The sequence below is a fragment of the Schistocerca gregaria genome, chromosome 1 (genome assembly GCF_023897955.1).
Source record: "Schistocerca gregaria isolate iqSchGreg1 chromosome 1, iqSchGreg1.2, whole genome shotgun sequence".
NCBI lineage: Eukaryota > Metazoa > Arthropoda > Insecta > Orthoptera > Acrididae > Schistocerca > Schistocerca gregaria.
Genome location: NC_064920.1, coordinates 688205887 through 688350065, shown reverse-complemented (window position 1 = coordinate 688350065; position 144179 = coordinate 688205887). Strand labels below are relative to the sequence as shown.

The following is a 144179-nucleotide window of genomic DNA, read 5'->3' as shown; positions in this document are numbered from 1 at the left end:
CCTTGCTGAATTGTTAACACAAGTCCAAACACTATCAGTCCCTACTTTTCACATATTGTCCATATACTACGACCAACATAAACGTGTGTAGTGAAATGTAACTTACAAGTTACTTAATTTGATGAACTGGTGTCAATTACGATTTTATAACATAAGAATACAATAACAAAGGTACAAAATACACTCCTGGAAATTGAAATAAGAACACCGTGAATTCATTGTCCCAGGAAGGAGAAACTTTATTGACACATTCCTGGGGTCAGATACATCACATGATCACACTGACAGAACCACAGGCACATAGACACAGGCAACAGAGCATGCACAATGTCGGCACTAGTACAGTGTATATCCACCTTTCGCAGCAATGCAGGCTGCTATTTTCCCTTGGAGACGATCGTAGAGATGCTGGATGTAGTCCTGTGGAACGGCTTGACATGCCATTTCCACCTGGCGCCTCAGTTGGACCAGCTTTCGTGCTGGACGTGCAGACCGCGTGAGACGACGCTTCATCCAGTCCCAAACATGCTCAATGGGGGACAGATCCGGAGATCTTGCTGGCCAGGGTACTTGACTTACACCTTCTAGAGCACGTTGGGTGGCACGGGATATATGCGGACGTGCATTGTCCTGTTGGAACAGCAAGTTCCCTTGCCGGTCTAGGAATGGTAGAACGATGGGTTTGATGACGGTTTGGAGGTACTGTGCACTATTCAGTGTCCCCTCGACGATCACCAGAGGTGTACGGCCAGTGTAGGAGATCGCTCCCCACACCATGATGCCGGGTGTTGGCCCTTTGTGCCTCGGTCGTATGCAGTCCTGATTGTGGCGCTCACCTGCACGGCGCCAAACACGCATACGACCATCATTGGCACCAAGGCAGAAGCGACTCTCATCGCTGAAGACGACACGTCTCCATTCGTCCCTCCATTCACGCCTGTCGCGACACCACTGGAGGCGGGCTGCACGATGTTGGGGCGTGAGCGGAAGACGGTCTAACGGTGTGCGGGACCGTAGCCCAGCTTCATGGAGACGGTTGCGAATGGTCCTCGCCGATACCCCAGGAGCAACAGTGTCCCTAATTTACTGGGAAGTGGCGGTGCGGTCCCCTACGGCACTGCGTAGGATCCTACGGTCTTGGCGTGCATCCGTGCGTCGCTGCGGTCCGCTCCCAGGTCGATGGGCACGTGCACCTTCCGCCGACCACTGGCGACAACATCGATGTACTGTGGAGACATCACGCCCCACGTGTTGAGCAATTCGGCGGTACGTCCACCCGGCCTCCCGCATGCCCACTATACACCCTCGCTCAAAGTCCGTCAGCTGCACATACGGTTCACGTCCACGCTGTCGCGGCATGCTACCAGTGTTAAAGACTGCCATGGAGCTCCGTTTGCCGCGGCAAGCTGGCTGACACTGACGGCGGCGGTGCACAAATGCTGCGCAGCTAACGCCATTCGACGGCCAACACCGCGGTTCCTGGTGTGTCCGCTGTGCCGTGAGTGTGATCATTGCTTGTACAGCCCTCTCGCAGAGTCCGGAGCAAGTATGGTGGGTCTGACGCACCGGTGTCAATGTGTTCTTTTTTCCATTTCCAGGAGTGTATAACATAAAAGAATGTAACAATACAGATAACATTTGTAGTAAAACTGGCCTTATTAAAGAATAGAAATAAACATATACATCAGTGTTACAGGAATTATGACACAAGTAAATACATAAAAGGTCTGAATAACTTTCGAATCATCAACTTCACACGTGAGCATTAAAACAAAACAGAACAAATAATGTCTAAACATCTTTACAAAGTAAATAACATAGTATTAGAAAAATTCTACAACATAACTCTCATCAGCCAAACACATAAAGACAGGAATAACACAACTACACAAGGGTACACAGACACATAGTAGGATAACAGAAGGAAAGGACAGGGTTTGTTTTCCTGCAGTATTTTGCAAACAAAACTTTCTTTATTTCTCGGAGATCTCCCTTTGTTCTTCATTATTTCCAAAAAGTCCTATCCATACCTGATTTCTGTACTTTTTTCGTACAACTTCTCAATGCATTTTTTCCAATTCATCGCAACTCGTTCTCTTATATAGTCTACCCCCTCTTAAGATAACTTAAATCTACTGAGCTCAGATGCATAAACTAAGGGACTAGGCAATACAGTGGCACATAACAAATTAACACAAACAGCAATGACAAAAGAATGGAAATTGGCAAAGCAAGCTACAGTAAATCTAAATTAGCAAACAATGCAACATTACAACTAATATGAGACAATGTGCAGCAATAAGAAAAATAAATCAGTAGTAAAACTAGCTTAACAGAGTAACACAAAGTGAAATTCAGTAGCACTCTGCCTGGCACACAGCACCAGCAAATGCAATAACTTATCTCTAAACATGACAAAGCTCAAGCAGAAAAAATAATAAGTTACCAAATTGTAAAAAAATTATTTATGCAATTCCTGTGAACGAAAATGTCTACGTGCCCTCATTTTCTTGGAAGTAGATAATAAATTTATTATTGAATGGATCTGTAGGTATAAAATAACTATATTAGTACATTTATTAAATTTTATTTTAACCAATGCTGCAGTGCAGCTAGAAACTAGGTATTAAACAAAATGAGTAAATAAATACATAAAGCAACCCATATGCCATTTCTCTCGACTAGCAAGGCAATAGCCGTGAAATGTTTCTCATCGTTTCATTAGGCATTTTAGTAAATATCATAAATTAAGAGCTCCACACTATGATCATGTGTTTTCAATTTTCAGCGTGTCGTATTTTCGATGCTTTCTACAAAGGAATGTCAATAGCGAGGATAATGGCCTTTTTTTTCACCTAATGGCTTTCTTTTGTCAGACGACTACCTCTCAGCTGGGTGCACAAAACGCATTACGTCAGGGTCACTTACCTTTCTTATTGAAATATTTACAACAGCAGTTTCCGCTACAGTGACAGTCTCATATAAAAATTTCACAGGTCGAGAATTGCGTTTCAAATCTGTAGAAACAAAATCCTGTAAATATAACAGTGTCCAAAAAAATTTCGGCAGCATTGTGATACATTCACGCATATACACACATTTCATAACTCTTAAAGTATGATTCTTGGTTTCAACATTCTTTCCGTAAATCAGAGTCCCTAACCACTACTCATTATTCCTTACCTTCTTATACATACACATACTCGTCGACACTTCTTCAATATTTCATCATAAGAAATACGTAGCATAATGAAATTCCTCATGTACGGTAGCATCATCTTATTGATCATAAACGTATCTCAACAGCATAATACACATCGTCATTGTAATAATATCATAACATCTCAGTCAATTCTCAAAATCGTCATAGCTTCCTCCAATAATTTCAAAACCGAAAAAAAATTCTCTGCTCATTTCAGTAGTGTCATCTACCTCAAACGTACATTAAAAATCATCATCCCATACCAAATACATCATTAAAAGTTCTCATAGTATCACAATGGTTCCGAAAAAATATGAACAGTTCACAAAGTACAGACAAAATACAATTTCATAAGTATGAAATTATCCAACTGTGTAATTGCGTAAACATGTGTCACTGATATAGTAAAAAAAAAATGTTTGTCTCTCAGTTCAATGATCAGATAGCTGTGTAATTTATGCGTTAGAGAAATATGGAATCGAGGTGTAAAGCTGTATAAGCAAATGCCATATTAGCTAGGGCTCCTTGTGCTTGCCAGACGCATGGTACACAAAGTAAGCGTGTACCCCCCTGCGGATTAATGTAATTATACCCTCAGGTGTTACAGATTACAGCAATGGAATGAAATGTATCACGCAAAACCATTGTATCATCGTACTACAAATATCTTTAAAAATAAATGTTTTAAGTACAAAATTAATCACTCAAATACGTGTACTGTAGCGCTAAACAGTGCGTCTTGTTGTAAGATAATCTCTGTGGAAGTGTCGTAGTTATCGTCCTCCGAAAGCTAAGTTCTGCAGAAGTCAATGTACTTACCTCATAATAAACAAAAGTGAAATGCTTTGCGTATAGATATCTTAGTTATTACGTTTATTGCCGTGATGAAGACAGTACTGTGCTGTAACGTATTGTTGTGCTACGGAAAAGTCTGTCTCCCTGTAGCTACACCACAAAAGTTACTACTAAAACATGTTTCACTTTCCAGAAGAATTCAGAAAAACTGTGCAGATATAAAACAGATACACCGCAAAAGCAACATTGTAAATTGTCACTCATTAGTAGCGTCGTGATAAAATCGTGTAGCTGTCACATAAACTAACCACTGTGTCATGTGGTATCTCACAGAAAGTACTTTAAATCCAGAATGTATTTTCAAGTAAACCAAAATGTTGCATTAAAATCTCATTGGCAGTACCGGTATATGTTCGAAGTATGTGAGCCTTCACTTGGTTTTAAAAATCATGAAAGAAGGTTGTATACGTGGAAGAACCCTGGAGATACTAAAAGGTATCAAATAGATTATATAATGGTAAGACAGAGATTTAGGAACCAGGTTTTAAGTTGTAAGACATTTCCAGGGGCAGATGTGGACTCTGACCACAATCTATTGGTTATGACCTGTAGATTAAAACTGAATAAACTGCAAAAATGTGAGAAATTAAGGAGATGGGACCTGGATAAACTGAAAGAACCAGAGATTGTACAGAGTTTCAGAGAGAGCATAAGGGAACAATTGACAGGAATAGGGGAAAGAAATACAGTAGAAGAAGAATGGGTAGCTCTGAGGGATGTAGTAGTGAAGGCAGCAGAGGATAAAGTAGGTAAAAAGACGAGGGCTGCTAGAAATCCTTGGGTAACAGAAGAAATATTGAATTTAATTGATGAAAGGAGAAAATATAAAAATGCAGTAAATGAAGCAGGCAAAAAGGAATACAAACGTCTCAAAAATGAGATCGACAGGAAGTGCAAAATCACTAAACAGGGATGGCTAGAGGACAAATGTAAATCTCACTAGGGGTAAGATAGATACTGCCTACAGGAAAATTAAAGAGACCTTTGGAGAGAAGAGAACCACGTGTATGAATATCAAGAGCTCAGATGGCAGCCCAGTTCTAAGCAAAGAAGGGAAGGCAGAAAGGTGGAAGGAGTATATAGAAGGTTTATACAAGGGCGATGTACTTGAGGACAATATTATGGAAATAGAAGAGGATGTAGATGAAGACGAAATGGGAGATACGATACTGCGTGAAGAGTTTGACAGAGCACTGAAAGACCTGAGTCGAAACAAGGCCCCCGGAGTAGACAACATTCCATTAGAACTACTGACGGCCTTGGGAGAGCCAGTCATGACAAAACTCTACCAGCTGGTGAGCAAGATGTATGAGACAGGCGAAATACCCTCAGACTTCAAGAAGAATATAATAATTCCAATCCCAAAGAAAGCAGGTGCTGACAGATGTGAAAATTACCGAACTATCAGTTTAATAAGCCACAGCTGCAAAATACTAACGCGAATTCTTTACAGACGAATGGAAAAACTGGTAGATGCACACCTCGGGGAGGATCAGTTTGGATTCCGTCGAAATGTTGGAACACGTGAGGCAATACTGACCTTACGACTTATCTTAGAACAAAGATTAAGAAAAGGCAAACCTACGTTTCTAGCATTTGTAGACTTAGAGAAAGCTTTTGACAATGTTGACTGGAATACTCTTTTTCAAGTTCTAAAGGTGGCAGGGGTAAAATACAGGGAGCGAAAGGCTATTTATAATTTGTACAGAAACCAGATGGCAGTAATAAGAGTCGAGGGGCATGAAAGGGAAGCAGTGGTTGGGAAAGGAGTGAGACAGGGTTGTAGCCTCTCCCCGATGTTATTCAATCTGTATATTGAGCAAGCAGTAAAGGAAACAAAAGAAAAATTTGGAGTAGGTATTAAAATTCATGGAGACGAAGTAAAAACTTTGAGGTTCGCCGATGACATTGTAATTTTGTCAGAGACGGCAAAGGACTTGGAAGAGCAGTTGAACGGAATGGACAGTGTCTTGAAAGGAGGATATAAGATGAACATTAACAAAAGCAAAACGAGGATAATGGAATGTAGTCAAATTAAATCGGGTGATGCTGAGGGAATTAGATTAGGAAATGAGACACTTAAAGTAGTAAAGGAGTTTTGCTATTTAGGAAGTAAAATAACTGATGATGGTCGAAGTAGAGAGGATATAAAATGTAGACTGGCAATGGCAAGGAAAGCGTTTCTGAAGAAGAGAAATTTGTTTACATCGAATATAGATTTATGTATCAGGAAGTCGTTTCTGAAAGTATTTGTTTGGAGTGTAGCCATGTATGGAAGTGAAACATGGACGATTACTAGTTTGGACAAGAAGAGAATAGAAGCTTTCGAAATGTGGTGCTACAGAAGAATACTGAAGATAAGGTGGATAGATCACGTAACTAATGAGGAGGTATTGAATAGGATTGGGGAGAAGAGAAGTTTGTGGCACAACTTGACTAGAAGAAGGGATCGGTTGGTAGGACATGTTTTGAGGCATCAAGGGATCACAAATTTAGCATTGGAGGGCAGCGTGGAGGGTAAAAATCGTAGAGGGAGACCGAGAGATGAGTACACTAAGCAGATTCAGAAGGATGTAGGTTGCAGTAGGTACTGGGAGATGAAGCAGCTTGCACAGGATAGAGTAGCATGGAGAGCTGCATCAAACCAGTCTCAGGACTGAAGACAACAACAACAACATAGAACTTACGTAATCATGCAACTAACAAGCAAGAATGTACACACACAATAACACTGTGTCGTCTGTTCACAATAACAATGCATTCGTAATTTCTGTTTAAATAGGTTTTCTTGGTTCTTGACTGGATAGTTAACTATAAAACATAGTTCCATGTTAAGTTTCTAAGTCTGACGAAGTGTACTAGTAACGTGAAGTGAAAAAAATTATAGCAAAGAGAAAGTTAAAAAGCAGATCATCTTTCCATAAATTGTTTTACATGTGAAATGTGATGCAATCATTTACCCTTTCTAGTTCGCAGAGTTTCAACTTGCAAGTAACTATCATGTTGTATACGCCGGTAAGGAATGCTAAAATATTTCTCAACGTTTTGCGCCTATGTTAATTTTCGCTGAGCCAGCCGGCGCACGTGGCTGCCTGCGGTGCGAGTCATTGTCTGTCTCTTTGTTGGCGTGCGCCGTTATTGGGATTACGAGACCTAACTTCTACAAATTCACCTTGCCAAGAAGGCCCTGCCCTGTTTGAATCTCGCCAGTTCTGATGCAATTCAGGTCTGTCGTTACGATCATATCGTGTGTCGTCAAGTCGGTAATTTCTGTAGTTTCTTTCTTGTCGGTTAAGTGGTGGAGAATTTCTCCCTGAATTATCACTGCACGGTGGACCGTTGCGTCTGAAGTTATTCTGTCTCCCGTGATAATAATAGTTCTGGTTGCCATATTGTCTGTTTCTATGATTGTTTCTGTCATATTCATTACTACGGAAATGCGATCTTTCGCTGTAACTATTACTCTGCCAGTGGTTGTCATATGGGTGGTGTCTGTTTTGTTCACGATTTGCGCTGTAAGAATAGCTTTGTCGTGTCCAGTTATTACTTCTTTCATCGCGGAATTGCGACGGATGTGACCTGTAATTGTTGTGTTCCTGTTCTCGCGTTCCGCGATTGTCATTGTCAATTTCTAATTCTTGTAAGAGTCCCCGAAAAGCTTCAATGTCGTCTTTGCAACGTCCTGCTAAAATAATATGTCGTAAATGTTCAGGTAATTTGACTAAGCAAATGCGGATGAGTTCTGAGGGGCTGTATGGGTTTGACAGGTACTGATTCTTGTGCAACAAGCCTTCAAAATATTTCACAAGACTGGAAAATTCAGATTGTTCGAAATGTTTCATCATTATGATGCCATGTTTTACTCGATCTTGTGTGGCTTGAGACCAATATGCTGAGAGGAAGGCATAGTAAAATTCTCCTTCAGTGTGGCAATCGTGAATGACCGATCGCATTCTTACAGCTGGTTCATTCTCTAAGTAGCCACACATAAATTCTAATCTGTGCTCTAATGACCAGTTGGGAGGAAAACAATGAGAGAATTGATGGAGCCATGCCTGTGGATGAATGTCGTTGCCAGAATTCTTAAATGTTTTGAATTTACGTGTAGTAATGAACAGCTTATAGTCAAAATCATCGTGTCGGCGAGTAGCATATCGGTCATTGTTACGTCGTGTCTGCGGTTCCATTTCAAAATCCAATGCGCCTTGCCAATTTCTTTCATAATTTCCGAAGTGTCCTGTGTTATTATTTTGTGGTAGTTCCGTATTTCTATGTCCCTCTTCCCGTACTGGAGCGCGAGTGTCCTCTGAAATATATAATTTTTGTAATACCTGTGTCAGCTGATCTTGTACTTCCCGGATTTCTCTTTGGTGTTGCGTATTAATTTGATTCTGATTTTGTTTGAATTTCCTAATTTGTTCGCACTCTTCTGTGTCATTAAAGACTACCGGTTTTGTGTCATTCAGATTATCATCTACCTTCGTAGATAAATTATTTAGCTGATCCGAAAGTTCAACTACTTTCTCTGATAATGAAATAATTTCCTCCATGTGTCTTTCTGAATTTTCAGAGTATCTACTGTGTCCTTTAAGTTTTGCTGAGTTTTTGCAAGTTGCGTAACCGAATCGGTAGATGCAACTGAGTCAATTATAGCTTGCTAGGTGTCGTGATCTTCATGAACAATAGTTTGCAGTTCTTTTATGGCTGCTTCGTGATTCTGTAATGCATTTTCATGACGCGAAAAAAAGGTTGGAAATGCTCACAAATTTGTGTTTTTACGTCATTACAGGCTTTTTGACATTTCGATTCAATGTTATGTAACTCAGTAGTTATATCTTCACGTGTTTGTTCAAGTGTGGTGCCTAACTTCCGAAGATTTTGTTCCATTGTGTCTAACTTCCGAAGATTTTGTTCCATTGTGTCTAACTTTTGAAGATTTTGTTCCATTGTGTAACTTTTGAAGATTTTGTTCCATTGTGTAACTTTTGAAGATTTTGTTCCATTGTGTCTAACTGTTGCTGTGTTTGTCTCTGGTCTTGCTCCATTGTGTCTAACTTTTTTAGCCTTTGTCCCATTTGTTGCATTAACTGTAATAACAGTGCACTGGTGTCTGAAACATGTTCCTCAGTGCTATTCGGCAATGCATTTGAACCTGCAATATTCACATGTTGAAAAGCAGAAAATGTGTCTACATTTATTTGAGAAAACGGTGAGGACGCATAACCTGAATCTACAGTATTTGCAAGATTGTGTCCTGTCATTTCGGAATCCTGAGGCGAGCTGTTGCCGACCGATCGATCGATAATGCTTCCCTGTTCACTAATTGTTTCACTGCCTACAGCATTATTTGCAGCCCGCTCCATTACCCTGTGCACAATTACCAAATTACTACTTTGAACATTAGTTAATTCATTACATGATGGTGCTAACACACTGCTTTCGTCTTCACTGTCATTTCTCAGTTTGCTTTGGAGCCTAGTAATACGTTTTTCACACGCTATTATTGTCCGATACTTCCAGCCTGTTTTTCACCTTTAGTCCACAGACGCTTGAGTCAGTCACGACCCTGGACACCCCCGCGAAATCCAGCTTTTGTCCCTCTTCCGGCCAGCAGGTAAACGGAGCGAGCTCGGCCCTACAGGCGGCCACAATGGGACGGACCGGTTCCGTCGGCGGGCTCTTCGTGGCCCACGCGAACGCGCAGTCGCTAACGGCTCACTTCGACGAGTTCTGTGACCTGTTCTGCCAATCGCTGTTCCACATTATCCTCGTCTCTGAAACTTGGTTGAAACCAAACATTTCTTCCGACTCTATCCGAATCGCTGGTTACTCTCTCCTAAGGGCAGATCGTGAAACACGACGAGGGGGTGGTGTGGGTGCCTATGTTCGCTCTGATCTGACACCTACTGTACTATGTACATCGGATGCAAAGGGCGAAGGAGAAGCAGAGTTCTTGCTTTTCGAAATTAATACATCAAATCAGAAACTGCTAATTGGAGTAATCTATAAACCTCCAAACGTCGGTGCCATGTCCTCCTTTCAGTCTGCCCTGTCCTCACTCGTGACACAGTATGAACACATAATCATTATGGGCGACACAAACATCGACTTACAGTTAAAATCTCCCTCTGCCGAAAAACTAAGGCGACTGTTCCACTCCAATGATATGAGTTAAACACCGCTGGACCCAACTCATCACACGCCACACAGCCACACACTCATAGATATAATAGCAACAAAGCGACCAGATAAAATAATCCGCGCCAATCAGACATCCGCTCCGGGACTCTCTGCTCATGACGTGATATTCTTAAATTACTCAATGCATACTACCAAAGAAAAATCTCACCTGGTAACCTACAGAAACTTAAAAAAATGTTAACCATGACGCTCTTCAAAAGGATTGCTCAGACATCCCTTGGGATGATATAAGCAATGAACCGACTTTAGACGGAAAAATTCGGCAATTATGTCGCAAAATTATTGCACTGTACGATAAACATGCTCCTCAACGCACTGTCAAGGTAAAGAGAGCTCCCGCTCCGTGGCTCACCACTGCATTACGCCAGTTAATGAATAAACGTGATGCTGCACATAGGGCCTTCAAGCGTAACCCAACTCCCGAGGCGTACGAAGCTTATAGGAAACTCCGAAACAGAACCAAGCAAAGCGTGAGGAATGCCAAAATCAGACATTCCCGCTCTGTCGTATGCGGCATATCAAAACCTGCTGCACTGTGGAAAAAGCTGCGCAGTTTCGGTATAGGGAAGCGAAGATCTGACGCTGTTTATCAAGCGTCTGCAGAAGAATTAAACGATTTCTTCTCAACAGCTGTAAACTGCCATGCAGCTACAAATTACCAGCCCCAAGATATCAATCTCTCGAGAGACAAGTTTTTCCTAAAACATGTCACTACCGGCACAGTACACAAGGCAATTATGAGAACCTCTTCCGAGGCAGTCGGAAATGATGGAGTGAGCTTTGGCACGATTAAGAACGTCGTAGACACTATTATTCCAGTTATCACATCTTCAACCTGTCTCTTGTCAGTAGTACATATCTTATTGAGTGGAAGCAAAGTTTAATTCAACCTATACCCAAGACTGACAACCCTAGGTCGCCAGGTGACTAAAGGCCGATCAGCATACTACCTGCAATATCTAAAGCCCTAGAATACATCGTCCATGAACATCTGACGGATTACCTCAAAACTCATAACATCCATGACGAATATCAGTCAGGCTTTCGAAAGCACCATAGTACAGCAACTGCATTAATCAAAGTAACTGATGACATTAAACATGCTATGGACAGACGTGAAGCTACTATCCTAACACTGCTTGACTTTAGCAATGCTTTTGACGCAGTTGACTTAGATATACACTCCTGGAAATTGAAATAAGAACGCCGTGAATTTATTGTCCCAGGAAGGAGAAACTTTTTTGACACATTCCTGGGGTCAGATACATCACATGATCACACTGACAGAACCACAGGCACATAGACACAGGCAACAGAGCATGCACAATGTCGGCACTAGTACAGTGTATATCCACCTTTCGCAGCAATGCAGGCTGCTATTCTCCCATGGAGACGATCGTAGACATGCTGGATGTAGTCCTGTGGAACGGCTTGCCATGCCATTTCCACCTGGCGCCTCAGTTGGACCAGCGTTCGTGCTGGACATGCAGACCGCGTGAGACGACGCTTCATCCAGTCCCAAACATGCTCAAGGGGGGACAGATCTGGAGATCTTGCTGGCCAGGGTACTTGACTTACACCTTCTAGAGCACGTTGGGTGGCACGGGATACATGCGGACGTGTATTGTCCTGTTGGAACAGCAAGTTCCCTTGCCGGTCTAGGAATGGTAGAACGATGGGTTCGATGACGGTTTGGATGTACCGTGCACTATTCAGTGTCCCCTCGACGATCACCAGAGGTGTACGGCCAGTGTAGGAGATCCCTCCTCACACCATGATGCCGAGTGTTGGCCCTGTGTGCCTCGGTCGTATGCAGTCCTGATTGTGGCGCTCACCTGCACGGCGCCAAACACGCATTCGACCATCATTGGCACCAAGGCAGAAGCGACTCTCATCGCTGAAGACGACACGTCTCCATTCGTCCCTCCATTAACGCCTGTCGCGACACCACTGGAGGCGGGCTGCACGATGTTGGGGCGTGAGCGGAAGACGGCCTAACGGTGTGCGGGACCGTAGCCCAGCTTCATGGAGACGGTTGCGAATGGTCCTCGCCGATACCCCAGGAGCAACAGTGTCCCTAATTTTCTGGGAAGTGGCGGTGCGGTCGCCTACGGCACTGTGTAGGATCCTACGGTCTTGGCGTGCATCCGTGCGTCGCTGCGGTCCGGTCCCAGGTCGACGGGCACGTACACCTTCCGCCGACCACTGGCGACAAACATCAATGTACTGTGGAGACCTCACGCCCCACGTGTTGATCAATTCGGCGGTACGTCCACCTGGCCTCCCGCATGCCCACTATACGCCCTCGCTCAAAGTCCGTCAACTGCACATACGGTTCACGTCCACACTGTCGCGGCATGCTACCAGTGTTAAAGACTGCGATGGAGCTCCGTATGCCACGGCAAACTGGCTGACACTGACGGCGGCGGTGCACAAATGCTGCGCAGCTAGCGCCATTCGACGGCCAACACCGCGGTTCCTGGTGTGTCCGCTGTGCCGTGCATGTGATCATTGCTTGTACAGCCCTCTCGCAGTGTCCGGAGCAAGTATGGTGGGTCTGACACACCGGTGTCAATGTGTTCTTTTTTCCATTTCCAGGAGTGTATTACTAATTACAATGAAACAGCTGAATTTCTCAAACAGCGCAATACACTGGTTCGACAGCTACCTCAAAAACAGAAGTCAACAAGTCATTTGTGGGTTGGAAAAGTCATCATGGAAAAACGTGCGCTCTGGAGTTCCCCAAGGCTCCGTCCTTGGTCCATTACTCTTCTCACTGTACGTTAATGATATTTCTTCAGTGATTCACTCTTGCAACTTCCATCTATATGCCGACGACATACAATTGTACATAAGTGCAAGCCCCAAGAACATTGCTGACGCAGTAGCGAGTATGAACGCAGATCTTTGCTCTGTTTCTCGATGGGCACAGAACCTAGGTCTGAAACTAAACCCCAAGAAATCCCAGGTCATACTTATATCTCATCCAAAGTTAATCTGTCAGTACTTTCGCGAAACAGTCCCTCAAATACTCCTCAATGGTACTCAACTACCATACCGGAAAACAGTAAAAGACCTTGGAATAATCTTGGATGAACACCTAAACTGGGAAGAACAAACAGTCACAGCTTGCCGGAAATCGTTCTCCTCCCTACATGCAATTCAAAAATTTAGAAAAATATTTCCAACCTATGTTAAACAAAAATTAGTCCAAACCCTAGACTTGCCTAATCTTTACTACTGTGATGTAGTTCAACACGGCACAAATAGTGAAAATTCTAGATGCCTCAAGCTAGTGATGATTGCTTGCGCTAGATACGTGTGCAATATTCGGTTGTATGATCATATCAGTCCTTCATACTCCCAGTTAGGTTGGATACGCCCACATAAGGCACACGATCTCCACACGATGTGCTTACTTCATCAATTTCTTAGCCACTGGTGCCCCCAATACTTATCTTCTCACATTAAACACCTATCATCATTCCACAATCGCAATACCAGATCGGATACGTCTAGCATCTTGGCTGTACCTTTACATAACACAAAATCTTTGTCTGTGTCATTCTCCATCTCAGCCATACGACTATGGAACACGCTCCCCTGTGATCTGCGTCTTATCCAGAACCACTCAACATTCAAGAGGGAACTCAGAACTTACATATTAGGGACAGTATAGCCACCATTGTTGTGCCCTTCTCATCTCTTTCTTTCTCCTCTCCATCACAACTTCGAATTTTACGATTCTATTTCTCTTCCTCTAACCTATCTACCTCTTATATATCTCTTTCATCCCATTCTATCGTCTTATGTCCCTGCTCGATGAAAATAACTCAAGCTGCAAGAACATAACGAGAAAATTCCCAACTAACAATAGGACTGACATTCACAAAAGAAAAGTATGTTTACTTTCATATACATAGTCATTATTATTATTATTATTATTATTATCATTATTATTCTTGATTGTTATAATTATTTTTTGATTGTTATAATTATCATTGTACTACTGTTATAATCTCTATTTTTTTCCTTTAACATCAATACTGTATAATACATCATATGTCCTTAATGTTCTGTAGAAACTGTAACTCGTTCAATCTGAGTATGCCTGGTTAGGTGTAAGGGAGGGCCTAAAGGCCCTAATCCTGCTAGGTAAAATAAATGCATAAATAAAAATAAATAAATAAAAGCTGCACTAATTACACAAATTACAAGAAAAATCAGAAGATTCCAGTGAGGTATCCTTGGCTAAGGGTCGACATTTGAAACGTCCCCTTAGAAAAATTATATAAGACTGTGCTTAAACTGACACACAATATTATTTAGCGCAACGCAATCTGACTTTCAATAATCCCTATAAAAAAATGGCCCTGACTAACTTTAACCTATACCTTTCACAAATCACTTACCTCACAAAAATCTTCGTTACTCGAACTACTGCAATACAGCGCGCGCCACTACTGCCAGCTAAATAAAAGATTCAAACTACGGAAGGCAGTAACTACTGATAGGCAAAGATAGCAAATGAAAGATTTTGATAGAGACATACAATGTATTTACCTTACTAGTGTTCAAAAGTTATAATATCTATGTCAGTCCATGATATCCAATATTACAAATTTACTGTCTCTGTCCAGATCATCCGCTGTGAAAATTCCGCCATCTCTCTCCCCACAACCATCACTGCTGGCGGCTCACCTCCAACTGCGCAACGCTACGCGCTATTAACAGCCAACTGCCCAACACTACAATAGCGACTATTCCAACAATGCCACCCAGCCACAGACTGCACACAGCACAGCCAGTGATTTTCATACAGAGCGCTACGTGGCGCTACCAATAAGAAAACCTAAACAGCCTACTTACATTGTGTCGGAAGTTTGTTGTACTTGTCTGGACATTTGGAAGAACCTGTGAATGAGATTTATAGGTTTATGTGCACTTAATACATGCAGTTAGAAGTTAAATACCAAGCTGAAATCCTTTTTGTGTGGATCCTCTGCAAAATTTGGATAAGCGGGTGAAATGTGCTGCGAAGTAAGCTCATTTGTTGAAAAAGACACTGGCTTATTCTGCATGTACTATGGAAAACATGTGTACTTCAAACATTTTTTCTTTTAATACTACACGAAAAACTAGAAGGGCTTCAGTAGCTACTAACAACGATAAGCGATGACAGCGATACTTTCCTCGAAGTTTTTTTTTTTTTTTAAAAAAAAAGAGAAGCTGCCGGTCCAATTTAGAGCGACAACGTTTAACCTTGTCGATGGATGGGGTAGTGTTTGCGGCAGTAATCTGGGAGATTGCCGCGGAATTCAGCCCACTGTTCCTATCTGTAGGGGCTATCCGCCACTACTGCTTCGCGCAGACAACTGGAGCCATTACCACCGCACAAGCTTGTCGCCTAGTTAATGCGACAGGCTCATTAGCCTGATGGTTTGCAGACGTTCAGAGCGGTAACGCAATCCGCACAAATTGGAGCAAGCGATGTTATCGAAAGCCTCTTCTTTCAAATGCCGGTTTAAGCCACTTTCCAACACGAAACCGTGTGACGCCTTGTCCCTGGGAGGTACGTATGACGATAGAGAGCAGGGAGGGAGCGGATGGACAGAAATAAGTACTAGACGACAACGTAATGGTAGGACTCAATTGGTGGACGACGTGACATGGTATTGCGATCTGCCACATTAAATAAAGGACATAAAATAGTGCGAAAAGTATACAGGGTCTCCCATGAAGCGTGGTCAGTATTCAGGAGTATCACAGGAACAATCATTCGAAGCAAAAATAAATAAATTAGAAAGCATGGGCTCTAAAATGCATATCTTAAGAGCTTTGAACACCTTTTCATCACCGACACAATAAAAAAGAGATCTCTTCTACTGTAAGTTCTTGGCTTTCAATATTTGGGAGGAGGTAGAATGGAGTAAATCAATAAAAATTGTCTAGTAATTATGGGCTGTAACTTCAAGAGCTATGAAGAGGTGTATTCCACAGTAGCAAAGATGAACAAGTGCTCACATGTCTTGGTGTATGCATTTCAGAGCCCATGTTTACTCGACATTTTGTTGTTGTTATGGTTCATCTTGCCACCTTTCAAAATATGGAAAACAAAGAGCTTGGAGCAGAAGAGGTTTAACAGTGTTGAAGATGAAGACATGTTCATAGCTCTTAACGTATGCGTTTTAGAGCCGATGCTTACTGGACATTTTTCTTCGAATGATCGTTTCTCTGTCATATCTCTGAATATTGACCATTCCTCCTGAAAGACTCTATATAGTGAAAATGATGTAGCTTTTAGTTGTTCATAATTTTTTAGCTCTAAGTATGTTAATATAAATACCTTATTGAACTCCGGGACAAGCGGTAGATTATCCATACGCATACAGTTTGTCTGTGTTAAGTAGACCTAACGGAGCTTAGGAGCAATTTATAACAATTTTCTTTCTTCACAGTTCTTTCTTTTTATACTGTTTAATGTACTATGACTGCGTAATCCCAAGAAAACGTAAAACACTTATATTTAGCTTCTCTCATTTCTGAAACTACATTGCCATCATGAAATTTTGCTGCAGTTTAGTGATAAGTGTGGTTGAAAATTTTATTGAAGTCAGAACTTGGTTTGCGACCTGTGGCTAGTTGTGCCGGAATGTAAGGAGCCTTGTGTAGTAGATTTATATCACTGGAAGAGTTTTTATACAATGTGCAGCGTGAACAAAGACGAGATCTTAGAAATGCTTGGCTTTATACGCTATTCTGTACGAGTAGGTTAAATGAATTAGCTAACTGGTTATGAAAACGGATCATTGGGACATCCAGTTTCGAAAAATCTAAATGTGTGTTCGCTCAAGCCAAAGGCTATTGATATGAACTTATTCGCAAACCGACACACAAAGAACTTAGGAATTATTTCAAATGTGACAAGAAACGAAAAACCCAGGGTCCGTGTTTTCTCGTCAACACAGAAGACAGACTCACACGATAACGGCAAATGTAGTGAGAAAAGCAAACGGGTTATGTGAAGAGATGCGATTTCGAGATACTGACAAGATCATTGGTGAAACGAGAAATGGTTCAAATGGCTCTGAGCACTATGGGACTTAACATCTGATGTCATCAGTCACCTAGAACTTAGAACTACTTAAGCCTAACTAACCTAAGGACATCACACACATCCATGCCCGAGACAGGATTCGAACCTGCGACCGTAGCGGTCGCGCGGTTCCAGACTGAAGTGCCTAGAACCGCTCGGCCACAACGGCCGGCTGTGATACGAGATTGTGATATGTCCTGTCTGGTGACAACCTGGCTGGTACTCTTCAACTTTGTAGCTGTAAGGAATTAGCGTTGGCACCAATGCGCATGACTGTTATCTCAGGAGTTCGTTTTCAGCACTCAACAAAAATTCGACATATTTTCTAATTTGCTAAGTAAAAATATTTTTCCTATTTGAAAACAATTTCAATAAGCGTATTTGCGGACTGAGCACAACTGAAAGATGGTGTAGTGGTGCAATATGGTTTTGTAAGATTTTGTTAAAATTTTAGCTCTGTACGAATCCTGTGAAAGAACAGTAAAGCCGGCCGGAGTGGCCGCGCGGTTCTAGGCGCTACAGTCTGGAACCAGGCGACCGCTACGGTCGCAGGTTTGAATCCTGCCTCGGGCATGCATGTGTGTGATGTCCTTAGGTTAGTTAGGTTTAATTAGTTCTAAGTTCTAGGCAACTGATGACCTCAGAAGTTAAGTCGCATAGTGCTGAGAGCCGTTTGAACCATTTTTGAACAGTAAAGTGGTAAAAAAAATAAAGAAACGTACATGCAGAAGGTAATCGATAGTTTTTTCTCAATACATTCCTGAGATATACCTTCACAATTCGTATCAAATTAGAAAAAAGTGGATGACAGGCATGTTGTTGTTGTCTGGAGACTGGCTTGATGCAGCTATCCATGCTACTCTATCCTGTGTGAGTATCGTCTTCTCGGAATAACTACTGCAACCTTTTGAATCTGCTTACTATATTCATCACTTGGTGTGACGCACGATTTTTATCCCCCACACTTCCCCCCAATACTAAGTTGGTAATCCGTTGACGTCTCCTTTATTAAAAAAAACCCGATAAATGTTGTAAGGTTCCTAACTGCACACCGTTGAGTAGTCTAAAGCCAACAACAATGATGACAGCTAAAATTCCTTTGCAATTACCCAAATTTGCATTTTCCGTCAATCCCCTAAATCACCTTACGGCAAACACCGCAATTATTGGTTTGAAAAGTACACGTCCTTCTCCAACCTCCTCTACTCTGTCAGTGCTGTGTCTAATGATATCATCGTCGACGGGACTTGAGCAGCAATCTTTCTTCCTTAAGAATATCGAACAAGAACAATTCTAACTCAGATTACGAACCATTCAAATGCAAAAAGTATTTCATAAATAAAATTACTTTTCACGTGGAAACCTAAAAATACATTTAAACGTACTGCTGACCATTGCAGCTGCAACAACAAAGATGGCAAACAATGACATTTTAGTCATTGTGTGCTAACAGTATAGTACCTTTTATGAACTCTGAACTCCTGGTTCTTTTCGTATTCTATTCAGCGTCTACGACCGGTAACTAAAATGTATTTTATAATTACGTTGTTGTTGCTGTTGTTGTCGTTGTCTTCAGCTCTCCATGCTACTCTATCCTGTGCAAGCTGCTTCATCTCCCAATGCGTACTGCAGCCTACAACCTTCTGAATCTGCTTAGTGTATTCGTCTCTTGGTCTCCCTCTACGATTTTTACCCGCCCCCCTGCCCTCCAATACTAAATTGGTGATCCCTTGATACCTCAGAACATGTCCTACCAACCGATCCCTTCTTCTAGTCGAGTTGTGCCACAATCTCCTCTTCTCCCCAGTTCTATTCAATACCTCCTCATTAGTTATGTGATCTACCCATCTAATCTTCAGCATTCTTTTGTAGCACCACATTTCGAAAGCTTCTATTCTCTTCTTGTCCAAACTATTTATTGTCCATGTTTCACTTCCATACGTGGCTACACTCCATACAAATACTTTCAGAAACGACTTCCTGACACTTAAATCTATACTCGATGTTAATAAATTTCTCTTCTTCAGAAACGCTTTCCTTGCCATTGCCAGTCTACATTTTATATGCTCTCTACTTCGACCATCATCAGTTGTTTTGCTCTCCAAATAGCAAAAGTCATTTACTACTTTAAATGTCTCATTTCCTAATCTAATTCCCTCAGCATCACCCGATTTAATTCGACTACATTCCATTATCCTCGTTTTGCTTTTGTTGATGTTCATCTTATACCCTCCTTTCAAGACACTGTCCATTCCATTCAACTGCTCTTCCAAGTCCCTTGCCGTCTCTGACAGAATTACAATGTCATCGGCGAACCTCAACGTTTTTATTTCTTTCCATGGATTTTGATAGCTACTTAGAATTTTTCTTTTGTTTCCTTTACTGCTTGCTCAATATACAGATTGAATAACATCGTGGAGAGGCTGCAACCCTGTCTCACTCCCTTCCCAACCACTGGTTCCCTTTCATGTCCCTCGACTCTTATAACTGCCATCTGCTTTCTGTACAAATTGTAAATAGCCTTTCGCTCTCTGTAGTTTACCCCTGCCACCTTCCGAATTTGAAAGAGAGTATTCCAGTCAACATCGTCAAAAGCTTTCTCTAAGTCTACAACTGCTAGAAACGTATATACAGGGTGCGTTCCGAAAGTAATGCAATTATTTTTTTTAAAGTAATTTATTGAACAGATTTGCACAAACACTTAAAATTCTTCAAAGTACTGTCCTTGGGCCTCTACACATTTTTTCCAGCGACTCTGCCATGACCGGTACGCGCCCTGGAAGGCGTCTTCTGGGACCTCTCGCAAGGTCTTCGTCACGGCGGATTGGATCTCGTCTATGGACGAAAAACGGGTTCCTTTCAGGGCTGACTTAATCCTAGAAAACAAAAAGAAGTCAGCTGGGGCGAGGTCAGGACTATAGGGGGGGTGGGGCAGCGTTGGCACCTGGTGTTTGGCCAGGAACTCGCGGACTCGTAGCGCGTTGTGGCAAGGCGCGTTATCGTGATGGAGTTGCCAGGTAGCGGAGATGTCCTTTCTTGTCCTGACGACCCTTTTGCGGAGTCTTTCCAGCACATCCACGTAGTAGGCAGCGTTAACTGTCTGTCCTTGAGGAACAAACTCTTTATGGACCACTCCTTTGCTGTCGAAAAAGACAATGAGCATTGTTTTCACTTTTGATTTGCTCATTCTTGCCTTTTTGGGCTTGGGGGACTGATCAGTGTGCCACTCAGAGCTTTGGCGTTTTGTTTCTGGGTCGTATTCAAAAACCCAGGTTTCATCACCAGTGATGACGTTGTCCAAATAATCAGGTTCAATTTCAACACGTTGCAAAAGTTCACTTGAAATTTCCGCTCGGTTGGTCTTCTCGTCGTCTGACAACACCTTGGGCACGAGCTTGGCGCACACTTTCCTCATCGCTAAATCTTCAGTAACAATGCGAAAAACAACAGTAGACGACAAGTTCAGTTCATTGGCAACCATCCTGATACTCAATCGACGGTCAGTCCAACAGTTGTCGCACACGAGCCACATTGTTGTCGGTTTTGCTGGTTGACGGCCGCCCAGAGCATTGTTCGTCGTGAACCTCTTCCCGGCCTTCCTTAAAGACCTTTAACCACCTCGAAACTTGTGAGTAGGACATAGCAGAGTCCCCGTAAGCCTCACGAATCATTTTGTTAGTCTCCTCAAAAGATTTGTTCAGTTTAGCACAAAACGTAATCGCGTAACGTTGCTCGATCGTCGATTCCATTTTTTCCGTGACACGGTCGGCGCGCAGAGGTTTACAATAACAGACGTCCTGCCGCTTCCACAGCTCGGAGAGCACTGAAACCGGTTTCGCGGCAAAGCTTAGCGTCCCCCCCACCTACTCCATGTGGCCCGCTCCCACTCCGACTACTAGGAGCGGCGCGGGAAATTCAATTGCATTACTTTCGGAACGTACCCTGTAATTACGAAACTTAGATAAAAATTTCGTGGTATGTTATACATACATCATTTCAGATAACAAAACGGCGTATCATCTTACTTCAGTATTTCGATAAACAGCAGAAGAAATACTTGTAAAAAGGTAAGATTTTTTGTTGTAACACATGCAAAGGACGTCGGCACGGCACATACTAGTCTTATTTTGATCCGAGGTAAAGGAGCATGTTCATTGTTACGGAAGGCAGACCGACTTACAACCGAATGAATCCCACGCTTCGTAATCGAGTGTATGGCGTCACATTTTGTAAAGAGGTTATTATAACTCCTACAGTATTATTTCAGTGGTACAGGGTGGCGCACGAAAAATCGGCCCCGAGTACTAGATGCTCACTGTCGCTTACCAATCGTCGTCTGTTGTTTCGAAGTTGTTTGCATTAGCTTACTTGTTATTTCTTCACTGCCTAATTATTACATGTTTATCTATTCTGCTCGTAGCGGTCAACAAATCGTGCGTAATTAGTGAGTAGTCTGCACTCGGGGCCGGTTTTTCGTGCGCCACCTTATATTCTTTTACTGCAATCAGCCACATAACGCTACAGCTGGCTAAACGAGGTTTTTGCAGAATTACTAAAATTACAAGTATGTGAGAATTCTGTAATGAATAAAAAGTCTGTACTCCAGGGTTGAGGCTAGTGCCCATCTTGGCGCCTTCCATCTTCAGTCACCTAATTTTCAGTTTTTCGTGAGAACCATATACTAAGCACAGTGAACGGTGAAGGAGTAAAAATGGACGGTTCCCAAAAGAGAGCGATCACCAGTGAACTAGTTCCCAAGGATGAACGACCTGGCCCATCTCTAGTATCAACAGGGATGTGAAGTCTTGAAGAGTACAGTGCCGTGACCAGCTGTGCTAGGTTTTTCGGGTGAGGATCCACGGGGCTTAAGGCCCGATAGAGCTGGTCCCACATATTCTTGATTGGGTTTAAATTCGGGGATTTTGGTGGACAGGTCAGCGCGGTGGACTCAACCTGGTGCTCTTGGAACCACGCACGTACACTGCGAGCAGTGTGACACGTTGCATTGTCCTGGATGTAAACGCCAATGTGCCAGGGAGAAACAGACATGGTTGTGAAGGATAGATACATACTTGTGTTGATGCATTGTGCATCCCAGAACGCCGGCCGCGGTGGCCGTGCGGTTCTAGGCGCTGCAGTCCGGAACCGCGTGACCGCTACGGTCCCAGGTTCGAATCCTGCCTCGGGCATGGATGTGTGTGATGTCCTTAGGTTAGTTAGGTTTAAGTAGTTCTAAGTTCTAGGGGACTGATGAGCTAAGATGTTAAGTCCCATAGTTCTCAGAGCCATTCCAGAATAGTCACGAGAACGACAAACTGCCTATTGGCTCGGACGTTGGCGCGCCAGGTACATATAGTCTGCGGCCGCGAGCTCGGCTCCAGTTCACCACCGGCAATGGAGGGCGAAGCTTTGACAATGCCAGCCACTCGTGCTGGCGAAAAGTCAGAAAAATCATTAGATGAACGTCGGCCGAAGAACCCGAGACAGAAGGCAATAGGCAGTTTGTCAACAAGTGGCCACGAAAGCCTTAACAATTTTGAGTCACGAGAACATTACCGACGATAACTCCCGCTCCTCCAGCCCTTCAGAGGATTGTTGTAGGCTCTTTGGTTTTTAGACATTTCACGCCTAGTGCGCCAGCGGCTATCTGTCCGAAGGATCATAAGGCATCACTGATTTGCAAAGCTCACCTGTCGCCATGCGCTCACGTTCAGTTGCCGTACTGACGTGCAAATTTTAGCATTTGTCGCCGATGAGCAACAGTCAGCATAGGTACATGAACCAGGCGCCTTTTGCAGAGGTCCATACGTAGTAACGTTCGGTGAATGGTCGCTGAGGAGTCACTGTTCGTAGCCCCTTGGTTCATTTGGGCAGTCAATTGCTCAACAGTTGCAAGTCTGTTCGTCCGTATACATCTGCACAGCCGTCGTTCACCCAGCTCATCTACGACAGGCGGTGCATCATAGCTGCCTCGGCACCGTTTGGGTAGTGCCATTCTGCCAAGCACGGTATACTTTAACCACAGAGGCACGCGAAGAGTTAAACTTAGGCATTTCGGAACTGCTTCCACCCTTGGCCCGAACGCCAGTGACCATGCTCTTTTAAATGTCAGATTAATCGATCCGTTTCCGCATTACGACAACGGCTGCACTGTTTTCTGCATTCCCCCGACACTCTGTATACAGGGTGGTCCATTGATCGTGACCGGGCTAAAAATCCCACGAAATAAGCGTCAAACGAGAAAACTACAAAGAACGAAACTCGTCCAGCTTGAAGGGGGAAACCAGATGGCGCTATGGTTGGCTCGCTAGATGGCGCTGCCATAGGTCAAACGGATATCAACTGCGTTTTTTAAATAGGAACCCCTATTTTTTATTACATATTCGTGTAGTACGTTGTAATGTTGTTGCTTTAATTTGTTATGTAAAAGCGGTGCTGATAGACAATAAAAGAGGGTTAAAAGCTGTGAGCTATCTGAGGAAGTTAACGTTGCATTACTGAGCAACTGTTTCACCAGGTATCCAATTTAGCTTACCAAATTTCCAACCAGACTAACATTAATTATAATCTTTTAATAGTCATGCGAAAACCGGCGATACATATATAAAAAAGAGAATTTAAATAAAAATAAATAAATCGGTTTATATTTGGAAATTTATTTTAACATTGATCATTGAAATTTCAGCATATTAAACTTGAGTCATAACTAAGCTGGTGCCTTATTTTGGATTGTGAAAATGTGAGTTTGTAATCTTACGGAACACATCAAATAGGGAGCCAAGATTGGGAGACTGCATACAACACTACATTCATAAAATAACACACGAAGAACATTGAAACATATGTAAGAGGAAATTAACCACAACCAACCGATTCAATTTTCACCCAAAGAAGTAACGTTCGTAACGCAATCCTGTTCGTCATGTAATTACCACACCCTGGTATACTAAATTCATACTAACTCTCTGTGAAATCTTCCCGAAAAGAATAGCTGAGAGCTACTTTGATGATTACATCACATACTTCACGTGGTTAACTTGCTTTACACAAAGAGTGTAATGCCACAATAATTTTGATAATTAAAATAAATTAGATCGAAAAGCAATTTACAAAAGAAAAACCTCGAACTGGTTACTATCGTCTTACTATTAACCTGATGGGTCAAACAATTGTATAAGCACGTGGTACTGGTCTCACGAAGTACACCCCCACGTGGATTGAACATAAAGAAAAGTTGCTATATTGAAAAATATTGTTAAGGCGAGACGTTATAATCTCACACACATTCGCATTTAAGACTGATGATCTTAGTTAGAGTTACTGATCAACACGTGGTTCCACTTTACTCACAAACTAGTGACAAAGCAACTACTGTAAAATAATCTGAAGTTCGCACTCGAAATGCACTGCGTTGCAACTTAAGATAACATTAGATATTTTAGAGCTAAACCTGAAATAAAGTTGATTAAATTTTTCGTTAGGCTGAACTTAAGAAATCCATTGTCCTGCGGACTTAGCAGACACGCGCTTAGCCGGAGATCTTACCACTTCAGACGCTCGCCGCGGACAGACTGACCTGCGCTCCTACCAAGGGTGCTTCCGTATACAAAACGGAAGTGACCAGAGGGGCAGCTTCCTATACCAACATGACAAGGGACGGACAGAACCATACTAAGGATAGAAACCTCTTTGCTTTTAGAAAGCATAGCTACCTGTTCCGACGTTGGTCCTACTGTTCTCTAGCAGACAGGCTTGTCTGCTACCCTCAAGCATGCAACTAGAAATACATTTGCTCATTCACCCTCTCACACAGAAGGGAAGGGGGATGACAGTATCTTATCATATACAGTACATAAAAGAAAGCGGATGTAGGTTCCGTATGAGACTGTGTGACATGAATTGCATATAAACTGTGTTTTAAAGTGTAGTAGTGTGACAGATCGTTCTTGTTTATGTGTAAAAGTAACACGGTCCACTACTCAGTCTCCTCGCAGATAGTCAGAAACGCCACAGTAAATTTAGAAGAGGAATTTATGCCGTAAATGACAACAGATTTATGAAATTAACATGAAAGGAATCCAACAGAGACCTTTCAACGTAAAGAAATATGAATGTTTTAGTTGGACCGCTTTTTTCGCTTTGTGATAGATGGCGCTGTAATAGTCACAAACATATGGCTCACAATTTTAGACGAACAGTTGGTAACAGGTAGGTTTTTTAAATTAAAATACAGAACGTAGGTACATTTGAACATTGTATTTCGGTTGTTCCAATGTGATACATGTACCTCTGTGAACTTATCATTTCTTAGAACGCATGCTATTTCAACGAGATTACCTGTAAATACCACATTAATGCAATAAATGTTCAAAATGATGTCCGTCAACCTCAATGCATTTGGCAATACGTGTAACGACATTCCTCTCAACAGCGAGTAGTTCGCCTTCCGTAACGTTCGGACATGCATTGACAATGCGTTGTCGGTGGATCACGATAGCAAATATCCTTCAACTTTCCCCACAGAAAGAAATACGGTGAACCCGCATGCCATGGTATGGTGCTTCGACGACCAATCATGAAATATGCTGTTCATTACCGCCTCAACCGCACGCGAGCCATGTGCCGGACATCCATCATGTTGGAAGTACATCGCCGTTCTGTCATGCAGTGAAACATCTTGTAGTAACATCGGTAGAACATTAGGTAGGAAATCAGCATACATTGCACCATTTAGATTGCCATCTATAAAATCGGGGTCAATTATCCTTCCTCCCATCATGACGCCAAGCTCGCTGATGTTCCACTTGTCGCAGCGATCGTGGATTTTCTGTTGCCCAATAGTGCATGTTATGCCGGTTTACGTTACCGCTGTTGGTGAATGACGCTTCGTCGATAAATAGAACGCGTGCAAAAAATCTGTCATCGTCCCGTAACTTCTCTTCATAAAAATATGGTACGGGTGCAATCGATTTTGATGTAGCATTCTCAACACCGACGTTTTAGAGATTCCCGATTCTCGCGCAATTTGTGTGCTACTGATGTGCGGATTAGCCACCACAGCAGCTAAAATACTTGGGCAACATCATTTGTTGCAGGTCGTGGTTGACTTTTCACATGTGGCTGAACACTTCGTGTTTCCTTAAATAACGTGACTATCATGCGAACGGTCCGGACACTTGGATGACGTCGTCCAGGATACCGAGCATCATACATAGCACACGCCCGTTGGGCATTTTGATCACAATAGCCATACATCAACACGATATCGACCTTTTCAGCAATTGATAAAGGGTCCATTTTAACACGAGTAATGTATCACGAAGCAAATATCGTCCACACTGGCGGAATGTTACGTGATACCACGTACTTACACGTTTGTGACTATTACAGCGCCATCTGTCACAAAGCGAAAAAAGTGGTCCAACTAAAACATCCATGTTGCTACGTACTACACGAATATGTAATAAAAAATGGGGGCTCCTATTTTTAAAAAAACGCAGTTGATATCCGTTTGACCTATGGCAGCGCCATCTAGCGGGCCAACCAGAGCGCTATCTGGTTTCCCCCTTCAAGCTAGACAAGTTTCGGTCTTTGCAGTTTTTTGTTTGATGCTTATTTCGTGAGATATTTGGCCCAGTTACTATCAATGGACCACCCTGTATACCTACAACTGCTAGTGCTCCCGTTTTTCACCTGTGACTGGTTATTGGACATTGACGTCGAACATTGGCTGTGATAACGTTAATGTGACTAGACCGTGTGTTTAAATACACCCAATAGAGTATAGTAAGAAGAATATATGAAAAAATGCGTAGCTGATTTGGAAGTATGCAGAGTGGAAAATTTAGTACACAAAGCTACCAAGTGTCGCACCAACAACGGGTCTAACTGAACTTGACATCTTGTCGGCCGAGAGTGAGTGACGGATACGGGAACGTTATTCCATGCTGATACGGGAATGTCATTCCATGCTGTTTCTTCTCCGTGCCAGAGGCTGGCCGCGATGGCCGAGAGGTTGTAGGCGCGCTGCTGCTACGGTCGCAGGTTCGAATCCTGCCTCGGGCATGGATGTGTGAGATGTCCTTAGCTTAGTTAGGTTTAAGTAGCTCTAAGTATAGGGCACTGATTACCTCAGATGTTAAGCCCCATAGTGCTTTTAGCCATTTGAAGCATTTTTTGAACCGTGCTAGAGACCATCAGTCATAGTGGCTGGCGACTAGTGGTGTCAGCATCTCGGCAATTGACGAACAGATATTCTCACTGAGTGAGAGATCTGTGGAACGTGCTGGCCAGGGAATCAGTTTGACACCTCCGTATCGAGGTTTGATCGCACATGCAACATGCAGTCTTGTGTTACCTTGTTCGAAGAGACCTCGAAAAGACCTCTAAGATAGATCACAGCCTCCCGCTCTAACACACTGCAAATAAACGCCTGCAATGTAACCCGGTGTCGATTGTGTTGTGTACCCAGTGGCACCTCATACAAACACTTAAGGTGTTGGAGACGTACGACGGCGACGAAAGCAATCTGTCAACTTTCGTTTCCGTCGAAGTCTCCACACAAGGACACGTCCACAGTGTTGCATTTTGAGAAGCAGGACTCAGCGTGGTGTCTCTCCTATGGCCAGTGTTGTCGCTGGCTGCAGCGCTGTCGGCGTGCCCCTCTCTGTACAGAATGTATGTTATGTTTCTCATTCCCATATTATGCAGTTGCACATAAACGCTTATCATTTTTCGTATTCAATGTACAGTGCAGTTCACGCCAGTTTGACGTTCGTTGAATGCTGTCCTCATTGTATTGTAGTGTAAATGCTAGCAGTGAGTGATACAGGATTAGTTTTATCCTGAGACAGTTGAATATCTCGAAAACGAGGCATCGTACGAAAAATACGTTTTAGGTGAAAAGTTAATATTAGTCTGTCATCTGATACATTAGTATCTGTGCTACCACTGGCCGCCTGCTACTCACACCTCAAGCATGAGCGGGGTTTAAGTTAATACTGTATTTTCAAATTGGAAGCAACAACTTTATTGCATGTTCAGACTGTGCTCAAAGAAATACGTATGGTTTACTCAAACCATTGTTCTCCATTCGTTTTAAATGGTGTTGCAATAGACAAATATCAAGTGTTGCAATTAATAATGGACGCATTTTGTTTTACATTTCATTTGTGATTTAAATATAAATCTATGTATTCTAAAAGTTCATATTTATGTTCAAATCTTACTTGAGTATTGTATATGTGATTATACAGCACAAATAACATGGCTACACGTTAATATTTGTGGAAAATAAGATGCTTGTATGGTAACATAGTTTTCTGTTCCGTAACGGGTTGATTGTGGTGAGTCCCCAAACGATTGGCTTGCATGATTTTTGTGTTAGTCCTTGAACTCTGTCATCAGGGTGACTTATTTAGGTCTGTGTTTCCAGCCAACCACTTTAACTCTCGCGCCTGCCACTACGTGGAAACTTGCGGAATACCAACCAAAAATGTTGTATTAATGTAAAATTTCCATCTCATGGCAAGTGGAACTACCAGGAATACTCAACGAAATCAAACACTGCAACGGTGAGAGATAAGGGGACTGACCGAAATCAAGCACCGCAGCGGTGAGGGGCAAGAGGACTCCAACCCCAGTAGTGAGAGGCAAGAGGACTCATTGGAATCAAGCACCCCAGTGGTGAGAGGGAAGGGGACCCACCAAACTCAAGCACCCCAGTGGTGAGAGGCAAGGGGACTCACTGAAATCAAGCACATCAATGGTGAGAGGCAAGGGGACTCACCAAACTCAAACATCCCAAAGGCGAGAGGGAAGGGGACTCACCGAAGTCAAGCACCCCAGTGATGAGAGGCAAGGGGACTCACTGATTTCAAGCATCCCAATGGAAACAGAAAACTTTTAAACACATGTCGTTCTTATTGGTTTCTAACCAGACATTGAAATGGCTATCCATACTGTACTGCAACACTAAAGTAGATTTCGGACACAAATATCAAATGTCAGAACAAAAAGGTTAACGTTTATATGGCAAATGAAATGTAGAATCAAATGGTTGGTTCTCAACTGTAAAAACAGGCACACTTAATATTTCTCGATTACAACACCATCTACCACGAATGGAACACAACAGTTTGAGTAAACAGTATGTATTCTGTGGTGTAGAAACCGCATATGCAATAAAAACGGAGGGTTTCCGTTGGAAAATACGCTGTTGACTCCGCCCAGGTAGGACGCGGCCAGTTGTAGCACAAACAAATGTCTGCTTCACTGACGCTAACATTTCACGTAGAATGCACGATGCGTCGTTTTGGAGATATTTACTTATCCAGACTGGAAACAAACACTAATATTTTTAAGCATTATCACTATTGTCACGAGTAGCAGGATGTATGTGATCGTATTTCTGCAGTTTAGTTTTGTGTACTGAGCTTAGTGTAAGTTGTGTGACATGGTGAGGTGGCAAATTCGTCTCGTTTTCGGGAGAAGCGGGGTTCAAATCACCCTTAGAGACCCAAAGTCTTGGTTTTCGCCATTTATTGAGTTGGTTGGCTCCTTAATGGTGTGTACAGTGGTTACATGGAATGGACTGAGTCGTCTGAATGTTTGGCTACTGGGAGATCATTTGTAGCCATTCGTGAACGTCATATTCCAAAACAAAGATTGAATTTTAGAGACGACAACTCGCCACATCACTACGTCACAATCATTCGCGATTGAATTCAAGAATGTTCTTGACAATGCGAACGAATGATCTGGTCACACGGATCGCACGACATGAATCCCATCGAACATTCATGGGACCTAATGGAGAGGTCAGTTCGTGCACAAGATCCTGCGCTAGCAACACTTTCACGAATACGCACGACAACTGAATATTTCTGCAGGACTTTTCCATCGACGTGTTGAGTCTATGCCACGTAGAGCTGCTACACTACTCCAGGCAAAAGAAGGTCCGATACGATATTAGGAGGTGTCCTATGACTTTTGTCACCTCAGTGTGCAAAATGCACATCAACATCAAATACATCTATGAATTATTTATTAGTCTGACAGTGGATCACGTAGTAGTCCTCATGTGAGATTGTGCTAATGATTTGAAACAGTTGAATGTTTCTCTGATTTAGGAACTGTCAAATATTATTATGTTCTACGGTTACCTCTCACAAATATTCGGCCCTGATGAAAAGCTAATATCCTCGCTAAGCGTATTCACATACCAGGACTGTTGTAGAGTATAGTTTTTAGTTGCTATTTAATTACTGAATAGATGTTCTAGGTAGTGTATTAAATACGAGGGTAATCCCAAAAGTAAGGTCTCCTATTTTTTTTATAAGTACATAGACCTATTTATTTCTACAATGGTTTACATCAGTTTACAGCTTGAACATTTAGCTATTTTTCGACATCACCATTTCTGTCGATGCACTTTTGAAGACGATGTGGCAGTTTTCTTGTATGCCCATGTTATACCAGCTCGCCGCCATGCTGTTCAGAAAGTTATGAACCTCTTCTTTCACCTCGTCGTCGGCGCTGAATCGCTGGGACCACAATTAACGCTGACAGGTACTGTGAGCCTCTGAAAAAACTCAAACGGGCAATTCAGAACTGGAGAAGAGGAATGTTGAGCAAGGGCGTACACATTCTCCACGACAACGCTCGCGCACACATCGCTCGGCAAACCGTTGCTCTCCTGCAACAGTTTCAGTGGAACCTAATCACCAACCCACGCTATAGTCTTGACTTGGCTCCCAGTGACTATCATCTGTTCCCTAGAGTAAAAGAGCATTTGGCCAGAAAGCGATTCAGCCCCAACGACGAGGTGACAGAAGAAGTTCGCAAGTTTCTGAACAGCATGGCGGCGAGCTGGTATGACATGGGCATACAAAAACTGCCACAGTATCTACAAAAATGCATCGACAGAAATGCATCGACAGAAATGTTGATTATGTCGAAAAATAGCTAAATGTTCAAGCTGTAAACTCATGTAAACCATTGTAGAAATAAACAAGTCTATGTACTTATAAAAAATAGACTTTACTTTTGGGATTACCCTCGTATAAATCTTATTAATTCAGTTCAGATTGACACGAGTAAACACTGAATTTAAACAATTGTTGGTGAGTTGTACATGTGACTCAATTTTGTGTTTGACGTATGTTACGTGACCAAATATGTGGAACATTTGACAAAAAAGGTAGTGGCTGTCCTTTGATTAATTGCGTTCTTAATTTTAGAAAATGTTTTACTGGTCTAGACCAGATTAATTGTACAAGGAAGCTACACAATAGCTTTTATGTGAGTATCTTTGGCACTCTTTAACATCATCTTCTGCATGTCATTTCCGTAGTTGTGTTTGCAGTTGAGATGCATTAGACGAAGAGTAATTTAAGCATTATCTTTCGAATACAGAATTAATTAGATAAATCAAACATGCTGCTGACCCATGTTCTACAAGGACAAATCAGTTTTCAGGCTGAATGTCAGAATAAAGCGTCACGTGACCCGAGAGCCCGCCACTGTTAGTCCTCGGCTTTACTGTGGTCCAGAGGGAAAGGGGGCGGAGTAGCGTAGTAGTGTAGTGTTGGCAGCAGGTGCGCCAGTATCGATTATCGCTAAGTCACTGAGGCTGCCGCCGCTGGCGTCCACCCTGCAGTATGCTAATTCGATGCTTATCCGGTCGCGCAGCCGCCGTACCGGGTCAACAGAAAAAAGCCGGCAGGCGGACTGTTTGCCGCTGGCCGCTGCGAGGGCCGGGACAGTAATGTACCCACAAATTCGGAAATAAAATATTTTTTAAGTTTCTTATACAGGAAAATTGCATTAGAGATGGATCTCAATAAGGTGAGTCACTGCTGTTCCACCCGCGGCACTAATAATCGAGATTTAATTGCGTACATCACAAGCTGCCACACGTTATAGAGTGCAGAAAGCAATTGCTGCAAGCATCATTTGGCCGTCCTCTTAATCCACTCGCGGATACTGCCCAGAAACGACCACCGTTTCTACAATTTCCCCAAAGTTACCTTACTACAGACGGCACCTGGGCTGTATCCGTGCATAACACAAAATCTTCCTCCGTTTCCGCTTCCATTTTAGCAACACGACTCTGGAGTTATTTACCCTATAATCTTTGTCTCATCTGTCGCGATGTAAACTATCAAACCTTTTATCATCCCTATCTACTATTTCCTTCCTCCATCTCATGTGCTAATGCGTACTAATATTTCTCGTACTCCCTCCACATTGATTCCTCATTGATTCCTTCCGTACTTCAGCCTTAATATTTCTGTTAGATATGATTACTCACATTTAACGAGACCATAATGAGGAAACTTTAACACTTTGATAATCAGACTAATATTTATTAAATTCCATATACACTACTGGCCATTAAAATTGCTACACCACGAAGATGACGTGCTACAGACGCAAAATTTAACCGACGGGAAGAAGATGCTGTGATATGCAAATGATTAGCTTTTTAGAGCATTCACACAAGGTTGGCGCCGCTGGCGACACCTACAACGTGCTCACATGAGGAAAGTTTCCAACCGAATTCTCATACACAAACAGCAGTTGACCGGCGTTGCCTGGTGAAAAGTTGTTGTGATGCCTCGTGTAAGAAGGAGAAATGCGTACCATCACGTTTCCGACTTTGATAAAGGTCGGATTGTAGCCTATCGCGATTGCGGTTTATCGTATCGCGAAATTGCTGCTCGCGTTGGTCGAGATCCAATGACCGTTAGAAGAACATGGAATCGATGGGTTCAGGAGGGTAATACGGAAAGCCGTGCTGGATCCCAACGGCCTCTTATCACTAGCAGTCGAGATGATAGGCATCTTATCCGCATGGCTGTAACGGATCGTGCAGCCACGTCTCGATCCCTGAGTCAATAGATGGGGACGTTTGCAAGACAACAACCATCTGCACGAACAGTTCGACGACGTTTGCAGCAGCATGGACTTCCAGCTCGGAGACCATATTTGCGGTTACCCCTGACGCTGCATCATAGAGGAGCGCCTCTAATGATGTACTCAACGACGAATCTGGGTGCACGAATGCTAAAACGTCATTTTTTCGGATGAATCCAGGTTCTGCTTACAGCATCATGATGGTCGCATCCGTGTTTGGCGACATTGCGGTGTACGCACATTGGAAGCGTGTATTCGTCATCGCCATACTGGCGTGTCACCCGGCGTGGTGGTATGGCGTGACGTTGGTTACACGTCTCGGTCACCTCTTGTTCGCATTGACAGCACTTTGAACCATGGACATTACATTTCAGATGTGTTACGACCCGTGGCACTACCCTTCACTCGATCCCTGCGAAACCCTACATTTCAATAGGATAACGCACGACCGGATGCTGCAGGTCCTGTACGGTCCTTTCTGGATACAGTTAATGTTCGACTGCTGCCCTGGCCAGCCCATTCTCCAGATCTCTCACCAACTGAAAACGTCTGGTCAATGGTGGCCGAGCAACTGGCTCGTTACAACACGTCATTCACTACTCTTGATGAACTGTGGTATCGTGTTGAAGCTGCATGGGCAACTGTACCTGTACATGCCATCCAAGCTCTGTTGGACTCAATGCCCAGGCGTATGAAGGCCGTTATTACGGCCAGAGGTGGTTGTTCTGGGTACTGATTTCTCAGGATCTATGCAGAAAAATTGCGTAAAAATGTAATCACATGTCAGTTCTAGTATAATATATTTGTCCAATGAATACCCGTTTATGATCTGCTTTTCTTCTTGGTGTAGCAATTTTAATGGCCAGTAGTGTATGAAATTCCATATATTCATTACTACACAGACCAGTCACATCGATGTGACCACAGGCTATATTCGACATCACTGTGCAATAACCAATCACAAGCGACAGATGGCAGTACTAGCAGTGAATAGCATATAAACCGGGTCGGGCAGACGCGAAAAACAGTGCAGCCATTGTCATAATGTAGTAAGGGAGCGATTTATCTGACGTCCAAAAGGTTATAATCATTGTCTTTCGGGCCACGGGTGGAACCATTTCTCAAACGGCTACGTCTGTAAACTGTTCACTTGCTATCCTGGTTAAAGTACAGCGTGCGTGACAAAATGGCGCTATCCAAAACAGGCGCCGAGGAAACTGTGGGGCATCACTGGTCGAAGATGACAGGAGTGAGCTACAGCTGCCTACATGCTTGCATTTGAATTGCCATGCAACTGTTGAAGCAGCTGACCGCCCAGATGAACTAAGGGGCTACTAACAGTGTCTAATAAGCAACCGTTCAGCGATCATTGCTGCCTGCATATAGGCCTCCGCAGCAGGCGCCTGTTTCATGCACCAGTGCTGACTGTTCATCGGCGACGAGGGCTGGAATTTGCACGCCAGTACCGCAACTGGACGGTCACTGAGTGGCGACAGTTGAACTTTACAGATGAACCACGATTTATTCTACACCGGACAGATGGCCATTGGCGTGTACGGCGTGAAACGTCTGAAAGTCGCAATCGCCGGAACGATCCAGGCCGGAGGACCGTGTGTTGTCGTCTCAGGCATGTTTTCGAGGCATTCACTGGGTGATCTCGTCGTTCTGGATGGCACAATGAGTCAACACAAGTATATATCAATCCTCTGGAATCATGTCCACCCTTACATGCAATTTTCTTCCCTCAGCACGCTGGTGTCTACCAACAGGACAATGCAACGTGTAAGGCAGCTCGCATTGTACGTACGTGGCTCAAGGGGCACCAAGATGAGTTTACCGCACTCCCAAGGCCAAACTCACCGGATTTACACAAGCTAGAATCTGTGAGACCACCTCGAACGGGTTGTTAGTGTCATGGCTCTGAATCGAGAACGTAGTTGTCCATGGCGCTGGAGTCGGCATGGCTCCACATCCCTGCCCGTACCTTCCAGTAATTCGTTAGCTCTCTTCCTGCATTGCAGCGTCCCGTGCCGCTAAAGATAGTTATCCAGGCTTTTGACAGATGGTCACATTAATGTGACTGGATAGTGTATATGAGGTGTGACAATAAAGTAATGAGACTGATTTTCTTTGCAAGATGTGGCAACTCTGCAGGCTTGTGTAGGTACAATATCTTTGACCTTCATCTGTAAGCTGCTGCTAGTCCAAGCGGCACATCGATGCAATGCTCAGTCGTGAGTTGTGCTGTAATAAGTTAACACGTGCTTGTGTCTCATCACGAAAATGGAACCGCATAATATTGGGCAACTGTATGCCATTTCTTTTTGCGTTAAATTGGGTGAAAACGCGACAACTTACAGTAAGCTTCAGAAGGATCTTAGAGAGGAGGTTATGTCAAGAGCTCAAGTTTCTCGTTGACATAAAATGTTTAGTGAAGGCAGAAAGAATGTTGAAGATGAAGACCGCAGTGGACATTCATCAACCTCAGGGACAGATGTAAACTTGGCCAGGGTGCGTGAACTCGTACGATCTGAGCGAAGATTATCCGTGAAAGTGATTGCAGAAGAACTGAACATCAATCGAGAAATGGTTCGTCTAATAATAACTGAAGATCTTGATATGAGAAAGATTTGTGCAAGAAATGGTCCCCAAAAGTCTCACACCGCAACAGCGAGAAACAAGAAAAATGTGGCAGCCGATCTGTTAGAGAAAATGGAAATCAGTCCCGCGTTATCACTTGTGATGAAAGTTGGTTTTTTCAGTGCGATCCAGAGACAAAACGCCAATGTTCGCAATGGTGTTCAAAGGGATCACCCAGACCAAAAAAAGCTCGCATGTCAAAGTCAAAAGTGAAACTCATACTTATGTGCTTCTTTGATTCAGAGGGAATTGTTCATAAAGAGTGGACAAACAGTTAACCAATACTACTACAAAGAAATTTTAGAAAGACATCATAAAAGAGTTCTTCGTGTCCGTACTAATATTGCTGATAATTGGATTCTGCATCATGATAATGCGCCATCACATACTACTCTGTCAGTACAGCAATTTTTAATCTTAAAACAAATTTCAGTTCTACCACTGCCACCTTATTCACCAGATATCGCTCCGTGCCACTTTTTTCTATTTCCAAGAGTCAAAACGGCGTTCAAGGTGCACCATTTTCAAACAACACAAGATGTCCAAAAAGCTGTGACGAGGGTCTTGTAGGATATTACAGAAGATGAGTTCCATAAATGTTACCATCAATGGCAGAAGCACTGGAAAAACTGTGTGCAATCAGAAGGAATCCGAGATGTCGCAATGCCTTCCAATTCGTTTGTCTCATCTGTCGACACTTACGTGACAGTCAAGGTGAGCAGGGCAGGATTGGAAGTCTCTGAGCGGCAGTCGAATGTGCTTCTCATTGAGAGTTCCTGCGTCAGGTGAGTGATTGGTCCCTCTTAAGGAAATAGCTGGCCAGTGCCGCGCGGGATTAGCCGAGCGGTCGGGGACGCTGCAGTCGTGGACTATGCGGCTGGTTCCGGCGGAGGTTCGAGTCCTCCCTCGGGCATGGGTGTGTTTGTTGGTCCTTAGGATAATTTAGGTTAAGTAGTGTGTAAGCTCAGGAACTGATGACCTTAGCAGTTAAGTCCCATAAGATTTCAGACACATTTGAACATTTTTGAAGAAGGCCAGTGTCCAGTCTGTTGGCTTGCCAGGGGGTCTCGTCCGAGATGTGGAGGAGGCTCTGCGACTAGCGCACTGGGAGCACCCGGCTGCAAACCGTGGCTCATGTAGGCACGAATGATGTCTGCTGCCTGGGTTCAGAGGCCACTCTGCTTCTACAGGCGTCTGCTTGCTTTGGTGGGGACAGTTAGCTTTTCTCGCTAAGTGGAGCAAGACCGATCGCTGTCCTCTAGTTTGGAGTGGAAGGCTTAAACCGGAGAATCAGATGATGCTCTGACCATTTTGGATGCAGATTTCTACAGCTCTGATAACGGTGGAGAATTGTGGGAGAGGAAGCGGCTAGTTTGGGTAGCGGAGTACCTGTGGCATGCATATGATTTTTTAGGATAGAGCAATCCCTCCACAGCCCCATTAAGAAAGGTCCTGATTCCGACAGGGTAGAATACTTCAAATGTTCAAATGTTCGTGAATTCCTAAGGGACCAAACTGCTGAGTTTATCGGTCCCTAGACTATATATTTTATATATATATATATATATATATATATATATATATATATAATATTAATAGTACTGGACCTATGACACTCTCTTGGGGTACGCTCGAAGTCACTTATACGCCTCAAGACTTCTCTCCTTTCTGTTTGCTAGAAAGTCTTCAGTCCTGTCACACAGATGATATGATATTCCGTACGCTCTTATTTCGTTCATTAGGCAGCAGTGCGGAACAATATTGAACGCCTTCCGGAAGTCAAGGAACACGGCATTAACCTAGGCGTCTGTATCTATATATGACCTTAAGGATAACGTCGGAATTTCCATGACGCATTTCGCGGATGATGCTGTTGCACACAGAGATGTGGCAAAGGTGGAAAATTGTTGCGAAATGCAGGAAGAGTTGTAGACCATCGACGTTTCGTGGAGAGAGTGAGAATTGACTCCCAACCCAAACAGATATAACGTATTGCCTGTGCATAGGCTGAACGACTCACTTCTGTGTGATTACTCGACTGCACAACAAGCATTGGCAGCAGTTACACTCATAAAATATCTAGGAGTACGAGCACAAAGAATGTAAAGTGGAAAGACAACATAAAACTAATGCCAGAGAGGGATTGATTTCAAGAACCCTCAGGAGATGTTGTCCGTCAACAAAGGATGTAGGTTACAAAACCCTTGTTCGACCAATATTTGAACATTGCTCCTCAGTCTGGGATCCGAGCCAGATAAGATTGGTAGTGAAAAGGAAAAAAGGTCCAAAGCAGAGCAGCCCATTTTGTTACAGTGAGAAGGAATCAATTATTCCGCCTCATTACCGTATCACGAAAGAATAATAATTTTGTTGTCTCAATGACGTAAATTGTCATTCTACTGTATTCCATCCCCCCCCCCCCCCCGCCCCCCCCCCCCCCCCATGAACCATGAACCTCGCCGTTGGTGGGGAGGCTTGCGTGCCTCAGCGATACAGATAGCCGTACCGTAGCTGCAACCACAACGGAGGGGTATCTGTTGAGAGGCCAGACAAACGCGTGGTTCCTGAAGAGGGGCAGCAGCCTTTTCGATAGTTGCAAGGGCAACAGTCTGGATGATTGACTGATCTGGCCTTGTAACAATAACCAAAACGGCCTTGCTGTGCTGGTACTGCGAACGGCTGAAAGCAAGGGGAAACTACGCCCGTAATTTTTCCCGAGGACATGCAGCTTTACTGTATGATTAAATGATAATGGCGTCCTCTTGGGTAAAATATTCCGGAGGTAAAATAGTCCCTCATTCGGATCTCCGGGTGGGGACTACTCAAGAGGATGTCGTTGTCAGGAGAAAGAAAACTGGTGTTCTACGATCGGAGCGTGGAATGTCAGATACCTTAATCGGGCAGGTAGGTTAGAAAACTTAAAAAGGGAAATGGATAGGTTCAAGTTAGATATAGTGGGAATCAGTGAAGTTCGGTGGCAGGAGGAACAAGACTTCTGGTCAGGTGACTACAGGGTTATAAACACAAAATCAAATAGGGGTAATGCAGGAGTAGGTTTAATAATGAATAGGAAAATAGGAATGCGGGTAAGCTACCACAAACAGCATAGTGAGCGCATTATTGTGGCTAAGATAGAAACGAAGCCCACGCCTACTACAGCAGTACAAGTTTATATACCAACTAGCTTTGCAGATGACGAAGAAATTGAAGAAATGTATGATGAAATTAAAGAAATTATTCAGATAGCGAAGGGAGACGAAAATTTAATAGTCATGGGTGACTGGAATTCGGTAGTAGGAAAAGGGAGAGAAAGAAACGTAGTAGGTGAATATGGATTGGGGCTAAGAAATGAAAGAGGAAGCCGCCTGGTAGAATTTTGCACAGAGCACAACTTAATCATAGCTAACACTTGGTTCAAGAATCATAAAAGAAGGCTGTATACATGGAAGAAGCCTGGAGATACTGACAGGATTCAGATAGATTATATAATGGTAAGACAGATTTAGGAACCAGGTTTGAAATTGTAAAACATTTCCAGGGGCAGATGTGGACAATGACCACAATCTGTTGGTTATGACCTGTAGATTAAAACTGAAGAAACTGCAAAAAGGTGGGAATTTAAGGAGATAGGACCTGGATAAACTGAAAGAACCAGAGGTTGTACAGGTAGAGCATAATGGAACAATTGACAGGAATTGGAGAAAGAAATACAGTAGAAGAAGAATGGATAGCTTTGAGGGATGAAGTAGTGAAGGCAGCAGAGGATCAAGTAGGTAAAAAGACGAGGGCTAGTAGAAATCCTTGGGTAACAGAAGAAATATTGAATTTAATTGATGAAAGGAGAAAATATAAAAATGCAGTAAATGGAGCAGGCAAAAAGGAATACAAACGTTTCAAAAATGAGATCGACAGGAAGTGCAAAATGGCTAAGCAGGGATGGCTAGAGGACAAATGTAAGGATGTAGAGGCTTATCTCACTTGTGGTGACATAGATACTGCCTACAGGAAAATTAAAGAGACCTTTGGAGATTAGAGAAACACTTGTACGAACATCAAGAGCTCAGATGGAAACCCAGTTCTAAGCAAAGAAGGGAAAGCAGAAATGTGGAAGGAGTATATAGAGGGTCTATACAAGGGCGATGTACTTGAGGACAATATTATGGAAATGGAAGAGGATGTAGATGAAGATGAAATGGGAGATACGATACTGCGTGAAGAGTTTGACAGAGCACTGAAAGACCTGAGTCGAAACGAGGCCCCCGGAGTAGACAACATTTCATTGGAACTACTGACGGCCTTGGGAGAGCCAGTCCTGGCAAAACTCTACCATCTGTTGAGCAAGATGTATGAGACAGGCGAAATACCCTCAGACTTCAAGAAGAATATAATAAATTCCAATCCCAAAGAAAGCAGGCGTTGACAGATGTGAAAATTACCTAACTATTAGTTTAATAAGTCACAGCTGCAAAATACTAACGCGAATTCTTTACAGACGAATGGAAAAACTGGTAGAAGCCGACCTCGGGGAAGATCAGTTTGGATTCCGTAGAAATATTTGAACACGTGAGGCAATACCGACCCTTCGACTTATCTTAGAAGCTAGATTAAGGAAGGGCAAACCTACGTTTCTAGCATTTGTAGACTTAGAGAAAGCTTTTGACAATGTTGACTGGAATACTCTCTTTCAAATTCTGAAGGTGGCAGGGGTAAAATAAAGGGAGCGAAAAGCTATTTATAATTTGTACAGAAAGCAGATGGCAGTTATAAGAGTCGAGGGACATGAAAGGGAAGCAGTGGTTGGGAAGGGAGTGAGACAGGTGTAACCTCCCCACAAAATAAAATAATATGAATAATATTCTCATTTAGCGTAACTACTCAACAGTAAAAATATAATACAATGTGACAAACCTATAACCTTTCAATAATTGACAGTCAATTTAACCTGGTAAATTTTGGACGTCAGCAATGCTGCGTCATGGCCCTGATACATCATTCTGAATAAGCTGAAAACTCTTACCTTAATTAGGTCACCGGATAACGCGTATATATCTGCTTCTAGAAGAAATTTTTCCTGGCACAGCTAAGTGCAATGCTGGCCGATAGATTTGTCTTATATAAAAGGAAAGAACTGATTTTTCTTTTCAATAATCGGGATGGCCAAGGATTGGAGAAATTAGTGAATTCTTTAAATTGAGATGAATGTCAAAAGTTATTTTTTATGAGAAAGATTATTATTAACAGATTTTTTAAAACATTTACATGGCACTTGATGTGACAATACTACATATGCGCGAGGCTGCTTTTACCTTATTATACAACGCTTAGGCTCTGCCATCGCTGCACACGACCAGCCCAGCCAACACGATATACCAGACACGACTGCTCGCTAGCAACAAGATACTCCTACTAACACACAGTTCTTACTGCAGTCAATACTGCGGTCTCAGATTCTCTTCTAGCTTACACATCGCAGGCACCGCGTGAGCAATACATCGAAATTACATCAGCTCGAGTGCGCTAGCAACTAATTCTTTAATTATGGAGCTCTTGCACAGGGTTGTAGCCTCTCACCGACGTTATTCAATCTGTATATTGAGCAAGCAGTAAAGGAAACAAAAGAAAAATTCGGAGTAGGTATTAAAATCCATGGAGAAGAAATAAAAACTTTGAGGTTCGCCGATGACATTGTAATTCTGTCAGAGACGGCAAAGGACTTGGAAGAGCAGTTGAACGGAATGGACAGTGTCTTGAAAGGAGGATATAAGATGAACATCAACAAAAGCAAAACGAGGATAATGGAATGTAGTCCAATTAAGTCGGGTGATGCTGAGAGAATTAGATTGGGAAATGAGACACTTAAAGAAGTAAAGGAGGTTTGCTATTTGGGGAGCAAAATAACTGATGATGGTCGAAGTAGAGAGGATATAAAATGTAGACTGGCAATGGCAAGGAAAGCGTTTCTGAAGAAGAGAAATTTGTTAGCATCGAGTATAGATTTAAGTGTCAGGAAGTCTGTTTTGAAAGTATTTGTATGGAGTGTAGCCATGTATGGAAGTGAAACGTGGACGATAAATAATTTGGACAAGAAGAGAATAGATGCTTTCGGAATGTGGTGCTACAGAAGACTGCTGAAGATTAGATGGGTAGATCACATAACTAATGAGGGAGTGTTGAATAGGATTGGGGAGAAGAGAAGTTTGTGGCACAACTTGACCAGAAGAAGGGATCGGTTGGTAGGACATGTTATGAGGCATCAAGGGATCACCAATTTAGTATTGGAGGGCAGGGTGGCGGGTAAACATCGTAGAGGGAGACCAAGAGATGAATACACTAAGCAGTTTCAGGACGACGTAGGTTGCAGTAGGTACTGGGAGATGAAGAAGCTTGCCCAGGATAGAGTAGCATGGAGAGCTGCATCAAACCAGTCTCAGGACTGAAGACCACAACAACAACAACATTGTATTTCATATTATTTTGTGAATCTCTTGCAAATGAAGGGACAGAAATGTGTATTTTTATCATAAATCACATTATGCACATTCTATCCTTCTCCCTCTATGTTGCTATATATTATTAAATATTGAGTTGTCATATGGAAAGGACCGGTTTCTGGGTGGTAGGGTATGAAAAATAGATTAGCTGTTGAGTTCCTGGTGCCAAACTAAATGCTTGTATGAGTTCAGTCAAAGATGCACCCGTTTCCCCCATGCTTCAGGGGTTCCGCTTCCCGTTCAGGGAGAGGAGAGTGACCGGAGGTGCTCATCGCCACTTTCGGTTACTCGTTTCCGGGATGGCAGAGCTTGAGTGTGGAGTCAATGGTGGTCCCTGCCATACGAAGATTCCAAGAAAACATGAATGAGGTATTACATCATTTACGTGTCTAATCCATTCTCTTACTGACGATTGATAATTAAATTTCCATTACGATCACCATGTGTCGTAATTTTCAGTATTAAACTCAGCAATTAGGATTTGCAGTTTCAGGTGCAAGCATGAAGCTTCCCGCCATCCTTTAGAATGAAGTCATTCTTTTGGTGCCTTAGGCACAGCTGACCTTAGATGAGTTCTATATTCAATATACTTTCTTACAACGATTGACGTTTGCAGTTTTGATAAATAGTTGAGATTTTTGTCAGTAAATTGGGCCTTACAAACTGTTTGAAGTAGCCATAACTTGAAGAACTTAGATGATTCAGAGAAGTGATGTGCAGTTATCCAGGAAAAACGTATGATGTGTGTGAAATATTTAAGAAATACCAACGCTTAAAATAATTTGCTATTTAATGGACTTTTCTACAATCCGTCATTGACTGCAATCAGTTATCTTGGGCAGACCCAATGGGAGAATTGAGCGCCAGCATCATAATTGTAGTACGCTTAGGTAAATCGTGTGAAATTTTGTATTTAATAAAGCCCCAGAACTATAAATGCGGGTGGATCGTTCTTGAGGAATTCCAGTTGAGGCATTAGCGATTGACGATTTTCCAATAGTCCAATTGTGTGTCATTGAAACGGTGATTAATGTTGTCAAGCACGACTGTCTTCTATCAAAATGGCGATGGCCGCATGAAACTGCAAGGTGTTACATACTCTTCTTGAAATTCAGACTGTGAATTAACGTGAGTACGTGTGAACCAATCAGTGGCCCCATTAAATTTCGTTCTCAGTAGCGTTGCATAGCCAGTCTCGTAGGTTAACGGGCGGCGAGATATTCGTGCTTGAATTACGCATCGATCCATTTTCGATAGGGATTTGACTGTTTCCTAGTATAACAGCATAAATCCCATCAATATCCACGTGCATATGTATGCAAGAGACCATTGGTTTAAGGAGTATGTGTCATCAGCACAACAATATTGTTAATGCGCACATTTCCTTATTTTATGTGCACGAAAACTTTAATAAATAATTTTGCAAAAGAGAAAAAAACCTGCACAATGTGTCATAATCTGGACCACAATGCTCTCCATTTTAACTGTCTCTACATTGCATGAAAACATTGTAATGTCGTAACCCAGGTAGCAAAAAAATTTAATGAGACAAAAAATGGTTCAAATGGCTCTAAGCACTATGGGACATAAGATCCGAGGTCATCAGTCCCCTAAACTTAGAACTGTTTAAACCTAACTAATCTAAGGACATCACACACATCCAAGCTCGAGGCAGGATTCGAACCTGCGACCGTGGCAGCAGCGCGGTTCCCGACTGAAGCGCCTACAACCGCTCGGCCACAGCAGCCGGCTTAATGGGACAAAAAATATGGATTTCGTCAGAGTGTATGCTTTAGATGGCTAACTTCCTGGATTACCGGAGACCTCCCTTGCTTTATCTGTTGTGCTAATACAAATCTTTTGCTTTATCTGTTGTGATAATACGAATCTTATGTGTCAAATAATTATTTTAGCTTGCATCCTTACTTTATTCATTCCATTACTGAATCGAGGATGGCAGCAAGAGAGGAGAAAAGATTATACCACAGTCTGGAAATGAACTGTGAGAACATTAAGTCATGCAGACCAAGCTATTTGAATTGATAAAAAGGCAATGAAAAGCGAGTAGGAGGCTTTCATCATTTACCGAGCGAGGTGGCGCAGTGGTTAGACACTGGACTCGCATTCGGGAGGACGACGGTTCAATCCCGCGTCCGGCCATCCTGATTTAGGGTTTCCGTGATTTCCCTAAATCGCTCCAGGCAGATGCCGGGATGGTTCCTTTCAAAGGGCACGGCCGACTTCCTTTCCCGTCCTTCCCTAATCCGATGAGACCGATGACCTCGCTGTCTGGTCTCCTTCCCCAAACCAACCAACCAACCAACTGTTCATTAACTGAGCGCGAATGCTGCCACGAAGATACGCAGCCAACTGCAGTGGCAGGCGCTGAAAGAGAGGCGTTTTGCGTCATTGTGCGGTTTACTGTTGAAGTTCCGAGAGCATACATTCCAGGAAGCGTCAACCAATATACTGCATCAACCTACGTACATACTGCAGAAACACCATGAAGATAAAATAGAGAGATTCGAGTCCACACGTAGGCTCCCGGAATCGCTCTTCCCGCGAACTATTTGCGAGTTGAACAGGAAATGGTGTAAGTGACAGTCATACGCAAAGCACTCTGCGCCACACGCCGCAAGGATGCTTGTTGAATATAGATCTATTTGCCAGATGTAATAAATGCGTCAATAAATTACTGAGATCGTTTTGGAGAGGTATATGGGATGCCATAATAAGCGCCGCGCGGGATTAGCCGAGCGGTCTAGCCCTGCCGTCATGGACTGTGCAGCTGGTCCCGGCGGAGGTTCGAGTCCTCCCTCGGGCATGGGTGTGTGTGTTTGTCCTTAGGACAATTTATGTTAAGTAGTGTGTAAGCTTAAGGACTGATGACCTTAGCAGTTAAGTCCCTAAGATTTCACACACATTTGAACATTTGATAATAAGCTTCTTGTAACCTCCGTTGTCCGTCATGCCAAATCTCATTCTTACAGTGAATAACAGTGTAATTTGGCAATCATTTATATTTCGCTCCTAGACCGACTAAAGAAAAAAAAGTAGCGAATCATAGAGCTGATTCTACGAGTCTTCTGTTAATCTGACTTGTTCAGGATGCTAACCTCACAACCAGTACTCAGCCAGCGCGAGTCTCCTAAGTTGTCTCTGACTGACTAATGCAGTACAACAACATTACTGCGACGAGCCGGCCGCTGGTGTTCGAGCGGTTCTAGGCGCTCCAGTCTGGAACCGTGCGACCGCTACGGTCGCAGGTTCGAATCCTGCCTCGGGCATGGATGTGTGTGATGTCCTTAGATTAGTTAGATTTAAGTAGTTCTAAGTCTAGGGGACTGATGACCTCCAATGTTAAGTCCCATAGTGCTTAGAGCCATTTTTTTTTTTTTTTACTGCGATGAGATGACAATGATAACTAGTTCGCCAAAACTTTCTCAGTGCAAATCGCTGTACACATTTTTTTGTTTCGTTAACAGTCTTCCTGTAGACATTTTCTTTCATACTCCTCTATCGGAACATGAGCCTTGCTTCGGTGAGAGGCGAATTTGGAAATTAAAATGCAGAGAGAAGAAACAAAAACTTTAACTTTTGTTTTGATAGCTAGTGACAGCTTGCTGGCGTTAGTCAACTTGTCAGGCAGCGGCCGGCCGAGACAGACACAGCAACAGGGAAGCAACCGAGTTTGTGACTTTTACGAATTCCTAACCAGGAGTGAATTGTATAATTTCATCTGTGTGTTTTAATAGTTTAGTTTCTTGAGTTTCTGCGTGTTAATTCAATATCTAATAGCCACAGAACTCGCGTTTTCGTTTGCGTCGGAAAGTAAACCGATTTTGTAACATATTGCAAGTTCCTGGGAAATTGGAAATTTGTGGTAACGTCTTCTGGGACTAAATTACTGAGGTAATCTGTCCGTAAGCTTACGCCCTGCTTAATCCAACTTAAACTAACTTACGCTAAGGACAACACACACGCACCCACGTCCGAGGGAGGACTCGAACCTCCGACGGGGGGAGCCACGCGGACCGTGACAAGGTGTCCCAGACCACACGGCTACCCTGCGCGGCTACAAGTTCCTAATCAGGGGCGAATATCTCAAATGAGTGCTTCGGTAGTTCAGTTTTTGAATCTCTGCGTATTAATCTAATCTATTAGAGACAGTTCCATCATTTTCGTCAGGGCTTACAGTAGCACATGCCGATAGTCAGTTTATCTCGGTAGTTTAGTTTTCCACGGTCTTTAGTATGGATAGGGACTGTGATTGTTGCATGCAGATGCGAGCCGATGTGATGACACTTTTCTCTCAGCTCCAGGCTGTGATGACTTCGATTACACAGCTCGAAGCTGCATTGGATGGGCACCATTGTTGTGGGCTAGCCATGGGGATACAACGGACGTCCAGCACGTCCGAGTCCCCCGCTTGGTCCTCACCGTTAGCCTGCCTAGTTACTTCTCGCACTCACCTGCGGTCGAGTGGGAGGTCGGCCTGGGGTGTGGCAGGCGGCGAAAGGCTACCCAGGGGGCCAAAAGTAAGGCCTCCCCAGTTAGTCTGACGAAAGATTCTGGTTCTAGGTGCTGTCTGTGGCTGGCGCTGTTGCTCAGCCAGATACAGTCGCCTGGTCTGTGTCCTAGGAAACCCCTCAGTGTGCAAATCCAGGCAATCACAGACAGTGGGATTATTGATAGTTGGGGCTCCAACGTTAGGCACGTTATGGGGCGCCTTAGGACATGGCTGCCGAGCAGTGGAAGAAAGCCAATGTGCACTCTGTGTGCTAACTGGGTGGACTCTTTCCAGACATAGAACATGTCCTTCTGAATGCCATGAAGAGCACAGGTGCAGGTGGTGGGGTGGCTCACGTCGGTACCAGTGATGTATGCCAATTTGGATCGGAAGAGATTCTCTCTGGTTTCGAGCAGCTAACAGAAGTGGTAAAGGCTGCCAGTCTTGCTTGCGAGATGAAAGGAGACGTGACCATTTGCAACATAGTCGATAGGACCGATTGTGGACCTCTGGTACAGAGCCGAGCGGAGGGTCTGAATCAGAGGCTCAGACGGTTCTGCGACCGTGTAGGATGCAGATTCCTTGACTTGCGCCATAGGATGGTTGGGTTTCGGGTTCCGCTGAACAGGTCAGGAACCCGCTACACGCAGGAGGCAGCTACACGGGTAGCAAGGGCTGTGTGGCGTGGACTGGGTATTTTCTTTTTCAGGTTAGAGCGTCTCGGGAAAACACAAAAAGGGCTTCAGTCACAAACGGTGCAGGCCGAACACAGGAAAGAACGTAGATCCAGAAACCATCGGTCTAACAATTGTAAATTGTCGTAGCTCTTTTGGGAAAGTACCAGAGTTCCAAGCGCTAATAGAAAGCACTGATGCTCAAATCGTATTGGCACTGAAAGCTGAATAAAGCCGGGGATAAGTTCAGCCGAAATTTTTGCGAAGAACCTAACGGTGTTCCGAAAGATAGGCTAATCACAGTTGGCGGTGGCATATTTAAGTGCTTTGTCTGAAAACTACCTTGAGCAGTTAAACAGAGAACCGACTCGTGGCGATGACATATTAGACCTTCTGGTGACAAACAGACCCGAAGTATTTGAAACAGTCAACGCAGAACAGGGAATCAGCGATCATAAAGCGGTTACTGCATCGATGATTTTAGCCGTAAATAGAAATATTAAAAAAGGCAGGACGATTTTTCTGTTTAGCAAAAGTGACAAAAAGCAGATTTCAGAGTACCTGACGGCTCAACACAAAAGTTTTGTCTCAAGTACAGATAGTGTTGAGGATCAGTTGACAAAGTTCAAAACCATCGTACAATATGTGTTAGATGAGTATGTGCCAAGCAAGATTGTAAGAGAAGGAAAAGAGCCACCGTGGTACAACAACCGAGTTAGAAAACTGCTGCGGAAGCAAAGGGAACTTCACAGCAAACATAAACATAGCCAAAGCCTTGCAGACAAACAAAAATTACGCGAAGCGAAATGTAGTGTGGAGAGGGCTATGCGAGAGGCCTTCAATGAATTCGAAAGTAAAGTTCCATGTACTGACTTGGCAGAAAATCCTAAGAAATTTTGGTCTTATGTCAAAGCGGTAGGTGGATCAAAACAAAATGTCCAGACACTCTGAGACCAAAATGGTACTGAAACAGAGGATGAGAGACTAAAGGCCGAAATACTAAATGGCTTTTTCCAAAGCTGTTTCACAGAGGAAGACTGCACTGTAGTTCCTTCTCTAGATTGTCGCACAGATGACAAAATGGCAGATATCGAAAAGGACGGCAGAGGAATAGAAAAACAAATAAAATCGCTCAGAAGAGGAAAGGCCGCTGGACCTGATGGGATACCAGTTCGATTTTACACAGAGTACGCGAAGGAACTTGCCCCCTTCTTGCAGCGGTGTACCGTAGGTCTCTAGAAGAGCGTAGCGTTCCAAGGGATTGGAAAAGGGCACAGGTCGTCCCCGTTTTCAAGAAGGGACGCCGAACAGAAGTGCAGAACTATAGACCTATATCTCTAACGTCGATCAGTTGTAGAATTTTGGAACACATATTATGTTCGAGTATAATGACTTTTCTGGAGGCTAGAAATCTACTATGTAGGAATCAGCATGGGTTTCGAAAAAGACGATCGCGTGAAACCCAGCTCGCTCTATTCGTCCACGAGACTCAGAGGGCCATAGACACGGGTTCACAGGTAGATTCCGTGTTTCTTGACTTCCGCAAGGCGTTAGATACAGTCCCCCACAGTCGTTTAATGAACAAAGTAAGAGCATATGGACTATCAGACCAATTGTGTGATTGGATTGAAGAGTTCCTAGATAACAGAACGCAGCACGTCATTCTCAATGGAGAGAAGTCTTCCGAAGTAAGAATGATTTCAGGTGTGCCGCAGGGGAGTGTCGTAGGACCGTTGCTATTCACAATATACATAAATGACCTTGTGGATGACATCGGAAGTTCACTGAGGCTTTTTGCGGATGATGCTGTGGTATATCGAGAGGTTGTAATAATGGAAAATTGTACTGAAATGCAGGAGGATCTGCAGCGAATTGACGAATGGTGCAGGGAATGGCGATTGAATCTCAATGTAGACCAGTGTAATGTGCTGCGAATACATAGAAAGAAAGATCCCTTATCATTTAGCTACAATATAGCAGGTCAGCAACTGGAAGCAGTTAATTCCATAAATTATCTGGGAGTACGCATTAGGATTGATTTAAAATGGAATGATCACATAAAGTTGATCGTCGGTAAAGCAGATGCCAGACGGAGATTCATTGGAAGAATCCTAAGGAAATGCAATCCGAAAACAAAGGAAGTAGGTTACAGTACGCTTGTTCGCCGACTGCTTGAATACTGCTCAGCAGTGTGGGATCCGTACCAGATAGGGTTGATAGAAGAGATAGAGAAGATCCAACGGAGAGCAGCGCGCTTCGTTACAGGATCATTTAGTAATCGCGAAAGCGTTACGGAGATGATAGATAAATTTCAGTGGAAGACTCTGCAGGAGAGACGCTCAGTAGCTCGGTACGGGCTTTTGTTGAAGTTTTGAGAACATGCCTTCACTGAGAAGTTAAGCAGTATATTACTCCCTCCTACGTATATCTTGCGAAGAGACCATGATGATAAAATCAGAGAGATTAGAGCCCAGAGAGAGGCATACCACGAACACTACGAGACTGGAATAGAAGGAAGAACCGATAGAGGTACACAGGGTACCCTCCGCCACACACCGTCAGGTGGCTTGCGGAGTATAGATGTAGATGTATTTGTTGCTGTTAGAAGTAGTTTGTCTTGTCGCGAAATTGAAATGGATAGTGCCTGTGGGCAGAGGTCATTCGTGGCAACCGGAGCAAAATAATAATTGGATCCTTTTACTGACCTCCCTGTTCAGATGATACAAATGCTGAAAGGTTCAAAGAAAACTTGAGTTTGATTTCGAACACATACCCGACTCACACGATTACAGTTGGTGGTGACTTTAATTTACCCTCGATATGTTGGCGAAAATACATGTTTAATTCCGGAGGTAAGCGAACAGCATCATCCGGAATTGTGGTAAACGTATTTTCTGAAATTATTTCGAGCAGTTAGTTCATGCGGCCACGCGATTAGTAAACGGTTGTGAAAACACACCTGACCTCTTACCAACAAATAGTCGTAAGTTAACAATGAGCATCAGAACGGATACAGATAAAAGCGAGCACAGGGTTGTAGTGAGATTGAATATTGTAATCCCCAAATCCTCAAAAAATAAACGAAACATATACGTAATCAAAAAATAAAAGATAAAAATTAACTTGACGCATTGCTAAGAGACAATATCCACTCCTTCCAAATTAACAATGTAAGTGTAGACCAAATGCGGATTGAATTCAAAGAAATATAATCGGCAGCGGTTGAGAGATTTATACCAAATGAATTAACAAACGACGGAGTTGATCCCCCATGGCACACAAAACGGGTCAAAACACTGATGCAGAAAGAACGGAAAAAACATGTCAAATTTGAACAGACGAAAAATCTCCAAATTGGAGGTCTTTTACAGACGCTCAAAATTTAGCGCGGACTTCAATGCGAGTTGCTTATAATAGTTTCCATAATGATACTTTGTCTCGAAACCTGGCAGAAAATCCAAAGAGATTCTGGTCGAATGTGAAGTATGCTATCGGCAAGACACAATCAATGCCTTCTCTGCGCGACAGCAATGGAGATACTATCGAAGACAGCGCTGCCAAAGCAGAGTTACTAAACACAGTCTTTCGAAATGCCTTCACAAAAGGAGACGAAGTAAATATTCCAGAATTCGAATCGCGAAGAGCTGCCAACATGAGTAACATAGAACTAAATAACCTCGGAGTACTGAAGCAACTTGAATCACTTAATAAAAGCAAGTCTTCTTGTCCAGACTGTATACCAGTTAGGTTCCTTTCAGTGTATGCTGATGCATTAGCTCCTCACTTAACAATCATATACAACCGTTCGCTCTACGAAAGATCCGTACCCAAAGACTGGAAAGTTGCACAGGTCACACCAATATTCAAGAAAGGTAGTAGGAGTAATCCTCTGAATTACAGGCCCATATCGTTAACGTCGATATGCAGCAGGATTTTGGAACATATATTGTGTTCGAACATTATGAATTACCTCGAAGAAAACGGTCTATAGAGACACAGTCAACATGGCTTTAGAAGACATCGTTCTTGTGAAATACAACTAGCTAATTACTCACACGAAGTGTTGAGTGCTATTGACAAGGGATTTCAAATTGATTCCGTATTTCTGGATTTCCGGAAGACTTTTTACACCGTACCACACTAGCGGCTTGTAGTGAAATTGCTTGCTTGTGGAATATCGTTTCAGTTTTTGTGACTGGATTCGTGATTTCCTATCAGAGAGGTAATAGTTCGTAGTAATTGACGGAAAGTCACAGAAGTGATTTCTGGCGTTCCCCAAGTTAATTTTACAGGACCTTTGCTGTTACTTATTTACCTATTTACCTAGGAATTGCAATTACGAACAACTTAAATTGGAAGGAACACATAGAAAATGTTGTGGGGAAGGCAAACCAAAGACTACGTTCTATTGTCAGGACACTTAGAAAATGTAGCAGATCTACTACAGAGACTGCCTACACTACGCTTGTCCGTCCTCTTTTAGTATACTACTGCGCGATGTGGGATGCTTACCAGATAGGATTGACGGAGTGCATCGAAAAAGTTCAAAGAAGGGCAGTACGTTTTGTACTATCGCGAAATAGGGGAGAGAGTTTCACTGAAATGATGCGGGGTTTGGGATGGACATCATTGTAACAAAGGTGTTCTTCGTTGTGGAGGAATCTTCTCACGAAATTCCAATCACCAGCTTTCTCCTCCGAAGGCGAAGATATACAGGGTGTTACAAAAAGGTACGGCCAAACTTTCAGGAAACATTCCTCACACACAAATAAAGAAAAGATGTTATGTGGACACCTGTCCGGAAACGCTTAATTTCCAAGTTAGTGCCCATTTTAGTTTCTTCCACCTACGCTCAATGGAACACGTTATCGTGATTTCATACGGGATACTCTACCTGTGCTGCTAGAACATGTGCTTTTACGAGTACGACACAACATGTGGTTCATGCACGATGGAGCTCCTGCACGTTTCAGTACGCTTCTCAACAACAGCTTCGGTGACTGATGGATTGGTAGAGGCGGACCAATTCCAAGGCCTCCACGCTCTCCTGACCTCAACCCTCTTGACTTTCATTTATGGGGGCATTTGAAAGCTCTCGTCTACGCAACCCCGGTACCAAATGCAGAGACTCTTTGTGTTCGTATTGCGGACGGCTGTGATACAATACGCCATTCTCCAGGGCTGCATCAACGTATCAGGTATTCCATGTGAGGGAGGGTGGATGCATGTATCCTCGCTAAAGGAGGACATTTTGAACATTTCCTATAACAAAGTGTTTGAAGTCACGCTGGTACGTTCTGTTGCTGTGTGTTTCCATTCCATGATTAATGTTACTTGAAGAGAAGTAATAAAATGAGCTGTAACATGGAAAGTAAGCGTTTCCGGACACATGTCCACATAACACCTTTTCTTTATTTGTGTGTGAGGAATGTTTCCTGAATGTTTGGCCGTACCTTTTTGTAGCACCCTGTATATTGTTGACGCCGACCTGTATGGGGAGAAACGATCACTATGATAAAATAAGGGAAATCAGAGATCGTACGGAAATATATAAGTGTTTCGCTATACGAAATAGCAGTAATAGAGAATGGTGAAGGTGGTTCGATGAATCCTGTGCCAGACACCTAAGTGTGATTTACAGAATATTCGTGTAGATGTAGAAGTAGATATAGAAGGTTCACCCATGACATTTCAGCTATGTTAGACGGCAAAAGAATTGGAAAGTCGCTTGAGCCGGCTGTATAGTATCGTGAAGAGGCTATAAGATAAATATCAACAAAAGTTAAATAACGGTAGTGGACTGTAGTCAAATCGAATCAGGCGATGCTGAAAATATTGATTAGCAAATGAAACACTAAAAGTAACAACTGTGTTTGGCTATTTGGATTATGATGGCCGAAGTAAAGAGGATACAGAATTGCAGTAACACGAACACATTTCTAAAAATGAGAAATTTGTCAACCTCGAGTGCAAATTTAAGTGTTGGAAAGCTTTTTCTGAGGATGTTTGTTTGGAAAGTAGTCCTATGCGCAAGTGAAACTGTTCACTCAAGAAGTGTGGTCCTACAGAAGAATGCTCAAGATTAGATGAGTGAATTGGATATGTAATGAAGAGATACTCACTCGAATCTGGGGAGAACAGAAGTATGTAGCAGAACTTGGCTAAAAGACGGAATCGATTGATGGGATATATTCTGAGGCGTCAAGGTATCGACTGCTTGGTAATGAAGCGAAGTGCGGGGCTAGAACTCCAAAAGGGTGGCCAAGGCTTAACCACAGTAAGCAGGTAGAATGAACGTGAGTTACAGCAGCCATGCAGTGGTGAAGAGACGTGCACAGGATATACTAGTGAAGAGTGCTACATCGAAACGGTCTTCGGACTGCAGACCGCAAAAATGTACAACAAGAAAAATACGAATTTATGGGCTCACCTCACTTAAGGGGGGACGTTAATGGGATACACAGACTATTTAAAATATGCCCCAAATCCACAGTTTTGAAGATACGGCAATGATATTCTGTAGCATGTTTTACATTAAATTAACACGTTTACTGTTAGGATATTTGGATTAGATGAACTTAAATTTACTTTGTATTATCAAAAAATAATTAGTGTATCTTTGTCTCAGAAACAGTTGAAGGAATTTTCAAAAAAAATTCTGTTTGATCTCTTTGCACTTAGCAAGGCATTCTCATGATCTTTTTTGAGTGTATCGAATAGGAGAATTTTTTTAATTTTTAATTGTAATTCTGAAAGGACTCGTATAATATGAAACTGTCGTAAAATTTCAAGCGCTTTGCGTGTAGCTCAGCTTACACTTAGAATTTAAAAATTTGCTCTTGATATAACATTATTAGGTTTACAGAAATAAGTGTAAAAAATTACTTAGTTATAGCCTTCATAGATTCTGGAGAAAATGTTACATTCACTTTAAAAATATAATTGTCAGGAAATACAATTTGAAGGTCAACCAAATGTTTTTTTTTCTTGTGTCGCCTCTTCAGAAGGCCCCAGATTTGTACTCACCGTCCTCTTTCTCTTCAAGGTTCTCTTCTTGTTTTTGTTTTCCGCGTAACTTTCCTTTAGCAGTTCTTCGACTGACTTTTTAGCTGCAGAGAGGCGCCGTAAATCAATTTTTCTCAAGATGCTTTGAGTAAAGCTTCCTATCTTAAAGACTATTCTCTGTAATACATTCATCTTCACTACATTCCCATCTTTAAATACAATAATTGCATCATTGGTTGGAATTCTCCCAACTATAGCAGATGATAATTTGGTTTGAGTGCTCTATTTCCATAAAAGTGAATTTAGAGACTTCTGGATTCTTCGTTTTGCCACGAGCACCATTTTTTTTATAAGTACAGGATCGTCCAGAAACCTGTAAGTGAGCTACCCCGTGGAAATTTGATTGAAAGTAATCCACGGAATCATTGTTCGTTGAGCTGGTATTGAAATGTTGCTTCAGAAAGTGGGTGTGGCAGGAAGCTCGCATCGAGCATTGAATTATTTTCATGCACTTCGGATGCGATTTCGTCATTGACAGTTTGGGAACTCATTGCCCATAAGTTCTACTAATCAATAAAATATATACTGAGGTGGCAAAAGTCCTAATCTCGTATGGGACCTCCTCCTGGCCAGCATAGCGCAGCGCCCCGACGTAGTATACACTCAGCAAGTCACTAGAAGTCCCCTGCAGAAATACTGAGCAATGCTGCCTCTATAGCCGTCCATAATTTTGAAAACGTTGCTGCTGCAGGAACTGACTTCTCGATTATGTCCCGTAAATGTTCGAGAGGATTCATGTCCGGTGATCTCGGTGGCCTAAACATTCGCCCGAACTGTCCACAATGTTTTCCAATCCAATCGCGAACAACTGTGGCCCACTGACACGGCACACCGTCATCCACAAAAAAAAAAAAAAAAAAAAAAAAAAAAAAAAAAAAAAAAAAAAAAAAAAAAACATCGTTGTTTGGGAACATGGCGTCCATGAATGGCTGTAAATGGTCTCCAAGTAGCCGAGCATCCAGAGGTCCCAGTCCGTTCCCTGTAAACACAGCCCACACTATCAGGGAGCTACCACCAGCTCGCATAGTGCCTTGTTGACAATTTGGTTCCAGGGCTTCGTGGGGTCTCTGCCTAGCATCAGCTCTTACCAACTGAAATCGTGGACTTATCTGACGAGGCCACGTTTTTTCAGGCGTTTAGAGTCCAACCAAATAGTCACGAACCCAGGTGAGGCGCTGCAGGCGATGTTGCGGTTTTAGCAAAGGCACTGGTGTCGGTTGTCTGCTGCCATAGACCAGCAGCACCAAATTTAGCCGCACTTTCCCAACGGATACGCTCGTCGTATGTCTTACATTGATTTCTGCTGTTATTTCACGCAGTGATACTCGTAATAGCAACTCTACGAAAATGTTGCTGTTCTCGGTTGTTAAGTGAAGGCCATCGGCCACTGCATCGTTCGTGCTGCGAGGTAATGCCTGAAATGTGGTATTCTCGGCACACTCTCGGCAGTGTGGATCGCGGAACACTGAATACCCTAACGAATTCCGAAATGGATCGTCTCATGCGTCTAGTTCCAACTATAATTCCGCGTTCAAAGTCTGTTAACACCCGTCGTGCGGTCATATTCACATCGGAGATCTTTTCACCGGGATCAGCTGAGTACAAACGACAGCTCCGCCAACGCACTGCCCTTGCTTACACGAGACGACCTTCACTTATATACGAGGGTTGGAACTTAAGTAGTTGTAACTATTTATTCACAACCCATACAAAAGAGTTACATGTTTGTACCTGTTACTGTCCTTCAAAGTAGTCACCAGCGTTGTGTAGAACCCGTTGCCAGAGATGTGGAAGGCGTAGTATACCGTTAGCAGAGCTTGCTCTGTTGATGGTCCGAATGGAGCGGTCTAAAGTTATGGTGATTCTCGTGTACGACTGCATGGTGTTATCCTAATGCATTACGTTCCTCCACAGCAGACTGTCAGTGCACAATATTACTGTTCGTTTTTGGAGCATCACCTGCGACCAGCTTTGCGAAAGAAGCGGCAAGACTTTCTGCGCAACTCACCCATCATTTTCGACGACAATGCGCGGGCGCATACAGCGCAAGCTGTGGCAGCTCTGTTCGGTGGATGGGACTGGGAAGTACTGTACCATCCACCATATTCTCCGGACTTAAGTCCTTGTCACTTTGATTTGATTCAGAAGATGAAGGAAGGCAGTTTGCAGTATGTCGCCCCTTAAACACCTCCTGCACACTCGCGAGTTACTGTGAACACAGTTCTATAACCATCAGCTGAAAAACGAGTATCGGTAATAGCTTTCCGCTAATGAGCAACGTAATTTTCGCCACTGGTCGTTGGACTGCAGGAAATGGGAGATGTAGGTGTAGACTGCTCGACACGATACGATGTTGAGAGGAACAGTGAGCAGTGTAGCGACGCGTCGGACGAGTGAGTAGAGGAGGGGAGGCGGGGCCACGGTGCGGTCCACAGGGGCGGAAGAGAACCTGGCGCCCCCCCCCTCCCCCCCCCCCCCCCACAATTTCCGCTGCCAAATGAAGAGCGGCTGGCCAGGTAGACGGCAGAGGGTAAAGGGTGGTGGGCAGGCCAGCTCGTCTTACACCGGACTTCTGCAGGCCTGGCCAGCAGCGGTAACAACCACCTTGCTTCACACAGAAGGTGTACAGTTTACAATTTTCTGTTTTAGCTCGAGGTGAAGTCGTGGTTGTGAAATATTAAAACCTGGCTTTTCGAAATAATAAGACATCATCGGGTGGTATTTTTGTGATCTGTCCAAGTCGTATTGTAAGTAGGCTATTTAGGTTTTCATGTTGGTAACGCCACGTAGCGCTCTGTATGAAAATCACTGACTGTGCTGCGTGCTGTCTGTGGCTGGTTGGCATTGTTGAAATTTTCTCTATTGTAGTGTTGGGCAGTTGGCTGTTAACAGCGCGTAGCGTTGCGCAGTTGGAGGTGAGCCACCTGCAATGGTGGATGTGGGGAGAGAAATGGCAAAGTTTTGAGAGCGGATGATCTGGACGTGTGTCCATCAGAGACAGTAAATTTGTAAGACTGGATGTCATGAACTGCTACATATATATTATGACCTCTGAACACTATTAAGCTGGCAGTAGTAGCGCTCGCTGCGTTGCAGTAGTTCTAGTAACGAAGATTTTTGTGACGTAGGCGATTTGTGAAAGGTATAGGTTAATGTTAGTGAGGGATTGCTGAAAGTCAGATTGCGTTGCGCTAAAAATATTGTGTGTCAGTTTAATGTTGATCAGAACAGGTAAAGAGCGAAATGTCTGAGTACGTTCAGTTCTGCTCATCTGTTTGAATGTAAGAGGTTTATCACCACAGTAATTCATAAATTTTTCTAAGGGGACGTTTCAGTATGATTGTGTAGATCTTAGAAAAAATTAAAATATTTATGAAACTGTCTGCTTTAGAAGCAGATGGTTTGAATAATACTTAACAAACAGAATAGAAGAAGTTGTACTGAATTATTCAAACAATGTTGAAAGGAAAGATTATTTTTGTAACTGGGTAGAAATCACGAAAGTAGCTCCACAGGGTTCAATTTCGGATCCAGTCCTGTTCTTTATACACTGACAAAAAAAAAAAAAAAAAAAAAAAAAAAAAAAAATCGCAGCACCAAGAAGGAGTTGTGAGACATAAACGAAAGTAGTACATCTGAAAGATGATATCTAGTCGCATAAGAGTGGCACTAGTAGCGTCACCATGAGGATGTAAATTCGGCTTTCTTGAAATACACGTTTTCAATGGTCTTGAGTGTTACTTAACTTTCAGATTGAACGTGTTGAGTTGATGTTAGTCATGAACGTCTTTAAGACGACAAAGACGTCATTATCAATACCTCACTGAGTTTGAACGACGCAGGGCTACGAGAAGCTGGATGTTCCCTCTGCGACACCGCAGAAAGACCTGGCCGGTCGCAAGAAGGCAGGGCTTCCGACGGCCACGGGGCACTACCGAGAGGGAAGGCTATTGTCTTCGGCGTATGGCTCTGCCGCGTCGTACTGCATCTGCAGCCGTAATTTGAGCAGCAGCTGGCACCACAGTGACACTACGAACTATTACAAATCGGTTACTTCATGGACAGCTCCGAACCAGAAGCTCTGTAGCTCCAGACCAGTGCCATCTGCCATTTCAGTGGTGTCAAGGGAGAGCAAATTGGAGGGCAGAGTGGTGGTCTGTTGTGTTTTCTGATGAAAGCTGGTTCTGCCTCGGTTCCAGTGATAGTCGTGTGTTCGTTAGAAGGTGGCCAGTTGAGGTCCTGATAGTTACCCCATACACCCTGACTGCATATCTGTACGTCAGTCTAATGACTCGACCTGCTGTGCTGCTATTCATGAACAGCATTCCAGGGGTCATTTTCCAATAGGGTAACGCTCGCCCACATACCGCTGTTGTACCCAACATGCTCTACAGAGGCTCGACATATAGCATTGGCCTGCTCAATCACTATATGTCTCTCCAGTCCAGCCTCCAGCCTCATTCACAAGCATTAACCGTGCCAATATTGACCTATCAAGTGTAACAAGTATGAAACTACATCCTACGAACTGATATCCGCCATATGAACAACAAAATGCATGCACATTTGCATTCTTGTACTCAACATTCTGGCGGTTATACTGGTTATTAATATACCACGTTTCACATTTGCAGTGGCTTATCTCGCGCATACCTGTGATTATGCTCTGTTAATAACTGAAATATGTTAACTAAACAAATGTATTCCCGAAATTTAATTACTCTTCATTAAATAATTTTTATGTTGCGATTTGGTCTCCGTCAGTGTATAATGAATGGCATTTAACTAAACATTCATCTAGCAGAATTGGCATTTCTTGTAGACGATATTAGTCTTTTAATAAATTCCATTGGATAGTCAACAAAAGAAGGAATAGTTAATAACGTTTTTCAAAGAATAAGTGATTGTCTAAAAATGGAATCACCCTTAATTTTGAGAAAACACACTATATTTTGTTCTGTATAACAAATCGAATCATAATAACAACACTGATGTACCTCATGAACAGGTGACACTAAACATTACACAATGTTCCAAATTTTTGGGTGTACATATTTATGGAAACTTGAACTGAAGGAAGTAAATCAGTAAGCTGGTCAATCAAGCAAGTTCATCTACTTTCGCTCTTCGTATAATTGCTGGGCTTCAAAACAAACGAAACGATCTCCCAACATATTTTTCATATTTTCACTCAATAATTTCCTGGGGCAACTCACCGCTTATAAATAAATTAATGATTAAAAAATACCTTAATTTAAAGTTTCAAGAGCCTATTCAGTTTAGTAGTCCAGATATTTACGATAGTGACGCGGTCATAACGAAGTAGTACACTGAAGAACCAAGAGATGGCGCTGCTAGTTTCGCTGTACATCAAAGGACCAGTAGATTGCGCTGCTATCTTTCGGAAGCTTACCAGTGACAGACTAAGCGCCGTAATCTTATCTCTACGAAAACGAACTAACATTGAAATCACTTTGGCAGGATAAGCAGATTTATTGATTTTGCTGCGTATAGGAAATTGCTTTGCTTTCTGCAATAGGTTTTATTTATATTTGACTGCTCAGCTAGGAAAAACGAATTTATTGACAAAGTGATCCTACGAAGGTTCCGTTTTTACCCAGTGAGGTAAGGTACGGAACCATAAGAAGCAACGATATGGAAAAAGGCCCTTCTATAACTTCCACTGTGAAGCACTGGCATACGGTTAGAAGTAAATAGAGGCATAAAAACAGAGAAAAGAAATGTAATGTTAAAAGCTTTAGTCTTGCAGTAGCTCATGTGACTATACAAACGTCACATGACAATTTTTGTTTGGTTTTGGCGATGTGTGCATTATTTGCGCCCATTCCATTGACATGCCTGCTCTATCCCTTGACAATTGTCTTCTTCCATGGGCCGGCACAAACAGCTCGTACTACGTGACGTTGATCGGCAACCTGGTGTGACCGTGAGGTGGTCAACGATGCACTGGGCTGTTTGCTCTTGTTGTGACAGCTATATAAATGCTTGCCACCGTTGTTAATGTACATTCTCTACGATCGTTCAACTTTAGTACATCGACTCTCTCTATGAGTGGTAACTGAAGTACCAAGTTATACGGCAGTTACCGTCACATTTGTTCCAGAAATGCGCTTATGTTTCTTATATTGTCCCAACGCATGACGTAGTTTACTGTAGTATCGTCGCAAAGTCCATAAAGAAAATACTCGAACCACTCACGACTTAATCATTTCGCGCTTACTACTATGCTGAACTATATCCAGTTTTTCAAGAAAGTTCAATTTTTTCCCTTTTTGCAAAAGATATTGATCCAATGCGGTTAGTGGATGTCCAGTAACACAGATATGGGTAACAACCGCTGGTCTATCGAAGTTTTTCAGTTTGAAGCTCATTGTATCTTATTCTAATATTCCTCAATGTCTGTCCTATAAAGTTTGCATCACACGATGTACACTTCATCTTATACTTCCGCTCCTACTTATTGAAATTATTTTCGGATGTTGACCATTAACTATTTCAAACCTGAATTTTTTCTGAAGGAAGGAAAATTTTTATTTATCTGGTATTGCTCTTAGATGGTTTTTAAATGATTTTAGATGCAACATTTATACAAAACTATGTACTCGTTTTCAATACATGCTTCAAACACTCGGCTTCATTTTATGGACTAAAACAATTAACTACGAAATATTCTCTATTGTAATAAACAATAAAGTGGTCATTCAGTAATCAACATGCAAAGTAACGTGGTTCCCACTGGGGAACACGTCCTTTCGTTTACTAATGGCACTGTTTTGCAATGAGGTCGCGAAACACAGACACTAAACTTATTACAGTGAACAGAAATGTCAATGAATGAAGGGGCAGATCATAACTTTGCGAAAATAAAGAAGGTAAACTTTTCACTCGATGGAATACTTGCCCCAAGGACCTCTCGTTCCGCAGCTGCTTACGCTAACCACAGGACCACAGCGCTCCTGCACTCACATTCTCCTTGATGTTGCCTATCTTCCGCATGGACAACGCAGTATATATATTTTGCTTATTTTTTCATAGTTCCAGACAACTTCTTCCTGTTTTCTCGATTCATCTGTGTTCAGTTTTTCAAGGCCTATCCACTGTGCCAACTTATAACTAAATCTGAGGGGGGTGCGATGATGAGGTTCCCTTGTAAGCACTATGCGACTTAACATGTGAGGTCATCAGTTCCCTTACTAACCTAAGGACAACACACCATCCATCCCCGAGGCAGGATTTGAACCAACGACCGTAGCAGCAGCGCGGTTCCAGATTGAAGCGCCTAGAACCGCTCGTCCACAGCGGTCGGCTGATTTGCTGGTATTTTCACAGTGATGCCCAACAGTTGTCAGAACTGGCGCATTATAAAAAGTAGAACATTCACAAATGTTTCCCTCAGATTTCCATTGGGATGAAAAACATCTGTTGTAGGTAAGACACAGTAAAAGATAATGTAGACAACTGTAGCCGGAGGGTCTGAAAGGACTAAACAGCAAAGGCTGGAATGACGACTAACTGGCGCGTCTCAGCGTAAGAAGTTGCGGATTACGGGCTTTTCCTAGAATGCTTCCAATTCCGCAGTGGATATACACTCCTGGAAATTGAAATAAGAACACCGTGAATTCATTGTCCCAGGAAGGGGAAACTTCATTGACACATTCCTGGGGTCAGATACATCACATGATCACACTGACAGAACCACAGGCACATAGACACAGGCAACAGAGCATGCACAATGTCGGCACTAGTACAGTGTATATCCACCTTTCGCATCAATGCAGGCTGCTATTCTCCCATGGAGACGATCGTAGAGATGCTGGATGTAGTCCTGTGGAACGGCTTGCCATGCCATTTCCACCTGGCGCCTCAGTTGAACCAGCGTTCGTGCTGGACGTGCAGACCGCGTGAGTCGACGCTTCATCCAGTCCCAAACATGCTCAATGGCGGACAGATCCGGAGATCTTGCTGGCCAGGGTAGTTGACTTACACCTTCTAGAGCACGTTGGGTGGCACGGGATACACGCGGACGTGCATTGTCCTGTTAGAACAGCAAGTTCCCCTGCCGGTCTAAGAATGGTAGAACGATGGGTTCGATGACGGTTTGGATGTACCGTGCACTATTCAGTGTCCCCTCGACCATCACCAGATGTGTACGGCCAGTGTAGGAGATCGCTCCCTACACCATGATGCCGGGTGTTGGCCCTGTGTGCCTCGGTCGTATGCAGTCCTGATTGTGGCGCTCACCTGCACGGCGCCAAACACGCATACGACCATCATTGGCACCAAGGCAGAAGCAACTCTCATCGCTGAAGACGACACGTCTCCATTCGTCCCTCCATTCACGCCTGTCGCGACACCACTGGAGGCGGGCTGCACGATGCTGGGGCGTGAGCAGAAGACGGCCTAACGGAGTGCGGGACCGTAGCCCAGCTTCGTGGAGACGGTTGCGAATGGTCCTCGCCGATACCCCAGGAGCAACAGTGCCCTCATTTGCTGGGAAGTGGCGTTGCGGTCCCCTACGGCACTGCGTAGGATCCTACGGTCTTGGCGTGCATCCGTGCGTCGCTGCGGTCCGGTCCCAGGTCGACGGGCACGTGCACCTTCCGCCGACCACTGGCGACAACATCGATGTACTGTGGAGACCTCACGCCCCACGTGTTGAGCAATTCGGCGGTACGCCCACCTGGCCTCCAGCATGCCCACTATACGCCCTCGCTCAAAGTCCGTCAACTGCACATACGGTTCACGTCCACGCTGTCGCGGCATGCTACCAGTGTTAAAGACTGCGATGGAGCTCCGTATGCCACGGCAAACTGGCTGACACTGACGGCGGCGGTGCACAAATGCTGCGCAGCTAGCGCCATTCGACGGCCAACACCGCGGTTCCTGGTGTGTCCGCTGTGCCGTGCGTGTGATCATTGCTTGTACAGCCCTCTCGCAGTGTCCGGAGCAAGTATGGTGGGTCTGACACACCGGTGTCAATGTGTTCTTTTTTCCATTTCCAGGAGTGTATTTTGTATCGATAATAACACCTTAATTGTACCAATATCTCGTTAATATCGGAACAAAAATATCGTTTTCGATTTATCACAACGTACTAACTAGCCTCTCACGTTTTTTAAACGTTTCTTCAGCACGAAAGAACTTATAATTGTAAGCAAAATAAGGAAATTACGCCGTGTGCGCATATAGCAACCTGAGTACAAAATGAAACTCAACGTGAGTAGTAAAGCATAAATATTCGGAAAACAATCTTAAATACAGAGCTTTACACAAATGTCGTGCTACACATTCTTTTCTTTCTCCTTCTCTTCTTTAGCGTGTTTACCGTTTAGTTCGGCATAAACTTTTTCTCAATATCTGTTTTATCATTTAACTTTGTGACTAGATGCCCTCGCTGACCTGACAGTCCTCAAGATAATGTAAGGGAGCTAAGTATTGTGCGCCATTTGTCTGTGAATCGAGTAAACTTGTGTATCTGTGATTCCATATCTTAACCGATTGTCTATCGTATTGACTGAGGCGGGATTTGGGGACGAGCCCAGCATTTACCTAAAGCTGTGTGCGAAATAGTGTAAATCTTACTCTCTCTGTCTGGCCGGCCGGTGTACAATGATGGTCAATAAGCCGCGCGTATTCGACCTGTGTGTGGCTCATCTCTCCGTCTCGCAAGCTAGATTGCTGCGCGTTATGCTATACGAGCTGGCCAAATTTCACGGAAACAAAGTAATTACCGGAATGAAGAGTAGTGCCTACTTGCGAAAAGCCTTCCTGAAAGAGGATTTTAATTCCTCTAGCACTGCCGAGGAAAAACATTTTATTTTGTCCATTTCTTGTTCCAGTTGCTACACTGAACAAAGTTGTGGAACTGCTAGATGGAAATACTTGCTTTTCGGAAAGGGGAACTACAGGTTGAGACCAATCTGTACTTGTTTCAAATGGCTCTGAACACTAAGGGACTTAATTTCTGAGGTCATCACTCCTCTAGAACTTAGAACTACTTAAACCTAACTAACCTAAGGACATCACACACATCCACGCCCGAGGCAGGATTAGAGCCTGCGACCGTAGCGGTCGCGCGGTTCCAGACTGTAGCGCCTAGAGCCGGTCGGCCACTTAGGCCGGCCTAACTGTACTTGCCATAGAAGTTACAGCAATAGATTTATGATTGCAGTGCCGCCACCGGATCTAACGTCACTTCAATATACAAACATCAAAAATGTTTTGCATCACCACGGTTCCGAGACTTCCGGAACATGTACAGAAAACTGCGATAGAGATCAACATAAACACCATTTCTGCCCTTTTTATTACTCATGAAAACCATATATTGCATGTTGTACCACCATACAGCGAGACCTTCAGAGGTGGTGGTCCAGATTGCTCTAATAACCAGCAGTACGTCCTCTTACACGGATGCATGCGTTCTGTTCGTCGTGGCATACTATCCACAAGTTCATCAAGGCACTGTTGGTCCAGGTTGTCCCATTCCTCAACGGCGGTTAGGCGTAGATCCCTCGTAGTGGTTGGTGAGCTAGGTCGCCCATAAACAGCCTTTTTCAATCCATCCCAGGCATGTTAGATAGGGTTCATGTATGTAGAACGTGCTGGTCACTCTAGTCGAGCGATGTCGTTATCCTGAAGGAAGTCATTCACAAGATGTGCACGATGGGGGCACGAATTGTCGTCCATCAAGACGAAAGCCTTGCCATTATGCTGCCGATATGGTTGCACTATCAGTCGGAGGATGGCATTCACGTATCGTACAGCCGTTACAACGCCTTCCATGACAACCAGCCGCGTACGTCGACCCGACATAATGCCACCCCAAAACATCAGAGAACCTCCACCTTGCTGCACTCGCTGGACAGTGTGTCTAAGGCGTTCAGCCTGACAGGGTTGCCTCCAAACACGCCTCGGATGATTGTCTGGTTGAAGGCATATGCGACACTCATCGGTCAAGAAAACGTGATGCAGGTTCTGAGCAGTCCATTCGGTATGTTGTTGGGCCCATCTGTACCGCGCTGCACGGTGTCGTGGTTGCAAAAATGGACCTCGCCATGTACGTTGGGAGTGAAGCTGCGCATCATACAGCCTATTGCGCAGAGTTTGAGTCGTAACACGACGTCCTGTGGCTGCACGAAAAGCATTATTCAACATGGTGGTGTTGCTCTCAGGGTTCGTCCGAGCCATAATCCGTAGGTAGCGATTATCCACTGCGGTAGTAGCCCCTAGGCGGTCTGAGCGAAACATGTCACCGACAGTTCCTGTCTCTCTGTATCTCCTCCATGTCCGAACAACATCGCTTTGGTTCACTCCAAGACGCCTGGACACTTAACGTTGTTGAGAGCCCTTCCTGGCACAAAGTAACAACGCGGACGCGATCGAACCGCAGTATTGACCGTCTAGGCATGGTGGAACTACAGACAACACGAGCCATATACCTACTTCCGGGTGGAATGACTAGAAATGATCGGCTGCGGGCCCCCTCCGTGTAAAAGGCGCTGCTCATACATGGTTGTTTACATCTTTGGGCGGGTTTAGTGACGTCTCTGAGCAGCCAAAGGGACTGTGTCTGTGATACAATATCCACAGTCAACGTCAATCTTCAGGAGTTCTGGGAACCAGGGTGATGCAAAACTTTTTTGTTGTGTGTATTTCTTTGCAGGCTGTCATTTAATTACTAAAAATACACTAATGGCCTTTAAAATAGCAACAACATTGGGACAACAACCTCACAAAGTAGATACATGTGACACCATCTGCATTCTGCGTTTGTGGAAATATTACAGAGCGGCGTTTTCACACAGAATTCGCATCTGAATGTCGTTCGCCTGTGAGAAGCTCGCGTTATGGCCAGCGCTTATCGGAATGCGTCAGCGTCAGGTCGTGGCCTACCGAGACGGCGGTTCTTTGTGATTCCGCGGCATTGCTGTTTGCGTTATCGCGATTCCAGAACTGTCATACTAATGTGTATGTATTCTATATGTTGAGGTGAGCCATCGTCCACGCCATCCAGGATCATAGCGACACCGCACGACTACCACTCGAGAGGACAGATATACAGGATGATTTCGTGAGATGTTACAAACTTTCATGTGCGACGGAGAAGGGTAAATGTAGCAATTTCTGGTTAGTGACCCTGATCCGGAACCGAGCGCTCGTAAAGCTATAAGTGAAAACCGTTTTGGCACCTCTGAGATTATAAGTTACCAAACCTGGTAAAAATGGGCCCTAAAATGTGAACCCTTAAAGTTATTGGCAGTTGTTCATCTTCGGTACTGTGCGCTCCCAGGTAGCCAAGTCGTCAGCGCGACGGAATGTCATATCTAACGGCCCATGTTCGTTTCCCGGCTGGGTCGGAGATTTTCTCCGATCAGGGACTGGGTGTTGTGTTGTCCTTATCACCGACACGCAAGTTGCCGAAGTGGCGTCAGTTCGAAGACTTGCACCAGGCGAACGGTACATATCTTCGGTACTGTGAAACACGTCTCTTCTGCTGCAGGCTCTTTGGTTTCCATGTTTTTGGAGGAGGTAGAATAGACCAAAAAAAGAAAAACGTCCGGTAAGCAAGGGCTCTAAAGTGCATATCTAAAGAGGTACGAACACTTTTTCATCTTCGCTACTGTGGAACACATCTCTTCTACTGAACAGCCGGCCGCTGTGGCCGAGCGGTTCTTGGCGCTTCAGTCTGGAACCGGGCGACCCCTACGGTCGCAGGTTCGAATCCTGCCTCGGGCATGGATGTGTGTGATGTCCTTAGGTTAGTTAGGTTTAAGTAGTTCTAAGTTCTAGGGGACTGATGACCTCAGATGTTAAGTCCCATAGTGCTCAGAGCCATTTGAACCATTTCTACTGAATAAGTGTTCATAGCTCTTGAGGTATGCATTTTAGAGCCCATATTCACTACACAGTTTTTTTTTCTTGTTTTGGTCGGCATTAACCCCTCTGCAAGTTGCCTAACCCACAATCTAGTTCGCTTGTAACTTTCGACTCGTTCGTTCCACAACAGGGTCCCTTGCATCAAACTGGTAGATCTACCCTTCTCCATCATCCCTGAAAGTATGTAACATCATCATAGAACAATCCTGTATTGTTTGCTGTGCTGTGCAGGGTGGGAGAGCCACGTCATGTACCTTGAGTCAGGAAAAGTATTGGTTAAACAAGTATCCACACGGAAAGTGCGATGAACTCTGAGGATCTACGTACTGTCAGCACGGCGACCTTTGTTGCGGCTTCCCTTGACTCTGCAGCAGAGAGATAATGGCCGACAGTGGTGCGTTTAACAGCACTGGACCCCAGGAATGGCGCCACTTCCTATTTTCAGACGGGTTGTAAATGCTCACGACACTCCTGTGGGAATGGGTAGTGAAAAGTTGAGTAATTCTTCTGCGTACTGCATCGCCATTTATGCATCGGTTGGTGGATGCTGTAGTGTGGTCCAAAGAGAGCACACCACAAGAGAAGACAGTCGCTGCCAGCCGCATCGGCGAAAGAGCGTCACATGCGTAGCCACATGCGTAAGAGTTTCGCTACGCCGCCGCAGTCGCTCTCCTACTTACGGCCTAGCCCAGTACAACCTAGCCTAGTCCGTGATTATCAGCTAAGACGACAGCTCCAACTTCTAGTAGGCAAGCTGTGTGATCAATGTGCAGGTCTCTGCGTGAAAGTTATTGTTAACGTATTCTGAGTGAGAGAATTGTATTTCGTCTGTATAAAGTGATACGTGAATGTTCAACGACAGTTATAAATACTGATGACATACCTGTGCAAAATTAAGTAATTCTTATTTACACTGAGATGACAGAGGTCATGGGATAGCAATATGCATATATACAGATGATCGCCTACACAAGGTATAAAAGGGCAGTGCATTTCCGGACCTGTCATTTGTACTCGGTGATTCATGATTATGACCGCACGATGGGAATTAGCAGACTTGGAAGGCGGAATGGTATTTGGAGCTAGATCCATGAGACACTCCTACTCGGAAATCGTTAGGAAACTGAATTGACAATATCTTCATATAATCATAGTCAAGAGTGTGTCAAGGAAACCAAATTTTAGTCATTATCTCGCATCACAGACAATGCAGTGGCCAATGGCCTTTACGTAACTACGGAAAGCAGAGGCGTTTCCATTGAGTTGTCAGTCCTAAAAGACAAGCAACACAGCGTGAGATAAGCGCGGAAATTCATGTGGGACGTACGACAAACGTATCCGTTAGGTCAGTGCGCTGAAATTTGACGTTAGTGGACTATACCGGCAGACGACACACGCGAGTTCCTTTGCCTTTGTTAAGAGGACGACATCGCCTGCAGTGCCTTTCCTGGGTTTGTGACCATATTAGTTGGACCCTAGATGACTGGAAAACCGTGGCGTGGTCAGATGAATCCCAATTTCAGTTGGTAAGAACTCGTGTATGATAGAAGTGTGACGCAGACCCTGCGAAGCCATGAATCCAAGCTGTCAACAAGGCACTGTACAAGCTGGTGGTGGCTGCATAATAGTGTGGGCTGTGTTTAGATGAAATAGATGGGGTCCTCTTGTGCAAGTAAACCGATCATTGACTGGAAATGGTTACGTTAGACTACTTGGAGACTATCTGCAACCAATCATAGACTTCATGTAGCCGAAAAACTATGGAATTTTTATGGACGACCAAACGCCATGTCATCGGGCCACAATTGTTCGCCATTGGATTGAAGAACGTTCTGGACAACTCGAGCGAATTATTTGACCATCCAGCTCACCTGACCTGAATCCCATCGAATATTTATGGAACGTGGTCGAGAGGTCTGATGGTGCACAAAATCCTGCACCGGCAACACTTTCGCAATTATGGACGGCTATAGAGGCAGCATGACTCAACATTTCTGCAGGGGGCTCTCATGACACGTCGAGTTGCTGCTCTACACCAAGCAAAAGCAGGTCCGAGAAGTGAACTCATATTTTTAGCTTTATAATGTCCAGTCGGTCGCCTAGCGGAGCAAAACAAAGAACTCGCCGTTGTATCAAGGAGTGTATTTTCGTTCGGTACAATAGAGACTCCGAGGAGAAGAAACGCTGACAATCAGCATTTCTCATAGTAATACTGGAGCAGAATCTGGTGTCACGATTGGGGTTTTATTGGGTACACAGTACAATTCTCTCTGGTTCGCGTGGCCTGTAATATGGACAGCAACTGTTAGCTTTTTTAACTTGTTTCCAGCCGTGGCTATGCCCTGTCAGTGATGTAAGTGTGACGTCGCCTTCCAACATGGTAAAACAATGCCTCATGTTGTCCTTCCTGTCCTGGCCTGCTTCGATAATACGCGTGTTCGATTGTTACCTTGGACAGGACATTCTCCACATGTCTAACACACTGAAAACATCTGGACTGGAGTCGTCGAGAGACTGGCATGCCGCCGTGACTAATGACACAGATTTTATGTACCATCAAACTCCTCCAAGCTCATTTCGACTTGATTCCCAGTTGGTTTAAGGAGGATGGTATTGCTACAGGTGGCAACTATGTGTCCCGTTGTTAATATTGTGTTTTTCCTACTATGCTGTAAACGCATAATGACTAAATTTTCTTTGTTCCCATCGTTTACGGCATTGAAAAAATTTTTCAATTCAGACTACAGAAAGTTTAGCCCTCTGTTAGTTGGAGAAGTCATCCATGCTTAGAGAATCTGAGAAGTTTCTGAGAACACTCTTCGTTTGTGAGAGAAAAGAAAAAAAAGCTCCAACTCCTGGCTCAGACAGGCCAATTGGCACCGACCGATCGCCGTGTCATCTTATGCCAGTGGCGACATTCGGATGCGGTATGGAGGGGCTGGGGTCTCCACATCCCTCTCTCGACCATTGTCAGCTTTCTTGACCTTGGAACCGCTCCCTGTCATTGATCAGCTTGACAGAAGCACATGAAGGGCCAGTTTCACACTATTCTCCACAGATGGGGTTGTCTCTAGACTTCAACCGGCCTCTAAGGTGACCGGGAAAACACGTCCGTTGGGCAGCACAAAGGCGGCTCGATTCCCATGGTCGCATTTGGCGTCCAGTGAAAAATTAAAGCTTAGCCGAATATTAGTAAATATTGGACCATACGTTTTACTGAAGAGCCAGTAGGCTCATTTGAAGTGGGAAGGTGGATTACGCCTGCGAAGACGTGCCTTCGATATCCACATTAATTTACAAGTATTGTGAGTTACAACATTATAAATAGTTCTAGAAGTGTAAAATTGTTTATACCAGTAACGCATAATCCGATTGCAACAAACGAGATGGCTACTGATACATCTCGTAGAACTGTATCGGGCTGTGATAGTAGATTTCCTCAAATTATTCACATATTTAAATAAGAGACCGAAAAGTGGATTTCGAACAGTTAAGAACAGCTTTTCTTACTAAATAAATAGACAAACATCAATAGTAGCGGCAGTACTGTAAACTTTAGATATATAGGAAATGATTTAATGTTAATTTAAATTGTTTGTAAATATTTACACTTATAAATCCGAAAACGGAGGAAAATCATAGAAATTATTGTTTACACATATACTATTACAAATAAAAGAAAACTGATAGAAGCATGATATTTCTCGGAACATTTCCGTGTGATCTGATATATCATATGTGTATAAAGGGTTAAAATGAAGAATTTCAGCAATTTTCGTCTTCAGTAGTTTAACTGACTTCAGTGGTGTTTGACCGAGGTTTCCTACGTGAACAGCTGCAATTTGGAAGGGAGGCTAGGTTCGGATGCCGATGGAGGTGGTCAGACTGTGTTAGTCTGTGTTAGGAGAAAGTTTCATATGAACAGCGATGAAATAATCACTAGTTCGCGTGTGTGAATTATTCAGAGTTCCTTCTTTCGGACGTAGATATTTTTCGGCATATGATGAACTTGTAATTTTTCGGATTGCGTGTGATACAAGCCACACTTATAATGTTTCAGTGTGGAATTTATAGTTTGATATGCTGTGAACCTCTAATGGTTTTCTAAAGATAACTCACGCAATTAAAGGTTGTTTATTCAACCGCCTCCAGGATCGTAAGAAAGTCATCCAGGCTCTGAAATTAATTTATTATGAACTGTGTTCTTAGTGGAAATAAACTGGAATTTGTTAAACTTTAAAGAATACGTGAATGCGTACGAGATTTTTGCATAGTAAATCCTGCCTGCATTTATATTAAATACTTTTGTGGAACATTGGGTACATTGTGACAAATGTGAGTTCGCGAACAATAGACGAATCGTAGCCAGACTTATAAGGCCAGCCACATCTACCGTGGTCTGTTGAAGTGTTCGTGCTGTGGAATGTGTGGGTAAATCTTTTCCTGCAGTAGCACCTGGGGGCTCCGAGCTGATATAAAACTTGATGAATATTTTAGAACTTTGATTTTCGGCTAGTTGATTAGAGAGACTGAATTTTATTTAGTCACCCATACAACCCGTACGGTCGCAAACTTCATTGGAGAAGCGGTATGGGTATGTATCCAGCATCAGTTCACCAGTTAAATTTTCTTAAGAATTTCGCTTACTTAAAAAAATAACGCATCCACAAAGACGATTTCTCTTGTTCTTTCTCTTGATTCCATGTGTGATGTAAAAACAGCAAAACCGCACCACTTCCGCCAGTTCGCGTTCGTCTGTAAAAGCTTTTGGCCCGGGGACGTATTGCCGAAAAAGCTGCTGAGCAGTGGTGGCCCGTGATGTAATAAATGTGGCTGCCATTTGCGTGGCGTCAGTGTTATTAGACAACATTCTCGGGATATACAGCCCGTGATATTCAATTTTTATCGCTCATGTAAACGTGCTTTAATAGGCGCTTCAGCCCTCACTACCTTACAGTTCTGTGTCGATATCGCTGATTATTTTCTAGTAACAAGGAAAATCGTAAGTTTGATTTTGGTGAAAAGTACTATAGATACGTTGTTTAATTGTCGTTTCTATCATAATATTCTTCAATACTTGATTACGTCTTTAAAGTGTATCTGTAACTTCTGCTTGTTCAAAGAAAATAGGCAGAAATGTTAATTCCAAATGTTGTGTTTATGCACCATCTACTTAATGCCAAATTTCAATGACTTTTGCATTCTCAGCTAGAGGATTTGTTCTTTTATTTATTTTGTGTGAATAAACTTGTCGACAGAACATAAACTTTATTTGTAGATGCAACTAGCACATTCAAAAATATCGAGCAACATCAAGCGCCTTGAATAAGTTAAGGATTTTCCGTAGCAATCACCTCCCCCTCTCCCCCACCGAAGTAATCGTATTTGCACCCTTGCCCGTAGACTTAGGCTCCAAACAATAACTTCCTCATCACATACACGAGACACTGCTTCAAACTCCTGTAACTCTTGTTGTCAATGAGACATTGCTTTATTTTGTCTGTCAATACAGTTATAATATGTTTTGTTTTACTGTAATTCTACAGTACATAATATATTGCCTGATATTGACTTCAGGAGTCGTTTATTACGGAGCAATGGTATACGAAGTAGTTTCACTTCGAATGCCAAAACATATTAGTGCCGTTCAGGGGAGTTACGAAGTATCAACAATGTAGTCTAAATGATGTTTTCTATGGGTCTTACTTTCAGAACATTTTCTGCAGCTGTTTGCACGGCATTAACCATTTTTGGGGATTTGTAATATACCATTAACAGCTCTACTCCTCAGTCAATACATCTATAACACCAATAATTCTATCTGCTGCTAGGCAGTCCGTACTGATTTAGGCCAAATTTCATCCATTAAAACGACGTGTTCCTAAAACGTGCAACTGCATTAATAATGATTTAAATAATAAGTCAGAACGCTTTGCAGGCGAGTTTAAATAGGTATTGAAGGTAATGTTGGTACAGAGTTGGCGGCAGCGTTTCCGGTGCCAGACAGAAAGAAATAATTTGGCGCCCTCAGGTACAAATCAGTAGGTAATCCAACCCTCGTATGTATTGCAATATTAACTGTGTCATAAATTTGCAATGTGGTAACTTCGGGTGCAAATGAATAATTAGTTTAGTGATGTATCGAGTGCTCAGCTTCCAGGTACGGCCGACTTGTGTGTGTCGGAGAAAAATTAATTTAAATTTTAAGGTCTTACGATTGCAGTGATATCGTTAGACGACGGCAGGGAAATAGAACGAGCAAACGTCATACCCAGTACCTACGTAAATTTCAACATCACTTGAAAACGGGAGCAAATTCCTGAAACCGAATTCCTGCTCATGAAAAACATAACCGGTTGCAATATTTAATTGTGTAAACCAAGATTTAATTTCTTAGCTTTTCCACTATTTCCACTATTCGTGGTAAAACGCTGCGGTGAAAAGGCGACGGTTAATTTCTTCGTTGATAATTACTCGATTCGAGCCCATACGCGGTCCCTAATCATGTTATTGTTGACGAGCATTAATCAGTACTTCATATTTAAAAAAAAAGAATCCTTATAAGAAACATGAAATTACATAGATAACTTGAGTGTCAAGGTTATACCGCAATTACAGTATGTAGCATCGGTGGTTCAGTGGTAGAATGCTCGCCTGCCACGCGGGCGGCCCGGGTTCGATTCCCGGCCGATGCAAATATTTTGTTTCATCCGTTTCACGTCATCTTATGTTCTTGTATCATAGCTCAACCAAAAATTCACTTGTAAGTCAAAACTGTCATGAATGTAAGAATTTAAGCCCTGTCACAAAGATAACGAAACTATTTTTTGCAGCGGGGACCACGATAAACAACAGACTAAAAAATATATCGGAAAGAAAAAAGGCCGATTAATCGACGAAACATTGGAATCCACGCCGAAACACAGGAGAGAATATGTTGTCTGTCGTACACAGCAGTGATTACAAAATAATTTATCCCGAAGCCAATGAAAATCTGATGGTGGTATAAAGAAATTAAATTGAAATTTTGTCTAAGAATTAACACCACATCAACCATTGCCATTATGTTATTGGTCAAAGCCGACGAATAGTGTCGCAAATTCCTCTTGACCTACATTTTTATTATAGAATATGAAAAACCATTTTGATTTTCCCTTATATATTTCAAAGTTTATAGTCTTAACTTAAAGTGTCCTTTAGACGGGGAAGTAGCGCAGTAAAACTGCAAAATATTATCGAGGCTTGGAGTGTTCAGAATGATGGATGATAAAGACACTGCTGCTGTGATAACTTCTTAACTTTATTGCAATCCGAAAGAGAAAGGAATATGGATGAAAAATTGTTACAAATTCACTCACGCAAACTTGTTGAGGGAAAAGAGGCTGAATGAAAAACAAGATAATCATTATTTTTTACAACTGCGCAATAGTATTGAGAACATCAAAAATTTTGAAATATTTTTCGTTTCCTGGAAACATTGTACCGTGTTTGGGTCATATTTAGAGCATCCATGACGGTGTTTCTCTTGCTATAATCTCTGGGCACGTTTTTATTTTCAGTTTAGTGTTTTATCATCGACGTATCGACGTTAAAAGTGGGATATAAAGAAAACGGGAAAGCATTTTTTTTTGAGTGCACAGAGCTCTACAAATCGATGCCCGCCATGGGGGAAGTAAAAAAAAAAGCTACAAAAACAGAAACATGAAGAATCAGTGTTATTGGGTTTTACTAAACGAAATGCAGAGAACGGTATCGCCCAGCCACAAAGGAATATGTGTTAAAAATTTTAGTTCTTGAAGGACAAATTTCTGGGAAGAGGTGGAAACGATACAGGATTCTAGGAAAAGTGGTGTTGGCACGGATGAAGTGTTAGAACCCACTTTGTGATGTTTGGATGAAAAACGTTTTCTTCTCGACCAAGACGTAGTGAGCTTGGTCAGTACACTGGAATCGTAAATGAACTGGACGAATCAGTCAGTTGCGTAAGTATTTTTTCAGTTGATTTATATATATACTCCTTTGAAATACACATTAAGCGGTGATATTACTTATGTCAGGTTATTAAATTCGTATGTGAAGCTGTCAACTGCCATTCAAATACGAGGGTTGGAACTTCAGTAGTGGCAACTATTTATTTACTGCTCGAACAAAATAGATACGTGTTTCAAAGTTTTACTGACCTTAAACGTAGTCACCAGAATTGTGTTTAACCCGTTGCCAGCGATGTGGAAGTCGTAGGATACTCTTAGCAGTGTCAGTTGTGTTAACAGTTCGAGAGGCTCGGTCTGTCTCCCGAGTTCTGAAGCGAATGCTGTGAAGTGTTTCCTCCAGTTTAGAAATCGAGTTGGACTCACGAGGGCTTAAGTCAAGAGAGCGCAGTAGGTGGTATAGCACTTAGCAGCCCTATCATTCAAACAAATCAGTAACAGCTTGCACTGTACGTGCTTGAGCATTGTGGTGCAAAATGATGGTCAGGTCCTGCACAAAGTGTCATCACTTCTGTCTCTAAGCTGGTCTTAGGTTGTGTCCCAAAAATGAACAGCTTAGGGACAGAAGTGATGGCACTTTCTGCAGGGCCTGACCATCATTTTGCAGGACAATGCTCGAGCACGTACAGTGCAAGCTGTTACTGATTTGTCTGACTGACTGAGCTGCTACAAATTCGTCGGGCAATAGACCGCGCCGCTCGAAATGTCAACACAACTGGCACTGCTAAGAGTATCCTACGACTTCCACATCGCTGGCAACGAGTCATACACAATGCTGGTGTCTACTTTGAAGGTCAGTAAAATTTTGAAACACGTATCTATTTTGTTCGAGCTGTAAATAAATAGTTGCCACTATTAATGTTCTAACCCTCGTAATACTAACAAGGTTTATCTTCCCATTATACATTACCCTCTTTATTAAGCAACATATGAGAGAAATTACTTTTTTTAGGCTTTCAGTTTAGCGTCATTCTAATTACCAATAAATTTCGTTGTAGGTTAATGAAAGTGAGACTGCAGGTTGTGCATTGCCTCCAGTCAAAAAGAAGTTGTCAAGCGGAGTTTACAGCGTCAGCTCTTGCTTACTACAGAAAGTGACTCGACGCAGATTGCCAAAGCTTGGACTGTGGAACTGGACACACTGACTCCACAAGACTAGATGCAGGTCAGAAAAGAAGTTAATGAAATATTGTCTGAAGGGCAACTTAGAAATTTGTACAGAAACTGTGTAGAGATGTACACACGTTCCACAGTCTGTTTTTGTCTCTGCAATTACTTCTGCATATATTTATGCCTCGCCAGGATCGAGTCCACAGGAGACTTGTAACAATCTGTGCAGCAGTTATAGCTTCTTATTTTCCGCAGTTTGAATATTTATTCTTGTTATTTTCGTTGAAATACCATAAGGTGAGTTCTAATAATTCATCGGACCCTCCATCTGATTCCATGGAATCTTTTATTCTTTTCACTACTTTCTGAAAATTTGGCATTCAATAATTCCATTTTTTAACTCGTCTTCGTTTGTGGCTCTGTGATGTCGTCCCTTGAATTTTGTTAGTAAAACCTCATAGTAAGCGTTCCTTACGTTTTTGTAACAATGTAGGGTTTATATATACAGGGCGACGATTATTGACCTATATGAAATAAAATCATTATTTTGAACGGTTTGCGTTAGGAAACTTAAACTGCACGGTTGGCTGGGGGCACTACGGGGATTAATTAGTACGCGCATGCACGAATGGTTTAGCGACGAAGCCCACTTTCATTTGGACGTGTTCGTCAATACGCAAGGTGACTGAGATTTCGCATTTCGCGGTCGTGAAGTCTTTTCACCCTCAACGGGTGACAGTGTGGTGTGCAACGTCCAGTCACGGAATAACTGGTGCGATGTTCCTTGATGGCAGGGCTACTACAGAACGGTACGTGAAGGTTTTGGAAGATTATTTCATTCCTGTTATCCAAAGTGACACTCATTTCGACAAGATGTGGTTCGTGCAAGACGGAGCTCGATCACATCGAAGCAGCGCAGTGTTTGATGTCCTGGAGGAGCAATTTGGAAACCGCGTTCCGGTTCTGGGGTACCCAGAGGTCATCGGCATAGGCCTCGATTGGCCGCCATATTTCCGGGTCAGAACATATGCGATTTCTTTTCGTGGGGCTATATTAAAGACAAGCGGTACAGCACCATTGGTGAGATGAAAAGAGTAATTCAGGAGGTCATCGACAATATCGATGTTCCGACACATCAGCGGGTCCTGCATAATTTCGCTATTCGTCTGCGGCACATCATCGCCAATGATGGCAGGCACATCGAACATGGTATAACCTAAATCCGAATCTGGTGTGTTTCAAAGGTCTGTTGCTCTGTCTGCCGGCCGCGGTGTTCTCGCGGTTCTAGGCGCGCAGTCCGGAACCGCGCGACTGCTACGGCCCAGGTTCGAATCCTGCCTCGGGCATGGATGTGTGTGATGTCCTTAGGTTAGTTAGGTTTAAGTAGTTCTAAGTTCTAGGGGACTGATGACCACAGCAGTTGGGTCCCATAGTGCTCAGAGCCATTTGAACCATTTTTTTTGTTGCTCTGTCTCCATAGGATAACATACTAATAGTCCTAGCATGTTGCTATTTCCACAATAATACACTTCACAAGGAGGAAATCTGTATCTTCCTGTCACACAGGCCAAAAGAGGAGGGACAGACGATTACAGGCTCATGGAAAGAAATAGGCGATTTAGTTTGTCTTCAGCAAACATAAACAACAAATCCGCGTGAAAGAAGCAAAACAGTCACAGACACTTATTAACGAGGGTAATGTATCGTGGTAAGACAAAGTGTGTTAGTTGTATTTGAAACCAATTTGATAACCTGATAACCTTTACATGTGCACGGCGTAGTTTGTACATAATTTACGTTTTTTTTCATATAGTTGAATAATTATCACCGTGTATGTGTATGGATACGTGGTGTCTGTTCTTTCGGACATGCCTGAAAGAACAGACACCATCATTCATACAATTTATTCGCCTCTATGGGCAATGAATTCACAAACTTCAACGCAGATGCAAGTTCAATCTGCAACGGGAAGCTGAAATTAGCGAGGATGGAGGACTTGGACCAGGAATGCGCATAGATGGCGCTAGGTGTGAATGAGAGTGGGTCGGGGAGCGCGCCGAGAGAGTCGGCGCAGTTGCGACAAACGCTGTGTCCGGGTGGCGCAGCGGTTAACACAGCTGCGTAGGAAACAGACCTCGGGTTCGAGCTCAAATCCGATACACATTTTTTACCCTCTGCCGCTGATTCGGCATAAAGTCCCAATGCAGCTGATATCACTGGTTCCCTCCCTTCCCTTTCGTTGCTCCCTCCTCCTTATCCCAATACAGTCCTTTAGTGCATCTATTATTCCACGACAAGTTCGCATAAGTATTTATGCAATACTGTGTTGTCACTTAGTAATGTGTGCATGGGTAGGAATGGCCGACCGTGGTGGCCGAGCGGTTCTACGCGCTCAGTCCGGAACCGCGCGACTGCTACGGTCGCAGGTTCGAATCCTGCCTCGGGCATGGACGTGTGTGATGTCCTTAGGTTACTGAGGTTTAAGTAGTTCTAAGTTCTAGGGGACTGATGACCTCAGATGTTAAGTCCCATAGTGCTCAGAGCCACCATTCCTGGTTAGGAATGAGTAGGAAACAAGGCGAAAGAGCCTTTTCATTGGAAATGAGATTATTGCGGTCATTGTGGGATCTGAGGGCAGAACACCACGAAAGAACTTCTGTAAATAATTTTGTTATTGATTTATCGTATTTATGTGAAACGCACATTAGTTAATGAGAATACATGTAAGGTACATATGATAACTGGGTAATACGTATCAGGTTATTAAATTGGTTTCAAATTCAACTAACACACTTTATCTTGCCACGATACTTTGCCCTCGTTACTAAGTGTCTCTGACTATTTTCCTCCTTTCACGCGGGTTTTTTGTTTATGTCGGCTGAAGACAAAATACATAGCCTCTTTCTCTCCATGAGCCTGTATCGTCTGTCCCTCCTCATTTGACCTGTATGACAGGAAGATACAGTTTTCTCCTTCTGAAGTACATAATTGTGGAAATAGCAACATGCAAAGACTATTTATATCTTATCCGATGGAGACAGAGCAATAGACCTTTGAAACACACCAGATTTTGAATTTAAAATTCCGTAAGCACTTTCACAATCCCGCACGCCCGACAGAGACGATAGTTCAAAATTAATAGTTCCTGGTCAGTCCTGCCTGACTGTATGGTTTCAACAAACTGTCATTGCAAAAGCGTCATCCACGACATATACAAAAGTACCAAAGATGTCGCTGTTTGGCAGGCCTTCTTCTGGTGGGATGTTCAGATTATTCGAGCTAAGTTAAGTCCCCAAACTTAGAGTAATAATGAACACAGTCATCTGATTCACGACCATTCATTTCAACATCCACAATTAAGAACTCAATGGGTGTAACAATACTGAAAAAGTGTTTATAACTGCAGGAAAGAGATCCAGAGACAGGTAGTTCCTTGATGGCTACGTGGTTCCGTGTATAGCGGCGAGTCAGTGCGGAAAATTCCACTTTAGCTCAAACTCTTGTGCAGTTTCTTTCCATACTTCTTGTGCACCAGACAGCTGTAACATATCAGAAAGGTTAAGTTGTTCAGTTCGAATACTATAACAAAAAAACTTCATCTGTGCTACTGAATGCACAGATGTAAATAAAAGTGTACATATAGTTACTTTTGTCTGTATATACGTTATTTACCGAATATAGTCGTTCAGTGCACGTATTATTGCGTGACACGTTTGCATAAGTATGTACCCAGTACTCCTGGGTCAAACTGCACTTGTAAACTTCGGATCTTCGAATGAATTGTCTGTAACAAGGTATCGTAGCATAAGAGATAAGCGCTTACTTTGTGAAGCTACGTCTCTCATTGTAGTCTCTTGGTTTTGGATCGTAGGAGCAACTATTTCCATTGCTGCATCAAATGTTGGACAATCAACAGGTAAACATTTAGGATAACCATGTTTTCCGTTCAACCTCAATTCCCTCAACAAGTTTTCGTGAGTGAATCTTTCAAGCTCCTTGCGCTAATTTTTCATCCTTCTTCTTCTTTTTTTTTTTTTTTGGACTGCCACAAATTAGCGCAATTACCACAGCAGCAGAATCTTTATCAACTATTATTCAGAACACTAAAACTGTACAAAATTATTGTGCAACATTATTGAAAAGTTTAGGGACATCAATAATGTTGCAAAGTATTACTGTATAATATTATTGCCCGTCGAGGGGCTGCGTTATGCACCAGCTGATTTTATCTGCTGTTTGTTTCACAAAACACCGTTGTGTAGAAAGATGAGGTTCTTGAAGGAACAGAAAGATGTGATGAGTGTTTCTCACGCACAGAGAAATAGATTGCATCTCGGCTGGCGTAACTCACACTCTTTCTCCGATCCGGCTCTTCCTTCCGTTATAGAGAAAAATGTAAGTAGTTTGATATTATTTAAAAATAGTATCTCTAATCACACAATGAGTAAATGAGTATAAAAGTAATGGATCATGTTCCACTGCGTGGAAGATGGAGACTGCAGATCTTTAAATATTTGCACAAAAAACCTTAGGAATAACGCAAAAAACATAACGCACTTGATTGGACACTTAAAATTGCACTATATTCCTGGTAATGAAATATCGTTATCTAGAGATATACAATCTCGGCCTTTTATCTGTGAAACTAATGCAAACTATTCACGTTAGATTTTTGTTTTATTTGAACAAAGCAAAGCATTTGAGAGTAATATGGACATAAATTTCAAACAGCAGTGAGGTCGGATTCTGTATTAAATGCTAATTCAGCATTCCAAGTTTTGAAATCTACAGTCGCGAGCGGTTCACAATATGTATATATTTTACATCGATTTGGGTCGACTTGGTAAAAGCGGAAGAAAGCATCTTTCCATTGTCTTCTCCGCTAACAAAAATAATGTAAATTGACTAATTTGTGTGATTGTCCCTTACATAAATTGTTCGACAGAAGTTTTTCTTACAAAATCTTTTAAAATTTTATTTATGGAACCACAAATAGCGCCGCAGCATTTTGCTTTGTTGTGACGTTTGGGGTTTAACATATCATAGATAAACAGGCCACTGGAGACAGACAAAAAGTGCAGATTTGACAAAAATGGGGAAGGGATTCAGCCACGTCACTTTCATAAAAATCATCTCGGCATTCGTCTTTTTCGAACAGTGAAACAAAGAAAATCTAAACCTTGACCGTCACTCTTCCCAAATAGAGAGCGCAGAAGTGCTACCGTTTCCTCTATGTGGAAGAAATCCCATCGTTAATTTACAGTATTTATATTTAGCCTCTTAGCATAGAGCTGAAGGATGTACTTCAATTGCCGTTAACTGAATACGAGTTTTGTTTTTACGTTTAATCTATGACTTCTAAGGCGGTTTCTTCTGAAATTACTGTTTTCCGTAATTCATAGTGACTTTTGAGTTAAATTCATTTGCTTTCTCTAGCAATAATGCACTAACATTCCACTCCTAGCCCCGGGCGACACAAAGAAGATTCATCACTTTTCTTATTACGACAAGAAATCCTTATCTATATTACTAACTGTACAAAAGCTGTATTCTTTTTCTTGTTACCAATAAAATTATTCCAAAATTATTTATTTACTGACCCAAATTTTCTCTGTCAATACAGCTAGTAGTGTCGTTAGAATTCCTCCACAAGATTGGAATTGTACAAAACTGTTCGTCGCATCGTAGCGTTGAAAGTGATTTAACCTCACTGCTGTATCGAACACATAACATACTCTCATTAACGTTTTCCATTTTCCAGCGAGAACGGTTCTATGATGGAGCCTGTATTGAAGTGGTCGTATCAGTAATACGACTTCAAGTACAAGCGTAACTTAAATGTTTGTTTATGTGGTTCACATATCAAACAAATGATGCCCGTATGAGTTTTCGGACATTTCCATCGTATGGTTCATGTTGGACTTACTGTGTATTGGTATTGTCACCACTAACCTCCATTTACCACGTTACAATAAGTCATTGACATCATTCTGTGTTCATTCACAACTAAAATATCCACGCTGAATGCATTTGAAGCACGTATTATCAGGAACCTTGAACGCGTTTATCTCCGAAACATTGTTTTTCTGGAGAACTTGAAATACTCTGCGTTAAGAAATTACTCGATAAGCTTTAAGAACAGCTATTCATATTTTTGACCATTATTCTCTAGCTGTTGAACTTGAATAACTAACATGTAATCATGATAAACATATTTCACAATCACAAGAGAGTTTAAATGAGCTACTTATCAACACATTTCCCTTTCTTAAACGTTATTGGACGTCATTTACGCAATGTCATAGGTTTCATTTAAGATTAATAATCCTTCCACGCTGGAAAAAAAATAGCTGTGTAGCCAAAATATTCTGATACGTAGCTAGAGAGCATATCGTGTGCGTGGTAGCTTAAAGAACAATCACTTGGTACTAATATTTTTCATCGGATGACAAAGGAGACAATGTGTGTATCGGTAACGAGAATAAGTAAAACAATATAAGCTGTCAGTTAACTGGTAAATGTCAATTTCACGACTTTGAACAGACATTCCAATATTGGGAACACGATACGGTCATCTACGAGTAACTTCAACCAGAGACGATACTTACTCTTAATCGCAGCTCATTAGCATACGTGACCAAATGAAACTAAACACTAATATTGATAAATCGCAATATTATAAATGCGATAATGTTGTTGGTTTGTAAGGCGCTCAATATCGTGGTCGTCAGCGCCCGTGCAAGTTCCCAATCTTTCCATTTCCAATCTCGCCACTGCCCGAATGATGATGATATGATAACACAAACACCTTGTCCCCGGGTGGAGAAAATCCTCGACCCAGCCGGGAATCAAACCCGGGACACCGTGATCCAGAGGTAGCAACGCTAGCCACCACACCACGAGCTGCGGACTATTATTAATGCGAAAGTAAAATTTCGAGAACATACCTTCACCGAGGAGTCAAGCAGTGTATTGCTCCCTCCTACGTATATCTCGCGAAGAGACCATGAGGATAAAAACAGAGAGATTAGAGCCCATACAGAGGCATAGCGACAACCCTTCTTTCCACGAACAATACGAGACTGGAATAGAAGGGAGAACCGATAGAGGTACTCAAGGTACCCTCCGCTACAGGTCGTCAGGTGGCTTGCGGAGTATGGATGTAGATGTAGAAATCAATGCCTAAGAGGGTGCAGTATGGAATGGAACACCTTTTTTTACATCAGTGATACGAAAGATGTTAAAAATGATTAAAACTGTTGAATAATGTACACGATGTATAATGTGTAGCTACACTAATGCCACGTCGCATATATACGCGATTCTGGCCTCTCACTTCCGCACGCACTGCTTGGCAGCGACACGTGCTGCGGCGTCGTGTGTTGGGGCTCCTGGGGAGATGGGAGGCCGCACATTAACAGTAAGCGTCTCCAAACAGGCAGATACGTAGCGGCAGCTGACGTTATTGCACGCACAGTAGGTTACTTACTCACCTTCACTCACTGTAACATAACTACTGATATGCGAGTGCAGCACTCCATAATATTCAGGATCATGCCAGGAATGATCATTCGAAGCAAGACAGTGTAGTAAACACGGGCTGTGCAAGCCATACCTTAAGAGCTAAAAGCACTTTTCCCATTAGCTATTGCGAAACATATCTCTTGTACTGAATAAGTCCTCGTAATTGTTAAGGTATGAATTTTATAACCCATGTTTACTAGACAACTTTTTTCTTCTTTTTGTCCACATCACCTCCTCTCAAACTATGGAAAGCAAAGACCTTGCAGTAGACTAGATTCGTTTTCTAGTATTCAAGATGAAGTAGTGCTCATAGCTCTTAAGGTATGAATTTTTGATCCCACGTAAAACTTCACATTTTTGATTCGAATAACTGTTCCTGTCATATATCTCTGCATATTGACCATTCTTCCTGTAACGCCGTGTATATGTAACCACACGCGTATCTGCGAATGTGTGTAGGCTTGAAGTTAAAGAGAGCGGCTAATCAAAGAATAAATCTTATTAAGTGAAACGAATGTAGAGTACTGGCCTTTAAAATTTGCTGCAGCGCGAAGATGATGTGATACAGATGCGAAATTTAACCGACGCGAAGAAGATGCTGTGATATGCAAATGATTAGCTTTTCAGAGCATTCACACAAGGTTGACGCCGGTTGCGACACCTACAACATGATAATATAAGGAAAGTTTCCAACCGATTTTTCATACACAAACAGCGGTTGTCCGGCGTTGCCTGATGAAACGTTGTTGTGATGCCTCGTGTAAGGAGGAGAAATGCGTACCATCACGTTTCCGACTTTGGTGAAGATCGGATTGTAGCCTATCGCCATTGCGGTTTATCGAATCAAGACATTTCCGCTCCCGTTGGTGAGATCCAACGACTGTTAGCAGAATATGGATCAACAAGAATCTTCACGAACAGTTCGACGACGTTTGCACCGGCATGGACTATCAGCTCGGAGATTATGGCTGCGGTTACCCTTGACGCTGCATTACTGACAGGAGCGCCTGCGATGGTGTACTCAATGACGAACATGGGGTACACGAATGGCAAAACGTCATTTTTTCGGATGAATCCAGGTTCTGTTTACAGCATAATGATGGTCGCGTCTGTGTTTGGCGATATCGTGTTGAACGCACATTGGAAGCGTGTATTCGTCATCGCCATACTGGCGAATCACCCGGCGTGATGGTATGGGGTGCTATTGGTTACACGTCTCGGTCACCTCTTGTTCGCATTGGCGGCACTTTGAACAGTGGACGTTACATTTTAGATGTGTTGCGACCCGTGGCCGTTATTACGGCCGGAGGTGGTTGTTCTGGGTACTGATTTCTCAGCATCTATGCACCCAAACTGCGTGAAAATGTAATCACGTGTCAGTTCTAGTACAATATATTTGTCCAATGAATACCCGTTTGTCACCTGCATTTATTCTTGGTGTAGCAATTTTAATGGCCAGTAGTGTAACTTTACTATGAAATAAAAGCAAAGCAATAACCAAGATGAAGGCAATTCATACGAAGCTGCACACCTGTGGACTCAAAAACTGCTGCTGTGTGAAATGCAACCCCGCGATTAACAACAGTCTTGTATTTTCCTTGTCATTCTTTTCGTAGAACTGCCGAGAGTTTGATCAGTGTGTGAGAAGGATTCCTGCGATAACACACTGCAAATCTGAACTGGTTACAGAAGGGATTCATATTAGCAGATTCCACAAACCACTGCATTTGGACGATTTCTGGGCAATAGTTTGGAAGCTGCTCTTCCGATAGTGCATATGCCTCAAATTATCATCGACAGCGATGACAGACATCCGACATCCGTACGTGATATTTTTTTATCTTTTTGAGTCGTCAGTCTTCTGACTGGTTTGTGCGGCCCGCCAAAAATTCCTTTCCTGCGAGAACATCTTCGTTTCGGAGTAGCACATTCAAATAACTGACTTCCCCTGCAGTTTTTATCCTTTGTAGCTCCCTATAGTACCAGAGAGGTTTTTCCCTGATGCCTTAAGACATCTCTTATCATCCTGTCTCTTCTTCTGGTCAATATATTCCATACGTTCTTCCTTCACCGATTCTGCGGGGAACCACCTCATTTCTTGTCTTACAACCCATCTGATGTTCAACGTCCTTCCGTAGCACCACATCTCAAACGCTTCGATTCTTTTCTGTTCCGGTTTTCTCACTGTCCATGGTTCACTACCATGCACTGCTGTGCTCGAAATGCACATTCTCATACACCTCTTCGTCAAATTAATGTTGTTTGACACCAGTATACTTCTCTTGGCCAGGAATGTCCTCTTTGTTGTGCTATGCTTTTTTTCTTCTGCTTGCTTCGTCTATCATGGGTTATTTTGCAACCAAGGTCACAGTTTTCTCTAACTTCGTCTGCATCGTGGCCACTGATTTTGATGTAAAATTCTCGCTTTTTTCATTTTCCCTAATTCTCTTTGCCTTTATCTTCTTCTGCACCACTCTGTCCATATTCTGTAGTCATCAGACTGTTCATTCCGTCCAACAGATCCTGTAATTCTTCTTCAGATTTACCGAGGATGGCAAAGTCATCAACGAATCTCATCAGTGATATGCTTTCTCTTTGAAATTTAATCCCACTCTCGAAACTTCCTTTTATTTCTGTCACTGTTTCTTCGATGTACATTCTCATATGCAGTAGGGGTAAAAGACTGCATGCCTGCCTCACACCTTTCTTAATCCTAGCACCTCGTTTTTTCAGTATTATTGTTCCTTATTGATTCTTGTTCATATTGTGTATCACTTGTCTCTCTCAGTAATTTATTTTCTATTCTCCTCCGAATTTCGAAGATCTTGCACCACTTTGGACTGTCGAACGCTTTTTCTAGGTCGACGGATCCTACGAGCGTCTCTTGATTTTTCTTCAACCTCGCTTCCATTATCGAGCACAACATGAGGACTGCCTCCTTGGTACTTTTACTTTTCCTAAACCCAAACTGATCGTCATCTACCAGATCGTCAATATTCTTTTCCATTCTTCTATATTTTATTATTGTCAGCAAATTGGATGCACGAACTGTTAAGCTGATTGTGCGATAATTCTCGCACTTGACGGCCCTTGCTACTTTCGACATTGTATGGATGATATTTCTTCGAAAGCCTGATGGTACATCGCCAGTCTCGTACAATGTACACACCAACGTCAATAGCCGTTTTGTTGTCACTTCTCCCAATGATTTTAGAAATTCCGGTGGAATATTCCGTCATATTTGATCTCAGGTCTTCCAGAGCCCTTTTAAATTCGACTCTAAATTGGGTCACCTATGTCATCCATATAGACTCCAATTTCTTCTTCTATCATGTCATCAGACAAGCCTTTCCTCCTCTCATAGAGGCCTTCAACGTACTCTTTCCACCTCCCCACTCTCTCTTCTGCGTCTAACAACGAATTACCATTGCGCTCTTAAAGTTACCACCCTTGGTTTCAATTTCACCAAAGTCTGTTTTGTCTTTTCTCTATGCTAAGCGTGCGGACCATCATTTCTTTTTAAATTTCTTCACTTCTACCCTGCTGCCATATCACTTTGACTGATCTGTACTTCCTATTTATTTCATTGTAAATGATTTATGTCGCTGTGTTCCTGTCTTGGCCTGAACATTTTTACACTTTCTTATTTCGTCGATCAATAGAAGTAGTTATCTGTTACCCACGGTTTTTTCGCAGCTACCTCCCGTATACCGTATGTTTGTCTGACCAGGATGCTCTTTTTAAGGATGTCCTGTCCCCTTCAGCTGAACTTTCTGCTCTAGTGTTTCCTGTGCAGCATCCACATCCTTAGCGAACGTCAAACACGTCTCGTCATTTCTCAGTACTTCAGTATCCCACTTTCTTCCACAGTGAATAGTCCGGACAATTCTCTTAAACCTCAGTTTACTCTTCATCGTTACTACTTTGTGATGTGAGTATATATCTGGACCAGGGTACGCCTCACGATCCGGTATCACATTTCGGAATCATTGTCTGACCATGATATAAACCAACTGGAACCTTCCCATGTCTTTGGATATTTTTCAAACTTACTACGTGCTCTTGTGATTCTTGAACTGAGTATTCGCTATTGTCATATGATATTTGTTGCAGAACTCAAATAGTCTTTCTCCTCTCTCATTCCTGCTGCCAAATCCGTATTATCCCGTAACCCTATCTTCTATTCCTTCCCTTACACCCGCCTTCCAATCTTCCACGGCTGTTAGATTTTCATCTCCCTTTACATTATGAGTTACCCAGTGGATATTCTCACACTTACTTTCTTTCTCTCTTCACCTGAGCTCTTGTTTCTGGCGTTCGTTTGCTATCGAATCTAGTAAGAAAAACCCTATCACTGAACTGTCACAATAGCTCACTCTCTCCCCTGCTTCACTATTCATGACGAATTCTACTCTGGTCATACAGTTTTCTGCTGCCGTTGATATTATCCTGTAGTCGTCTGACCAGAAATCTGTTCTTTCAATGTCACTTCACTGACCCCACTACATTTAGACTGAGTCTTTACATTTCCCTTTTCACAAGTTATAGGTTTACTACTATGTTAAAACTTCTGACATTCATGCTCTGACTTGTAGCATGTTATCCCGTTGTTGCTTATGTCATCTTCCTCTCATGGCCACCTCCCCCCTGGCAGTCCCCTCCCGGATATTCGAATGGGTCGCTAATGCGGAATATTTAGCCATCAGAGAGATTATCATGACAGTTCTAATTATAAGCGACATGCCCTGTGCGTACAACCTACTTGTCTTTAATGCAGTGGCTTCCGTTGCCTTCTGTATCCTCATGTCATTGACCATTGCTGATTCTTCCACCTTTCCCAGCCCAAGTATAACAGAGTGCCCTGAACCTCTGTCCGCTCGTCTGCCTTCTTCGACAAGGCCGTTGGAAGAACATGAGTGACCTCCTATGCCAGAAGTCTTTGGCCACCATTGCTGATGACTTTTATTGAAAACTTAAGGAGTGGCTGGGTTCGAACATGAGATCTAGGACATTTTGATTAATAGACAAAGAGTGTCCCCCTACACCAGATTAATTACGAACTGTACATGATACTAGCCCAAAATAAGACTGATCACTTCCCTGCTTCCCCTTTGGTACTGAATCTCTTGTACTCTGGCACCTCAACTGTCTTCTGTGACAGTAATGAGGTGCTGGACATATTCTGCTCTCATCAGTGAAGAGAACCTGATGCCATTAACCTACGTTGCATTCTGAGAGTTCAGTTTCCACCTTATTCATGCAACACAGCTTTGGGCTAGTTGTAGCATTGTTCATACTGTTCAGTAAGCAAACTGGGTTGACTATGAACGTGTTGCCGACGGTCTTCCCTTTATTAACTGCAGCTGTTTTCCTTTTTGGGCAGACATATTCGGGGGATAACTACATTTAGTTTTCTCGCACACTGGGGGCAAAACTCCTCCTCTCTTTCCGTCTCCTTCTTCCCCAGACTCTCCACCTCTTTCTCCCACTCTCTCTGTCTATCTCCTCCATCCCCTCTCTCTGTTCATCTCTTCTGCTCCTCTCACTATCCATCTTCATCTTCATCCTCTCTGTCCATCATCTCCCCCTCTTTCTGTCCATCTCCTACTCCTCCTCTCTCGGTACATCTCCTCCTCCCCCTCTATCGGTCCATCTCCTCCCCTCTCTCTGTCCATCTCCTCCTCCCACCTCTCTCTGCCGGCCGTGGTGGCCGAACGGTTCTAGATGCTAGTCTGAAACCGCGCGACCGCTGCAGTCGCAGGTTCGAATCCTGCCTCGGGCATGGAGGTGTGTGATGTACTTAGGTTAGTTAGGTTTAAGTAGTTCTAAGTTCTAGGGGACTATTGACCACAGCAGTTAAGTCCCATAGTGCTCAGAGCCATTTGAACCTGTCTCTGTCCATGTCCTGCTCCCAACTCTGTCTGTCCATATCCTCCCCCCTTCCTTTCCCTATCTATCTCATCTGCGTCCTCTAACTATCCTTTTCCTTCTCTTTATGCTGAGCCACACCTATCTGCACCTGAAATGCATTCCAATACTACCCACACAACACACCATTTGTGCAGGGCAGCCTAGTTATCAGGTATTACCAACCGATTATCTACTCCAACCCCTGTGGGAGCTAGGTGGTGCCTATCCCAACAGCATTTCTTTCCAGACAATAAGTAAGATCTATACCAAATTTGGTTGAAATCTGTCAAGTGGTTTAGAAGGAGATATGGGAAATACAGACATACACAACACATTTGCACACACACACACACACACACACACACACACACACAGAGAGAGAGAGAGAGAGAGAGAGAGAGAGAGAGAGAGAGAGAGAGAGAGACAGGTTGACTCACGAATATATGCAAATATTTTAATAAGTTATTCTACAAATAAAACTAAAGAAAAAAGTTCACATAAATATAGGTCCACAAATATTTACCTACAGAGTTATGGCTAATAAAAGATTTTGCCTGAAATTTAGCAACTTCGCTAATATGAAGCCATCACAAAGTGGTACGAGGTTAAAGTAAAGCACGATTTCCATTTATTTTGTTGTTATTGACCTGGTGAATCTAATAAAACATGTCCCAGACGTGTATCTGCGGTAGTTTTCCAGAACATCCAGAGAAGCGAAGACATAATTTCATAAAATTTTTAATTTATTAACTACTTGGCCCAATTTGTTTTTTAAATTCCAGACAATTGCACAAAGTTTTCAACAGAAGTTGCAGAGAATGTAATTTTGGAAAAATGATGGTAATATCGTTAACTGACACTGTAGAGAATGTCTTAGATAATCTGCTTTTATTAATACCATTGCACGCATGAATTCGTGTTAACCCGAAAAAAAACAAAGGTCAGTGTTAAGGAAGTTGTACAGTGTACATATGATTACACAATTCATTCACAATAAATGTGCAAAAATGTCTGAAACAACTCACTAACTGTTGTCAATAATGACATAAACGTTTATATATTCTTAACGGAAAGTAAACAAGTATACTTGTATAATAATCTTTGCTTTGTGGATGTTCTGGAAAACTACGGCAGATACACGTCTGGGACATTTTTATTAGATTCACCAGACCAATAACAACAAAATAAATGGAAATCGTGCTTTACTTTAAAATCCGCATCTTCTCCTAAACCACTACACAGGTTTCAACCAAATAGATCCTGCTTACTGTTTGTAAAGAGGTGCTTTAGGGGTACGTACCACGCACAAATATATTACACTAGAACTGACATGTGATCACATTTTTACGCAATTTGGGTGCATAGATCCTTGGAAATCAGTACCCAGAACAACCATCTCGCCTGGGCATTGAGTCAAACAGATCTTGGATGGCGTGTACAGGTACAGCTGCCCATGTAGCTTCAGCACGATACCACAGTTCTTCAAGAGTAGTGACTGGCGTATTGTGACGACGAGCCAGTTGCTTGGCCACCATTGACGTTTTCAATTGGTGAGAGATCTGGAGAATGTGCTGGCCAGGGGAACAGTCGAACATTTTCTGTATCCTGGAAGGCCCGTACAGGACTTGCAACATGCGGTCGTGCATTATCCTTCTGAAATGTAGGGTTTTTCAGGGATCGAATGAAGGGTAGAGCCACGGGTCGTAACACATCTGAAATGTAACGTCCACCATTCAAAGTGCCGCCAATGCGAACAAGAGGTGACCGAGACATGTAACCAATAGCACCCCATACCATCACGCTGGGTGATACGCCAGTATGGCGATGACGAATACACGCTTCCAATGTGCGTTCACCGCGATGTCGTCAAACATGGCTGCGACCATCATGATGCTATACACAGAACCTGGATTCAGCCGAAAAAATGACGTTTTGCCATTCGTGCACCCAGGTTCGTCGTTGAGTACACCATCGCATGCGCTCCTGTCTGTGATGCAGCGTCAAGGGTAACCGCACCCATGGTCTCCGAACTGATAGTCCATGCTGCTGCAAACGTCGTCGAACTGTTCGTGCAGATGGTTGTTGTCTTGCAAATGTCCCCATCTGTTGACTCATGGATCGAGACGTGGCTGCACGATCCGTTACAGCCATGCGGGTAAGATACCTGTCGTCTCGACTGCTAGTGATACGAGGCTGTTGGGATCCCGCACGCCGTTCCGTATTACCCTCCTCTACCCACCGATTCCGTATTCATTGGATCTCGACCAACGCGAGCAGCAATGTCGCGATACGATAAACCGCAATCGCGATAGGCTACAATCCGACTTTTATTAAAGTCGGAAACGTGATGGTACGCTTTTCTCCTCCTTACACGAGGCATCACAACAACGTTTCACCAGGCAACGCCGGTCAACTGCTGTTTGTGTATGAGGAATCGGTTGGTAACTTTCCTCATTTCAGCACGTTGCAGGTGTCGCCACCGGCGCCAACCTTGTGTGAATGCTCTGAAAAGCTAATCATTTGCATGTCACAGCATCGTCTTCCTGTCGGTTAAATTCGCGTCTGTAGCACGTCATCTTCGTGGTGTAACAATTTTAATGGCCAGTAGTGTATATATAGCCCAGACATCTCTCCTGGCGTAGTTTTCCCAAATTTTTCTATAGATATCTGCAATTTCATTTATGTCATATATAGATATAAGTAATAAAAGACAGCCCGTCAAGTGTTTCATGTGACACCCAGCATCAATAGAATGGCATATATGTCCTTCTCCTTACAAATAAAAAGAATGTCAGTATAAAGTACCCCTTCGATTAGTAGTTCCAAATTATCGCGATGCTAAATTTAGCTACGAATATTAACAGGACAGCAAAACGCAAAGAATAATAAGTTCTGCGGCCGTGTCTGAGTAGCGCTGCTGAATCGCAGTGCGCAAATAGCGTCGTGGGTGGACCTACTAGATATGCTGAAAACACTTCGCAGAACCTCTTGAAAGTGACGACTAGACTGTGACCTTCTAGGCGCAGTGCATTTCTCTAGCTGTAAGGCAATGATGTGATTAAGGAAGAGAAACGAACATGTTTGTACATGTATAGGCATGAGTACTGTGTATACATTAGGATGTAGAAACTGGCCTACAAGTCTGAGGATATTCCTTAGACCACTGTCGAAAGCAGCGATACACTTTATATATGTGTATATGTGCTGTCAGCATATGACATTTGAAACTGTGGAACTTTCGAACTAGGGGAAGGAACGAAAAAAGTGAGGGTATTTTTTTGGCATATTGACTTAGGACAAGCAAGCTTTTTTGGCCGTTTCCACTAGACGTGTTTTGTTTACAGTTTCCCAATATAAATTAGTTTTTCCATTTTTACTTAGTATTAATTATCCTGATCTTTTTCAACAAATGTAACATAGTTAAATGCGATATTACAACTATTTATGATAGTTATCACCAGAAATCTGACAATAATCTACGCGAAAAGGAATGACAGAAGAGAAAATCTGACAAAAATGCAGAACTACACACATGCGCTAACTGGTTAGTATTGAGAGAGTAGTTATAGATCTATTTGTTTACGATCCTAAACACTCTATTAGGGACAATGGAGTTATAAAGAATGAATAGTTTCCAGGAGATACATAAACACATTTGTCACCAGTTACGCGGTCGTGTGTGTAAACGATAAACACGATTTATTTGTCAGCCTGATACAAATCTCAAACAATGTTCCAGGAAAGGTGTTATTCGTATTTGCAAGCTATCTGCCACGACTTGTCAAATAATTAGGTTCACGTCTTGTTAATAGCTCAGTACACAATTTATTATTCAATTAAGATCTCACCATACAGAGTTTCGTCATATGCAGAAATTTTGAGGGTGTAACTGTTACCTGCTAAGTTACTGAAATGTATCAAGCCGGCCGTTGTGGCTGAGCGGTTCTAGGCGCTTCAATCTGGAACCGCGCGACCCCCTCTGTCGCAGATTCGAATCCTGCCTCGGGCATGGATGTGTGTGATGTCCTTAGGTTAGTTAATTTTAAGTAGTTCTAAGTTCTAGGGGACTGATGACCTCATATGTTGAGTCCCATAGAGCTCAGAGCCATGTCAACCATTTTTGTGGTATGAAAGCGAGTACTTTAAATATACTCACATACATGATGATCAATGTTATTTGTGTACCTGTGGAATACTCTTTTGTCACTCTTATCCTATCGGCGCCACTATCGTGTGATTTCCCTGGATAGCCGAAATGAAGGAAGGAAGGAAGGTTACAGCTTAAAGTCCGGTCGATATCGAGGTCATTAGTGATGTGGCTCAAGCTAGAACTAAGGAAGAAGGGAAGGGAAATCGCCAGTGCCATTTTCAAAGGAACCATTCGGACTTAGACAGCCACGTACCTTTCTTTGAAGGTGTAACAGTCCAGTCAACCATCCTCCAGTTTAGACGGAACTACACATACTGTAAGAGATGATACATCCTCGCGGACAAGGTCGTTTTATTGACAAGTGAGGTGACATGTGGTTCATCGCTGTAGGAGTACATGATGACAAATTCAGACCAAATGAAGCTCACACTAAATTGTGCCCAAGCAGCAACGCAGGTGCATATTCTCGCACGGAAACGGTCATAAAGATGCCGAATGGCATCTTGTGATAGATTGTCTCAAGCGTCATCACCATTTTGTTGCAATTCGTCAATGGTGCTTGCAGCGCATCGAAAACGAAGTTCCAGCTTCATCATTTTCCATACGTGTTAAATTGGCGAGAGATCTGGTGATCTTATTGGCCAGGCAGTTGTTTTACACAATGAAGAGCGTGTTGCGTCACAGCATGCGTCTGTTCGCTTGTACTGTCCTGCTGAAAAAGCACATCACCTAACTTGCAAGATCCCCTCGCTTCTAAACTGATACTGTTATTACTCAGCTTAGCCGCGAGTCCTTAGAGGGTGGTATATGTGACGTACAGTATAACTGGTCAGCATTTGCACCCGGAATTTGCGAATGTCAGTCGGACCTTCCTTGATCCGCCTTGGTGGGTCGTGTGGTAGTGTTCACACTGTTATGATAAAATTCTTAGTTTCTTCACAGATAGCTATTTTTTCCTAGATAGGATCGAGTACGGAGAGGGTTGGTGAAGACTGTTTCTTTTTTCTTGAAATAAATACACTGCAGCTGCAATGCGCCGCTGGGTTTTTGGAACTAAAGGCGAATCCATCACCTTATAGGGTTTACATTAACAAAACCCTATTATTTTCATGATTGTAGGTTGACTTTTATTGTCCAATACATTAACTCATTGAAATTCGTAGAACGTACGTACATACCTTTTGAGTGAAGAAATGTTCTATCAGCTTTCTTATATTCATCCTATATTTTAGAACGTAAATGGGATTTCCTTTTCTTCTTTTCTCCTTACAATAGGTAGCAGTAAGATACAATTAATGCACTCCCCCCATGAACCATGGACCTTGCCGTTGGTGGGGAGGCTTGCGTGCCTCAGCGATACAGATGGCCGTACCGTAGGTGCAACCACAACGGAGGGGTATCTGTTGAGAGGCCAGACAAACGTGTGGTTCCTGAAGAGGGGCAGCAGCCTTTTCAGTAGTTGCAGGGGCAACAGTCTGGATGATTGACTGATCTGGCCTTGCAACATTAACCAAAACGGCCTTGCTGTGCTGGTACTGCGAACGGCTGAAAGCAAGGGGAAACTACAGCCGTAATTTTTCCCGAGGACATGCAGCTTTACTGTATGATTAAATGATGATGGCATCCTCTTGGGTAAAATATTCCGGAGGTAAAATAGTCCCCCATTCGGATCTCTGGGCGGGGACTACTCAGGAGGATGTCGTTATCAGGAGAAAGAAAACTGGCGTTCTACGGATCGGAGCGTGGAATGTCAGATCCCTTAATCGGGCAGGTAGGTTAGAAAATTTAAAAAGGGAAATGGATAGGTTAAAGTTAGATATAGTGGGAATTAGTGAAGTTCGATGGCAGGAGGAACAAGACTTCTGGTCAGGTGACTACAGGGTTATAAACACAAAATCAAATAGGGGTAATGCAGGAGTAGGTTTAATAATGAATAGGAAAATAGGAATGCGGGTAAGCTACTACAAACAGCATAGTGAACGCATTATTGTGGCCAAGATAGATACGAAGCCCACACCTACTACAGTAGTACAAGTTTATATGCCAACTAGCTCTGCAGATGATGAAGAAATTGAAGAAATGTACGATGAAATAAAAGAAATTATTCAGATAGTGAAGGGAGACGAAAATTTAATAGTAATGGGTGACTGGAATTCGAGTGTAGGAAAAGGGAGAGAAGGAAACATAGTAGGTGAATATGGATTGGGGCTAAGAAATGAAAGAGGAAGCCGCCTAGTAGAATTTTGCACAGAGCACAACTTAATCATAGCTAACACTTGGTTTAAGAATCATGAAAGAAGGTTGTATACGTGGAAGAACCCTGCAGATACTAAAAGGTATCAGATAGATTATATAATGGTAAGACAGAGATTTAGGAACCAGGTTTTAAGTTGTAAGACATTTCCAGGGGCAGATGTGGACTCTGACCACAATCTATTGGTTATGACCTGTAGATTAAAACTGAAGAAACTGCAAAAATGTGGGAAATTAAGGAGATGGGACCTGGATAAACTGAAAGAACCAGGGGTTGTACGGAGTTTCAGAGAGAGCATAAGGGAACAATTGACAGGAATAGGGGAAAGAAATACAGTAGAAGAAGAATGGGTAGCTCTGAGGGATGTAGTAGTGAAGGCAGCAGAGGATAAAGTAGGTACAAAGACGAGGGCTAGTAGAAATCCTTGGGTAACAGAAGAAATACTGAATTTAATTGATGAAAGGAGAAAATATAAAAATGCAGTAAATGAAGCAGGCAAAAAGGAATACAAACGTCTCAAAAATGAGATCGACAGGAAGTGCAAAATGGCTAAACAGGGATGGCTAGAGGACAAATGTAAGGATGTAGAAGCTTATCTCACTAGGGGTAAGATAGATACTGCCTACAGGAAAATTAAAGAGACCTTTGGAGAGAAGAGAACCAAGTGTATGAATATCAAGAGCTCAGATGGCAGCCCAGTTCTAAGCAAAGAAGGGAAGGCAGAAAGGTGGAAGGAGTATATAGAAGGTTTATACAAGGGCGATGTACTTGAGGACAATATTATGGAAATGGAAGAGGATGTAGATGAAGACGAAATGGGAGATACGATACTGCGTGAAGAGTTTGATAGAGCACTGAAAGACCTGAGTCGAAACAAGGCCCCCGGAGTAGACAACATTCCATTAGAACTACTGACGGCCTTGGGAGAGCCAGTCATGACAAAACTCTACCAGCTGGTGAGCAAGATGTATGAGACAGGCGAAATACCCTCAGACTTCAAGAAGAATATAATAATTCCAATCCCAAAGAAAGCAGGTGCTGACAGATGTGCAAATTACCGAACTATCAGTTTAATAAGCCACGGCTGCAAAATACTAACGCGAATTCTTTACAGACGAATGGAAAAACTGGTAGATGCAGACCTCGGGGAAGATCAGTTTGGATTCCGCCGAAATGTTGGAACACGTGAGGCAATACTGACCTTACGACTTATCTTAGAAGAAAGATTAAGAAAAGGCAAACCTACGTTTCTAGCATTTGTAGACTTAGAGAAAGCTTTTGACAATGTTGACTGGAATACTCTTTTTCAAATTCTAAAGGGGGCAGGGGTAAAATACAGGGAGCGAAAGGCTATTTATAATTTGTACAGAAACCAGATGGCAGTCATAAGAGTCGAGGGGCATGAAAGGGAAGCAGTGGTTGGGAAAGGAGTGAGACAGGGTTGTAGCCTCTCCCCAATGTTATTCAATCTGTATATTGAGCAAGCAGTAAAGGAAACAAAAGAAAAATTTGGAGTAGGTATTAAAATTCATGGAGACGAAGTAAAAACTTTGAGGTTCGCCGATGACATTGTAATTCTGTCAGAGACGGCAAAGGACTTGGAAGAGCAGTTGAACGGAATGGACAGTGTCTTGAAAGGAGGATATAAGATGAACATTAACAAAAGCAAAACGAGGATAATGGAATGTAGTCAAATTAAATCGGGTGATGCTGAGGGAATTAGATTAGGAAATGAGACACTTAAAGTAGTAAAGGAGTTTTGCTATTTAGGAAGTAAAATAACTGATGATGGTCGAAGTAGAGGAGATATAAAATTTAGACTGGCAATGGCAAGGAAAGCGTTTCTGAAGAAGAGAAATTTGTTAACATCGAATATAGATTTATGTATCAGGAAGTCGTTTCTGAAAGTATTTGTTTGGAGTGTAGCCATGTATGGAAGTGAAACATGGACGATAACTAGTTTGGACAAGAAGAGAATAGAAGCATTCGAAATGTGGTGCTACAGAAGAATACTGAAGATAAGGTGGATAGATCACGTAACTAATGAGGAGGTATTGAATAGGATTGGGGAGAAGAGAAGTTTGTGGCACAACTTGACTAGAAGAAGGGATCGGTTGGTAGGACATGTTTTGAGGCATCAAGGGATCACAAATTTAGCGTTGGAGGGCAGCGTGGAGGGTAAAAATCGTAGAGGGAGACCGAGAGATGAGTACACTAAGCAGATTCAGAAGGATGTAGGTTGCAGTAGGTACTGGGAGATGAAGCAGCTTGCACAGGATAGAGTAGCATGGAGAGCAGCATCAAACCAGTCTCAGGACTGAAGACAACAACAACAACAACAACCCTAAAAACAGCAAAAAATAATCGTACCAGGAAATCGTATTTTTCTCGAAGTTGTTTAACTGTGCACCACGGAGAAATAACTGTTTGACGGTGGTCAGTTAGTAATAAATGTTGAATCTGGCATCTCAGCTGTCTGTCACGTTGTTGGTATGTTAGGTTATGAATAATGTTTTATGATTCTTACCTGAGAGGGTAGTAGGAGACTAAAAACATCCTAATTATTAACTTACTAGTAGTTTACTGCTAAACTAACGTGCATTCGTTGAATATTCAAGAAAATAATGACAGTCTGATCTTAATTAAGGCAAGAGACATGATAAAGAGCTTAAACTTCGATTTAACGTAATAAGCCCAGAGGTTCATAACATTCTGAGTCATAGATAGTCGTGTACCAAAATGGTTTCGGAGACGAGTTTTCTGTTGCTTTGATGCGAACTGTCATATTTCCCAGAAATTCCTTTGAGTTGCCATCATATTATCTTCTACTCAAAATACGTAAATGTACGATTTATAAATATCTTGGAATTTGCATCAGAGATTTGTTATCGGTAGGGTCGACCAACACGCGAGTATTACGGGGATCCTTCGTGAATTCAAACACGAATCCCTGGATGAAAGACGGCGTTCTTTCCGCGAAATACCATTGAGAAAATTTAGAGAACCGACATTTGACGCTGACTGCAGAACGGTTCTGCTTCCGGCAACATACATTTTGCGTAAAGATCACGGAGATAAGAAAGTGAAATTAGTTCTCTTGCGAAGCAATATAGGAGGTCGTTTTTCCCTTGCTATGTTTGGGAGTGGACTAGGAAAAGAAATGAGCAGCAGTGGTACAAAGTACCCTGCTCCACGTCCCATACACGGTCACTTGTAGAGTATCTGTGAGGATGTAGGAGGAGATGCTACTATTTGGTGTCGTTTGAGCTTCACTGTTTGCAAGATTCTTTCCTGTGTAATAACTGCTTACAGTTTTGCAAACAACTGCTGAAAATATCTGTCTGAAATGTGGACCTGTCCTAATTGTAAGTCTACGATTTCATTCCAAGAAGAAACATTAATTTCATCTGTAGATCGACGGAAGCGAGGTCGCAGTTGCAATTTCTCAGTTTCAGAGAATAATTGAAATCTGACCACATTAAAACTTACGAGGATAATTGAAATCTGACCACATTAAAACTGACGAGCTACGAAAGAGCAAGCTTCTATCTTGAGGCACACACCTTCTCAATATTTTTCTATTATTTGCGTCTGAGCGAGGAAGACCGTTCTTCCGAAACACGTCAGTTTTAATATGATCAGATTTCAGTGTGATTAAAACTATGAATGTGGTTGAACGAAATATGCTCTTAATTTAGTAAAATAACATTGAGACTTCATTATATAGCATTTCATTACCAATATATCTTCATTGTATCTATCAACTATTATCGGCTGTTGTTATTAGAAGAGTAGCTTCAGTAAGACGTAATATTTGTTGTTTCCTAGACTTATAATCAGAATGCCTTACCGTTATACATCATCTTCGAGCGTTAGCACTCATCTTAAAGTCTTTTATTTTGCTGTGTAGGTGTTCTGTATAATAACTGCCATTCATAAATAATAATGAGCCACAATTGTCGGATTAGGACTATGTAGGTTAACCAAAGATTCAGCAACACTTAATAACGTAACAGCTGAAGTAAATTGAAGAATATGTTTACTAAGCCGGTTATGATGGCATAGTAATGAAGTTATTTCAGTATACTGTAGTTTTTCCATGACTGCTTGTATGAATTATTTTAATAGCACGAACGCCCTTGCACAGATTCAAGTGAGAAGACCTTTGTAAGGAAGTTTGCAGTGTATCGATATAGAAGTAGATGTTAACACCCGAAATAACGTGAAGTCGTGTTGGTATGATAGTCCTCGCCCTGGAATGAAGCTAACAGTTTGGGAACGTTTAATATATTGCTTTTTTTTCCTGAGTAAATGTGTTTCATCAAACACCGTCAACTTGGCGAAAACGTACCCGCAGATCAAGATTTTTATTAGTTACAGGGTTGGTGTGTTCAGAACAATCATAATGACTGTTTGGAGACTTCAGCCTACGTGATGTGCTTTGCACATTTGTTAATATTATGGTCATATTCTTTGCAGTTTTTAAATTTACATTTCGAAACATATATGGGAAGAGTAAGTCACCAGTTTCCAAGCCCTATAATTAGCAAAAATCGGTAGTATAGAAGGCAACGTTGTTGAACATCAGCTGCGTTGGTTGGTAAATTTTTCCAGGTTAATGATAACAGGCTTCCTAGTCAGCTGCCTTGCAATGAACTGTTCTCGGGTTCAAGACCTTGTGTAGTTCCTATGAGACTTTCCAAGAATCAAAATTACAAAGTAATCGAGCTTGCTAAATAGTAAATAGGGATCAACGATAGCATATACCGAAGGCAACCAATAACAGCATACGTGGAAAGAACTTGCAAAACAATGTGTGATACCTCCAAAGAGTGACCGAAAGATGGAATATGTGTATTCACAGAAACAAGTAGCAGCCGATCAAAATACAAAAAGAAAATCTGGTCATTAAGCTACTGTACTCGTCACAGTAATTATAATGACATATTCTTAGCTGCTGAGAGATCTTGGTTCAAATGGTTCAAATGGCGCTGAGCACTATGGGACTTAACTTCTGAGGTCATCCTTAAACCTAACTAACCTAAGGACAGCACACACATCCATGCCCGAGGCAGGATTTGAACCTGCGAGGGTAACGGCCCCGCGGATCCTGACTGTAGCGCCTAGAACCGCTCGGTCACCCTGCCCGGCAGCTGAGAGACGTCATTGATATTTAATGGCACTTTCTGCTATCAACTACAGTACTATTTCTATCATTACTTTCGTATTTTCTCCATTCAATAGTAAATGCAAGTCTGTATTTTGGTTCTATTTATGCGTTCCCAGTATTACCGTGAAAGATTCTGTTTCTTCCCCACCTTGTGTTCTGCTTCCCAACGTCTCGTTTTGAAAGGTTGGAATCGATGGTTTGCTTCGGAAATCTAGATTCCACCATTCATTGCACAATATTATTGAACTGCATTTTCTCTGTTAACGATATTAGAACATCTCAATATCTGATACTGTATATCCAGCACCAACTTGTAACTGACCTAAATAACTCCATCCCAAGTGTTCGTATTTTATACTTACGCTATCTATTTTTCTTCTTGCTGCTTATGATAAACAATAGTTCCTTCTCTACCGTTAACAAATTTTTGTACCTTTGTTTCCAACAATGTTCATTTTTGGTCACGTAGTATGCAAATATCTAATTTATTATTATTTGTCCTAATCGGTTGCCTCTCATTTCCTTAATGCACTTTTTTCAGCTATTGGCATGAATCGGGGTACGCATACCTTCAGTATTGTGCTGTTGCTTGACCGAAATTGTGCAACTGCCCATTAACAGGTCTCGAGAACAACACATTCCGTTTACATTTCGATGGTGAAGGATATGAACTAATGATGAAATACACTCCTGGAAATGGAAAAAAGAACACATTGACACCGGTATGTGAAACCCACCATACTTGCTCCGGACACTGCGAGAGGGCTGTACAAGCAATGATCACACGCACGGCACAGCGGACACACCAGGAACCGCGGTGTTGGCCGTCGAATGGCGCTAGCTGCTCAGCATTTGTGCACCGCCGCCGTCAGTGTCAGCCAGTTTGCCGAGGCATACGGAGCTCCATCGCAGTCTTTAACACTGGTAGCATGCCGCGACAGCGTGGACGTGAACCGTATGTGCAGTTGACGGACTTTGAGCGAGGGCGTATAGTGGGCATGCGGGAGGCCGGGTGGACGTACTGCCGAATTGCTCAACACGTGGGGCGTGAGGTCTCCACAGTACATCGATGTTGTCGCCAGTGGTCGGCGGAAGGTGCACGTGCCCGTCGACCTGGGACCGGACCGCAGCGACGCACGGATGCAGGCCAAGACCGTAGGATCCTACATAGTGCTGTAGGCGACCGCACCGCCACTTCCCAGCAAATTAGGGACACTGTTGCTCCTGGGGTATCGGCGAGGACCATTCGCAACCGTCTCCATGAAGCTGGGCTACGGTCCAGCACACCGTTAGGCCGTCTTCCGCTCACGCCCCAACATCGTGCAGCCCGCCTCCAGTGGTGTCGCGACAGGCGTGAATGGAGGGACGAATGGAGATGTGTCGTCTTCAGCGATGAGAGTCGCTTCTGTCTTGGTGCCAATGATGGTCGTATGCGTGTTTGGCGCCGTGCAGGTGAGCGCCACAATCAGGATTGCATACGACCGAGGCACACAGGGCCAACACCCGGCATCATGGTGTGGGGAGCGATCTCCTACACTGGCCGTACACCTCTGGTGATCGTCGAGGGGACACTGAATAGTGCACGGTACATCCAAACCGTCATCGAACCCATCGTTCTACCATTCCTAGACCGGCAAGGGAACTTGCTGTTCCAACAGGACAATGCACGTCCACATGTATCCCGTACCACCCAACGTGCTCTAGAAGGTGTAAGTCAACTACCCTGGCCAGCAAGATCTCCGGATCTGTCCCCCATTGAGCATGTTTGGGACTGGATGAAGCGTCGTCTCACGCGGTCTGCACGTCCAGCACGAACGCTGGTCCAACTGAGGCGCCAGGTGGAAATGGCATGGCAAGCCGTTCCACAGGACTACAACCAGCATCTCTACGATCGTCTCCATGGGAGAATAGCAGCCTGCATTGCTGCGAAAGGTGGATATACACTGTACTAGTGCCGACATTGTGCATGCTCTGTTGCCTGTGTGTATGTCCCTGTGTTTCTGTCAGTGTGATCATGTGATGTATCTGACCCCAGGAATGTGTCAATAAAGTTTCCCCTTCCTGAGACAATGAATTCACGGTGTTCTTATTTCAATTTCCAGCAGTGTATTTATCGAAAATGACTGGATTGTCGGGGTCGGCGAAATGTCATCTGCAATCTCAGAACTGTGTCTCGTTATGAAGGTCTTCGATTTCATTAATTTCTCCATCCCTGGTTCCAAAGTACAAAAGAGGGCATCCTGCGCTTAGCAGGCCTGCATTTAACGTCCTGGAACGGCAGTACGCGGCATCCCTTCTTCAGACTCAAACAGCCCAACACGACGAGGCAGAGCGTCCTGGTCCTGGTGCTGGCGCTCGCGTCCTGCGTGTTCGGTGAGTGTTCCTGCAGCAAGAGTGGATTTTGTAGGCAGCGGAAGATTTTGTATACGTTCATATGCCCAATATTCATATGCTTGATGATTCTTGTTATGCGGTCATCTGGCCCCGTCTCAGGCATGTTCGTGTGCCTAACGTTTCGTCTACTGATGCTGGTGACGCAAGATACACTCCTGGAAATTGAAATAAGAACACCATGAATTCATTGTCCCAGGAAGGGGAAACTTTATTGACACATTCCTGGGGTCAGATACATCACATGATCACACTGACAGAAACACAGGGACATACACACAGGCAACAGAGCATGCACAATGTCGGCACTAGTACAGTGTATATCCACCTTTCGCAGCAATGCAGGCTGCTATTCTACCATGGAGACGATCGTAGAGATGCTGGATGTAGTCCTGTGGAACGGCTTGCCATGCCATTTCCACCTGGCGCCTCAGTTGGACCAGCGTTCGTGCTGGACGTGCAGACCGCGTGAGACGACGCTTCATCCAGTCCCAAACATGCTCAATGGGGGACAGATCCGGAGATCTTGCTGGCCAGGGTAGTTGACTTACACCTTCTAGAGCACGTTGGGTGGTACGGGATACATGTGGACGTGCATTGTCCTGTTGGAACAGCAAGTTCCCTTGCCGGTCTAGGAATGGTAGAACGATGGGTTCGATGACGGTTTGGATGTACCGTGCACTATTCAGTGTCCCCTCGACGATCACCAGAGGTTGTAATTATGTAATAGGCGTATTTAAACTGTTTTAGCATGTAATTATCTGAACTGTTTCTTATTTAAATTGTTTTGTTAATTAAATTGCATTGTGTATTATTGAGAAAGAGCGGGAAACCGCGCATAGATACATTTTGAGAAAGAGCGGGAAACAGCGCGCAGTAATACATCTGTAATGGTAGCAGGGATTGTCTGCACCAAAAACCATTGTTGGCGGCGAGACCGCACTTTTGTAGCATTGAGCGTTGGAAGCGAGCAGTTGCGAGTAAGATGTGAGACGAGGCAGTCGTAGCTAGCGAGACATGAGAGGAGCTCGCTGTAAGCGAGGTATGAATTAACACTTTGAAAGAAGCGGTGTGCTCGCCAGCCACTCGCTATATGTAGCGCAATGCTAGTTTTTAAGAATTTTTGTAAAGAACTATGCCCCTTGTAATTGTTTGTCAAGATCGTTCTCAGAATATAGTTATGTAATTTTGATGGAAAATTAGGTATGTAGCGCAACGCTACTTTTTAAGAATTTTTGTAAAGAACTATACCCCTTGTAATTATTTGTCAAGATCGTTCTCAGAATATAGTTAACTTCTACCAGATTAAATGCATTAAGAATTTTCTATCCCAAAATAATTCACGTAAATGCTTTACGGAATTTATTGTTATCTTAAAAGAAAGGTCTAAACTGAGCTTCAGCTTTTATCAAATCTAAATTAACTTCAACTTAAAGAATTCCAGTCACAAAGTATTATGAAACTCCACCAGCAGCTTATAATTATGTTAAAGAGAAGTAAGTATATTCATTCCACAGTTTGCTGTAGCAGTCAGATGGCGATCCAGTATAAATAATTAAAGGTAAGAATCAGTCTTAATAATTTCAGGTAACGACTGAGGGCCACGGCGACAACACATTTTTATGTTTCGTCGTAATAATCAGCAGGTAGTCTTGACAGAGCAGCAGTTAAAAGATTTTAAGAGACGCAGCGTTCAGTCAGCAAGCAAACGTTCATCCAATATTAGACGGGAAGGTTTCACTTGGCGATATCCATTCAGTACGACATTTTAGTGAATCTACTGTGGATATGAATATAATGACTTTGATAATAGTGTGAATAAGTTACTCTTAAGTGGCGCAACGCATATACTAAAGTGTATAACTTTTATTCACAGGTCATCGGCAATTCTGTTTGCTTTATTGATTCGGCGTGGAAAAGTGTTTGTTCAGTGTTGAATCCGCTTTGAACAGTGATATATTTTGTTGCGTGTGATGATTATAGACAATGTCCCGCAGAATAATTACTCGTTCTCAAACTGATAAAACCTTTTGTTGCGTGTGATGATTATAGACAATGTCCCGCAGAATAATTACTCGTTCTCAAACTGATAAAACTGTACAAAATACTGACGAGAGATTCTTTTCTGGAATAGGCAGTAATAATATGTGTGAAAACCCTGATTCTGAAACGTTAGGTGAACAGACATTTAATAACTGTAACAATATGGAAGCGTTTAACGAACAAGTAACTTCAGAAATGCCCACAGACAATGAAACGGTAGTGCAAAATAATTTGGCATTAAATGCAACAGACGGTACACAGTCACAAATTCCGCATAGTAGACATAACAGTTTCAGTAACGAAACCACTACAATGCAGTCAGACAGAGAGACTCCATTAAGCACTGATTTAGATTCAAACGGTACACAGCTACACAACCTGCGTAGCAGATCCAACAGTTCTCATGACCAAAATTCCGAAATTACGGAAAACGTGACGCAGTCACAATCATCTGAGGATGTTCAAATGAACACAGATCTACAGCCTTTAACAACGAATACAAATACACACAGAAGTCAATCCGAAACGGATCCAATAATGGCATTTTTGCTACAAATGAGACAAGACATGAATCAAAACTTTAACAGAGGGTCACAAGAATTAGAAAAAAGGTCACAAGATCTAAAAAACGAAATTAAGGCAGAACACGCACACACAGATCAGAAATTAGACAACATGTACCAAAATCTAAAACACGAAATCAAAGTAGAAATTCAAACAGTCGCTGAAAAATGTTCACAATCAACACAAGAATTACGCGACAAAATTCAAGAAATATCCGATAACCAAGCAACATTTGCAGTTAGTATACGGGAAACAATGACAGAAAACTTTGCCAAACAAAACGCTCAGATTGATGAACGTTTTAACAATCACACAGAAAACTGTTTGATACGTCACCGTAAACTGGTGCGATCGCAGGATAAAGAACGAAAAGAATTACTACAAACAATCACTAAACAGCGTCAGGACGACAAAAAGAAAGTGTTTGCCCAGGGCAAAACATATGTAGACAATCACATACAGTCGATCTCGGAAGAAATCGAAACGGTCAAAGAAACAAATAATCAAATACAAGACAGGCTTACAGAAATCCAAACACAGACAATCGATGTGAAAACTTCTACAGACACTGAAATCCAGAATGTTAAAGATAAATTAACAGAGGACGTTCAGACACTAACTGACAAAATAGAACGCATAGAAATTAATCATGACACAGAAAATTTAAAGGCAGATTTTAAGAAAGTCACCAAAAGCAACCGTAAATTACGAAACGAACTGACAGAAAAGATCAATGAACTCACTACAAGAATAGATCTTTTAGATACTAACAATGACGAGAGATCAGACGACACTGCACCAGTCCCAGTGCAACAGAACTCTAATAGTAATAACACGCCATTGACAAATATACAACAAACTATCACAGATCTAAAATCGCGTAATGATTCATTGCATCAGCAAATAAATTCTCTACAGCAAGAGATAGCGGACGCACAAGAAACCGCCGCACATAATCATTTTCAACAGAACACACACCGTTACGAAATGCCTCAGATCCGTAATACATATAATGTTGGTAGACTTCAGAGAGTAAGAGATTTTACCCAGGAAGAAAGACACCCGAATCCATATTCAAGACAATACGACAACACTTACACACACAGACATGACAGTTTTGATCACAAACATTTTCTTTCAGTTAGAAAGTTTAAAACATTTAAAAACGACAGGGCGCAAATACATCCGTTGGATTTTATCCAACAGTTCAGGGGAGCACTTCCACCATCATGGCCAGTACAACATAAGTTAGAATTTATTGTCAGTTTTCTTGAAGGAGAACCAGCACGACGAATGCGACCAATTGCTAGACAATGTTTTTCCGTAGAAGCATTTGAGGAAGCATTTTCATCAGCATATTGGTCTGACACTACACAAAACAGCATCAAAGATCGGCTACTTAGTTTGCCAAACTTTGAAAATTCTACCTTTCCAACAATCACACAATTTTTCGAGTACATGGTGGAACAGAACCAGTACCTCAACGAGCCATACAGTCAATCGGCATTAATACAGCTTTGCATTTCAAAACTGCCCAGAGCTTTGAAAGTGTCATTACTGACAGGGCAACAAAAGGACAATGTATCCGCTTTTAGAGACATCTTACAACTATTAGAAGCACACCAGGCAGACTACGCATTTGTTAACAAAAATTTTTCACGACAGAACGGAAAACAAACAAACTCAGCTACTTTTGAACAAACACGATTTGGTAATAACAATCCGAGTAAACGCTTTCGCAGCGAAAATGACAACGAAAACAGGAGTAATGAAAAACATTATACTGACACGGTAAATTTATATTCAGGACAGCAACAGAATCCGAGACTTAACACGCAACCGAATAGGTCAAATTTCCATATGAATCATCGCTCAGATAATGCGACCGGGGAAGGCCATTACGCGGGTCGACCGCAAAATGAACAAAAACAAACGTTTCTACGGGGTGCAGGTGGACTGCCGTACAGTCACAGTTATAACGACAGGAGAAAAGAAAACGAACACAGACCGCCGAGGACGTTCCACAATGACAATTTTAACGGAAACTACAACAGGGCCCAACAGCTGCGTTACCGTATGAATGTACCAGACACCAGATTTCATCCACCAGACACTGCTAATAATCAAAACGGCAGAACTGTACAGTTGATAGAACACATACCAAACTCCCAAGCTGAAAATCACATATCGGAAGAATTATGACTAGAGAAAACCTGCAATGAATCTCTTAATGTCGATACTATGAAATCACACAGAGAAAACATAACGACCGAAAATGCCATTACATTTGACGACGTGAGAGACACATTGTTACAGGAAAAACCAATCCTACAGAAAACAATATATCACCCAATAATAGAGATAAATTTACAGTCGCACAATATTTTAGCGATAATTGATTCAGGTTCACCTATGTGCGTAATTAACGAAGACACATTTAACAGATGCAATAGCAATAATGATTACCCAGTATTTCCTTTAAACAGAACGAAGGTCAAGGGAGCTTTTGCAGGAAAAGGCATTGAAGTTAAAAGACAGACACAATTAACATTTGTTTTTGCAGGGGAAACGTTCCACAGTGATTGTTGGATAGTTCCGAATTTAACAACAGACATGATATTAGGAATAAATTTTCTTGTTCAGTACGATGCGAAGATTGACTTCAAATCGTCATACCTCACACTACAAAAGGAAAACAGGGAAGTGATCGTAAGATTTCAAAACACAGTATCCTCCGAAGAACAAAATATGCACAGGATCGAGATTATTACTGATTCTCAAGATAACGATTGTTATATCGCACTATACACGAACACACTTAATAATGACTTGGTAGAGGAACAGGAGTACAATATGTTCGAGACAATTACACGCAAGGTAGACAATAGTGTAGCAAAATGCGACGCAGAACGCACAGAACTTGAAAATATTCTGGTACAACACAAAGCAGTTTTTGCCAATGTTCCAGGAACAATGACAGGATTTATGTACGAATTTCAGGTGAAACCACACGAGACTTTCAAAGCAAAGCATTATCCAATCCCACACATACACACAGAAGCAGTTAAGAAAGAATTACGAGCAATGATCGATCAAGGAATAATAGAACCAGCAGCCAGCCAATATATAAATCCACTACACATTGTTGAAAAGAAGGATGGATCACTACGTTTAGTTTTAGATTCACGTCAAGTTAATAAAATAATCATTACAGAAACCGACCGACCACAGACGTTAGAAGAGTTACTGCAAAAATTTCATGGCACCTCCATTATACTACACTCGACCTCAAATCAGGGTTTTGGCAAATCCAACTACACCCAAATTGCCGAAAATATACGGCATTCCTTTGCTTTGGGGAATGCTATCAATTTTGTAAACTTCCGTTTGGACTAACGATTTCGTCTGCCGCCTTTATACGAGGCATGAATACTATTCTACCACAAGATCTGAAAAACAAAATTACTACATATGTCGATGACATTTTAATTGCAGCAGAAAACTGGGAACAACACAATCATACTCTTGAACAATTACTGAATACATTCGAGCAGAATGGTATAACTATAAACTTGCGTAAATCTGAATTTGGTAAAGCGTCAATAAAATTTCTAGGGCACATTATCTCACAAACAGGTATCGCACCAGACCCTGACAAATTGCAAGCACTGAAAGACATCGACGTGCCAACAAACAAAAAGGAACTTCGGAGCCTTTTAGGTCTTATCAATTATTTTAGAAAATTTATCCACTACAAAGCATTAGACACGCCCTTGCTATACCAGCCTACAAGTAAAAACACACTTTGGTCATGGAATGAAGACGTTGAAGCTGAATTCGAGAACTTGAAAGAAGCATTATTAAAAGCACCTTTGTTATCACACCCTGACCCAACACAAAACTTTTCCGTTGCAACAGATAGTTCAACCACAGCACTAGGAGTACATATTTTCCAAGAAATAAAGGAAGAAGATAAGACAGTCGTGAAACACATTGCTTTTGCAAGCAGGATACTTTCTCCAGCAGAGCGCAATTATTCTGTAACAGAATTAGAGACACTATGTGTAATTTACGCTTTTAAGCGATTCCGTCATTTTCTATATGGCCGACATACAACAATATATACCGATCACCGAGCAATCCAGTTTTTATTGTCAGCAAAACTTACGCACGATAGATTAAGCCGCTGGAAATTATACTTACAAGAGTTTGATTTTACCATTATACACATTCCAGGCACGCAGAATACTGTTGCCGACGCATTGTCGAGGTCCATTCACAATAAACGCATGGAGAAAGAAAATACCTTTTGCTACAACAACCATAGTATTATGTATATTAAACAAGTAGCTTTCGAAAACTTTATATCAGCAGCATTACAGGATATAGAGAGAGAACAGCAGAAAGATGAAACACTGAAAGAGATTGTAACGCTTTTGAAAGACAGAAGTAACGCTAAAGTCAGACTTCATTACACTCAAAATATACTCTTTATTCGATCATACCGAGATGGTAATAATTGGCTTTTATGCATTCCGGAAGGGATCGTAAATAAACTGATATGGTATACACATCTAAGTTATGGACACTACGGAGCGAGGAAATGCTTTCTGATTCTGCGACAAAATTGCCACTTTAATAACATGGAAAAACACATAAGAAAAGTAATAGCATCATGCAAGATATGTCAAAAAGCTAAATCATCAACAGTGTCACACATTCCACCATTGTATCCCATCATACCGGTTAAGTTAAGACACATGGCAGCAGTGGATCTTTTCGGTCCAATCCCCAGAACAAATAATGGTTATAGTTATATTTTTGTAGCTGTAGAACTAACATCCAAATTTGTAACATTTTCTCCACTAAGGAAAGCAACAGCAAGAACAGTATCAAGAGCGTTTGTAAGAGATTTTCTATCAGTAGTAGGACGTGTACAGAAGGTTATTTCGGATAACGGTCCGCAGTTTAGGTCAGACGTATGGAAGAAAATGTTAGAAAGTAAGAACATAACACCTATTTACATATCAAGATATCACAGTTCTTCCAACCCATCAGAAAGAATAATGAAAGAGATCGGGAAGTTATGCAGAATTTATTGTCATAAAAGACATACAACATGGGATAAATATATTTTACAGTTTCAAGAAGTGATAAATGCAATACCCAATGAATCTACGATGCTATCACCAACCGTAATACTGACAAATAAAGACCCACCGAACAAAATTACCGAACTAATTACTTTTCCTAAGACGCGTAGGCTTCGACATTGTGAAATAATAGACACAGCATTAGCAAACACTAAAAGAGCTGCAGATCGGCGGAAGAAACAACAGAAGCAGGTAAGTCGACTACAGAAGTACGAGATTGGCGACAAAGTACTGATTCGCACTCATTTTCTTTCCAACAAAGGTAAGCACAGATGCCGTAAATTCGAACTTCTGTATGCAGGCCCTTACAGAGTTCGTAATATTCCACACGCTAATGTAGTGCATGTGGAAACGCTACGTAAGAAGAAATCATTAGGGAATCATCATGTATCCAACGTGAAACATTTCTTGACTTAAATTTTTTCATTTCAGCTGACGAAAGGACGGCGTGACACGTAAGTATGCAACAATGGTAGTTTCAGCGCGCTTCAGTAACAAACAAAGCCGCGACACGCAGCGGGCCGCTAATATTTCACCGTACCTTAAAGAACACAGCAGTACTTAATGATGCTACGCCAGCCAAGACAAATAAAAACACGAGAAACATTTCCTAACTTAAAGAGAACATGCAGACAACGACACGACGTATGAATTTGTGCACTGAGAGCTCATAAATGAAAGAAATTTTTTTTATAACGTGACATAATTACTTAAGAAAATGTCGATTTTTGCAATAGCTAAACTGATAATATAGATCGTTCATTAATCAATTATTTTAGTGGTAACATTAACATGTACTCTTTATTCCAGAATGCAGCATTGTTGTCACACGTCATCAAAATGAAACGTAGTTTTAGTTAGAATAAGGATGTGAATCTTTAGGTCACGCAGATAGCTGACGCTAATTGTCATTACAGAAATTTTATAGGTCATGCCGGGAGCTGACGTGATTTTGCAGCAGTTAATATTATGATAAAGTGTTTTATAGGTCATGCCAGGAGCGGACGAGAAGTACCAGAAGATGTTTATTGAAGTCATGCCGGGCACTGACGATAATTAATACTGAATGTTTTATAATAAGTCATGCCGTGCGCTGACGTTAATTAATGCTGAATGTTTATAACAGGTTATGCAGAGAGTTGACACAGATGCAGAAGAAGAATGTGTATGTTATGTTAGTATATAAGAAATGTATAATGTTAAGAAATAATTTTGCTAGCATGTGACACATTGCAACACTATGGATGGGGACCACACATTACAATGTGTAACCAGAATAATGTTTACCTTAATTTTCAGCTGCAAAAGAATACTTTAAATAATTTTATGACAGTAATTTTATTGTATATTATGACCTGACATTTGACGACTCATAACTGACGACTACACCCCTGAATGGAAGATAAAATTTTAGGACAGTAAGTCAAGAAATGCATTGTCAACAAAATTTATAATTAATGATGTAAGAAACTAAGATATGTAAATACAGAATAAGTAATAATGTACTTGTCTATAACAAATCTGTATACTATCAAATACTGAATAAGTAGGAACTTTTATGTCTTTTATATATGGGAATAATTTTCTGGAAGAATTCTTAAATTAAAACTACATATTGTTACAAATTACGACACAACATATTTTGTCATAGGGAAAATTATTTGGTAGTCAAATTATGGTACCAACAATGTCCGTGAACCCATTGCCAAAACAATTTTACCCGTACCTTAATTCCTGTGCATCCCCATGGTTATTGAGCACAGAATCAGTGAATTGTGAAACACGTGACTTCAACCAATGATGTTCTCGATGAGGTGTTTGCATACCTAGATGCACACCACAGCCCGATGTATGTCAATTGGTGCCTGCATACCTAGATACACACCACAGTATGATGTACGACAATAGGTGTTTGCATACCAAGATGCACACCACCAACCTTAATGGACCATTGGAGATGGAACTTAATCCTGATGTGGCTGCGGCAACTCAGGCTATTCGACGACGTACTTAGTGTTTGGGTACACTAAAACTATGGAGCAAGGCGATGATGGAACCACATGGCGAAACCTGGTGTTGTGCTATGTGAGGGAAAGGAACAGACTTTTGAGTGCATTCACAGACAGTTGCCAGTGCTTTGACCATGCTATCCAATTCCTTTTGTACCTTCCTTAATTGTGGTACTAAGAGATGCCAATTTGAATTAAATGTTTCATAATGTAAACTTTCAATTGCTTCATATGATCTGTATATTGATTTTCACATTTACTCTTATTCTTGTTGTTAAATTTAAGGGAACCAAATTTTACTTGATGTACAATTCCTACTAAAACCCTTTCTATTTACATATTCTCTTTATTAGAGATAGACAAATCATTTTGTATGACAGAATTTGTGTATACACTTTGTTCAAACTATTTTCTATAATCAAATTTTATACTTATGTTGAGTCCATATGACTCAACAACGTAGTAAAATTTTAAGAAAGCCGAGTAGCGGCATATGTAATTATGTAATAGGCGTATTTAAACTGTTTTAGCATGTAATTATCTGAACTGTTTCTTATTTAAATTGTTTTGTTAATTAAATTGCATTGTGTATTATTGAGAAAGAGCGGGAAACCGCGCATAGATACATTTTGAGAAAGAGCGGGAAACATCTCGCAGTAATACATCTGTAATGGTAGCAGGGATTGTCTGCACCAAAAACCATTGTTGGCGGCGAGACCGCACTTTTGTAGCATTGAGCGTTGGAAGCGAGCAGTTGCGAGTAAGATGTGAGACGAGGCAGTCGTAGCTAGCGAGACATGAGAGGAGCTCGCTGTAAGCGAGGTATGAATTAACACTTTGAAAGAAGCGGTGTGCTCGCCAGCCACTCGCTATATGTAGCGCAATGCTAGTTTTTAAGAATTTTTGTAAAGAACTATGCCCCTTGTAATTGTTTGTCAAGATCGTTCTCAGAATATAGTTATGTAATTTTGATGGAAAATTAGGTATGTAGCGCAACGCTACTTTTTAAGAATTTTTGTAAAGAACTATACCCCTTGTAATTGTTTGTCAAGATCGTTCTCAGAATATAGTTAACTTCTACCAGATTAAATGCTTTAAGAATTTTCTATCCCAAAATCATTCACGTAAATGCTTTACGGAATTTATTGTTATCTTAAAAGAAAGGTCTAAACTGAGCTTCAGCTTTTATCAAATCTAAATTAACTTCAACTTAAAGAATTCCAGTCACAAAGTATTATGAAACTCCACCAGCAGCTTATAATTATGTTAAAGAGAAGTAAGTATATTCATTCCACAGTTTGCTGTAGCAGTCAGATGGCGATCCAGTATAAATAATTAAAGGTAAGAATCAGTCTTAATAATTTCAGGTAACGACTGAGGGCCACGGCGACAACACATTTTTATGTTTCGTCGTAATAATCAGCAGGTAGTCTTGACAGAGCAGCAGTTAAAAGATTTTAAGAGACGCAGCGTTCAGTTAGCAAGCAAACGTTCATCCAATATTAGACGGGAAGGTTTCAAGGTGTACGGCCAGTGTAGGAGATCGCTCCCCACACCATGATGCCGAGTGTTGGCCCTGTGTGCCTCGGTCGTATGCAGTCCTGATTGTGGCGCTCACCTGCACGGCGCCAAACACGCATACGACCATCATTGGCACCAAAGCAGAAGCGACTCTCATCGCTGAAGACGACACGTCTGCATTCGTCCCTCCATTCACGCCTATCGCGACACCACTGGAGGCGGGCTGCACGATGTTGGGGCGTGAGCGGAAGACGGCCTAACGGTGTGCTGGACCGTAGCCCAGCTTCATGGAGACGGTTGCGAATGGTCCTCGCCGATACCCCAGGAGCAACAGTGTCCCTAATTTGCTGGGATGTGGCGGTGTGGTCCCCTACGGCACTGCGTAGGATCCTACGGTCTTGGCGTGCATCCGTGCGTCGCTGCGGTCCGGTCCCAGGTCGACGGGCACGTGCACCTTCCGTCGACCACTGGCGACAACATCGATGTACTGTGGTGACCTCACGCCCCACGTGTTGAGCAATTCGGCGGTACGTCCACCCGGCCTCCCGCATGCCCACTATACGCCCTCGCTCAAAGTCCGTCACCTGCACATACGGTACACGTCCACGCTGTCGCGGCATGCTACCAGTGTTAAAGACTGCGATGGAGCTCCGTATGCCACGGCAAACTGGCTGACACTGACGGCGGCGGTGCACAAATGCTGCGCAGCTAGCGCCATTCGACGGCCAACACCGCGGTTCCTGGTGTGTCCGCTGTGCCGTGCGTGTGATCATTGCTTGTACAGCCCTCTCGCAGTGTCCGGAGCAAGTATGGTGGGTCTGACACACCGGTGTCAATGTGTTCTTTTTTCCATTTTCCAGGAGTGTAGTAATTTCGAGTTAAATGGCGCCAGCAGGAGGAACATTTGTACGCAGGCAAGCAACTGTTGGACTGTGACATCGTCAGACTGCTGCCTCCAATTACACAGTTTTGTAAGGTCTAATCGTTACCATGCTAGCATGTGCAGAAATGCCAAACTGAAAAGAACAAAAAAAAAAAAAACTTCAGCAGAAAAGCGGAAGGAGTGTAAGTACGCATATTGTGAGTCTTAGCGCTAAGCAAAGCAAACAGTGGCAAGTCTTCCCCACTAGAAGCACCAGAACGCTGTCCGGCTCGACTGCTGTGTTGGGCAACGGTCTGGCGACGCGGCGACTTGACCGTAGCCTAGTTACGGATAAACAGTTGGAAATACTGTATGTGTGTGCGAAAATACTGATTGCGTCTGTATACCTTCTAATGTTGTCACCAAACACTAGGAGCCGAAACATTAGTCACAGAAAGATGCCTTAGGCCACGGAGTAATTTCCTTTTAAGAAATATCACCGAGATTTACTTACGTGTGTTGTTGGAACTAAAGCACTGAACTTTACTTTACTTTTTCGTGTCCGGAAACTACAATTTGTTTGCCCAGTATTGGGCAATGTCCAATGCTTCTTCTTTATCCAGCCATAGATCGTCGAGGGTGCATCTGTGGGGGCAGGCAGGGCATTGTAGAAGATATTCCACGTCCTGTCGAGTGCGGCAGTCGCATTTGTCGTCATTTTCGTCCAACAAACCCCATTTGATCAGATTAGACTTCACAGGAGCCACCCCAGTTCTGATGCGGTTAAGTATTCTCTAGGTTTTCCAATCACTAGAAACGCCGCTTGGTGGGTTCTCTCTTAGTGGATAGTAGATGGGGGGGGGGGGGGGGGCGGCTCATCTAAGGCGCAACTTAGGACACGGCGTCTGGATTTGAGTCTGCTGGGGCCACACTCTAGGTCAAATATTGAGTGACGGGCATCAAAGGTTTGTTTTAGCTGCTCGGTATGTTCATGGGCTTTCCTAAGTGAGTCAGGGTTTGTGAAACCTGCGGCCCTGTGAAGATTTTATATGGGGGTTGCTTTCATGCACCCTGTCACTATCCTGTATGTTTCATTCAAGCTAATATCTACCTTTTCTTGCGTGGGCGGATCTGTTCCATACCGGGCAAGCATATTCGGCAGTTGAGAAGCACAAAGCTTAGTCTGAAGTTCTGACCACTGTAGGTTTGGCACGCCACTTGTTATTGGACAGTAAAGCACTGAAACTGCGTATAGACAAAGGACGATTTCTTGTTCTATTCATTTATGATTCAGTACCACCACATGAAACAAATTCCGCGGACACTTCGTTTGAGAATACATACGTATGTACCTAAAGACAAAGAATAATCTCCATGTGACGCTTCCATCGTCGGCAGCACTTAACGTTTTGTTAGTTTCTTATGTGTTAGTAGAGACGGGTGGAGCGCCTCATCTCGCCGTAGAGTGTTCATTGTGGTGTATGCTGTGTTCCAGCGGCTGAGCTGCCCGTCCGTCGCATCCACACAGCGGTCCACACAGGAGGTTTGGTCGGGTACACGGACGCATCGTCGGCGGCTCAGATGCCACCTTAGGTGAGTTACTGCATCCTACGAACTCCGAAAGGTACCTGTTTACCTTCGAGTACACCAACACGACCCCCCTACGAGATGTTCGCCTAGCACCAAAAAACATTTTCATGTAAATGAATGTCTGGTAACGGGACAGATAATACACTACTGGCCATTAAAATTGCTACACCACGATGATAGCGCGCTACAGACGCGAAATTTAACCGACAGGAACAATATGCTGTGATATGAAAATGATTAGCTTTTCTGAGTATTCACACAAGGTTGGCGCCATTGGCGACGCCTACAACGTGCTGACATGAGGAAAGTTACCAACCGATTCCTCATACACAAACAGCAGTTGACCGGCGTTGCCTGCTGAAACGTTAATGTGATTCCTCGTGTAAGGAGGAGAAATGCGTAGCATCACGTTTCCGACTTTGATAAAGGTCGGATTGTTGCCTATCGCGATTGCGGTTTATCGTATAGCGACATTGCTGCTCGCGTTGGTCGAGATCCAATAATTATTAGCAGAATATGGAATCGGCGGGTTCAGGAGGGTAATACAGAATGCCGTGTTGCATCCCAACGGCCTCGTGTCACTAGCAGTCGAGATGACAGGCATGGCTGTAACGGATCGTGCAGCCACGTGTCGATCCCTGAGTCAATAGATGGGGACGTTTGCAAGACAACAACCATCTGCACGAACAGTTCGACGACGTTTGCAGCAGGATGCACTATCAGCTCAGGGACCGTGGCTGTGGTTACCCCTGACGCTGCATCACAGATAGGAGCGCCTGCGATGGTGTACTCAACGACGCACCTGGTTGCACCAATGGCAAAACGTCATTTTTTTCGGATGAATCCAGGTTCTGTTTACAGCATCATGATGGTAGCATCCGTGTTTGGCGACATCGAGGTGAACGCACATTGGAAGCGTGTATTCGTCATCGCCATACTGGCGTATCACCCGGCGTGATGGTATGGGGTACCATTGGTTACACGTCTCGGTCACCTCTTGTTCGCATTGACGGCACTTTGAACAGTGGATGTTACATTTCAGATGTATTACGACCCGTGGCTCTACCCTTCATTCGATCCCTGCGAAAACGTGCATTTCTGCAGGATAATGCACGACCGCATGTTGAAGGTCCTGTCCGGGGCTTTCTGGATACAGAGAACGTTGACTGCTGCCCTGGCCAGCACATTCTCCAGATCACCAACTGAAAACGTCTGGTCAATGGTGGCCGAGCAACTGGCTCGTTACAATACGCCAGTCACTACTCCTGATGAACTGTGGTATCGTGTTGAAGCTGCATGGGCAGCTGTACCTGTACACTCCATCCAAGCTCTGTTTGACTCAATGCCCAGGCGTATGAAGGCCGTTATTACGGCCAGAGGTGGTTGTTCTGGGTACTGATTTCTCAGTATCTTTGCACCCAAACTGCGTGAAAATGTAATCACATGTCAGTTCTAGTATAATATATTTGTCTAATGAATACCCGTTTATTATCTGCATTTATTCATCATGTAGCAATTTTAATGGCCAGTAGTGTACGACGAGCACGTTTGAAGGCTTGGCAGGTTTTCACGTTGGAGTTCTGTTCGAGCATCCTGTTAATCTTTTTGTAATTGGACACACAATAAATAAACTGCTGACAATCACGCAGGGTTTTTCGGAAATTCCCATTACAAACTTCTAGGACTTCCAGACGGGAGTGACCAGGTAACATTTTGAATGGTAATACGTGTCAGGTATTGTAACGTTTCCGTGCCACAGCCTTTTGAAAACATGTCTACTAGGTAAATATGCAACAGGATAGCCATGGTAGGGTGTGGTTACGTCGGATAATCTTATGTTATTTGACGTCAGTCCTACCTCCCCGGCCTGCTTCTAACCTCATTCTCGTGTCTGTGTGTGTCAGAGCAACATTGCTGAATACACGTTTGCGGAATATAGCGACATGATCCTTCTGAATGGCGGTGCTCACGGTAACGAAAGATATACTCATCGACTTTATCAAGAGCGTTCACCATACCTACACTTACATCTACATTTATATTCCACAAGCTACCCAACGGTGTGTGGCGGAGGGCACTTTACGTGCCACTGTCATTGCCTCCCTTTCCCGTTCCACTCGCGTATGGTTTGCGGGAAGGACGACTGCCGGAAAGCCTCCGTACGCGCTCGAATCTCTCTAATTCTATATTCGTGATCTCCTCGGGAGGTATAAGTAGGGGGAAGCAATATATTCGATACTTCATCCAGAAACGCACCCTCTCGAAACCTGTCGAGCAAGCTACATTGCGATGCAGAGCGCCTCTGTTGCAGAGTCTGCCACTTGAGTTTGCTAAACATCTCCGTAACGCTATGACGCTTACCAAATAACCCTGTGACGAAACGCGCCGCTCTTCTTTGGATCTTCTCTATCTCCTCTGTCAACCCGACCTGGTACGGATCCCACACTGATGAGCAATACTCAAGTATAGGTCGAACGAGTGTTTTGTAAGCCACCTATTCGTTGATGGACTACATTTTCTAAGGACTCTCCCAATGAATCTCAACCTGGCACCCGCCTTAACAACAATTAATTTTATATGATCACAGCTTCGAGAAAGGAGTACTTTCACGGTCAGCAGGCGTGACTTTGGTGCTCCAAGGAGAGTCCGCACACCAGAATTGGAAGAGGCCGTACTGCTTCACGTAGAACAGAACCCGTCGACAAGTACACGAGAAGTTTATTTGGATGTTAGTGAGTGGATCTGTAAAACAAGTGATGTGCTGCTTCTCGCCTAATCAGTTACTTGTTAAAGTGATAGTTACCAACATGTTTTCCAACATCGGTTCCAATACTACCAACATGTTTTCCAACATCGGTTCCAATACAAGATATTATCTACTCAGTCCCTTCTACAAGTACTAGAAGTCTGTAACGAGAATTTCACGAACGGGAATTTCCTAACACCCTGTCTAACTCAGTTATCTACAAAATAAAGCAGACTGTACATTTCCGTCGTGGTAACTTTTTTCAGAGAGACAACCACTTCCAGCTGTTTCACTACTTACTAACTACTTATATCAGGATACTAACTACATACCAATTAAGACGTCGGACACTTATTAAGTGCTCTGAAATACCGAAGAGCATTACCAGGCTAAATAGTTTCTAATCCGGTAACTAGAGTAAGTCTTTAAATGTTTTCACTGATCTGCAGTACGTCGCACAGCAGCACGCTGTGCCGACATCAATACCCTACGTCTTCCGTCTCTGTAATTGCGTCCGTTTGCTAACGACTTTCCTTTGGCGGTTGTGCAGCAACATCTCGCGGACCACAGCTCCTTGGTCCACAGAAGTAACTCCTGGCGCTCAAAATGCCTGTCACACCACCATATCCACCTCAACACTTTCATACACCGCACTTTTCGGGGTGTAAAGCTAGTTCGCGTCCGTAGTTGAAAACTACGCGTGCACCCTGGGTAACGCTAAGTGAACTAGCACCCTTCTGGCGACCAGGCAATCGGTAAACGATCTCCTGGTCATAATCAAATCACGATGGCTCACAGAAAACGGAATGCTGAGTGTCCTTCTGAGGGCAACTTGACTAGACAGCTCGGACCGATCGTACGAGTCTGCCAACTTAATATTGAAGGCATAAGTAAAGCCAAATGCCAATACATGCATATAATTTTAACATTGTACAACATTGACATAGTTGCAGTCCAGGAGACCCATACAGAAAACGATGAGCAGCTAAGATCAAGAGGTAAAATAACGGTCTATGACCTGATAGGTGCTACACATCACAGGCATTATGGTATAGCAACGTACGTTAGAAAGGACATAGAGGATGCAGTCCTTATTGCTACATCTACCACATGTGATATCCACGAAGTTACTGTAAAAGTAGGTGAACTAACAGTAAACAACATCTACAAATCTCCAGGCCACTTGTGGCCTCCACAAGTTCTACAACCTCTGCCTCACCCCACAATATATGTGGGTGACTTCAACAGCCACCACGTACTGTGGAAATACCGCACATCTCACCAGAATGGTGAAGACTTGGTGAAATGGGCTGAAGATTTCAATACACAGCTAATCTTTGACGCCAAAGACCAAAGTACATTTAAGTCAGCTGCATGGGGAACTGAAACCCACCCTGATCTATGCTTTGTTACGGCTGACACTAATAACAAACCTATACCGGCCTCCCACAGAATACTTGGGGACTTCCCTCACTCCCAACATCGTCCGGTGCTAATAGAAATAGGCCTTAATATCCCCCTAATCTCCTCGTATCCTCGGCCCAGATGGAACTGGATAGCGGACTGGGCTACTTTCTCAGAATAAACTTGATAAACGCCTTGGATGGATACCTCAAACTTATAAAAATTACAAAAGATTTGTGGCAGCAGTCATCAGCTCAGCTAAGAACAGCATTCCCCGGGGATTTAGGAAGGAATACGTGCCGGGGTGGAACGAAGAGAGTGAGCACCTCTATAAACAGTTCCTAGAGCATGGGGATAGGGAGATTGCAGATGACTTATTGCACAGTCTGGACGCTGCCAGGCGCACTAAATGGATAAACTGTTGAGAAAATAGACTTCACAAAATCAAGCAGAAATGCGTGGTCGCTACTTCGGAAGATTGGTGGCAGTAGCAGGAACCAACGACCAACCAGCTCTATTTCTCCAAATACAGTTGCGGCGCACATCACTAAAACCTCTCTAGAGCTCCAGGAGATCGAGCTCATACCATAAAAGTTAAAAAGGAACTTAAAAATTTGAAATCTTTAGTAGGAAACAATTCACTACACTCGCAGCCCTTCTCAATCGAAGAGATAACACTGGCTCTGAGAGACATCAAGCCACGGAAAGCTCCAGATTTTGATGGAATTCATCCAGAGTTTTTGATTCACTGCGGTAAATTTGCAAAATTATGGCTTGCACAGTTCTTCTCCAGCATGATGGAAACTGGAAGAATACCAAATACCCTTAAGAAAGCAAAAAATCATAGCGATACTGAAAGCAGGTAAACCGAATAACCAACCAAACAGCTACCGCCCAATTGCCCTTCTTAGCACGATCTACAAACTACTGGAGAGACTTATATGTAACAGAATAAGTCCAGATATCCTAAAGTGTATCCCTGTGGAACAAGCAGGCTTCCAGCCAAACAGGAGCTGCACAGATCAAGTCCTCTCACTAACTTCCTACATCGAGGCAGGCTTCCAAAGAGAAGAAAAAACATCCGTGGTATTTATAGACCTGACAGCGGCTTATGATACTGTATGGAGGCAAGGCCTGATTTACTAACTACTCCGCATCGTGCCATGCTTGAAAATGGCTAAACTTACCAACGAGATGCTCTGCAACAGACCATTCCAGGTGATACTTGGAAATTATAGGAGCAAAACAATGAAGCTCAATAATGGCTTGCCCCAAGGATCAGTCCTGGTTCATGACAGCGAAGAGATGAAAATCTGAGGGCTCCAAGTCAGAACTGTAGTATGCGGCCGAAAATTCTAATGAAAAACGATATTTATCACGTTTTCGTTACGTGGGTTGCATGAAATCAGGCGAAACGCCTCACCGGTACACTTTATTCTAGACGGCAGACACCATTGTTCTAGGTATCTTCACGTACATGCTGGGCGCTCAGAGGTAAAAAGTGCGACGTGAGCCGACAGACGAGCGCAAGACATCTGCACAAAGCTTCGCTAGATTTTCACTTTAGTGTTAATTTCTCAAACGTTCGGAGGTTGGAAAAAGTGGGATCGTAAAATATTTATTTGTTTAAATTGCGCATTAATAGCGAGCGAGGTGGCGCAGTGGCTAGCACACTGGACTCGCATTCGGGACGACAACGGTTCAATCCCGCGTCCGGCCATCCTGATTTAGGTTTTCCGTAATTTCCATAAATCGCCCCAGGCAAATGCCGAGATGGTTCCTTTGAAAGGGCACGGCCGGCTTCCTTCCCCGTCCTTCCCTAATTCGATGAGAGCGATCACGTTGCTGTCTGGTCTCCTCCCCCAAACAATCCAATCCAAAATACATCACCTTAACCTAACTCCCAAGAAATTGCAATCAGACAAATACATAATTTTGTTCAAATGGTCCAAATGACTCTAAGGACTATGGGACTTAACATCTGAGGTCATCAGTCCCCTAGACTTAGAATTACTGAAACCTAAGGACATTACACACAGTCACGCCCGAGACAGGATTCGAACCTGCGACCGTAGCAACAGCGCGTTTCCGTACTGAAGCGCCTAGAAGCTCTCGGTCGCAACGGCCGGCACATAATTTGGATAGGATGCATCTGAATACTTGGGATTTACATTTTCCATGGAATTGTTTACTTCCAACAAACTCTCACTACTCCGACAACGTCATAATCAGCACAATATAAAATGTAAGGGTGCAATCATCATTAGCAATGTTTCACTTAGCAGTCCGTGTGCGAACGCTAGCCTAGTACGAGAGCTGTAGACTAAATTAGAGGAACACGGGTTTATTCAGTTTGTTCTGTTTAAGATCGCAAAAAATCGTCTTTTCCTTTCTGTCCTGCGTTACGCAGTTTTACTCTGGTTTACCGGTACTACCTGTGGACTGACAAACTGTGTCGGATTTGTTGTTGCAATAACCTATGGTCAGGTCATGAATAGGCCATTTTTCCTGGCCTGGCTACGAAATGAAGGGTCCCCTTTGTCAAACATAGTTTCTGATTTTATACACTTCCTTGAGATTTTCGAAATTCCTCGTTCTCATGATACTTAAAGTAAGTTGGCTAAGAAATTTGCAAACTAGTGTATACAAAAGTATTACATCGATTCATTTGGGTTGGGGGTGGGCGAGGGGGAAGGGGTGTTTGGGAGGGACGTTTTGATCTCTATAACATTACCCTCCCTTGGTCCAGACTTGACTGGATTGTCGTCATGCAGGATGTTAGTTAATTCCTTACTCGTCAGTGAAAAGCGTCCTGATCATTTTTGTTTTACCTGTGGTAATAAGAGGGCGTCGATTAACTTCTCTGGTTATCTAGCTGTAGCAAGTCCGACGTTAAACCCTAAAAAGTAACTGTTGTCTTTTCGGTGTAGAGTGTGAGCCGATGTTCATGGCAGTGACACTGCCAATTTGTCTTTGTGTCACCTGCTTGTTCGTTGGGCAGATGAATTTCACATAGTTGCTCAGAAGACAGATATGTTTCAAATAGGTTCCCAGAAATTTGGTGTCGTCAGTATTTTCGAAAATAATGACAGCTAAAACTCTTGTAAGAAATGGGAAGAGTTCTCTGTGATGGTGTATTGTGTTGTGTGTTTCAGATCGTGGCTGGTATCAACTCCCTGACGAATGACCCGGCCATCGAGCAGACGGTGCAAGTGGCCCAGCAAATAAGGCATCCATCCTACCAGGAAGATTTGTAAGTGATACAGACACTGTTTGCATTTGGCGTGTTCGAAACTTGTAACAGCTTTAGTAACGTGTCACCAATAATTACGCACACGTTCTCTTTTATTGAGGTTTGATTGACAAGTATTACCAACGTCTGTTACCGATTGCTGCACACTGAAGTAGGTCAAGAGGAAAGTACAACTACGATCAATGTCAATGAAAACGTTGGAAACGTATCATGAGATATTTGAAATTTTCTTCAAGTGTTTGGATGGACGCTAACGACGAGGTCTCTGGAATATAATTATACTTAAATATCGACATCTGGGCTGTTTGATAATGCAGAGCATGTGTGACGAATGTTAACTATTCTGTCCTTATGAGCCTGGACTAGCTTGCGTTGTAAACTTAAGAATGTGATAAATGAACACGCCTGAAAGCGAAAATCTATTCTGTACTATAAAGCAACTACATTAGTTTCATCTGTTTAAAATTGATGTCCATTTACGTACAAAAAGAAGTACCTTCAACATTGCAGCGCGTCAGTAATCGTTTGTTAATATATTAATGGACTGAGATCCGCCTCGACTGCGAAAAAACACCTAGTGTTTACCTAGGTTTCGGTGTAGATAACTACACCTTCTTCAGAACAATAAACTCAAAAGTGTCTATAAAGACCATTGTCAATAATTAAAAGCTCAGCATAGCTATATATTTACAAAAGAAAAAGATGACACATAAAAGTACATGTGAACAAAGTCAAAAGAATAACTTAACTTAATGGTGTACACTCCACCTCACATCAGCATGTGTTCGATGGGCCGTGTCCCGTCGCAAACTGCAACTGACTTCCCAGGTAATTTGATGATGACTTGGACTCTGTAGTTTTAGTATGTTAAAGTAAGTATACAAGTATCTTTCATTCTTCTGCTGAATTTGGCTCTCTGTGGTAGCGACAGAACAACAAGAATGGTCATTGATTTAACCTGTTAATAACGAGGGTATTAGTGCACTGTGAAGATGGTCGTTCCGTCTTTCAGCACACAGGGACAATGTTTGTGGTAGACCTCTCTGTCTAGAAGTTAGATGTCCGTATGGACTGAGGCACAGATATATGCAACTGTACCAACATTACTTTTTCAAAATGAATATGGATGTTAAGGTACTCTGATGTTGTTTGTTCTACAGTAACGTCGCAATCAACGACGTCACCATCTTCCAGCTGAAGACCAGTTTATCCCTGGGCGGCAACGTACAGGCCATACCGCTGCCTACCTCTCGATCCGTCCCAAGTGGTAAATCAGTTAAAAGTGACAAGTGTTCTTTTCATGAGTACCTATGTCTAGAATGGTCTCACTACCAGCAACTTATGATTGTTTTACTCATTGTGGCAGAACTTTTACTGGCCACTAATTGTTTTCTTCACATGATCTGAATTTTTCTTTTGGTTCGCGCTGCTGGTAATTCAGATTACACTGAAACCCCTCGTACAGCCACACAGCCTGTAAGTCCATTGTTTACAGCTAGACCTGACTTTCCTTGCAGCTGGATCGTCGGCGACGCTGTCCGGCTGGGGCAGCACCAGCACCAGAATCGGCATGTTTCCGGACATGCCAGACATCCTGCAGTGGGTCGACGTCACCGCCATCAGCAACACGGAGTGCGCGCAACTGGTGCCCGACAGCCCGGTCAACGACAACAACGTCTGCACCGGCCCCGTCGACGGGAGCATCTCCGCTTGCACGGTACACAGCTACCAGGATCGTCTGTTCTGATGGGGCAGCCTGTTGTTAAGTCACTTGAACAGTGCTGGATGAGGTACCCGGTACATCTGTCGAGAACATAAGAAGACACTGATAAATTCTTCTCGGGTTGACAGCCGAGTCAATGCGTTGTTCTGCAACAACGTTTCAGCAAGTTTCTTACTTGCCATCTTCAGGCTGACTCGGCTGTCAACCCGAGAAGAATTTATCATCAAGATTCGACGAGAAAGCCTGCATTCTCATAAGAAGACACTGGTTTATCTTAAATCGTCAAACGGGAAGGATTCGAGTTTCAGTTGTCTGAAATATCTACGGCTGTCTTGTGGGTTTGTTTATACAAGGCAATATGAGGTAGATTGTCTCGCAATCGGTCAGTCACGTTCCGGCTTCAGATGCAATGAAATAAACAGAGTTCGGGCTTAAGGGGTATGTTGCAAATCGCACGGAATTACTTGGTGCAACCAATACCGCAACAGATGTAACACATGTGACCATAAGATCACCAGACAAACTATTGGTGCCCACTTTAGGTTGTGTAAAACTAGTTCCATGGCGTCATATGACTCTCCAGCAATAAAGTGAGCCACTAAAATGGTGTGGAATTGCCAGTCGGTTGGTATGTAATCACCGCAGTAAAATGGTTCGATGTTGAGAATGAGAGAAAGAACTGCCGTATATGGACGTGAGTATGACTACACGATGAAAAACATGGCTCAAATGGCTCTGAGCACTATGGGACTTCACAGCTGTGGTCGTCAGTCCCCTAGAAGTTAGAGCTACTTAAACAGAACTAACCTAAGAACATCACACACATCCATGCCCGAGGCAGGATTCTAACCTGCGACCGTATCGGTCGCGCGGATCCATACTGAAGCGCCTAGAACCGCTCGGCTACTCTGGCCGGCTGCACGATGAATGACGTTACTCATTTTGTTGGTGCATCAACGTAAACTGTCCAGCGTGTCTATAAAGAACTGTATAAACAATCGCAGCCATGACACAAAGTTGTCGAAGAAAGATACTAAGCGACACGGACCGGAGACGAAAGTCATCGCGCATCAGCGATGATCGGTTTTAGAACAATCAGGTATTTCTGCTGTTAGTGAACAGAGGTTCGTCGCAAATAGTTTCTGAGCGAACACTGAGACGGTATCTCCATACAGTAGATATTTTGAATCTGGAAACTCATGATACGTCACTGTTCACAGTAGCACACAGAGTAACAAGTCATCAGTGGGTCAAAACACACAGAAACTCGACAGAAACTGACTGTCTGTCTTGAAACGAAACAAGACGTCGAGTTGATCAGCGGTCCAATGAGGCATTTAACCTGCAGTGTATCGAGCGTGTGCTTCGGGCTGGAGATAGTTCTGTGAATTTTCCCCCAAACCGTGACTTGGGCAAACTGCACGCATATTTCAACAATTTCGATGACAAAGTGCTGCTGTTTCTTTTACACCTTCATGGCGACTATCGTGTGGACACTCCCATCTTCCAAGATGACAATGTTCGCAGGTCTGCAGGCATACGTTCCTGCTCTGACGAACACCGAGGCAGTCTGTCAAACCTCGAGTGGCCTCGAAGAAAGTGTCTGAGACTATCTGGAACAGAAAGTGAAAAGTAACCGTCAACATCCTTGCAAGTTATTTGCTCTACGGAATGTTATCACGAATGAGTAACTTCCGTTGGGTGTGGCTTACCTGAGGAAACTTGTCGAACTGAGTCCACATCAAGGCTAGAGTCAGTGTTACATGATACTAGCGTCTAGTCTCCTGGTGATTACTAATTTTTTGTTCAGGTCTACTGACACCTGAAGTATCTACATTGATGCAGTAGTGTAGTGGGCTGGGCAGCCCTTTGGTGTACCTGTGACACTGTGTTTGCTGACTGTGTGATCTGGTTGTGCAGGGCGACTCTGGCGGTCCGCTGACCCAGGATGGCACCCTCATCGGAATCGCCTCGTGGGGCATCTGGCCCTGTGGAACTGTGGGAGCCCCCTCCGTCTTCACCCGGGTGGCCGCCTACACGCACTTCATCAACCAGTACATTTAGGAACATCATGCACATGCAATCTGGTTTGAGACTGGAGTAATAAAGATACTTCAACAAAAATCTCTATACATCCTGAATTATTCTACAGTATTAATCCATTACCGTCAGTGACTGGGCTGGAAGAAATCGAGGCTACGGCCATCAGAGTCAAGTTCAACGGATCCTACACCACACTGATATCGGTATACAACAGTCCTGTAGGCATTTCAACACGCGATATCAGCACACTACTCAACATCTCATCGCGAGTAATAGTCGCTGGAGATCTGAATGCAAAACACCCGGAATGGAATTCAAGCATATGAAATCCCAACGGCAAAAAAACTGTATGAACATTCACTAGGCAGAAATTACATTATACTAGCGCCGACTGAACCGACGCACATTCCCTATCAGAGGGGACACAGGCCAGACGTGTTAGACATGGCCCTCATCAAGGGCATTACACCGACACTCAACGTTGCCGTTGAAAACTATCTGCCGTCAAACCACCAACCTGTGATACTACACATTGAGGAAACACTGCAGCACATGGAACAATACAGGATGTTGGACTACGGGCGTGCGAATTGGACATTGTTCAAGGAAACGCTCAATAGCCACATCCCACCCATACACGAAATTAACGAAACAGCACAAATTGACGAGGCAATAGAAACCCTCATTAACGCCGTCTGGGACGCAATGGCGAGCACCATACCTGATCGCAACTCACAACAACACAGTGCGGCCTTATCCCAGGAAATCCTGGGCCTAATCTCAATGAGAAATCGCCTCAGGAGACAATGGCAGCGCACCAGGTGTCAGTATTTCAAACGGCAGATTAACAGGCTGCGGGGCATCATACACGATAAAATACAAACACATAGAACACAACAGTGGAACCAAAAACTCGAAGGGCTGGACACCGCACGACCTGGCGTGTGGCAACGAGCCCGACACTTCGCCAGGGAGAAAATTTACACCCCCACGCTTCAAGGGCCTGACGGACCTGCATACTCAGCGGAAGAGAAAGCAGAACTAATGACCCGCACACTCGCAGCGTCATTCACACCGAACCTGGTACCATCAGATCCAGTGTTCACACTTGCTACTGACCAGGAGGTTACAAGCATTGTAGCCCAACCATCGCTCGACGACATTCGACATGCTAATACAGCCAAAGTCTCCTGGGCTATAATGCATTCCGCTGCTAGGAAAGACCCTGGTCATGATGGCATTCAAAACCGTGTCCTCCGGGAGTTCACGGATGAAGCTACTGAGTACCTAACACACATAACGAATGCCATACTAAAACACCAACACTTCCCCGCCTTCTGGAAGACGGCCAAGGTCCTGATGTTCAGGAAGCTCGGGAAAGACCACAGCCTCCCACAAAATTACCGACCCATCAGCCTTCTGAGCTCGCTCAGTAAGATTGTTGAGAAGGTGATTCTCAAACGCATCACTAGGCACTGCATGACAAATGACATCCTGAGACCGGAGCATTTCGGCTTCAGGAATCACCACTCCACAACACAACAACTCCTACGGGTCGTTGAACATATAACATATGGCTTCAACATAAACAAAGCTACAGAGGCGATGTTCCTGGACATCGAAAAGGCTTTCGACCGTCTATGGCACAACGGCCTCATCCGTAAACTCAGCGGCGCGGGGGTCCCCGACGTGCTGCTGCGTCTAATACACTCATACCTCACAGACAGGAGTTTCAACACTGACGTAGAGGGAAAACAATCAACACGACCCGGTATACACGCGGGAGTACCCCAGGGAAGCATCCTTGGGCCCCTACTGTTTAACCTCTATATAAACGATCTCCCAACCACACACAACACAACGATGGCAATCTATGAGGATCACACGCCATCCTCACGCAAGATTAGAAACCATCAAACATTACGTCACGCTTACAGACTGCACTCAGAGTGGCTGAGCCTTGGTTGGAGAAATGGCGTGTTAGAGTAAACGTCGACAAGTGCGAAGCCGTTCTCTTCACTAGAAGACCGAAGAAACTGCGCAAACACCGATACTGCAGACCAATAACTCTACATGCACGCCCAATACGTTTCCGTGAGAAAGTCAGATACCTCGGTGTCTGGCTGGGCCGGAAATTACTCTGGCGGTATGACCAACCGAGCTAGCGCGAGGCTCAAACAGCTCTACCCTATGCTCAACAGGCGTAGCACACTGAACAGAAGGGTGTCAAAGTCCATGTGCATGACACTTATTCGACCCCTGATGACGTACGCATCTCCTGTCTGGGGATACGCTAAGCCTACACGCCTGCACCGTCTGCAGCTCATACAAAACAAAGTACTCAAAATCATAAGCAATGCTCCGCGATACACACGCATCGCGGACCTTCACCGGGATTACCGACTTGAGACTCTCACGGAAGTAATCCACAAACTCACCAAAAGACTATACAGAAACTCCAGACATTCGAGGAACCCGTTTATTCTGAATCTGGGAAACTACGACCACAACAATAGATGGAAACATAAGACCAAAAGACATACTTGTAAGGACCTAACATCTATGGCCAAGCACACGCAAACACAATGGTACAGGTGAGCCCCTGTTAATCACACGCCATTACTGGATATCCAGCTGGAATACACTGCCGAATAACTGGCACCACGCAGGGAAGCCGTACCGTACACTGCATGCAGACAAGCTCCACACACACCCCACAGAGTGAGATGATCTGTGGCCGATCTCCCACTACTATATAACGATCTTGATGGTTTCGGGAATGTACCGGCTGTAGCAATCTGGGATACATCGCCATCGCTTGCCTCGGTAATGACGCATGATACCCATACTAACAAATCCAGCCGTGCATGAACTATCGCAGCTAGTAAGCCACTAATGCTCTTACTACCCATCCCACTGTCGCAGAGGATTTTTTCCCACGGCACGAGCCTTGGCACTTTTTCTCCTCTGCTCTTCAAATCGCTACCCTCACTCGCGTTTCGTCCACTATCTATCACCTGATGGACCGTATTAATGCGTAGTCTTACCCAGACGCACAGATAACATCCTGTGATCGACCAACTAGATAACTAACATGTTGACGGTGGTGACAGTAGAACTTTTGGTTTGGTCACCACGTTGTTGCGGGCGTGGACATTTTCAGTGACTAACGCTTACAGTTCTGAAATGTATCCGACCACATACCTTTTCAGAATAATCAGAGTTGTTTCGTTAGAATGAATGCTGATATATCGAGTAATGATGTGTTGTATTATTTTGTGGTTTTCTCTTTAAATTCTAAAGGTGGCAGGGGTAAAATACAGGATTCGAAAGGCTATTTACAATTTGTACAGAAACCAGATGGCAGTTATAAGAGTCGAGAGGCATGAAAGTGAAGCAGTGGTTGGGAAGGTAGTTAGACAGGGTTGTAGCCTCTCCCCGATGTTATTCAATCTGTATATTGAGCAAGCAGTAAAGGAAACAAAAGAAAAATTCGTAGTAGGAATTAAAATCCACGGAGAAGAAATAAAAACTTTGACGTTCGCCGATGACATTGTAATTATATCAGACAGCAAAGGACTTGGAAGAGCAGTTGAACGGAATGGACAGTGTCTTGAAAGGAGGACATAAGAAGAACATTGACAAAAGTAAAACGAGGAAAATGATGCTGAGGGAATTAGTTAGGAAATCAGACACCTAAAGTAGTAAATGAGTTTTGGTATTTGGGGAGCAAAATAACTGATGATGGTCGAAGTAGAGAGGATATAAAATGTAGACTGGCAAATGGCAAGGAAAGCGCTTCTGAAGACGAGAAATTTGTTAACATTGAGTATAGATTTAAGTGTTAGGTAGTCGTTTCTGAAAGTATGAGTATGGAGTGTAGCCATGTATGGAAGTGAAACATAGACGATGAACAGTTTGGACAAGAGGAGAATAGAAGCTTTGGAAATGTGGTGCTACAGAAGAATGCTGAAGATTAGATGGGTAGATCACATGACTAATGAGGAGGTACGGAATAGAATTGGGGAGAAGTGGAGTTCGTGGCACAACTTGACAAGAAGAAGGGACCGGTTGGTAGGACAAGTTCTGACGCACCTGGATGGTCATTATTTCTAGTTTATGTGTGACCTGATGTAACATCTGGAGGAGAAAGCTGGTGATCGAAAAATCGTGAAAATATATCGCACAACGAAATCGCCTCTGTGCACACTACTGGCCATTAAAATTGCTACAGCACGAAGATGACGTGCTACAGACTCGCAATTTATCCGACAGGAAGAATATGCTGTGATATCCAAATGATTAGCTTTTCAAAGCATTCACACAAGGTTGGTGGCGGTGGCGACACCTACTACGTGCTGACATGAGGAAAGTTTCCAACCGATTTCTAATACACAAACAGCAGTTGACCGGTGTTGCCTGGTGAAACGTTGTTGTGAAGCCTCGTGTAAGGAGGCGAAATGCGTACCATCACGTTTCCGACTTTGGTAAAGGTCGAATTGTACCTTATAGCGATTGCGGTTTATCGAATTGCGACATTGCTGCTTGCGTTGATCGAGATCCAATGACTGTCATCAGAATATGGAATCGATGGGTTCGGCAGGGTAATACGGAACGCAGTGCTGGATCCCAATGGCCTCATATCACTAGCAGTCGAGATGACAGGCATCTTATCCGCGTGGCTGTAACGGGTCGTGCAGCTATATCTCGATCCCTGAGTCAACAGATGGGGACGTTTGCAAGACAACAAGCATCTGCACGAACAGTTCGACGACGTTTGCAGCAACAGCTCGAAGACCATGGCTGTGGTTACACTTGACGCTGCATCACAGACAGGAGCGCCTGCGATGGTGTACTCAACGACGAACATAGGTGCACGAATGGCAAAGCGTCATTTTTTCGGATGAATCCAGGTTCTGTTTACAGCATAATGATGGTCGCATTCGTGTTTGACGACACCGCGGTGAATGCACATTGGAAGCATGTATTCGTCATCGCCATGCTGGCGTATCACCCGGCGGGATGGTATGTCGTGACGTTGATACACGTCTCGGTCACTTCTTGTTCGCATTGACGGCACTTTGAACAGTAGACGTTACATTTCAGATGAGTTACGACCCGTGGGTCTACCCTTCATTCGATCCCTGTGAAACCCTACATTCCAGGAGGATAATGCACGACCGCATGTTGCAGGTCCTGCACGGGCTTTTCTGAATACAATGGTTGCCGATCAACTGGCTCGTCACAACACGACAGTCACTACTCTTTTACCTGTACACGCCATCCAAGCTCTGTTTGGCTAAATGCAGAGGCTTATTAAGGCTGTTATTACGGCCAGAGGTGGTTGTTCCGTTTACTGTTTTCTCAGGATCTATGCACCCAAATTGCATGAAAATGTAATAGCATGTCAGTTCTAGCGTAATACACTCCTGGAAATGGAAAAAAGAACACATTGACACCGGTGTGTCAGACCCACCATACTTGCTCCGGACACTGCGAGAGGGCTGTACAAGCAATGATTACACGCACGGCACAGCGGACACACCAGGAACCGCAGTGTTGGCCGTCGAATGGCGCTAGCTGCGCAGCATTTGTGCACCGCCGCCGTCAGTGTCAGCCAGTTTGCCGTGGCATACGGAGCTCCATCGCAGTCTTTAACACTGGTAGCATGCCGCGACAGCGTGGACGTGTACCGTATGTGCAGTTGACGGACTTTGAGCGAGGGCGTATAGTGGGCATGCGGGAGGCCGGGATGCACGCCAAGACCGTAGGATCCTACGCAGTGCCGTAGGGGACCGCACCGCCACTTCCCAGCAAATTAGGGACACTGTTGCTCCTGGGGTATCGGCGAGGACTATTCACAACCGTCTCCATGAACCTGGGCTACGGTCCCGCACACCGTTAGGCCGTCTTCCGCTCACGCCCCAACATCGTGCAGCCCGCCTCCAATGGTGTCGCGACAGGCGTGAATGGAGGGACGAATGGAGACGTGTCGTCTTCAGCGACGAGAGTCACTTCTGCCTTGGTGCCAATGATGGTGGTATGCGTGTTTGGCGCCGTGCAGGTGAGCGCCACAATCAGGACTGCATACGACCGAGGCACACAGGGCCAACACCCGGCATCATGGTGTGGAGAGATCTCCTACACTGGCCGTACACCTCTGGTGATCGTCGAGGTGACACTGAATAGTGCACGGTACATCCAAACCGTCATCGAACCCATCGATCTACCATTCCTAGACCGGCAAGGGAACTTGCTGTTTCAACAGGACAATGCACGTTCGCATGTATCCCGTGCCACCCAACGTGCTCTAGAAGGTGTAAATCAACTACCCTGGCCAGCAAGATATCCGGATCTGTCCCCCATTGAGCATGTTTGGGACTGGATGAAGCGTCGTCTCACGCGGTCTGCACGTCCAGCACGAACGCTGGTTCAACTGAGGCGCCAGGTGGAAATGGCATGGCAAGCCGTTCCACAGGACTACATCCAGCATCTCTACGATCGTCTCCATGGGAGAATAGCAGCCTGCATTGCTGCGAAAGGTGGATATACACTGTACTAGTGCCGACATTGTGCATGCTCTGTTGCCTGTGTGTATGTGCCTGTGGTTCTGTCAGTGTGATCATGTGATGTATCTGACCCCAGAAATGTGTCAATAAAGTTTCCCCTTCCTGGGACAATGAATTCACGGTGTTCTTATTTCAATTTCCAGGAGTGTATATTTGTCCACTGAATACGCGTTTATCATCTGCATTTCTTATTGGTGTAGCAATTTTAATGGCCTGTACTGTATATTTATATCCACATGAGAACTGTTTGTCAAATCTCTTCACCGTTCAGAGTCCTTCGTAGCTGAGTAATCATTGCGGACGTCTGCTATGTGGAGGACCCGGGTTCGCTTCTCGGTACAGCCGTGGATTTTTCCTTGGTGGAAATACTGGGAGGGGTACACTCAGCCTGGTGATGCCAACTGAGGAGCTGCCTGACCGTTTAGTGGCGGCTCGATGTCAGAAAAACTGACAACGGCCTGGCGAGCGGTATGCTGATCCCATGTCCCTCTATAGCGAGTCAGAGATGCCAATGGTAGAGAATGACACGGCGGTCGGTCGGTATCTGTGAACGGAGTTTGTGTTTACATTAAGCAGCTTACATTACTATGTATTTTTTAGCATTCTTGTGTAATGTAGAACTTCAGCAGTAACAGATCCTTAACAGATAATATGTGTTCGTGAGCTGAATAAAAAGAAGTGGGAACACGGTTATAATACCCACCAGACTTTTATTGACAGACGTTGACTGTCTTACATGCCCTCAATATAGCGGCCCCATATCCCGATCGCTTTTCTTCACAGAGATGAAAGGCGTCGTACACTGTCAGCGTGACCATCTGTGCCGATGTCTCGCCAGGACCGCTCTATGTCACAGATTTTGTCTTCTTTTGTGTTGTAGCTTGTGCCACGACGAGGTTTCTTCATTTCTGTGAACGGGTGAATCCAATGGATGCTTGAGTACCTCCAACCCGAACGTATGCACGAGCTTCTGCGCGGGGTTCGCCCTGTGGCATCGTGTAGTGTCATAAAGGATGATGGGACACAGTGTCAGAAGCAAAACATTGATGTGCACTTCAAACACTTGTCACTTCAATCATGATCCACGTTGTTCGTTTTTCCTAAACACGATGTTACGGGGCTTGAACTGACACATGTCCAGCTTACGGGCTTTCAAACATTGAACAAAGTGAACCCGTGGATAATTACTGGTCCTACACTCAAATTCACTTCTTTACATCGAGAGTTATGTTTTTTTTTTATTTTTCTAAGTTGTTTAAATCGAACGCCGGGGCGGCTTCCTGGAAAAGACAATCCAAGTTTTCTTACTCATGCTTTCATATCCCAAGCTTGAGTGCCGTCTCTGAAGATCTCATCGAAAAAACGGACGTCAAATCTGGATGTTAACGAGTTCATTTCTTCGAAACATTAAATTCGGCAAGAACGATGTAGAAGTACGTGGCTGAACTAAAGGCAGACAGTTGGTCAGTGTTAAGTACCTATCTAGCAATATAGATAAATATGACAGAGTCTTTCACTTCTGTACGAAGACAGTTAGGGGACTTCTTATAAACGTGTGGTTAATCTCTCTGTATCTTTTGAGGCCTTTGTAATACACAATGAAGAGCCAAAGAAACTGGTACACGTGCCTAATATCATGCAGGGCCCCCGTGAGCACGCAGAAGTGCCGCAACACGAGGTGGCATGGGCTCGACAAAAAGTTGAAGTAGTGCTGGAGGGAACTGACACCGTGAATCCTGCAGGGCTGTCAATAAATCCAAGAGAGTACGAGGGGGTGGAGACCTCTTCTGAAGAGCACGTTGCAAGCCATTCCACCTATGCTCAATAATGTTCATGTCTGAAGCGTTAGGTGGCCAGCTGAAGTGTTTAAACTCAGAAGAATGTTCTTGGATCCACTCTGTAGCCATTCTGGACGTTTGGGGTGTTGCATTGTCCTGTTGGAATTGCTGAAGTCCGCCGGAGTGCATAATGGACTTGAATGGATACAAGTGATCCAAAGGACGCTTATATACGTGTCACCTGTCAGAATCGTATTTAACGTATCAGGGGTCCCATATCATTCCAACTGCCCATGCTTCACGCAATTGCAGAGCATCCACCAGCTTCAACAGTCCCCTGCTGACATGCAGAACCGTGGATTCATGAGGTTGTCTCCATACCCATTCAGGTTCATCCACTCGATACAGTTTGAAACGAGACTCATCCGACCAGGCAACATGTTTATAGTCATCAAGAGCCCAATGTTGGTGTTGAAGGGCGCAGGCGAGGTGCAAAGCCTTGTGTCATGCAGTCATCAAGGATTCACGAGTGGGCCTTCGGCTCCGAAATTCCATATCGATGATGTTTCTTTGAATGGTTCGGACGCTGACACTTGTTGAGGACCAAGCACAGAAATCTGCAGCAGTTTGCGGAAGGGCTGCTATCTGTCACGTAGAACGATTTTAGTCGTCGTTGGTCCCGTTCTTGCAGGATCTTTCTCCGGGGGCAGCGATATCGTAGATTTGATGTTTTGCCGAATTCTGGATATTCAAAGTACACTCGTGACATGGTCGTACGGAAAAACGTTGAAAATACATGTAGCCTTCCTCCTTCCCATTCCCAGTGCACGGTTGTCCCTTGTCATTGAACACGAACTACTTTGGGAGTTATTAACTCTGATGCTTAAGGAAGGTGTGGATTATTGTCACATATATCTCTTGAAGATGTCATAGGAAATAAATGTACCACAGCACAAAGAGCGGGAGCTTCGCAGGTAACACAAGAATATTTAAACAATTTATTCAAAGGAATGCTAGCACTGCATTTGAACAAGCACTCTAAAAAGAAAGATCGCTCCGCACTTGTGAAAGCTCCCTGAGACACTTCGCATGCTTTTGTGGGAAATAGATCCCGAAACTGATGTCAGCTGCAATACCTGACTTCACACGTCAAAATGATGATATTCAGAAGTAATTCTAAACAGAACGCGTACCACTTTTTGAGTTTTAGTTGCTTGTTTGATGGTAATCCCAGAGAACGAGAAAATCTGCTGAGTTCTCCAACTGCTGTGGTGTACATCACTTTTCTGAACCGGTGAGTGGGCGTAGTTTACATTTGCTGCTGGAGTCAGGGACGTTTACTTTCCTCACTTCTCGAAGCACACACTGATGTACAAGAACATTCAGTGCTCTGCTACTGTCAAGGAAAGCTTGAATTTTTCTGCGTGAAACCGACCTCCAACTGTACTGTATCATTAAAAACGATTGCATATCGCTGTAGTAAACACAATTCGTGTCCTGCACCATAAAAAATCATTGTCCCTGCACTCTGCATATAGCTATCGACCCCAGACACTCATAAATACACTCCAAAGATAGACTGACCCCAGAAAACATAAGCACGTGCATTCTGCATAGTCACGGCACTAGATACGAGTACTTCCTACAAGGTCGGTCGGTCATCCACCGTGGCCAACGGTCAGGAGTCAACTGCCGCCCACACACTTGCCTGATACGCGATCAGATCATCCTTCGTGGACAATGGTCACCTTCCAAAGTGGTATACAAAGGCTGGGCTGGTTCCCCCAGCACAAGGGCGTTATATTTCCAGCCCTGACCTGCCATGCTTTATACAGTCATCTCCAGACGTTGGGATTACAAGTACATATGTATTTTCACATTGTTTGCCAGAAAATTGTAGCATTTACGCGGTAGTTCTCGATATCTGCCACTTGGCAGTATGCCACAGATTGCTTGCACAGTACAATTTCGAAGACAAAGAGTGGAAATTGTATCTCTAAAAACCCAAAACTGTAGCAAGGTGGGACATGCTGCAAACCATTGAGTAACTAGAAAGTTATTTCCTTAGCGAGGATCTTTACGTGAAAACTCGAAAAAAATGGAGGGGACTGGTAGTTCAACACGTATTCTTTAGTGAATACTGGTGTCAATGATATAACAGATTTCAAACAACCTTGTACTTTACAAAGTCAACTAAGGTATTTATCACGTCTAGAGAACAGGTAAATGTCTCTTCCACTTGAACTTCACTATCTAGATGCATAGAACACACATCACAATCGATATTCTCTCTACCTAATAAAGACGGGAAATGTGAAGAAGCAGTCAACTGGACAATTTACATGGGAGGAAATAATTGTGTGGCGCAAACACACATGCATACTGAATCTTCTCAAATTTCCACAGACAGCACATATGATCACGAAGACTGCCCAACACATACTAATTATTAGCTCCCTATTCAGCCATCTAGAGGACAACACAGTTAGGTCAGCAGCATTCTTGTACTCCAGCCTGTCTAGTCTGGGCAGTTACCACTGTAAGCTGGAAATGTGCAGCCTCAATCTGAAGACATTCAACAACGAGTGAAGTATTGGAAATAACCATTCAAGACCGCAGTGGCTCTGGAAATATAAATGTATTTATCCTCCTGATGACTGGACGTAACTTTTTACATAAAATATTTCACTTCCTTCTTTAGCTATCGTGATTTTCCATGTCAAATCTATACCTCCCCTTATGACAGGACGAAGCCATTATGTTTGCACATGTTGGAACAGTGACCGGAGTTCACATACTTTATAAGACTGCTGATCACAGCGAATCTGCCTCACATCACCTATTAAGAATAATGCTTCGCCAATAACTGACTATTGATGACACTAAACAGTATTAAGTGAAAATCCGCGATGGATAGATACGTCTAACTTTTTTGTGAGTGGTATCAGTGTGATTTAGGAAGAGAGATGTAATCATCTAATAAGCGACCAGATATTAAAAGGACGATCGCAACAGCAAACGTGTACGACATGTAACGCCAATGCCAAACAAAGCTTTCGCTCTCCTTTAACATGTGGTAGTAGGAAATACAGTACGAACAGTACAAACTACACAAGGGTACGGCAGTCTGAAGGAGATCTGCGTCCCTCAGGGTACATTCACGTCTGTCGCCCAAACATCTCTCTATCATCGTTATTTAGTACCATACAACAACAAAAAACTATGAACTACAAAAACAAAATCTTTACTGATGTCATCTGATAGTGAATTCAATAAGATTTTTACCAAATCTCTCTCTTTCGGTATATCAGGAAAACACATACCGTCTGTGTGCTGGCATCATCCTATTACTGATCAAGGTCAATTGCATAGACCAGTGTAAAGTTTCATCACCTGTACTGTAGGAGGACCATATCCCACAGGCTATCAGTTACAAGAGAGGGTCCCTGTTTTTTTTTTGATTCCTTGTTTTTTCTGCTGTAACACGTCCAAGAAGTGTACGGCTATAGCTTTGTACACCAACTTACATTTTGTTTTTTCCACCACGACTTCGAAGTCTGTGTCAGGTTCTAAACTGACATTAACATGCTTCAGTCCATTGGCTCCCACAGGAAGCTGGACACTGCAAATTATAAATTATGGATTTGTTGCTCCCACAACACACAGGATGATTGAAATAACAGACAGTCACACCAGATGGAAACTAGAAGAGTTTTCCTGTATTGTGGAGCATTTCCAAACAGCTGTCCAAAGGTGACTGTTGACCTCTACATTTTAACTTATCTTTCACAGAAAGGGGGTAGCAGATATCTTGGTGTTTCGTTTCGATTGAGTCCTCATATTGTAGTCGTGTACGTGATCACTGTTTCGGTGCTGGCCATCCCTGGAAGGTGTTGCCTCTACACCAAAAATCTCTCCATCTCAAACAAGAGATGTCAATCAATCATTATGTGGTAATCAACAGTATATCGGTGGAGGCACTATCAATGTACTTTAATAAACATCACAATTGGTAGTGTTATCAATTTTAGCAATTTTACCAGTTTTTTCCGTAATTTAAACACCGGCCAGTGACACGGCAGCATGCTTCTCAATTTCTGTATCATTGCTGAATCCCCTTATGACTACTCTCCTAGTACCACATACTAGATTGCGAGTGTAGGTGGATGACTGTGCAGTATGTCAATTCACTGTTAATTTCCAAACATATATATACCAAAGTATACCAGACAGCGATCTACATATTTCTAGCACTTCGATCATAGTGCATAACTTACGATTATGATTGCCCATCTCTCCATAAGTGGCTGGGAGTCATAGAGCATTTACGCATTCTTAGGATAAATTTAGAGATTGAAAGATATCCTTGCACTGTCTTTGACCAACCCTCCCTGCAACACTGTCATTGATAATTTGCAGTTGACCAGAAGCAGACTGCTACATTTCACATCTTGTGAAGGAACAGAGCAAGCTGAGTCCATAACTGTTGTTCAGTGAAGACTGCTCCGCACCAATCTTACGCATGGCACCCATACCAAGAAGGTATTGGTAAGAGAGAAATAATTGCAGAAGATAAACACATGCACACTAATGCAGGACATAAATGTCCAACATCTGACATTCATCCACACTGAAGGTTTTCTGTCCACTCGCTACAGTGACAAACTTTAAGAAGATAAAACTGTTTCCTTCTACACCAAAGTAAAAACACAGAGTCTTGGCAATACATGAACAAATAGCTTTTTCGTAGGTATTTAGGGCCGACTTTTCACATCCGATCACGGTTCATAAATTGTACTCACATCAGCAATATATAAAATGATCGCAAGCAATAGCGAATGTCTCTTACAAGGAAAGAGACAAAGACACAGCACCGGTGTTTGATATGTGAAATCACACATCATGCTGCAGCTAACTCTATAAACAGGACTTCTGTTAAACAGATTTACACACAGGGATTGTAGTACATCACAAACACCTGCCACTAACATAGAATCACTGTAGTTATGAAACTGAAGGCTCGATTGTATGCCCAAGATGTGGCAGGGAAATGGAGTACGTTGCATAAATCTTCACTCGTCTAGAGGAGGACGCTGAAACAAGATGGACATATTTCATCATCATCACACACGAGATGAATGTCCTCTGGTAACTGAGAGGTTTGCTGTTAATAGTCGTAGGTAGATAATGCTCTAAGTCACACACACATTGAACACACAACTGAATATGAGTCGAATGCAGGTTATACCAGACAAACGCTCATCGCGACAGAACATTGGGAAAAAAGGTTAAATGCGTGATAAACGACATACAACAACACTTCCCTCTCTCTTTAGAATGTATCATCAGTCTGCCATTAAATCATACCTCGTTACAGCCCCATCTCAAACAATAATCCATCCACTTTCTGTCATACTTTGACGCAGATGCGAGTCAATTTAGATTCAGATGGTTCTTTTTATCCAGGAAAGCATCAAAGACAGCAGTTAGCTTGCATGTATTACTGTTCCTCAATAGACATACGGTATAATGTTGTTAAAAAAACCACAAGCAGCTCAATAGAACGAAAAACCAGTCCAAGTTGCAAACATTTTATGTTTCAATCGATGACGAATTTTCAAATCAACCATAGGGCAGAAAACCAAATTTACCCTCATGCATGGTACAGATATTACCAAATTCTTAAGGATATGCCATAGATACAGAACATATCGTTTTAAACTTACATAACAAAGTCGAAAAAGATGTCAAACAATATGTTATGTACATTCACAGTGCATACGGATAACTGGCAGTTTACTGCTTGACCTTGAAACGTCCCCTTACAAAATTTAATGAATTACTGTGCTGATAAACATCTAATGTTATTTGGTTTTCAAACAGCTGAGCAAAACTGAACGTACTCAGACATTTCTCACTTTACGTATTCTGATCGTCACTAAATTGACACACAATATTTTTAGCGCAACGCAATCTGACTTTCAAAAATCCCTACAAAAGAATGGCCCTAACTAACATTAACCTATACATTTCACAAATCACTTACCTCACAACAGTCTTGGTTACTCTAACTACTGCAATACAGCGAGCGCCACTACTGCTAGCTTAATAAAAGATTCAAACTACGGAAGGCACTAACTACTGATAGGTATAGTTAGCAAATGAAAGATTTTAATAGAGAACAAACAATGTATTTACCTTAATAGTCATAATATATATAGCAGTTCATGACATCCATTCTTACAAATTTCAAAACTCCGCCATCTCTCTCCCCACATCCACCACTGCTGGCGGCTCACCTCCAACTGCGCAACGCTACGCGCTTTTAACATCCAGCTGCCCAACACTACAATGGGAGACAACAATGCAAACTACCCACAGACTGGAAACAGCACAGCCAGTGATTTTTATATAGAGCCCTACGTGGCGTTACCAATAAGAAAACCTAAACAGCCTACTTACATAGCCCCCATGCTCCCCACAAAACATTTTACAAGTTGTTTTGAGCAGTGGCCAATGCAGATTGGAAAATTTTTTCATAATTACAATAACAAAGAAATCAAATGCACACACTTATTGATACAGTGTTGGCCAAAAGCTAAAATTTTCTCACAGTTCATAAAGACAGTCCTAATCATTCATCACAGTAAAATTGCAGTGTTTTTTTTTCTCAAAGTCTGAGCAGTAAAAGAAAATGCACACGGAAGTAGTGGATTTCCATGCAGTCTTGAAGTAGTGTTGTCCTTCCAACGGAAAGACAGTGCTGACTCTTGACATGCAGACAGGTAATGGGCCACAACAGAGCAAACCCACAGCAGAGTCAGTCGAAGTTTGGAAAAATGTTGGTAGGTAGGTCATCACAGAGCAGACCC

The 144179-nt window shown here is 43.1% G+C and overlaps 1 protein-coding gene and 1 non-coding gene across 2 annotated transcripts; both read left to right on the top strand.

Moving 5' to 3' along the window:
• Positions 1–32186: 32186 nt before the first annotated feature.
• Positions 32187–128981, top strand: LOC126268087 (prostatic glandular kallikrein-6-like). Its single transcript, XM_049973627.1, has 5 exons — positions 32187–32201; positions 125097–125194; positions 126355–126461; positions 126712–126911; positions 128838–128981. Exons 1-5 carry the CDS (start codon positions 32187–32189, stop codon positions 128979–128981), a joined length of 564 nt encoding a protein of 187 aa, XP_049829584.1.
• Positions 74177–74247, top strand: Trnag-gcc (transfer RNA glycine (anticodon GCC)). The gene has a single exon. It is a non-coding gene; the product is annotated as a tRNA-Gly (tRNA).
• Positions 128982–144179: the final 15198 nt, after the last annotated feature.

Coding starts and splice junctions, on each gene's coding strand:
- LOC126268087 (XM_049973627.1), top strand. Junction 125,195..126,354: donor CCATCCTACCAGGAAGATTT/GTAAGTGATACA, acceptor TTTGTTCTACAG/TAACGTCGCAATCAACGACG. Junction 126,912..128,837: donor GGAGCATCTCCGCTTGCACG/GTACACAGCTAC, acceptor CTGGTTGTGCAG/GGCGACTCTGGCGGTCCGCT.